At 36.2% G+C, this 113,434-nt stretch overlaps 8 protein-coding genes and 2 long non-coding RNA genes across 13 annotated transcripts; 5 read left to right on the plus strand and 5 right to left on the minus strand.

Annotated features, from left to right (window-relative positions):
- The first annotated feature begins 8,064 nt into the window (after positions 1–8,064).
- Positions 8,065–9,791, plus strand: LOC126965886 (60S acidic ribosomal protein P1). Its single transcript, XM_050809660.1, has 3 exons — positions 8,065–8,272; positions 8,493–8,745; positions 9,685–9,791. The coding sequence occupies exons 1-3, from the start codon at positions 8,201–8,203 to the stop codon at positions 9,696–9,698; spliced, it is 339 nt and encodes a 112-aa protein (XP_050665617.1). The 5' UTR covers positions 8,065–8,200; the 3' UTR covers positions 9,699–9,791.
- Positions 9,792–20,522: 10,731 nt separating this feature from the next.
- LOC126965885 (28S ribosomal protein S14, mitochondrial) lies at positions 20,523–21,341 on the minus strand. Its single transcript, XM_050809659.1, has 3 exons — positions 21,172–21,341; positions 20,853–21,076; positions 20,523–20,669 (listed from the first exon to the last, which is right to left on the minus strand). The coding sequence occupies exons 1-3, from the start codon at positions 21,238–21,240 to the stop codon at positions 20,564–20,566; spliced, it is 399 nt and encodes a 132-aa protein (XP_050665616.1). The 5' UTR covers positions 21,241–21,341; the 3' UTR covers positions 20,523–20,563.
- A 6,034-nt stretch (positions 21,342–27,375) lies between these two features.
- Positions 27,376–32,899, plus strand: LOC126965841 (Fanconi anemia group D2 protein). The gene has a single exon (XM_050809604.1). The coding sequence runs from the start codon at positions 27,520–27,522 to the stop codon at positions 31,570–31,572; it is 4,053 nt and encodes a 1,350-aa protein (XP_050665561.1). The 5' UTR covers positions 27,376–27,519; the 3' UTR covers positions 31,573–32,899.
- Positions 32,900–42,663: 9,764 nt separating this feature from the next.
- Positions 42,664–44,803, minus strand: LOC126965891 (uncharacterized). The gene is made up of 4 exons (XR_007729621.1): positions 44,345–44,803; positions 43,516–43,738; positions 43,248–43,404; positions 42,664–43,153 (listed from the first exon to the last, which is right to left on the minus strand). It is a non-coding gene; the product is annotated as an uncharacterized LOC126965891 (long non-coding RNA).
- Positions 44,804–44,809: 6 nt separating this feature from the next.
- On the plus strand, positions 44,810–47,510 carry LOC126965879 (60S ribosomal protein L10a). 2 transcript variants are annotated; one of them, XM_050809651.1, is made up of 5 exons: positions 44,810–44,865; positions 44,998–45,153; positions 45,493–45,648; positions 46,155–46,320; positions 47,311–47,510. In XM_050809651.1, coding segments are annotated over exons 1-5 (651 nt in total). In that variant the 5' UTR covers positions 44,810–44,863; the 3' UTR covers positions 47,482–47,510. The 2 variants fall into 2 exon arrangements, with proteins under 2 accessions (XP_050665608.1, XP_050665609.1); XM_050809652.1 differs by lacking the exons at positions 44,810–44,865; positions 44,998–45,153 and adding an exon at positions 45,194–45,352.
- A 9,426-nt stretch (positions 47,511–56,936) lies between these two features.
- LOC126965890 (uncharacterized) lies at positions 56,937–58,823 on the minus strand. Its single transcript, XM_050809666.1, has 3 exons — positions 58,686–58,823; positions 57,447–57,611; positions 56,937–57,189 (listed from the first exon to the last, which is right to left on the minus strand). The coding sequence occupies exons 1-3, from the start codon at positions 58,821–58,823 to the stop codon at positions 57,049–57,051; spliced, it is 444 nt and encodes a 147-aa protein (XP_050665623.1). The 3' UTR covers positions 56,937–57,048.
- Positions 58,824–61,472: 2,649 nt separating this feature from the next.
- On the minus strand, positions 61,473–67,234 carry LOC126965892 (uncharacterized). Its single transcript, XR_007729622.1, has 4 exons — positions 67,101–67,234; positions 66,565–66,671; positions 65,629–65,780; positions 61,473–62,369 (listed from the first exon to the last, which is right to left on the minus strand). It is a non-coding gene; the product is annotated as an uncharacterized LOC126965892 (long non-coding RNA).
- A 2,111-nt stretch (positions 67,235–69,345) lies between these two features.
- Positions 69,346–73,033, plus strand: LOC126965880 (polyisoprenoid diphosphate/phosphate phosphohydrolase PLPP6). The gene is made up of 4 exons (XM_050809653.1): positions 69,346–69,782; positions 69,871–70,014; positions 70,281–70,380; positions 72,476–73,033. The coding sequence occupies exons 1-4, from the start codon at positions 69,774–69,776 to the stop codon at positions 72,868–72,870; spliced, it is 648 nt and encodes a 215-aa protein (XP_050665610.1). The 5' UTR covers positions 69,346–69,773; the 3' UTR covers positions 72,871–73,033.
- Positions 73,034–81,315: 8,282 nt separating this feature from the next.
- On the plus strand, positions 81,316–82,240 carry LOC126965889 (single-pass membrane and coiled-coil domain-containing protein 4). Its single transcript, XM_050809665.1, has 2 exons — positions 81,316–81,485; positions 81,572–82,240. Exon 2 carries the CDS (start codon positions 81,579–81,581, stop codon positions 81,762–81,764), a length of 186 nt encoding a protein of 61 aa, XP_050665622.1. The 5' UTR covers positions 81,316–81,485; positions 81,572–81,578; the 3' UTR covers positions 81,765–82,240.
- Positions 82,241–88,247: 6,007 nt separating this feature from the next.
- On the minus strand, positions 88,248–106,106 carry LOC126965859 (thiamine transporter 2-like). Of its 3 annotated transcripts, XM_050809624.1 has the most exons (8): positions 105,822–106,100; positions 105,321–105,576; positions 104,864–104,994; positions 103,802–103,946; positions 99,323–99,459; positions 96,117–96,302; positions 94,162–94,379; positions 88,248–90,007 (listed from the first exon to the last, which is right to left on the minus strand). In XM_050809624.1, exons 2-8 carry the CDS (start codon positions 105,553–105,555, stop codon positions 89,749–89,751), a joined length of 1,311 nt encoding a protein of 436 aa, XP_050665581.1. In that variant the 5' UTR covers positions 105,556–105,576; positions 105,822–106,100; the 3' UTR covers positions 88,248–89,748. The 3 variants fall into 3 exon arrangements, with proteins under 3 accessions (XP_050665581.1, XP_050665580.1, XP_050665582.1); XM_050809623.1 differs by having other exon boundaries at positions 105,321–106,100; XM_050809625.1 differs by lacking the exons at positions 88,248–90,007; positions 99,323–99,459 and having other exon boundaries at positions 94,232–94,379; positions 105,321–106,106.
- Between the last annotated feature and the right edge of the window lie 7,328 nt (positions 106,107–113,434).

The raw sequence follows: 113,434 nt of genomic DNA on the forward strand, positions 1-113,434 counted from the left end.
GGTCGCTTTGTCCGGAATTAAAATATTATATTCGTGACCTGCAAAGTGATTAAAAAGACGCGATCCATTGGAATTTGCTCGATTGCAATCCCAGTGTCTATGGCGGGCGTTAAAATCTCCGGAACAGATGATGGTGTTGCCGAGAGAGAGAGCTTTTGCGATGGCTGTCGTGATTCTACTGTCTTGCTTAGGGCAATAAAAGTTAACTATTGTGATGGGTGTCTGTCCGCGGTGAGACTCTAATCTAATTGCAATTATATCGCATATATCATGTTCCACCGGTGGGAGTGAATGATGCGATATATTTGTCTTGACAAAAATTGCGACGCCACCTCGGGCGCGGTTGTCTGTCTGTCCGTCACGTCTGTAGCAGGTGTAACCGGGAATTGAAAAACGTCGTGCGGGAACGAGGTGTGTTTCTTGTATGAGTGTAATGTCGATGTTGTGTGTACCTAGGAAATGTATGAGTTCTCTTTTCCTACTCACAATACCGTTTATGTTAAGCGACGCTACTCGTAGAGGACGAGCAGTGCCAGTCGGGGGAGGGATCGCCGTCTCTTCATCCATGGATGCTCAGGAACTCGAATACTGTGATGATTTGCTCCTCGTAGCTCATGCTGCGGCGGAGCAGAGGCTTCAGCTGACCTGCGATTTTAATTAATTTTATAATTTCATGGGTTGACATTTCCTCCGAGTCTGGCTCTTCGGTTGTTTTAAAGGCGGCTGAGTCTGTCTCGACTCTTTTAAAGCCACCTGGCATAGGGCCAGTGGGCCTAAGGCCTGGGAAGATTTGTCTTCCGGACTGGGTGCCCGTGAGGGGCGGCGGTCCGGCAGTGGACCGCGTTGTGGGTGGCTGAAGGCCCTGTGGCTGAAGGCCTGACGGTGACGGGGCGTTCCCTGTCATAACTGAGTTCCACCCGCGGCCGTTCGCCATGTTCGATTTGAACAGGCGGGGCTGGGGTGGTGCGCTTTGGCGGGTCTGGAAGCGCTCCTGGCGCTCCTTGACGGCCGCAAGGTAGATGCGGCGTTGGGGGCACTGGCGGTACGAGGCCGCGTGCTCTCCGCCGCAGTTGCAGCACCGGACTCGAGCCTCCTCCTTCCGGTCGCACTCCGCTGTGAGGTGGGCTCCCGTGCACTTGACGCAGTGGGCGGCCCGGTTGCAGTTCCGTTCTGCATGTCCGAATGTCTGGCACCTGGAACACATGGTGCCGTATTTATTATTTGGTTTATATTTGTAGATTCGCACCGATTGGTGGCAAATATATTTAATTTTCCTGAAGGCACCGATATCAGTGCTCTTCGGGAGCGTCACTTGGTACCTTGGTACCAGTGCATCGCCCTTGAAGGCGACAACTTTCGTGGGTTTGAACCCCAGTTCTAGGAGTGCACTACCTAGCTCCTCTGCGGAGCTGTAGTACAGCCCTTGGACGACAGAGATGTGAGCTCTGTCGTCCTTATCAGTGTATGTGTGGAACTGTAGACGTTCCACACCTTTGAGCGCTGCAAGGGCCGATTCTTTATCGGCCTTAGTCTTGCAGGACAGCTGTGCCATATGTGGCTGGATATTAAAATTAAAATTTTTAATGCCCGCGGCGATAAGCGCCGCTCGGCATCTTTCAAAATCGAAGTTCTCCTTAGAGATAACAATTGGAGTCGGCCTCGCCTGTGAGGGCTTGGCCGTTACCTTGGCTCCCGGTGTCTCCTGTACCGGGAGCGGCTTAAATACGTTGGCCGTCGCCAACGGCTTGGGGCGTCCGTTGTCCGCCGCCGCGTCACGGCGATCCAGTCCGGCAGGCCGCCGTGCAGCCGCTGGCCGGACTCCTGCTCCGGCGGCGAGGCCGGGCTGTCCATGTCCATCTCGGCGATCACCTTCGCCGCGGGTTGCTCACCGGGGCTAGGGCAGCCCCTCTTCATGTCCTGCGACACAGAGTTCAACACACTAATTAATAAACTGCTTCGAAACCGTTAAAAAGCGCGCCAAAGGGGCGCGTGTAATTAAAAATACTCGGAATTGTGATAATAAGTTCAGCAAAAACCAGCGCGCAAACACGTCTCGTCCGTTCAAGCGCAGGTAGCGGAATCCATAAAGTATAATTGTGATTTTGAGACGTATTTATCGTCACAGGTATTAAAATATCACCGGTTGTCACTGTGACAAGATATCAAAAATAACAGTGACAAGTATTAGGAGTATTTTGTAACAACTAGTATTTTATAACACCTAGTATTTTAGTAACGACTGTTATTTGAGTAACACCTGTTACTGAACAAGTATTTGATAACAACTAGTATTTTAGTAACAACTGTTACTGAACAAGTATTTAATAACAGCTAGTATTTTAGTAGCAACTGATATTTGAGTAATACCTGTTATTGAACAAATAATTAGGAGTATTTAGTAGGTATTTTTTAACAGTATTTTGATACAGTTATAATTGTGAGATTTGTAGGTCTGTTATATTATTTTTAATTCAATAGGTAAGGTCAGGTAGGGTAAGAGGAACATACTTTATTTTAGCAAGATGTGTCGAGCTCTAGGGAAAACAGACAATGTTTTATAAGAATTTTGAGATACATTTAAGTTGCCTTTGTTTTTCAACTTTCTATGTTTTAAAAACCATAACGCTGTATCGGCAGTATCGACCAAAATCGATTAGGTTGTGCTAACGTTTCTCTTCCCCCACATTTGGGGTAAGAGGAACACTCATCGTATCTCCTGAGAATGTCATGTTTATTTTAATTTACCTACTGCTACTTATTCAGTAACACTTATTCAAACGAATTAGATCTCAAAGTAATTGTAATAAGGCACAGTTTTCAAGAAAAAAAAGATATACCAAATTCGGGGTAAGTGAAACATATAGGCTCAAATCAGGGGCATTCAGGGATAACAAACTAAAAATAAAGTCGTTAGTTTTTCAAATTATTTTTCTTCAAATTATTATTCAAAGTACGCATAATCTATACTAATAAAAATAATAAATAAAACAAACAAATATTATTTCTTTAGTTTTTGTGAAATGTACAAAAATCAGTATTTTAATTATCTATTCCATCTTTCATATTAATGTCTTCAATTTTATAATATAGTACAGAAACACTGATCATTTTAGAGTTTTATTATGTGATGTCGTAAATGAACACATTTTTTTGACACAGGACACAGATGGTAAATTCAAATTCAAATATTTTTATTCAAAATAGGATTTATAATCACTTATTGAACGTCAAAATCTACCACCCATTCAAAAGAGATTGCCTCAGACCTGAGAAGAATGGGCGCAAGAAACTCAGCGGGCTTTTTTTTTATATAAAATATGGATTACAATGTAATATCGTACAATAAACATTAATAATGAAAGAGCCTGAGGGTGTTCGCTTTAATCCCAGTCCGTGGTGTTATTAAGAAAATCGTTTATGCTATAATAACCTTTCCCACACAAACGTTTTTTCACAATTTTTTTCGGTAGGTATACTTATGTCTATCTCTTAGGGATAGCCCACAACAACCATTTTTTAACCTTTACTATTTCCGAGAAATAATGGCTTATTTACGAAGCGAATTTAAGCACTACAGCATTAATCCTTATAAAATGAAATATAAGTACGTTGTACAGGCACATGGCCCTTTACAGAATTTAATTTAAATGAATATTTTCGAAGATATTAATGATTTGAAATACATATTGATACACAAATATTTTCAGTAGGTAGTGAAAATAATTACTTACTCAAAATCCGATTCACAAGCCGAGCCCGAGTAGAGTCAAAATATCGCAACGTTACAAATCCGTGTAACAATAACCAGGATCAAAATTAATCATGAGCGAGTACGGAGTAAGTTGATAAATGAAACGTGATTTGCGCTGGCGCGGCGTGCGCGCAACCCATCATACGCATTACTCACACAAAACACCGGCAATCACGCACACATAGATAGTTGTTTTTCGGGCGCAGCGCGACAGCATGAGTTTCTTCAAATACCAATTTTTCAAATTACGCTACCCTCTTAAATACACGACTTTAAAAAAAAGCTATGCACTGGAATGGAGACTGAGGATTTCACAAAGATGTTAGGCGGCTATCGAAGGGTAATATGGTGGGAAGATTGTATGAGCTCAGGGCAGAGGTTGAAATTTTTCGAGCTGACTGACAAGAAGATGAATGAGTTGCTAAAGCAGTTTTCTGATCGAACATTTCAGATGCATTTGGCTTACCTTGTGGATATTTTACACACTTAAATAAATTAAACTTACAATAATTATAAGGTTCCGCAAACAAACAGAAGACGTTGCAAATATATTTTTTTTTTGAAGATTTATTGATTTCAGTTATGGTTGTGCAAATTTGGGGAGAACAATTATTCAACGTTTGCGACATTAAAAGTGCTTATGAAGGATGAAAAGTATGTCGCAAACATGGCAAAAATATAAGAACACATTAAGAGTCATTGTGAAATCAATCATTACTTCCCAGAATATTCCAATACCGAAGCTTGAGTTGATCGAAAACTGATTCTCAACCTTTTTGTATGGATGCTGGTGAAATAACAGAAGAAATCCAAGAAAAACTCATAGCATTTTAAAATGATAGGAACTGTAAGGATGCATTTTAATGTGTATAACTTAACAAGTTTGGTGTAAAAAAGAAATTTCTTATTTACACCAAAATTCGAGAAATTACCCTCCGCTATCTAATGTTTTTTTTCTACTACCTATTTATGAAACCAAAGTTTTTCTGCTTTGTTAACAATTAAAAACAAAGCAAGGAATCGATTGCAAGTAGCCGATGATTTGCGCGTGGCAGCAACTTTAGTAGTCCTAGGATTACTGAACTTGTTCAGAAGATGCAAGCTCAAAAATCACATTGATTTAAATAATTGATTTGATATTTCACAAGAAATAAATATTTTAAATTCTAGTTTTTGATTAAAGTTTATTCTCGGATTACTTTATAGTAGCTTCACTTGTATGTTTGTATGTATGTTTGTAACTGACTCCTTTAGACGCGATTTTGACCCATTTTAAACGGCCAGATATCATTCAAACTTAGTAGATTTATCGAGGACCGACGACAATACACAAATTTGATAAGATTATTCAATTTGCAAACTTAGATTTTTGTCAATTTATATAATTTTTATCTATAGTCGATAAGGCAGGAATTGATGTTTAAGTATAGCTTAGCTAGTAATAGCTTTAATGATACGCTTTTACAGAAAATTTAATTAAAAAATGAAAAATAAAGAATAGTTTAAAAAACTAAAAAGCACGCTTTATATAAAATTCAACTAAAAAAATAGGAACAAATTTTTAATAAATTTAAATTGAAAATAGTGTAAAAAAATATATTTTATTGTAAAAAAAGCGTGGGGTGCTTTTTAAGATATTAATAAGATAATAATAATTATACACCTTTTATTTTTTAGCCGAATTTTATACAAAGCGTGGTTTTTAGTATTTTTTAAACTATTATTTATTCTACATACATCGTGGTCCCTGCTACTAATAAAGAATTCGAAGTGGCTAATAAAAGGTGGAGAACTACTGATCTAGACTTATATATTAACTAAACTGCAAACAAATTTTAGTACTGTTCTTGTCAATTATATTATTTTTTTTCTAATATATTTTTGCTCATTCTGTTAGATTTTTAACATACTCCTATAAATATCTGACGGATTTATATATAACTTACAGAATTCTGTAAGATATAAGAGGGCATTCTGTGGGAAAATCTAAAATTTACGTGTCTCAATATTTTACAAATCAATGTAAATGAAGACAATAAAAAATAATTCGGCCTGTATCTTCGAAACCCACTTAAAGCTTGGAGACATCACTTCGTGGCCGCTGTATTATTGTTCCTGATCTCCGTGTGAGGCAAAGTCGCAGATGGATGCCTGCTATAAATATAATACGCACACACTGTGGACAAGCGCGTATGTGTCAAAATATATATATCCCAGTTGCATGTGATAATCGTTTGCTACTGACGAAAACGTTGGACGAATGTTGAGATCTCTGTAAAACGCCGAGATGACATAACCAAAGTCACTTTCAGAGATAGTTATGTATGTCTGTAACAGAAGTCCATGCTTTGTTTGATATCTGTATACCGGGAGTGCAATAATGAAAGACTTTTCTACTGAAGGGATGTTCGATAGTAGTTTTTGGGGAGCATGGTACTTGCCAGTGATGAGTGGGGATTTTATTTCCTGATTTGATGACAAGTCTATACGGCCCTCTTTACGTCATGAAGATCCATTCATCTCTATTAGAAAACTATGAGATCTATTTATAACTCAGTGTAAACTTAATTACACATCGGTAGAGCACGCTCCAATCGATGAGCCGCTTTTGGGGCCGGGAAGACGGTGCCCTTGGAACTAATAATATAAGGGATTCAAATCCCTATAGTCTATGACAGCGGAACGAAGACACGCTAAATGCTATTGGGAGATCTACAAGCACTAATGGGTTACAACAAGGGAAATATTATGAAAAGGTCTTGTCTCGACCCTTGCATTGCACAAACCGTAATAGGTATAGCATGTGATAATTGATTTACTTCCTCAGTTCCACTTGCTAAATTCCTTAACCCTCATTGGCACGGTCCGATCGAGTAAGAGGGAGATCCGCTCGATCCATAGGTACGACAATGTTCTGATACGATGGATGTTTGATGACCTTAGTATCGTACAAGTCGAAGCCCTGTGAGATTGTTTACCCGCTTTCATTGTGTGATGAAGAAGGTGACATCCACCCGAAAACCCGTTAGCTTGATATAATAATGTATTCCTCAATCTCATGTTCAAGGAAAAACCAATAGATGGCCAATGATTATGCTGCCATAAGCATACCGAACATGGCATTCGTCAATTCATGTCTTATATTGTCACAACGCTCTTGTGAACAATGAAAAGCCCCTTAATAGAAGGAAATTCCTGAAAAATTAAGGCACACATTTATCGGAACTATGAATGAGGGAAAGACTGGAAGTCCCTACTCTGCCAAAGCATGTGCGAGACAGTACCTATCACAAATATTCCTCCAAAACCAAAGCGCAGAACTCTACAGATGATGAACTGAAGAAGAACCTCCAGCCCAGAAAAGACGATATTGCACCTTTTGCACGACTAAAAAAAATATGTCAAAGATGACTTGCGCACAAATGCAAAAAAAAATGCTGCTTGCGGAGCACAGCTTCAATAATTAATTACTTTAATCGACAATAATATTAAATTTCTTAATATTTTAGTATACTTCAATTAGGTTACTCGGTAGAGTAGAAGTTTTCTGTGGTTTGAATGCTACATTCACACTACTTCATACCATACCCTGTGCCTACACCAGCGCCATTGTGGAAGCATTTTGAACTGTTATTTGCAGCAAAAGCTTTACACTTTTTCAACTTTTCTGCGACTTTGACCTCCTCCTCATCCTTCCGATCTTAATCTATTATTAGTGTGAAGTGCAAAGAGGATGTAAATATATGGTGGAGTGTGCTATTGGGCTAGAATCCGACGATAAACAAAACACTACTTAAGTGACAACTTTACAAGAGCCCTATTCTCTATGTAGTCCAAAGAGTATTTGTATATAGGGAAAAGAGAGCCCTCTCTACGCATTATGAGCTGTCTATTTGAAAGTTTGCGCCATCTGGAGATTTGCCCCGATAATAACTGTATATAAGCTCAAAATTATAAAATTCATTTTTAATGTTCTGACGCAATTAAATAACTAACTCTCCTTTTTAAAGTAGGTATTGCAATTTTTTACCATGTTGAAATTGCGCGTAAAGTTATCTTATTTTGTCACAACATAAAACATAAAGGATAGATTTAGTAGTGTAAATATGCAAAATGGAACACGAGAGCTACATACATGTGCAAACGCTATGCGTAGCCGCCATTTTATGACCAGTGGGCAGTAACACAAAAGTTGAAAGGTTTCAAAGCGAGTGACAGCTGCCAAAGCTTTCATTTTCGGGCCAACTAACAGATGGCACTACAGTCTTCTGAAAACGTCACTTTAAGGCGTCTGTCCCACCCCTGATGTAGTCTCTTGTCATAAGAACAGACTGACAGATAGTCGTATTTACGAAATTTTAATTCTCTCCGAATTTACAAGTCAAACGTGCTTGTCCTCTTCGAGCTAAGGCCTTTCCTTTTAGGCGACTTGCACTAAAATAATTAAAAATGGCATCAAAAGCTGAATTAGCTTGTGTGTACTCTGCTCTGATCTTGGTTGATGATGATGTAGCCGTAACTGTAAGTTAAATATTGTCTCACCAAAATAAAGTTTTCTTTGTATTCCATAGAGGTTATGTTACACATTATCCATTTTAATCTCGATTTTTGTTTTATTATTTTGCACTAAAGTCATGTAAATATCAAGTTCTTTTCTATACATTTCATAATTTCTCAATATTTAATCACTATGTTGATATGTTCCCTCGTGCTATTGCTTATGTCGTATTTCAATTTGTAGGGTGAAAAAATTTCAACTATCTTGAAAGCAGCAGGTGTTGATGTAGAACCCTACTGGCCTGGCTTATTTGCTAAAGCACTAGAAGGGGTAAACGTACGTGATTTGATCACAAACATCGGATCAGGAGTGGGAGCAGCACCGGCTGCCGGTGGAGCCCCTGCTGCCGCCTCTGCTGCAGCTCCTGCTGCTGAAGCTGCCAAGGAAGAGAAGAAAGAAGAAGAACCTGAAGAGTCAGATGATGACATGGGTTTCGGTAAGATTCCTTTTTTTATTAGCTTTAAGGTTAAACTTTCAAAATTTTGTGAGATCATGCCAATCTGTTTATGAGGAAATGTGGTTTAAGTCTATTTTCACTTATACATTTTGCAGTTTCAACATTTTCCATAATATACAATATATTTGGCTTACATAGTGTATTAAATTGAAAATTATTTCAGCTTGTATTTAAACTCCCTTTGATAACTCAGTATTCATTGGATTTGATTGTCAATAGTGTTAATGAAGTTGAGTGATCTTATTGAAGTTTGCAATGAAACTAATTCTTACATGTGGACTATCACAATAAACAATTAGTAGTCTGAATAAAGATGTGTAAGAAAGAAATAGTATTAAGTAACAAATAAAACAATTAATTTTTTATTGTTCTATGGGAAACCCCACATCTTTGGCAATTCTGTATAAAATTTAATTTTTTAAGCTTATCTTTCTAAAGGTTGACAGATTCACAAACTTTTGTATTTTTTAGATTATTTTGTAATGTGCCAATAAGTAATATAATATTGACAATAAGACTTAATAATATATAATATGTATAGTATAATTAATTTGTATAATACTACTAAAATCTTGTAGATAGACGAGATATTTAAAATTATTAAATGCTGTAATTTATTTTCTTCAATATATTAATTAACATATTACTATCAATGTGAAGTATTTGGTCTACTAGTTTTCTTATATTATGTACTTACCGAAAATGCAAATACATTGACTGAAACATTCACATGAGGCAATGATGCAATTATTCTGTATAATATTTAAAATTATATCGTACATTTCAATGATGTTTAGCATGTATTAGCTTCAGATTGAAAATGATTGAAAAATATTCACTGAGAGTCCTATTTTCTGCATGTTAATTTAAAATTTTATGATAACATGTAATAACCATATTTTATTTTCCTTGTTTCAGGTCTGTTTGACTAAAAGGCTTTATTTTAAAAGCTTTTATTCCGTTTTAAGCTTTATGAAGCTTAGGTGTAAGAAACTGACTTTAATATAAATTTTTAAAAACTAAAACTGTTTAATTTTATTAGTCCTTAAGTTAATACAGATAGTAAAGGGTTATTTCAATTAAATAAGCAAACAATTGAACTAATGAGTATAAAAAAAACAATATACTTTAAAATTTGTTGATGGAATTTTTCTGGATTCATAGTTCATACTGGTTCCAAAGATCACAATTATTTCTGTAATGTAACAATTAAATCCCCTTTCAGTTAGATTAATGATAATTGTAGTACTTATAATAATTATAATATATCAAATACTTTGAAGTTAGGTTGTACTAAATATTTGGAACCTTATTTTTAGGTGAGAAACTAATCTGGGAGTGAAGATAATATTGTCTCTACTTTGTTGCTTACTTACTAGGTTAAATTAATGTTTCTTTCTAATTTTTATAACTATAAATGTTATAAAGGATAAATTTATTGCATTACCACATTCATTTATGCTGGCAATTTTGTGTCAAGTTAATAGTCCAACTAAATATAAATTTAGTGCTTTTGTTCTACTTGGAGAGTTTCTACATATATTGTTAACCGACTTCAAAAAAGGGGGAGGTTCTCAATTCGTTGGTGTGTTTGTTACCTCAAAACTTTCGACTGGGTGAACCGATTTTGATATTTTTTTTTTTATTGGAAAGGATATACTTCAGAGGTAGTTTGGTTAGGTTCTGATTACGGAATCCATGACAAATTAACGGAACTCTTCAATTCTTAGAAGCAAATTAACGATACTCTGCCGAATCTTTTATGCTATCTGGATATTTAAGTCATCTACCAACACATAGTTATGGTCTTGTAATTGTCGTAGTCGAATATGATGATCAATGGGACTCCTTAACGACACAGTAAGGGTGCGATCTGTGACAATGTCTAACTGTCTGTAATCAAAATGTAAAGCACTTACGTTCATCGCTGAGTTGAAAAATTTAGTATGTCTACACATATTTAGACAATTTTTTTGTTAGTGTACTTCAAATTCACTAAAAATCATAAAATAAAAAAAAAATTAACATAAAACAACTGACTTCAAAAACACTATTCCAAAACAATAGATATAATGTGCACTAAAAAGTATAAAAATAATTGCGTATTTTTATACAATCTAATTCTAGTTATGATTATTGTAATTTTTGGAGTCGGTGTCATCCAAGATAGGTTTGTTAATACATAATAGTTAAGAGATGTGCTTAAGTCTTGAGGAGGCGAGAGCGGGTCGCGGCGGAAGGACACCGATTCCAAAAATAACAATAATCGTAACTAGAATTAGATTGTATAAAAATACGCAATTATTTTTGTACTTTTTAGTGCACATTATGTCTATTGTTTTGGAATAGTGTTTTTGAAGTCGGTTATTTTTGTTAAATAATTTTTTATTTAGTATGTATGATGTTATTTTAACAGTTGTTTTATTTACTTACTTTAGGAGTTCCATACCTAACGGGCAAGCAATAGGAAACCTATTTCTATGACTACTTTCTGTCATGATGCTATAGCTATTTGTTGTACCTACTTCATGAGATTCTTACCCTTCTTTTTATGGAAGAGGAGGACAAAATACGGTACGGGTCACCTGATGATAAGTGATCGCCTCCGCCCACATTCTCATGCAACACCAGAGGAAGTAGATATCTTAATTTGTGGAATTCGGCGGCACGAATCAGATCAAACAGACCCTATAGAAGACACTAGAGATGAAACGGATAGTGGTTTGGCCGGATATTCAGCCCTTTATCGCGTTACACAACGCGATCAGTTTGATTATATACATACATTGTATTATGTCCTATGGTATATTGTTATGGGGCAGTGCGGTCGATATTAATACCATCTTTGTGCTGCAGAAGAGGGCTATTCGCGCGATTTATAACCTAGGTCCTAAAGAATCATTAAGAGAAAAATTTAAAGAAATAAACATTTTGACTGTTACTTCTCAATACATTTTTGATAATGTTCTGTATGTTCATAAGCACATTGAAGAATTTTCTAGAAACTCTGACATTCATAATGTTAACACGAGGAACAAACAAACGTGTTTCCTTACGGAGACGCAGATATCTCGACCTAGCGATACGTCATATTTAACGTACCCTGGGTACAAAATTGAGCACAATTTTTTGCTCATGCCCGGGGTATGTGTGTACGTTAGGGAGGATATCTGCTGTCGCCGGCTCGGCAATTTTGAGGGTAGGGACCTGTCCACTCTCTGGCTCCGCGTAGATTTAGAGGACCGCGTCCGCATCTATGCGTGTGTCTACAGGTCCCATAGTGGTAACGCAGAAACCGATCATCTCATGGGCTGCGTTCAAGCGGCAATTGACGACGTGCTTGCACAGATCCCCTCCGCTGAAATCGTAGTCTTGGGTGATTTCAACGGGCACAATGCCGAATGGCTTGGATCACGTACCACAGACTACGCAGGGCGATCTGTACATAATTTTGCATTGGCGTACGATCTGTCCCAATTGGTTGAGTCGCCAACGCGGCTCCCGGATGTGGATAGCCACATGCCGTCCTTATTAGATCTTCTGCTGACTACACATCCCGATGGTTACCAGGTCATTGTCGACGCCCCTCTCGGAACGTCCGACCATTGCCTGGTCAGGAGTGTAGTGCCTATACGACGCCCACGTCGCAGACCACCAGCTACCCGCCGCGTTTGGCACTACAAGTCAGCAGATTGGGATAGGATGCGTTCCTTTTTTGCATCCTACCCTTGGAGCAGGGTTTGTTTCCCTTCGGATGATCCTAGTGCCTGCGCCGTTGCAGTAGCCGATGTGATACTACAGGGCATGGATATTTTTATACCAAGCTCTGTAGTACCGATCGGTGGCAGATCACAGCCCTGGTTCGATGCGTCAGTTAAAGCAGCATCTGACTGCAAAAAACAGGCGTATCGAACTTGGGTTGCGGCGCTGGGCACAAAGCATCCGAACTGCATAGTTCTTAAGAGAAAATACAACCGTGCCTCCAGATTATTTAAGCGGCAAATCGCCCGTGCAAAGTCATAACCGGCGAGCAGCTTTCCAGTTACCTGCTGAAAGCTGTTCTTGGTAACTTCAGCCAGCCGTCCATGCCGCCGTTGCACATGAGGAATGACACCCTAGCCCATACGGCAAAAGAGAAAGCCGATCTCCTGCGCGCTCTTTTCGCCTCCAACTCGACTCTTGACGACAGCGGAAAAACACCGCCAACCAACCCGCGGTGTCAGAGCTCTATGCCTGAAGTACAGTTCAGACAGAAAACTGTTAGGCGAGCTCTGTTTTCGTTGGACGTCAGGAAGTCGAGCGGGCCGGATGGCATTTCATGTGTGCCCCTGAGTTGACGCCGGTGCTAACGCGTTTATTCCGGCACTCTTATTTCAAAGGCGTAGTCCCTGACTCATGGAAGTCAGCCCTTGTCCATCCGATCCAAAAAAAAGGAGACAGTTCGGATCCGGCAAACTACAGGCCTATTGCTATTACCACCCTGCTCTCCAAAATCATGGAGAGCATAATTAGCCGTCAGCTCTTAGTATACCTAGAGGGTCACCAGTTGATCAATGACCGACAATACGGGTTTCGCCATGGTCGGTCGGCAGGTGATCTTCTGGTATACCTAACACATAGATGGGCTGCGGCTATTGAAAGCAAGGGGGAAGGCCTGGCAGTTAGCCTGGATATAGCGAAGGCCTTTGATCGTGTATGGCATAAGGCGCTCCTCTCTAAACTTCCATCATTTGGGCTTCCCGAGAGCTTGTGCACGTGGACCTCCAGCTTCCTCACTGGGCGCAGCATACAGGTCGTTGTCGACGGACATTGCTCGAACCCGAAGCCCGTGAATGCTGGAGTGCCCCAAGGCTGTGTGCTGTCTCCCACGCTGTTTCTTCTGCATATCAATGATATGTTGGACACCTCCAACATTCATTGCTATGCGGATGACAGCACTGGTGATGCCGTATACACGTGCCATGCACATCTCTCTCGGGAAATCGTCGACCAGTGCCGGGAGAAACTTGTGTCTTCTATCGAGTCCTCTCTTGAGAAGGTCGCGGAATGGGGTAAATTGAACCTTGTCCAATTTAACCCCCAGAAGACTCAAGTTTGCGCGTTTACCACTAAAAAAACCCCATTTGTCGCATCACCGCTCTTCGACAACACTTCCCTAAAAGCCTCGTCTAGTATCGGAATAGACCCAGGTCTCGAAATCTCGAGCGATTGCCAATTCCGTGGCCATCTGGAGGGCAAAGCCAAATTGGCTTCAAAGAAACTGGGCGTCATTAATAGAGCACGGCAATACTTCAAGCCGGCCCACATTCTAGCGCTGTACAAAGCGCAGGTCCGGCCACACATGGAGTATTGCTGTCATCTCTGGTCTGGCGCACCCCAGTATCAGCTCGATCCATTTGACCGCGTGCAACGCAGAGCAGCGCGAATTGTCGGGGACCCAGTACTCTGTGAACGGCTGGAGCACTTGGCGTTGCGTAGAGACGTCGCTTCATTGTGTGTCTTCTACCGCATTTATCACGGGGAGTGTTCCGAAGAGCTGTTTTACCTAATTCCTGCCGCCGAATTCCACCTTCGCACGACACGCCACAAGTTAGGATATCATCCTCACCATCTGGATGTGTGGCGGTCCTCCACAGTGCGGTTTACAAGGAGCTTTCTTCCACGTACTACAAAGCTGTGGAATGAACTTCCTTGTGCGGTGTTTCCGGGACGATACGACATGGGTACCTTCAAAAAAAGCGCGTACACCTTCCTTACGCTGGCGGCAACGCTCCTGTGATTCCTCTGGTGTTGCAAGAGAGTATGGGCGGCGGTGATCACTTAACAACAGGTGACCCGTTCGCTCGTTTGTCCTCCTATTCCATAAAAAAAAAAAATCTTGTTATGCCTACTACTCGGTTGGGTCGAGTTAGTAAGTCATTTGTTGGGCGATGTATATGCTTCTACAATATGATCCCAGAAAATGTATAAAACAAATGTGTTACGAAATTTAAAAGAATTGTTAAAAAACGTTTGTGTGGGAAAGGTTACTATAGCATAAACGATTTTCTTAATGACACCACGGACTGGGAATAAAGCGAACACCCTCAGGCTCTTTAATTATAAATGTTTATTGTACGATATCACATTGTAATCCATATTTTATATTTAAAAAAAAAGCCCGCTGAGTTTCTTGCGCTCATTCTTCTCAGGTCAGAGGCAGTCTCTTTTGAATGGGTGGTAGTTTTTGACGTTCAATAAGTGATTTTAAATCCTATTTTGAATAAAAATATTTGAATTGCAGTATAGGCGCGGTGAACGAGATCAAGATGAAACTAGATCCAATCTCACACATTTGCTATCAAGAAAAACAAAATCCAATTTTATAAGAGATTGGCTTTCATAAAGATATCACGGATAGGTACATCTAGTGGTCAGTTAATTTGAGCCAGTTTCCGCAGTTTTCTAGAATTTATTTTTCATCACCTGGCAACGTTTACAGCGAAAGGTCTTTTTTCAGAAGCTGGTCTGCTATACGAAGCCACGCGCAGTCGCCTTTTACCAACAAATGCGAAAAATTTGGTAAAACAAACATTTTTGACGTGCAATTATAAAAATGAACGGTGTCCCTAATTATTGTGGTATGATTTGCCTTGCGTAAAATATTAAGAATTTTACTATCCGGAATCCGGCCAGATACTGAATTGGTATCCGGCCGATAAAGAAGTTAGGTACCTGTTGTCCGTTTCATCTCTAGAACAATGAAGCGACGTCTCTACACAACGCCAAGTGGTCTAGCCTTTCACAGAGCACTGGATCCCCGAAAGTAAGTGGTGGAAAATTTTAAAACAGAGTGAAACGTTCCTGTAATTTAAACAATAATATTGTTTCTTTTGACCTACTTAATTTTTTTTCGAGAGGAAAATACATTTATGTATTTAGGCCCTGAAACAGGGCCCTTAGGTCTGGCTCGCTAACGTGGACGCCTCCTACCGACTAAAAGCCTCTTATGTCAGTAGGTTTTCCAGCAAAACAGGCGTTGCCAAGGCGGCCTTAAAGACGGTTTTCCCGACCATACCAACCAACAACCGCGTAGACTCAAATCAAGGACCAGCTGTTTACTGAATCGAATAGGGAATAGTTTATTGAAAATAATTTGTTCACCTACGCTTGTATGTATGTGTGAAACTGTTTAGTGTATGGATCAGTTCGTAGTCGGTACGACAGCGACAGGCGGATCGACAATCGACACATACGTAAGTATGTGTGTATGTAGGTATGTGTGCTTGAATTTGTGTGTATGTAAGTGTATAGCAAAGGTACTCTAATGCAAGACGAGGGTGATTCGTTGGGAAAGGAGTCGGAATTATTTTCGCATTAGCCCTAACTCAATAAAAATTATATAAACTTTTCACGTGAAAAGTGTTCCCATTATCTGTATATTCACGTGAATATACAGACTTTAGTTTAACCTTTATCAACTTTATGACCGTCAGGAAAGACCAGAACATAGCAGTTGAGTGACTCCTTTCGGTATAGCTGCCACACTATAGAATGGCCCTACTGCACATGGCTTTGAATTTTACACAAGAAGATTCACCCACCGCCACTGAAGTAATATCATGAAAGTACCTACCTATAGCTATTATCTTTTGATAACATTCAGATTAGGTATCAGTTTCTATTGATTATGTAGAAAGGACAACCCAGCCTTCACTCTCTTATACAATACACTCAATAGATTATTGCTCATTATTGTTGTACAATAAGCTACGTCAAACAACTTACGCGATATTTGTTATTGTTTAAATACTTCAATACATTTAGGGGTCACCTTGATAAGCGTATGATTCACTAGTCAAGAATTAAGCAAAATTTGTGATCTAGCAAAGTGAAAATCAAATGGGGATTTTCTGTGAAATAAATCTGAATTTATCACCAAATGCGGAATTTCTAGCAGGCACTAATGTAGCTGGCAATGTTAGATATGCTTTTGATGAAGATGCTAAGTTTACGAACATTACACTATCTCTCAAAGGTATCGGGACTGCTTGGTATAATGAGAAATCTAAAGACAACAAGAGAACCCACACTTATAGTGAAACTTATGTTGATAAATGTGAAACATTATTAGAGAAATCGAAACATGGAAAATTAATGGTGATTGGCTCATATGTTGCTCAATTCAATTTTGCTCTACCGTCAAATATTCCCCCAACTGTAGATATTTATCGGACAGAAGTATCGCGAATACTTAGATACAACGTCAAATATTACATAAGAATCAAATTTGAAAGACCAGGACTTATGTTTACGAAAAGATTCAAAAAATTTTTGAATGTGGTGTCTGATATTACACCAGTAATGCCTCGTGAACCAGTTGTCTATGGCGAACAGAAAACATTATTGCATCTCTTATCAAGGAACTCCATCGTGAAAATAAAAGCTATTATATACAATTCAGTTGCAAAAGCTGGGAAAAGGGTAAAATTTGACTGCGAAATTATAAATAATAGTAAAGTAGATGTTAAATATATAGAAACATATTTAATGGAAATTCTCCAATTGAAGAAACGGGGCAATTTCGATAATTTTTATGAATTAGTGCCAGATACAACCTCAAAGACAGCATCAATAAAAAGAGGAGACACACAAAAGATAGAGTTTGAGGTGAAACTTCCTGAAAGTGCTGCTTCGATTGATTGTTGTAGCATCATATCTAGAAGTTATATGATATATATAAATGTTAAGTTACCGGTGCCACATGTTAATTTTGGATTAAAGATTCCATTCCAAATTCAATTAAAAGATATTGCGTACGAGCAACCTCCAGATTATTGGGAAGTAATGAATGAAGATAAATTAGAAAAATTATAAGTCATAAAAGCATTATATTGTAAAGTAAAGTAAAGTAAAGTAAAGTATGCATTTATTCATGACATCACAAAACATATATACATAGTTATATTAACAAATAAAAAAAAAAATACTGGGTCATGAAAAGGACACCCACTCAGTATTTTTGGAAATGATTTCCAGTACTGATTTTCAGTAGGTACCTACCAAGTCGACTCGCTATTATTATCGCTATTATTGATATTGTGATATCTAAACGCTAGTCGCGTTATATGTAATAATAATAATATATCTTTATTAAAAGGTATGCCACCCAGTTTAAATTACAATAATATAACTATGTATAAAGTAAAATAATATAATACAATTAAATTTAAAATTAATAAATTTAAATACAATTCTGTATTCAGGTCTATTTATTTCCTATTAGTCTCCTGGTGCACTGAACGCCAATGCTTGTTAATTGAGCAATCCAGACACCCGGCCAGCGATCTCATTCTTGGATTCTCATGATCGCAAAGAAATCCGGTACTCTGGCGTCGGCAAACATGGCTGACGCGCTACAGTACCGAGGCAGCTTCATCAGGATACGATACGCATCATTGTATTGCACCCTGATGTTGTTGATGGCACGCCTGGTGTACTTCGCCCAAAGCTGACATGTATAGAAGCTTAGATAGTAAGCTCTAAACAGCGTCACCTTCACTGGGTCAGTACACTTAGCAAAGCGACGCGACAACATATTACACCTAACAGACAAAGCACGTCTCTCCCGTTCAATATCTTCGTCGTCTTTGAGGTGCTCAGTCACAATGTGACCGAGATATCTGAACCGCTCAACCCTCTCGAGTTTCTCTCCATCCAAGAAAACATCGGGGATCGACTCCGGACCTCTGCCTGAACGGAACACCATCGCAACTGTCTTCTCAACGTTATACCTATTTTAAGCCGTGTTCTGTGGCATAGCGCTCGCAGATCGCTAACAGTTTACGAAGACCCTTGATTGAGGGACTCGGAAGCACCATGTCATCAGCATAGCTAAAGTTATTCATATACGTGGAGCCTATGTCATAACAGCCGACGATGGTGCCTCAGTTCCGCAATCAGGTCAGGCTAAAAAGGTCGGGAGAGGTCAAACCTCCTTGGCGCACGCCGCATTCTAACCTATATTCGCTAGAGGTCGCGTCGCCCCATCTTACACTATTTGTTTGGTTTCCGTACCAATATCCCAACAGATTCACCGTTTTTGTTGGTACATTCAAGGCGCGTAATTTCTCTTATGCTTCTTATGCCTTCCTTCACACTTGGATCAATCAAACTTTCCAGTATTTTTCCTATCACAGTGCCTAGCGAAATCGGTCTGTAGTTTTTGACACTAGAAAGGTCACCCGTTTTGTTCTTTGGGATTGGAACCACAGTATTCACAAGCTGTTGCGGTAAATAACAAAAATGTATACAATAATTATATAGGTTGGCTAAGACCCCATATATCGACTCACCAGCATACAGAATATGTTCAAGACTAAGTCCGTCGAGGCCCGGAGATTTTCCCCTCTTCATCTTCCGAACTACCGTAGCCACGTCATTAGCAGTAAAACATGCATATGTGTCTCTCAATTTATTTGGTCAGTTGATTGGATCACCTCACTCGCCTTTAACCATCGGCTACGCGACTGCCCTTATTGCAGAGCACCTAGTTGTCGGTGTACCACTAGCGGAGACCCCGGCGAACATAGAGATTGCAGACAATGAAAGTTCTGCGACCCTCAGAGACAAATTAAAGAACTGCTAGTGTATCAGGTCAGAAGTAATAGGAGACATTGCCGAATAGTTACTAACGTACTAAATAAATTAAAACACTAACATCCAATTTACCCAAAGCACACAACTACAAATAAAAACAATGATCGAAATATGGGGTGTCGAAATCTAGAGCGATTGCCAATTCCGCGGTCATCTGGAGGCAAAGTCAAATTTGGCACCGAAGAAGCTGGACGTCATAAATAGACCACGGCAATAGTTAAGCCGGCTTACGCTCTAGCGCTCTACAAAGCGCAGGTCTGGCCACATATGGACTATTGCTGTTATCTCTGGTCTAGTCTTCTATCACATTTATCACAGGGAGTGTTCAGCTCGTTTCACCTGATTCCTGCCGCTGAAATCCACCTTCGCATGACATCCCACAAATTAGGATATCATCCCAACCATCTGGATGTGTAGCGATTTCACAGTGTGGTTTTTAATAAACTTTCTTCCACATACCACAAAGCTATTTAATTAACTTCCATGTGTGTTGTTTCCAGGATGATATGAGATGGGAACCTTCAAAAATTGTACACAAACCTTCCTTAAAGGCAGGCAACACTCCCGTGACTCCTTTGGTGTTGCAGGGGACTGTGGGTGTGGATGATCACAACACTGGGTGACCCGTATGCTTGTTTGGCCTCTTTTCAATAAAATAAAAAACAAATTGAGACCAACATTAAAAACTTGTAAATGAAATCAATTATTAAAGTTAATTTAAATTTTTAATTTAAGAAAATATTAAAAGTCAGTGTCATATCTAAACAAGATAAACCTTTTAAAAAATTATCATTTTACTTTGTCTAATCCACAGAGAGACAACCATTGTCATACTCATTCTAATATTATAACAGTAATGGTGAAATAAGAGGTGGAGAGTAAAATACAAGCAACCCTTATGGACATCTGCAATACCATTGTATGGTAAGTCCCTAAGTCATAATAGTTCAGAAATACAGCAGCTGCCACACTATCCCACAAAGTTAGCCTTGTTGGGAAAAAGTTTCCTGCACAAAAAAATGGTCAATGTGGTTTGGGTGGAATTTCTAGTGGTGAATTTCACTTATGGTAATTATTAACCTTATCTACTCTGAGTTATGGACAAATAAAACAAATCATTAACTAATATTAAAAACTATATTACTTTCTAAATCAAAACTTAATAACCCCACATGGCTCTTTGCACACCAGACAGTTTATTATAATCAGCTAGGTGTCTCCATACAATACGGCTTAGTCTCCATTCTTTCACAATGCCCCGAGGTCTAAAATAAAAGAAAATTATTTAAGGTTTCCATTTCAATGCTTTGGTCATAATGACTTTGGCTAAGAATCTAATTACAAGTAAAACAGTTATTAAATACATGTCTACCCATCAAATGTCTGTTTAAAATGTGGAACATTAATTGGAATTCACAATCTCATTGTTTTCTTCAACATTCTCTTACCTTGAAGTAACTGCACATCTATTGTTGATCCTAAGTGGTATAGCATTCATTTCAAATTTATTTATTTCTTTATCAGCAAGTTCTCGAATCTCATGCGGTAATATATTGTTTTTCCGTAAAGCATTGATTCTAGTCCTTTCCAAAAAATGTTCAGCGCTCATTCTTCGTCTTTTAACATCCCGAATCATCCAGCGATTTGCCCATTTATTTCTTAACTGTTGAAACTAATATAAAATTCCATCATTAGCCTATAAATGTATTATTATTATGATAATAGCAATCATTAATAATTACGTTACATTAAAAATAATTTATTTACCCCAAACCCTGGTACATCCTGGGATTTCCAAATATATTTACTCAAATTACCTATACTGCATAAATTCATTTTGAATAAAACTGGGACAATTATTACAAATTACAAAATTAAAATTATGAATATATAAACTTTTTTTTTAAAGGTAAAGTGATTATGGAAGGCAACTCGAGATCGGTTATCGAAAGATCGATTTTTAAAGTGAAAAAGTTCGATTTTTAAATTGATTAAAGTATTAAGTCGATCCAGTGAATCGATATTTCACCCTAGAAAATCATCATTTGATTTTGTTTGGGCAAAAACCAAAAAATTTTTTACAGATAGTTGAAAGTTCCCGTTATATTACGGTATTACCGGTTGATTACTAAAACGTGTAAGGGTATCTTAAAAACTCATGGGATGGCTTTCTTCACCTCCATTTAATAAAAGATAAGTTAAAAAGTCTCTATCGACTTTCACTCTATAGCCATCATGTGAGTATCGTCAATCTTGGGATCATCTATCCCTTGTGAGCACGTTTTTCAATTTCCGGCAACATTGCAACTGCTTGGATCTGAAAAGACTGCACAAACATTAGATATAAAGCATTGGGAAATTTAACTTTTTCAACTTTTGAAATAAATAAATTTTGAAAAATTATCTTCTTTCATACGTGATCTGACTATGATTTGGTAATAAAAATAATTGTTATTATGTAATTCCCTAAACTAAAAAAACTGATTTTATCGATAAGACGTTCCATGGTATGGTATGTTCCATGTTTTTCACAATGGATTTTTATTATAAATGCATACTTTGAAAAAAAAGATGTAAATAGAAATAATAATTTATCTTTTCGACCTTGATTTTTTGTGAATCGATCCGCTAATGATTCGTATCGATTTAAAATCGATCTTTTTCCGAAAGAATCGTCATCATCCCTAATTAGACTGTTGTTTTCTTCCACTTTTAGCAATGAGTATTTGGGTCACACGTTCCGTGCATCCGAGTTTTCTGAGTTCACTATTTCAGTAGGTACGTAAAGCTGAAAGGTAGAATGTATGTTCAACTAAACTTCTTTAGATTTAATTTAATAATCACACTCTGCTACTACTTCAATGGATTGCAACAACAGGTCTTAAAACTCTTTCAATATTTTGTCCTTTCAAAACCGAATCTGTCAATTTTTAAGGCTCATACAGTTGAACGCTGGTGCCCATACCCTGGATTATATTTCTTTCGTCGCCTTGTGCGATACTACGGCAGGTTCTTAGGTTTGTCCACAAAACTGACAAAAAGACTCACGAGTAGATTCGTCTCGGTTTTTAACCGACTTCAAAAAAGGAGGAGGTTTTTTTATGTTTGTTACCTAAAAAGTTTCGACTGAACCGAATTTGATAATTCTTTTTTTATTTGCAAGCTGGTGCTTCCCGTGTGGTCCAGATCTGACAATGGCATCCATGAGAAAACCATAAGTCTTAAATTTGCTATACATAGGTATAGCAAAGTGGATGATAAATTAACAAATAACTCAATATCGCGCTAACCGATTTCGATGATTCTTTTTTTATTGGAAAGGCTATACTTCAAAGATAGTTTGGTGAGAGTTTAGCTAGGTTCTGATTACGGAATCCATGACAAAGTAACGGAACTCTTCAATTCGTTGGAGCACATTAACGATACTCGGCCGAATCTTTTTATGCTATCCGGATATATAAGTCATCTACCATAAAATAGTTATGGTCAAGTAATTGTCGTAGTCGAATATGATGATCAATGGGATTCCTTAACGACTCACAGTAAGGGTGCGATCTGTGGCAGAATTTCCAACTATCTGTAATCAAATTGCAAAGCACTTACGTTCATTGCTGCATTGAAAAATTTAGTATATCTACACACACAGAATAATAACGCTCAGAACGATAGTTTTATTCATAGTTCCTGTCAATATTATAATTAAGAAGTAACATTATAATTAATGTGTGCGTGAGCGTCACGTACTTACATTCGCCAACACGCACAAAATAATGTTGCAAGTGAATAGACATTTCCCTAAATTAGTCAATTGTAAGAAATACTAGGTTATAATTAAAAAAGAAGAAATAAATTAAGAATCGTTGTTTTTTGAAACTCGATGAAACGAAAAATCGAGACGATAGAGGCGCCGTTCCCAGCTATACCCGAGGTATTCTAGGGTGCAGAGAATGAATTTGGGATAATCTTTGAAATCCCAGATGGCCGCCGTGTAAAATTATAAATTCAACAATATGGATACGTATTCGACCTTCTCAAGGGTGCACAGAACGAATTTAGGATCATTTTTTAAATCCAAGATGGCCGCCGTGCAAAATTATGATTACAACAATATGGATATCGTATCCGAGGTTCTCGAGGATACAGAGAACGTATTTGGGATCATTATTGAAATCCAAGATGGCCGCTGTGCAAAATTATTATTTCAAAAATATGGATATCGTGTCCGAGGTTCTCGAGGGTGCAGAGAACGAATTTGGGGTCATTTTTTTAATCCAAGATGGCCGCCGTGCAAATTTACGATTTCAATGATTTTAGTTCCATGTGGCACAACAATTTCCGAAAGACGCCTATAAGTTGTTTGGCATTAGGGTTATCATTATAACCACCACGCATACGTACAGCCCCAAAAATAATTTTTCTATATTATTTAACGTGGTACATAAAACATAGTTGTGGTTATTTTAAAACTTGTTATTATAGTAAACATTTAATTTTCTTTATAAATTAATTATTCTTTCTTTGCTATCGCTTTCTTTTATCTTAATAATTGTAACTCTGTACTGATTGTGAACAACTACACCTCCTGCTTACGGCTTCACCCTTGTTGATAGACACGGACGCACGTGGTTCTTAATCAGCGGAGATAAATGAATGTGGCCTTTAATTGTGGACATCATTCACAGGCTTCCAGGATAAGATTTTTGGACGCTGAAGGATATAATTCCAGCAAGTTCCGGTGATTAGTTACCCGGACACTGAGCTTTGAATATCCCTGTGACACGTCGAGTCATAGCTTCCAGCTGAGGGGCCTGTACCGGCGTCTTCAACTTCAGGGGAGTACCGGACTACAAAAGCGAACTAGATCAACCAACCATAAAACCTACGACCCTTGCTCATAGTTTGTTTTAATTATTGTTTCGTAATAAACATCATTTAAAGGCCGGTAGGGCTAGTTTCCTTTAAACGCCCCGTAACAGTTGCAAGTGTTTAAATTTTTAAGTGTTTTAATTTAAAGGCAACGCTCCTGTGATTCCTCTGTTGTTGCAAGAGATTGTGGGTGGCGGTGATCACTTAACAACAGGTGACCCGTACGCTCGTTTGTCCTCTTATTCCATAAAAAAAATCTTGCATTTTATTTTTCCTTATTTAGCTAGCCTTTCCTTTATTAAGCTAGTTTTAATATTATGGTGGCAGATTGCATCTCTAAAAAGTATGCATATCTTCTGAGGTTACATGCATTAACTTTAACAAAATGAAATAGGTATTAGAACTTACTCATACCAACTGCTTTACATATCAAAAGGTAAAACTGTGTGGGTATGTACGTCGAAATGAGCTTCACAGCAAAGTTTCATAATAAAGACAGAGGGTGGAGTTTTGCCATATTTTTTTAGAACAAAATACCATTTTTTACGAACATTTGAGTCTATAGGCAAGTTAAATCAGGCGTTTTTATATAAGTGTTTAAGTTCATTTTGGCACTATAAAATATTCAAGTACAAATAGTGAAAAAGCTGAATGGGATACAAATCGGACACTTGCTTATTCACAATCAACGAAACAAAACGCTGCACGCCTTATCGCTGCCAACGGCTAACTTGGGCTAAAGTACTTATTACACATAACTGAATTTAGTCGTCTGAATTCAGTGGTTACTGAATTTAGACAAGTATAATCGCATTCAGCAAGCTAGCATCCTGAATTTAGAAATAAGTATGGTTTCTGACTGACTGAATCATTTAAAAGCCTAATTAGAAACGCATAGAAAGGTATAATCGCATTCAGTTACTGATTTCAGACGCTCGTACCTCTTCGTGCGTGGAGTACGTATCTAATTTTTATAGTAATAGTCCAACAAGTTTTAGGGATAATTTTTGTCAGCAGGGGCTGTGATATTACAGAACTGAATTTTAAATCTTTATATGAATTTCCTGTTGTAATAAATCTTAGTGTTCCAATACCAACCACTCTTTTGAACTATAATTGTCTGGTAGGATAGTATCTTGGATTTTAATAAATTAAAATTAAGATTGACTAATGTTTTAAAAGATCTCGAATTCATTCTTAGATAATTTCTGAACTCCGCTGGTTCTAAAACACCCATAATGTCCATGTTTGCTCGCTTTCTGCGCAGTAATAAATATGCTTTCACCCATGTTCTTCTTTTTGATTGAGCCAACGGCTAGACAATGCCCAATTTTTTGGTGTCTGGAGTGATCCTCGTATACGACACACATGATTTCATCGCGCTTTAAGTGATAACTGATTCAGTAACTTAATTTAGGATAAGGTGATCAAAAGCTTCTAATTTGTAAGTTGCTTCTGAATTTAGACGACTAAATATATAGCTATTTGATAGGGCGACGACAGCGTATTAAAGTTGCGGATATACAATCATCCTGGGTTCATGTTTCTGCCGGTGTTCCACAGGGAGGTGTCCTTTCTCCCTTGCTTTTTTCAATATTTATAAACTCCATCACTAGCAATCTAAATTCTTCTTTCCGCTTATATGCTGATGATGTTCAAATTTATAGGCACTCCACGTTATCTGATTTACAATCTACAGTTCATAGTCTTAATAAGGATCTCGCTACCATATGCGAGTGGTGTAAAAATTATGGTGTAATGATAAATCCAGGAAAAACGCAGGCAATTATCATAGGCAGGCCACGTCTGATCTCTAAAATTGAATGGGATATACTGCCTAGACCTCGTGTCAATGATGTTTTAATCCCTTTTAGTAGTAATGTCAAAAATCTAGGCTTACATATAGATTCAAATTTTTCTTGACAGACGCAACTGAATGAATTAAGTAAAAAAGTTTTCTCCGCACATGGATCCCTGCGCCGGTTACGTAATCTTCTCCCAGTACCCAGTAAAATATGTCTTGCGCAGACTTGCCTGCTCTCCATTCTTGATTATGCAGACATTTGCTATCCCGACCTTACCGAGGCTCAGCTGGATAAATTCGAACGCCTACAAAATTTATGTATTCGCTTCATTTTTAACCTACGTAAATACGATCATGTCCCACATTCTTCACCTTCTTTACTCCATAATTTTTCACCAAAACACTCCTCTTTACCTTAAAGACAGAATTGAGCTACTAGGGTCTCAGCATGAGCTTTCGTTGCGCTCTGCTGCGAAACAAATACTAAATGTTCCTTTCCATAAATCTGATAGCTATCACTCTTCTTTCACCATTAATGCCATCAGTCTTTGGAATCAACTGCCGCTTACTATCCGTCAAGCACAATCATTAGCATCCTTTAAAAATCAACTAAAAAAACATTATCTGTCCTCTATTTGATAGAATCTATCTGTATGTATCCACCAACATAATTCAACAATTCTGAAATGTAAATTATTGTTCCTACTTTTTACATATTTTACTTTCTTATAAATTTATCTATATTTTAGTATAGTATTTATTATGTGTGTCTATATTTTTGACACTTCTTACCCTTTTAATGTACTGCCTTTCTCTTTTATTGTATTACAAATGGTTGCCTGGAAGAGATCACTATATAGTGATAAGGCCGCCATTTGCACGATATCATGTTATTATGTATGTTAGTAATTAAGTTATATTTTGTTAATGTGGTGTCAAAAAAGTGTAATAAATAAATAAATAAAATAAATTCAGTGAAGTGTAAAGTATGCGATTAACTGGCGGCGCAGCTGCCCAGTAACATAGAGCTAGTAATTTGGTCATAACTTAGTCAATTTATGTCGTCGAACAAAAATTTTAGCACTGTATTTCATGGATATCTTTGTTCAATAAATCTGCCAAGCATTAGCTCTATAAACCACGTGTGAATTGCACACATGTTTTTTTTTATCTATCTACCTACTTCTATCAATTGAAATACAATAAACTGTGATTACAAACTCTTCAATTTTTCAAGAACAGGCAAGAAAACATAAATGAACGAAATAAGATGGGGGCCAAAAGCTTCGAATCCGAGATAGGAGTGAAAAAAAGTACTACAATTTTAAAAATTGCAGAAATTCAAATTTTGCGACGGAAGTCGGAACAATTTGAAAGTTGAAACGATAAGTAATCTTTTCATAAAAAAATAATAACAATTCTTTATTCTATATTTTGAATACATAATGAGTGGGAAAAGGTCGATTCAAGATGTTAATGATATTATTACTCTAAGTAAAAGACGTAAAAGTTTTGAAGAGGAGAAAAATTCTTACTTGATAACTATTTTAGAAGAATGCGGATTAAGCTTAAAACCCCCACCTGATAAAAATATTGCTACAACTGATACAGTGCATATTATTCGCAATATTAGAAAGAGTCTTCAAAAACACAGTGACTATCCACGGAATGCTTTAGAAATGATTAGTAATCTTCAGAAGGAATGCAATAACTTGAACCTTTTCAAACATTACCTGTATCCAAATATTGTTAGAATATCGTCTGAGAATAATTGTGAAATTATTTATCTGAATGATAGTGTTATAAAAATTCTATTAAATGTACCCATACTGCAGTCAAAACTAATTGATTTTGTCTTTGAAAAAGCAATTGATTTGGCAGCTGATTCAAAATGTGGACCATGGATCCAAACAATTATGAAGTGCTTTTCTTCATTAGATAATCTAGTTGACCATGAAAAAATGTCCACAAATCTAATCAATTTACTTGATATTGCTTCAGAGAGATTAGTGCGGCTTGAAATAATAACCGCAATACCAGACATTGTTGGGGACCAGGAACATGATAATGTTGCTACAGAAATGAGTAGAATTTTATCTGAAGATCACGATCTTATACCTGCTATACTAGATTGCTTGACATACTTGTGCCTATCAGACCAACAATATGAAGAGTTACAAAAGAAAACATTAAATATTCTTATGAGTTTATCAAAATGCAATTACTTTCCTAATTTTGTTAAATTTCTTCTTATTACTGGCCGTATGAATGATCAAAGATATTTAGAAACAATTATTGGAATAAGAAATGCATTAGGATGGTCAAGTTTGATAGCTTCACCCCAGGATATTGCAACCAGTCAAGTTCTTACTGCTCAAGCTATAAGGACCTCAATGATTTCCTCCAAAGTAATAGCAACTTCATGGCTAAAAGTGGTGACTAATTGCAAAGAAAGCAGTGATCATAAACCTATTGATTTAGTCATAATGATAATTCTATATTCAACATCAGAAGAAAAGCAGAAACAAGTAGAAAATTTCATATGCAAACAAATAAAACTTAACATACTTAAAGAAGAACTGATTGATGAGGCGTTTGAGAAATTCAAACCAACAATAAAAGATAATTTAAGACATATAATAAGTCTCACAAATTCACTTTTGAAAACAAAGTCTGATCCTTTGATACAGTCATTTGCTGCACATATATATACAAAAATGTTGTCTAAACTTGAAGAAAGCTGCCAGACAATAGTTGCTGAATTACTTCAACTAGGTTTAGATTGCAAGCAATGTATCATGAACATTCTAATAATATTGAACAAAGTTGCCAGCAAAGATATTTTATTATTGAAACCTCAGTGTATACAAATGTTAATCTTATTAGATCGCACAGATGATATGAATTTATTAGAAATAAGGGCAACCATGAACTTACTCTGTAATTTAGCATATAGTATTGATAATTCTGTAATCCGTGATGACATTCACATGATTATTAGAAAAGAATTAGGAAGTTCAAATCTCTCTATAAAGATGCAAGGTATTATCGCTGGAATACATGCTGTTAAATTTCTTATGTGTGCTCAGAGTGAGAATGATAGAACTATAGATTTTCCAGATGATATCAGTTATAGTTCTGTAAACCATTTAGCTGAAGGTGATTTAAGAGAAGCAGCACAAATTATTGAGTTGATAAGCTGTAGTACCAGACAATTCCCAGATATGATAGTTTTCTTTTATGATGAGCTATGTGAAGTTGTAAAACCTGTAAATAAAATGAACAAAAACTTTTTGGCATGGCTGACAGATGCTGTAACCAATGATTTGCAGCAAAATTTTATTGTAGATAATCTAGAAACAGACAAAATTGGTGACTTAAAGCTATCAATGCAGTATTGTCAAAATTCTGACAGTGAAATGGATGAGGTAATTGCTATAAACATTGGTGGATTAACTTTGCAACAGAAAGAAGATATTAGCATCTGTTTGCTCCCACCACTCTTTCAACTAGTACAAACACTACATCTAAGACAACATGAAAATAATTTATCTAGCATTGATGCATTGTTGGGTTGCTCCGTTATAATGCCTGTCTTTGACATAGATGATATGGAAGAATTTAACAACTCAAATATTTGTTGCATTTTAGACTGCTTAATTTATTGTGCAAATTGGTTTCGTGAACTAATAAATGCCTTTGCCACCCAAACTGATGATGCACTTAAAACTAAAATTTTTAACAGAATTCTACAAACACAACAAATAGAGGCTTTAATTGGCAAAATCATGATGAAAACAAACATAATATATAGACCACCAATTTATTCTGTCAGAATGAGTCAAGAACAAACAAATGATAAAATTAAATCTCAAAGCACAAAACAAAAAGCTCAGAAGAAGTCTAATCAAGATGTCACTGCACTTCCTGAAACAATAGGGTCACAACAGAGCCAGAATAATGCTAATACAGTTTTAAATAAAATTGATGGGATTAATAACATAAGCAAGTCATTGAGACCATTCAATTTAAATATATTAAATTTGCTAAAAAGTGACATAAGAGAACATGAAGATACTGATTCAGAGCTTAATATTGAGACATTGGTTTATCTTTTAAAAAACATTTGTGAAATTATTGGAATAAGTCTAATTTCAAAGATAAAAAGAAATACATTCCTTACGAAACCTGATAGAAATGATGTTTATGACAAGACTGCAGCTGAAAACAGTGCTAAGCTGATAAGCTTTATACTACCCAATATTGGAACTCATATGACATTTTGCATAAATTTTTTAGAAACAAATGCTTTTGAAAGTGATCATGAGGACGGATTAATATATAGTTCAAAAATTATCAACTGTGTAACTTGCTTGGAATATATATATAATTTTTACACAATTTACTTTAAATGGATTGGGTTTAAAAGTGGTAACATGCCACTACTAAAAACATCACTACGAACAATAGCAGTTAAAGATAAGGATAATGCAGTAACATTAAAAGATCTAGTAATTGCAGCAACAAAATATTTGCAAAGTCATGAAAAATACTGCCTCCAGTTTGCCACAGCAGTGTCTCTAATTGAATTATTAAAGGCTTTAAAAGAGCATTATTCAAACAGTACTATTTTAAAAATTATCAGAGACACTGCAAAAACCTTTTTAATGAGACAATGGAAGACATCAGATGGAGTATTGGAAAAAGGACTTATTTATAATCAAAGTATTGATACTTTGGCTAATGTTTATTTTATTCACAATGAAATAATAGAGCTGAAAAAAATCACATTGCTTTTAGTCAATGATATACAAGCACTGAAAAGCCGAAATGATACCTTAAATTCTTTCAAAAGTATTAACAAAGCAAATTTCACTGTACTTTATAGGAATTTAGGTACTGCTCTTCATGAAGTTGCCAAAAAACATCTGACTAAGGGCTTAACTAATTCAGAACATTTAGAGTTATGGAAAGATGTAGCCTTGATACTTCGGTGTATGTCTGATATTGCAAAGTCTTTAGACAACAGAAATAATTTGTCTGCCTTTTTTAAGAAGTCTCTACCAGTTATTAAACTTTTCCTATCCCAAGGAATGCCAATTATAGAGTTACAATTTAAAACTGAAACACAAGAAGTGCTAGAGATTCTTAAAATACTGCAACAATCAACAAGATTCCTACAATCATTATGCTGTCACTCTAGATTGAAAAAAGATACAGTATTAATAAGTAAAGTTCCTTATATGAGACAATTACTTGAGACAATAATCTATAGGGTAAAAGCTGCTTTAACAGCTAATAATTGTTCAGAAGCATTTTGGATGGGAAATCTCAAAAATAAAAATATTCATGGAGAAGTGATAGCAACTCAGCAGAGTGTTGAGAGTGAAGAATCTGTTGAGGATTGTGATGATCAGTTGCCTGAGGATGATGACTATGAGGATAGTGATGAAGACATGTTGAATCCAGACTCAAAAAGCCTAAGTGATATTGTGTAATTGTAATTGATGTCATAACAAAATGACATTTTGGTTTATAGACCAGTGTTGACAATTTTTTAAAACCAAAAAAACAATAGTAGGATGAAACCCATTGGGAATGGAAAATAATATAACAAAAATGAAAGAAAAAATAATTACGGGCGATCTGAGGTTGGGAAGTGGAAAATAGGGGGTGATTAAGGGTAAAACGGGTTTATCTAATCTATATAATATGAAAAAAACTGGATAGCATAACAGTTAATTATTACCCTTTTTACATTTATAAATAGATTTGATTAATTGTTATCCATATTATTGCTGCTACGAAATAACATGTATGAATTCTCAATGAAACGCATTTTGATGGGCTTAAATTTTCCGAACATTTACCATTGTAATTTATATTTTTTTTTACACTATCGGAATGTAGTGATTTTGACGAACAGAAAACAGACCAATTTTTTGACAAGAGCTGATATATTTTGACGGGTGAATTTTCGAATGAAAATAAGGGTTCTTTTTCGATATTTGAGTCAAAATGAGGTGAAAAAATAAATATTTCAATTCTAATAAATTACAGTGTATTTGGGACATAAAAAGGTAAATTTTCACCAAATTTAGTGAAAAAAAAAATTAGCTTTGAAAATGATAAAAATAAAAAATCCAAAACTTGGTTTTTTGAATTTTTCACCTAAACGGTTAAAACAATGTAGGTTATGTCAAAAAATTTTTAATATAAAAGTTGTCGATCTTTTTATTTTCTACAATTTTGCCATTTTACTTATTTCCATAGGACTTGCAGTTTTGCCGGAAATCGAGATTAACCGTTTTTTACCCTTAATCACCCCCCCTTTTCCATTTCCCGACCTCAGATCGACTGTAATTTATTTTTCCTTTCATTTTTGTTATATTCTATTCCATTCCCAACGGGTTTCATCCTACTATTTTTTTTTTCACTTTTTATCATTTTCAAAGGCTTCAGCACTGGTCTATATAGTTATTGTTATGAAATGAAATCGGCATACATTTATTTGTTTAATTGACTGATCGCCATACAGACATATAGTTGTAGAAGGAATACTTATATAGCTACTAGTGCAGCATTAAAAAAACCTATAGTCACCTGAGAATTCCTTATTATATATATTATTATAGTCCTAAGGAATACTTAACTTTAAGTATCATCAGACCTGTTCTTAAATGGTTATGGAATGGTTTTGACATGAAATAGTGAGATTAATGTTTCTATTTCTGGAAAAATTAATGCTATATTGTATAACAATACATTATAATTTAAAGAATTAATCAGTTATTAGTTACAATAAATACATTTCAGTTTTAAAAATTTTTGATAGTGCACTCATTTTCTATATGATGAGGCTGTATGGTACACCCTCGTCTAAATTGAGAAGGCTTCCATCGATATCTGTTCAAGTACAGACGAAGATCCACCTCCTGTTTTAAACAGGCTGTCACGTTCATTCATTTGCTCGAGTATTATAAAATATAAGCGTAAGTCGTAACATTCCTAAAATCACAACAATTACAGTTGAACAAAGAGAATTAAAACACTACGTTAGTTGAAGACACTAACATGACACTGACAACACCAGAGGAATCACAGAAGCGTTGACGGTCTTTTAGGAAGTTGAACGCACTTTTTTTAAATGTACCTATGTCGTATCGTCCCGGAAACACCGCACAAGGAAGCTCTTTCCACAGCTTTGTAGTACGTGGAAGAAAGCTCCTTGAAAACCGCACTGTGGAGCACCGCCACATATCTATATGGTGGGGATGATATCCTAACTTGTAGCGTGTCGTGCGAAGGTGGAATTGGGCGGCAGGAATCAGGCGAAACAGCTCTTCGGAAAACCCCGTAATAAATGCGGTAGAAAATTAAGCGACGCCTCTACGCAACGCCAAGTGATCCAGCCGTTTGCAGAGCACTAGTCAGATGGATCGAGCTGATACTGGGGACAATCAATAATAACAATACTCCATGTGTGGCCGGCCCTGCGTTTTGTAGAGCGCTAGAATGTGGGCCTACTTGAAGTATTGCCATTCTCTTCATTAATGACGCCCAGCTTCTTCGAAGCCAATTTGGCTTTGCCCTCCAGATGGCCACGGAATTGGCAATAGCTCGAGAATTCGAGACCCAGTATTTCGATACTATTTGAGGTGTTGTCGAAGAGCAGTGGTACGACAAATGGGGTTTCTTTTGTGGTAAACGCGAAAACTTGGGTTTCTGGGGGTTAAATTGGATAGGGTTCAATTTACCCCATTCTGCGACCTTCTCAATAGAGGATTCGATAGAAGACACAAGTTTCTCTCGGCACTGTTCGACGATTTCCCGAGAAAGACTTGCATGGACTTCGCTTCGGATATTGCCACAGTAAAATATAACCAGTCAGTTTATTTTATTCGTCGTGTTCAGACAGTTAGGGGTTTCCTTCAATATATTTGGAAAAAATATTGAAAAATAAGTGCTTATGAATAACTTTATGTGCTAAGAAATTAATTTGTCTTATTATTTATTAAACAATGATATTTAAAAGTATAGAGAGGTTACCTAGACAACTTTCGGTGTTTAAAAATGATACACTAACGCACACATGAATAATTTAACATTGCAATAGCACACTACATTACGATTACACGTCAAACAAGGATAGTAAATGCAATTATCGCAATCGAAAAAGAGATAAATCTAATTTGCTAATTGCTTCGTATTTATACAGAAAGCGCGCTAGTGACATATCTACCTCTTTTAATACTAAAATATCATTGTTATTAAACTGGTATCACAAATAATTTATCGATATACTGTCGATACTAAGAGTTCAGCTATATTATGCTAACAAAATATGTATCCTTTTAAATATGTAGCCAAGGAAACCAAATTTGACGTCTCTGGGATAGAACTCCCCATAATAGATTAATGTATAATTAGCTTAGTATTTCTTAGCACAAACTCATGGAAAACCTATGAGTGCGGCGGTAAGCTTTTTAAACAAGCAACTAGCAAAGTGTTAATTGAATGAGACACAATATAATGATTAATACAACAGATCTCATTGATGATTGAGTACACACTATTTTTTACATAATACCTACCTAGTAATAAAAGTAATATTTTTTCTGTCCATTGGCATCAATTTGAGGGAGTAGGTGGGAGATTCCCTACACGGAATAGGTAAAAAAGGCTTGGCTACGCTAAATCCCTACATATTATAAAACAAAGTACTCCGCCACGTCTATGTGTCTGTTCACGATAAACTTAACTGTCGAAAACTACTGCACCGATTTTGATACTGTTTTCTCCAATGGATAGTTTGGTTCTCGGGGAAGGTTTTAGTATATAATTTGTTAAGTTTTTGTGTATCCACATTAACGATATTGTTGGAGGTGTCGAAAAGAAAAACTACCTGGGAGCCTTCAACGAAAACTCTGTCTAAAACCTTTGTGATATAACAAAATAATGTATGGTGGAATTGTGAATCTTATATGTATAGGTCTACAGATAAAAAAAAATTAACAAAAAAAACAACCGACTTCAAAAACACTATTTCAAAACAATAGATATAATATGCACTATAAAGTATAAAAATAATTGCGTATTTTTATACAATCTAATTAATTAATCTAATTCTAGTTACGATTATTGTCATTTTTGGAATCGGTGTCCTTCCGCCGCGACTCGCTCTCGCCTCTCGCCTCCTCACAACTCCAGTACATCACACCTATATGTTATAACTATGTATGTAGTTAAAAACCTATCATGGATGACAAAAAAAAAAATCAAATTCAGTTAACCCAGTCGAAAGTTTTGAGGTCACAAACATAAAAAAAAATACCGACGAATTGAGAACCTCCTCCTTTTTTGAATTCGGTTAAAAAGTCCGCGATGGCATAATATGTCTATCTCTTAAGGATAACACACTAGATCCATTTTAATACGACATTAATCCTTATCATCAATACTACTGTTTCCAAAATTAATCACCGCCAAGCGCGACCTAGACCGTGGTTCTTACGCTTTCTATTAAATAAATAATAATGAAATTTTGATGTCTGATATACACAGAAACACATAGGGTGTCTTACGTCCCAATGTTTATTTATAAATTTTATTAAAGCAATGTACCTGAGGTTTTGATACTAAAAAGCAATGACGTTCTATGCATAAAGCCACTTCACCTCCTACAAAATCAAAGCCGCAAATGCCACAAATGACACCATAACTTAGTATGGTGTCATTTGTGGCATTTGCGAAAAAGCTTACTTTTGGATGGGAAATCTCAGAAATATAATAATATTCATGGCGTAGTGATAGGAACTCAGCAGAGTGTTGAGAGTGAAAAATCTGTTGAGGATAGTGATGAAGACATGTTGAACCCAGACTCGATAAGCTTAAGTGATATTGTTTAGTAGGGTGTACCTACCTAACAACAAAATGACATTTTGGATTATATACCAGTGTCGATAATTTTTAAAACCAAAAAAAAATAGAAGGATGAAATTCATTGGAAATGGAAGAGAATATAACAAAAATTAAAGGAAAAATTATACGGGCGATCTGAGGTCGGCAAGTGGAAAATGGGGGGTGATTAAGGGTAAGAAACGGTTTATCTAATCTAATAGCATAACACTAAATTATTGTCCTTTTTACATTTATAAATAGATTTGATTAATTGTTATCCATATTATTGCTGCTACGAAATCAAATGTATGACTTCTCTATGATAAAGTAATGTAGCAGCAATGCCGACCTGAGGTATTGACAATAAAAAGCAATGACGTTCTATACATAAAGACACTTCACCTCATACGAAATCAAAGCCGAATTAAGGCACATGCCACAAATAACTCCATAATAAGCTTCGACTGCTATGTCTATACATTTCTGCGTTTCCTTCAGCTTTTAAAAATTTTATTGGTCAATAGGCAGCAATGAAAAAACTATTTCAGTTTCAGCTGAGTATTACGAATTTAGAACCCGATTTGGAAAGTGACATCAGTGGAGTAGCAGTTAGGTATTTTTTAAACCAAACGAAAAAGAGGGTTGCTATAAGTTTTACGTTCGTCAGTCTGTCCCTATTTTCCGATCAAGATCTGTTCAGTCGAAGGTTTTTTACCTTTTTAAAAAAAAATCCCACCCATATTATAAAGGGGAAAGTTTGTGTGTGTATTTATTAGCTTATGTTTATATTTGTAACTTCTTTACGTTCTAAAGGGATTTGGATTAAATGAGATAAGGTAACTTTTGATGAGAGAAATTAATACTCAAATATAATATTTTTATGTACATAAAATAATTAGTTAAACTGGTTATTTAAATGTTAAGTTCCTTGAATTAAATGAAATTTGTCTTTTAGACTTAGATATCTTTTCCAGGGTATATTTTTTTTGTATATGTAGTGTAAGCGGACATCAACATATTATATAATTTGTATAACAGCTTTTGTCAAATTTTAAATGTGGTTAAATCCAAAAAACTTAAATCCTTTAATGGTGAAATATAAATATGCTTATTTGGTTTGTAAATTTTTTCACATCTCTCACTTGGAAGCAACTGGCGTGATTTCTCTTTCATTATCTCGTGTACGGGAATGCTGAAACATATAAGCTTTAAAATAAGTATCAATTATCATAAGGTAACGATACTTCCGTGATAACGTGTAAATAGCACTAGTATGTAATTGTTAACGTATTGAAAGCCATTCACATTACACAAAATACAATATTGCTAATCATTGTTCAATAGGCCTTAAAAATGTTCACAAAAAAACAACCGACTTCAAAATACAATAATCGTTACTATACTTAGATTTATTAATTTGGATTGTATAAAATACGTAATTATTTTTATACTTTTTAGTGCACATTACATCTATTGTTTTGGAATAGTGTTTTTGAAGACGGTTGTTTTTTTTTTGTTATTTTTTTTTATTTTATGATTTTCAGTGAATTTGAAGTACACTAACTAACAATTTGTCTAAATATGTGTAAATATACTAAATTTTTCAATGTAGCAATGAACGTAAGTACTTTACAATTTGATTATAGACAGTGTTCCGTTACTTTGTCATGAATTCCGTAATCAGAACGTAACCAAGCTCTCACCAAACTATCTTTGAAGTATATGCTTTCCAATAAAAAAATAATCATCTAAATCTGTTGGCGCGATATTGAGTTATTCGTAAATTTATCATCCACTAAAGAAGATTCAGGCAAGTATCGTTAATTCGCTCCTAAGAATAGAAGACTTCCGTTACTTTGTTATGGATCCCATAAGCAGAGCCTGACCAAACTGTCATCAAACTACATTAGAAGTATATCCTTTTCAATAAAAAAAGAATTGAAATTGGGTGGCGTGATATTGAGTTATTCGTAAATTTGTTGTGCACATATTTTTTTATATGGAAAAAGAGGACAAGCGAGCATACGGGTCACCTGGTGTTAAGTGGTCACCGCCGCACACATTCTCTTGCAAAACCAGAGGAATCACAGTGAGGAAGCTGGAGGGCCTTTGCCTTTGCTTTCGATAGCCGCCGCCCATCTGTGGGTTAGGTATACCAGAAGATCACCTGCCGATCGACCATGGCGAAAGCCGTACTGTCAGTCGTTGATCAACTGGTGACCCCCTAGTTATACCAAGAGGTGGCGGTTAATTATGCTCTTCATGATTTTGGAGAACAGGGAGGTAATAGCTATAGGCCTGTAGTTTACCGGATCCGAACTGTCACCTTTTTTTGGATTAAATGGACAAGGGCTGACTTCCATGAGTCAGGGACTACGCCTTTTTCATATGAGCGCCGGAATAAACGCCTTAGCACCTGCGTCAACTCAGGTTCTTAGCACGATTGGAGAAATGCCATCCAGCCCGCTCGACTTCCTGACATCCAACGAAAACAGAGCTCGCCTAACAGTTTTCTGTCTGAACTGTACTTCTGACACCGCGGGATGGTCGGCGGTGTTATTCCGTTGTCGTCAAGAGTCGAGTTGGAGGCGAAAAGAGCGCACAGAAGATCGGCTTTTTCTTTTGCCGTATGGGCCAGGGTGTCATTGTTCATGTGCAACGGCGGCAGGGACGGCTGGTTGAAGTTACCAAGAGCAGCTTTCGACAACGACCAGAACGACGTTCCGGTCGGGTAACTGGAAAGCTGCTCGCCGATTTTGACGACGTGCTTCGATTTCGCACGGGCGATTTGCCGCTTAAAAATCTGGAGGCACAGTTATATTTCCTCTTCAGAACTTTGCAGTTCAGATCCTTTGAGCCCAGCGCCGCAACCTAAGTTCGATACGCCTGTTTTTTGCAGTCACATGTTGCTTTAACTGATGCATCGAACCAGGGCTGTGATCTGCCACCGATCGGTACTACAGAGCTTGGTATAAAAATATAGTTTTTGCATATCGATCATAAGATCATAAGATTTATATAAATAAATAATATAACCTTACCGATGACAAGTCACACCATGTTATTTTTGAGTCGTTAATGTATTATTTAAGCACTTTTTATAGCACTAGGCTTGTTGTTGACACACACTTAACACACGACTAAGGAGAAAAGTGTGCATCGTTCTACATTTTTCAAAATTTTACATTTTACATATTATATTGTAATTGAAATGATCTGTAAATCTTGATATAAAAGAGTGGCAATGAGTTTCTTGCTACTTCTTCTAACTAGCGCAACCCTTTACGAAGTAGAGGTAGATTCAATAAGAAAAAAATTGTGTCATTTCCGTGACCTACGTGAATAAACTGATTTTGATTTGATTTGATTTGTGCTTACATTGTCTTTAAGCACACTTTTGCCGTTCCGTTATCAGTCTGCGAATGATATGTCCTTATGTATAGAAAGTCATTGTTAAAAAGTTAATAATTTACTCTAGTAAGCTTAAGTAAAAAGTTTGTGTTGTTTAACTTCATCCATAAATTTCATAAATAAAATAAGTTCTATCAATTTAAAAGAACACGTAAAAATAGTAATTGAACCTACAATAACAATTCAGTAGAATTGGCACAATGAAACGTTAATTAAATAAATATAATATGTAGGTAGGTACTTTAAAATATGTATCTATAACTAAGTGAATAAATAGTCAGTTTCGAAGGTTTTGACTCTTTCAACGTTGTATACACTATTAGTTAGATCGCGAAAGACTAGAATCATGTATAGAGGTGATTGTAGTGTTATTATATTGGATGAAAGAAAAATTGCCAACCGTAAAGCGGTTGAAGCTACTTAGAAAAAATTACCAACCTATTGGTGGTATTTCTGTACTTTTTTCGGTGACTTTCATCAGATTCTGTCTGTAATACCCCGTGGAACAAGGGCAGGTAAAGTCAGAGCAAGTATGAGAAGTTTTTTTTTATGAAAATAAGGGACGAGACGAGCAGGACGTTTAGCTAATGGTAATTGATACGCCCTACCCATTACAATGCTGTGCCGCTCAGGATTCTTGAAAAACTTCAAAAATTCTGAGCACCACTACAACTGCGCTCGTCATCTTGAGGCATAAGATGTTAGGGCTCATTTACCCAGTAATACCACTAGCTACGGCGCCCTTCAGAACGAAACACAGTAATGCTTACACATTACTGTTTCACGGCAGAACTAGGCGCCGTTGCGGTACCCATAATCTAGCCGGCATACTATGCAAGGGAGCCTCCTAGTGGTCACCGACGAATGAACGGAGGCAACGAAAATGCACAGGAGTTTTCTGATATGCTACTTGAGATTGAAACGGTTTGTATTCGCAATAACAAGGAATACTTATTCTGCATGAAAACCTATGCTGCACAGTTATCTCGATGCAAGACCGCAAATAATCATTAGTATATGGAAATGCAACACAAATATTCATTAACGAAAACTCCTGGTTATGCAGAGGAGCTATTGGTACTATTCCAATTACAGCACTAATGCGCACTATGCAGCAATGCTCGACGTTGATTGTTTCAACTTCAGCAACTCTTCGCATAATCGAGCACTCTCAAAAGTCCTGCTTTCGCGTGATGGGTGCAATAGATACCAACTCAGTGGCAGAAAATTAACAAGTGTTTTTTCCCTTTGTTGGCATGGAAATTTTATTAATAATAATATAAAATCTTTATTTAAATTATGAAGTTGCTAACTCTATGAATATTTTATTTTCAACACTGAACTTAGAGCACTCTGCTTTCACGTTCAATTCCTCTCTCTAAATTCTCAATTCACGTTCCAAGCATCAGCACCATTCGGAATTGTGTGGCACTGAGTCGCATTATGATTTTCCCTCTGTAATTGGAAAACTACAATTTTAACTCCACGTAACAATGTGGCAGCAATAAATGCTGACGGCTGACGGGGGATAGTGTAGACTGTTCAGTATGTCTCCATTAAGTTCTCACTCAATGTAACAGTTAAAGGCCGGCAAGGCTCATGTGATTCCTCTGCTATTGCAAGAGTATATGGGCGGCGGTGGTCACTTAACATCCAGGTACGCTTGTTTGCCCTCCTTTGTTATTGTTATTATTTTAAATACTCACTCATAATTTATAGTGTTCTGTGTACTCAATACTCAATTGACAGTTGACACTTGACGTACTCATTACTGCGTGTTGCTGGGGTTGTCAAAAATCAAAATAGATATACTTTTCTTTAGGGATGGCGATTCTTTACGAAAAAGATCGATTTTTAAATCGATTCGAATCGTAGTCTAATGAATCGATTCACGAAAAAATCGAGGCCTACAAAATCGATTCTTAAAAAATCGATCTTTTTTTCAAGTTTGCGTTTACAATGTAAATTTGTATCAATTTTACTAAAAACAAGATTAATATTGCAATTAACGATATCTTATCAATAAAATCAGGGAATTCAAAAATAACAATTATTTTTATTACCGTATCAAACTATAAGATCAACTATAAAAAAAAAATAAGTATTTATATACTGAATGTTTTTATTGATTGCAAAAAAGTAAAAAATAAGGTAAGAGTTAAGTTTAAATATTAAGCATTGGGAATTATAACTGGGAACTATAGTTCCCAATGCTCAATATCTAAACTTTTTAAAAACAACAGTCTGTCAAGCCTTTTGGGATCCAAGCGGTTACGCTCATCACTTGCGATGTTTCCAGCAATTGAAAACAGGCGCTCACAAGGAACGGATGATCCAACGATACTCATATACATCATGGCGATTGGGTGAACGTGATGATAAATGGAGCTCTTTTGTTCTTGCCAGTAAAGTACAGGATCATACTTCAGGTGCACAACTGCCTGCGATAAATAATGTTTGAATTCTTCATTTAAGCCTTGATTTTCCTGTGCAAGTGCATTGCATAAAGAGAGTTGCTTTTTCACAAGCAACTTATGAAAATCCCATATTCCGTTTTTCATATCCTTATCAGCGCTTTCTATTGCGTCGACTTCCTCACTATTATTTTGTGGAAGTGATTGTCGTGTAATATCCAAAATTGAAGTGTTTATTTTATTTATCGCTCGAGAACAGGCTACATGGTCAGTAAAATGAATTTTTTTAAATCTAGGATCTAAAATGGTCGCAGCAGCTAACAAATGAACTTGTTCAACATTTCCAAATCTTTTCTTCAAGCCGTCCACAATTAAAGTCCTTGTTTTAACACCAATATCCGTTGAATTTTTCATTGTATTATATGTTTCAGTCAGACAAGACACGATGGGTATAATTTTACTGGCTGTAACGTAGTCTTCTCCCGATATTTCTTTAGTTATTACTTCTAATGGTCTCAATATATTTATAAGATCTTTTATAAATTCTAACTGCTGTGCAGTTAGCATTGTTGGCGCTTTAGGATACTTGAGTAATATTGGCGCAATTATTTCGGATAACTCAACAAATCGTTCCAATTGATAAAAAACAGAATTCCATCTGGTACACACAGACTGAACAAGCCCCAAAGGCTTTGTTTGATGACCCTGAGCTTTCTTTAAAGAATCAGCAGCATTTGTATTATGTTTAAAATATGTGGTAATATCTTTGACAGCTGTTAGTAAATTCTTGGCTTCTTCCAGTCCATCCTTATTGTCAAATGGTTTTGATGCTACTAGGTTTAATGTATGGGCAAAACATGTTTATTTTTGCCATAAACATTTGTGACAGCTTTAACGATATTAGCGCCATTGTCCGTGATAAACGCTACCACTTTGTTACTTGTGATGCCCCATTTTTCCGTCATATTGATAATAACTTGTGCTAAGTAGTCAGCATTGTGTGGTTCTGTTAGAGCAGTTACACCAAAAACTATGCTCAATAATTTACTTTCATATATACAATGACCAGTTAAGCCTAAGTAGCTTTGACTATTATGCGAGTCAGTCCAAACATCTGCAGTTAAAGATAGTGCTTCTACTTCTTGTATTTTTAGTTTCAGTTGTGTCGAAAGAATGTCATATTTATCGTCAATCATGTGGGTCATTGTTTTTCTGGCTGGAACTTTATAAAGTGGTGCCACTACTTTCATTAAATATCGAAATCCTGTTTTTTCCACAGTATTTAAAGGCAACCCATCTTTTGCGATCATGAAGACTATTGCATTGGTTATTTGACCACGCTTAATACCAGTATCTGAAAATAAATAAAATAAAGTCTTAATTATTGATCCTGTGTGCATCTCACTTTCATAAAAAAATATTCAAAAGGTTTTAGTTTCATGCCTTACCTCCAAATGATTTTATATTTGTTAAGCAAGATGTCAATGTTTGCTGTTTTAAGACTGATACATTGGTAGAAGAAGAAGCCACGCTTTCAGCATCCGAATTATCAACATTTTGCAAATCTGGAACTGGAACGATGTCTAAAGTCATGTCATCAACAACCTAAAACGAAAAAACATAGTTACTTCGATTTATTTAATATCGATTTTTATTTTTTTCGAAGTTAGTACATTGGAAAACAAATAATGTGACATAAGAAATGGTTTCACTAACTTGATCATTTCCATTATCATTTCGTGCATTACCACATTTACCACCACCACTTTCACTCTTCTTTTTGAGACTTACGGTCTGAATTGTTGGATGACGTCTTAATAAATGATTGCGCAAGTTTGTTGTGTTTCCCTTAGTTTTTACGTCCTGGTGACAATATTTGCATGTGCCTCCGAAGTCTTTTTTAATAAAATGATTCCATTAATCACTTCTACCCGACATGCTGAAAAAATATATTTATTCCTCATTTATTATATGTATTAAACTTGATAAACAATGGTATTTTAAGTAATTAGTCACTAGTTTCGAGTAATATTCAAAATCCTATTAGGATTAGTTAGCATAATTTCTTAATGAATTTAAAAGAATATTTTATATGAAAGAATAGTTTAACATTTTATAAAAAAGTAACCTTTATATAAAAATAGCACCAAATGTGAATCGATTAATTAAGATACGAATTGCTTTAAAAATTGATATTTTTCGGAAAGAATCGCCATCCCTAGCCTGGCGATTACTTGATTAAAATAAAATTAGAGTAAAAGCGATAGTTTATTTTTAAAATGATAATGGGAGCTTTACTATTTTTTCTGTAAACAAGATGAATAATTTGATGCTTTGACGTTAAATAGATAATTGGACATAAAGTAATCGTGAATGAAGTATGAACACTTCCATTAATAAGAATTCCACATATTACTTATTAGTTATTTCAATGCTGATTATTCCTGTGTAAAAGTAAATTTAAATGATAATCACAACTAACAGAACAAACTGAAAATAATAGCGTCAAAGTAAAAAATAAGAAGCGCTTTACTTATTTACTTACCTACTCTCAATTAGTTATTATTTCGCAACAAACACTACATGAAAATCTGATGAAAATCAATCATGAAAATACTTATATTACGCTAATAACAGTATTCATTAAACGACAACAACAAATGAATAATGCAATATCAATCGTCACAGATTATAAATACATAAAGTCAAAGACTACAAACGTAACTTTTTTATTAAAGAGAGGCGAGTAAAGGATACTAAACATACAGCCATCTCGCGAGTTTATGAGTAGTTAACTCTTTAACCGGCAGCACTCTTATAATTCAGGCACATTCAACTAAATGCAAATAATTGTATGGTTTATACCAAAACAGAAAAAATCGAATGTCGATTTTCAAGGGTGATATATCGATTCAGTGAATCGACACAGTACTTCATATCGATTTAAAAAATCGATATTTTCTGCTCGAAAAATCGATTCTTCGATTAATCGATCTCAGATCGCCATCCCTACTTTTCTTTTACAGTTGATCGTCAAAGGAAGCAGTGGATCAGTGACACCAAGATGTGAGTTAATTCTTGAATAATCTTCGTAATCTTCTTTTATTCATAAAAGAAATCATTTTCATTCTATTATTTCCTATCGTGACCTAATGGTCAACAAGTTATTTCTACTATTTCATAAAATGTGCTTTTCAGGTCGAAGTTATCTCGCGATACACTTTACGAGTGCGTGAATGCAGTTTTACAATCTTCAAAGGACAAGAAGCGTAACTTTTTGGAGACTGTAGAGCTTCAAATTGGTCTGAAGAACTATGACCCCCAGAAGGACAAGCGTTTCTCCGGAACCGTCAAGTATGTTTACCTGAAAAGGGAATTTTTGTGGTTCAGATGATTGAGATTATAGTTTTGTCTTTCCAAATACTCTCACCACAAAATTGTCCCTGGACAGGGAGTCAGTTAACTGACGGGACTTGACCCAGAGTCTTTAAATAATGGGTAGGTTAGCTTCGGCTCACCGAACTTATCTACACTAAGTTTTGTTTCACATTGGGTAAGAAAAACACAATACGACTAGTATCTGTAGTTATATTATATTTGCATAATAGTTACTTTATTAATTGTCTCGTGAAATTCCAATCTAACATATTTAAAAGTGTGTGCCCTTTTTCAAAGTGTGTTTGTACTTCGCAGGCTGAAGTATATTCCCAGACCAAAAATGCAAGTCTGTGTGCTTGGCGATCAGCAGCATTGTGACGAAGCTAAGTCTTTGGAAGTCCCCTGTATGGATGCCGAGGCATTGAAGAAACTGAACAAGAATAAGAAGCTTGTAAAGAAACTAGCTAAAAAGTAAGTACAGAATTACATGAAAGGGAGAAGTAAATAACTTGTATAATTTATATATCTAGATGGTCTCTTATTGTTCGACAATTGATTAAAACAGGCCTAGAATATTCACTAGTTTAGTGTGAAAAGCTGTGTCTTACACTCCCGATATGTATGACACTGTGATGTGTGTGTGCATTGCACAAAATAGAGGTTAGTTCTAAACTACAATCTTTTTCAACGATTTCATAGCTGAGTCTACCTAGATGTCTAAATGATCTAAGATTATGTCACTCAGGATTCTTGAAAAACCAAACATTCTGAGTGGCACTACAATTGCGCTCATCACCTTGAGACATAAGACGTCAAGTCTTTCACTAGGTATGGCGCCCTTCACACTGAAACAGTAATATTTACACATTACTGCTTCAGGGCAGATATATGCGCTATTGTGGTACCCATAATTTAGCCAGCATCCTGTGCAAAGGAGCAAACAAAATTTGTAATTAATAACAAAATGTTACAAACAGGTATGATGCTTTCCTGGCATCTGAATCACTTATCAAACAGATCCCCCGTCTCTTGGGTCCTGGATTAAATAAGGCGGGCAAGTTCCCTGGTCTTCTCTCCCACCAGGAATCCATGACAATGAAGATTGATGAAGTCAAGGCTACCATCAAATTCCAAATGAAGAAGGTATAACTTTTATTTTTTATGTAACTTTTTTAGAAAATGTATTTTTGTACTTCATTAATTTAAAATTACATATTTTCCTAATACCTCTAACTCCACACTAAAACACTTTATCACAGATCAAGTTATCTTATTATGTGTAAAATAATTAGCTTCACTTAGCTTTTCAACAATAATTTGTCTCAAATTAAATCTAATTAATCCGTAGATAAACCAGATGTAGCTAAAACGCAATTATACATTTGCATAAAAACGTTTTACTCGTCAGTCTATTGTCTCCAGTGTTGATATTGATCTGAGGCTGTCTCTTTTGAATGGGTGGTAGTTTTTGGCGTTCAATAAGTGATTTTAAATTCTATTTTGAATAAAAATATTTGAATTTGATTTATCTGATAAAATATTATTTTTTAGTTTATATATCTAGTAAATTCCTGTTTTTTGGTTATTTATTTCTTGTTTTGGCCCTTCACTCGTTTTGTCTACTTCTCCTTCACATTGAAGAGTTAAGCAACCTAGCGAAACTAAGAAAAAGTGTTTCACTCAATTGTATGAGACATGCAGTCATTGACAGATGATGGCTGTAATCTTGTAAAATAAACTGAGATAGCTGAAATCCACTATGTTTTAAGCAACTGTTCGCTTTCAAATTGGCGTATTTTACTTTGTCACCAATCTCAATTCTGTATTTAATACTATTTCAAACATTCATCAAATCAGGGCATATATCATACAAAACTAAATAGCATTTTACTTAGACAGTCATGCCTAAGCCCCTGGAAGTTGACAGAGTTAGATTTTTTTTTAAGGCCTTACAGAAGTCGTCAAGCACGGTAAAGTAATAAACCTGTTGTCATAACATCAAGAAGTTCTACCTAGAACATACATTGTCTAAGCTTTTATCATTGCAGAACTATTATCATAGGTACATCACAATATTATTTTAATTCTTACAATCTTTATGCCTGAAACTTATTTTTTCTTCTTCATTTTCAGGTACTTTGTCTATCAGTAGCAGTGGGCCATGTTGACATGAGTGCTGATGAATTGGCTCAGAATGTACACTTGTCCATCAACTTCTTAGTGTCACTGCTCAAAAAACATTGGCAGAATGTGAGATCACTGCATATGAAGTCTACAATGGGACCACCCCAGAGATTGTACTAAGCAAATTAAATCGACAATAACTCAAAAAATGTTTTATTTACTATTTAACAAGAGCAAAATTTTAATTGTTATTCACAAGACAAAAAATGAATTAATCATGTCTTGAAATTTCCTCCAATAGTGGGAGGCCATCTCTATAGAAAAACAATTGTAGATAATATTTATAACAGTTTGGTATCAAAATTGATAGTACATGAATTTTTTACGATTCATACTACTTAGTTTTATTTGTGAAAAAGTTTTAGTCCAAGAGTGAAAAAGTGGGCGGTTGCCTCACCACTCTACATGCCGTAAGCCTCTTGCTTGTTTGCCCTGTATTAAATAAACAAGGGTGTGTGTACTTTGGCCTAACGAAGCAAAAATCATTAAAATGATATATGCCTACGTTTTTAGAAAAAACAATTTTGTATAAATCTTGCAAGATGGCTTTGATGATTAACACATTCAGTGCCATTGACACGCCTAGCGTGTCCACACTAATTCTTATCTGCATGCCGCCAGCACGCCGGGCGTGCTCACCGTTTTTCATCTATATCTCAAAGATTAGACAATATTATTGTCCGAAAGACTCTGAGCATAAACTTTCTGCCGTAAGCTAAAGTATTCTGAAGTGGTTCCAGGATCTGATATTTTTTTAAGGTTCATCAAAAATAATCTATTATGTAATGCCGCGAACATACCAGGCGTGTTCATCTCCAGCAGTTCTCAATCTTTTATATTATTAGGTCAATTTACTACATTTATAATGCCAATAATAAAATATAGAATATTTTTTATAAGTTATCATTTATTTTATTCCTTGGCACTTAGGTTGAACAAAAAAGATAAAATAAATTGCATAAAATATTTACCTATAATGTACCCCTTTAGGTACCTAATTATAAACGCTTATCAGCTGTTGTGTAACTCGGATCTGTTTCCTTCTCTCTCTTTCACCAATATCTTTTCATTCATCGGAAGAAGACAAAACCCTGCCCAGGATCTATTCCAATGTTATAAAGCTGAAGAGTTTGTTTGTTTGGTTGAACGCGCTAATCTCAGGAATAACTGGGCCCATTTGAAAAAATCTTTCGGTGTTTGATAGCACATTTATTGAGGAAGGCTATAGGCTACTTTTTATCCCTAAAAAGTAAATGGTTCCCGTAAGACGTGGGTAAAACCGCGGGGCACTGCTAATATTAGATACGTTTGGCGATCGTTTATAAATAAAGTCCCTAGTAGGAATACCATTTACTTCAGTTGCTTGCCAATTATTTTTTTGGTAATAAAACAAACCCGAGTGTCATAAAAAGATTAGGTGAGCCGCACATTGGGACGTTACCATGCCTGCCGTAAGGTCTGTAACAGAGAGCGCAACAGGCGGCGTCCTATTCCCACGTTTTATTGCACCACGGGCAGCAAGTCTTTAACATTAGTATAGCTCCTTACATCAGTGTTCGAAGTGTTCGACATCGGATGTTTCCTACGATCTCTTCCTTTCACTGGATTTACGTTTATACTTACGAAGACCCCGGCTTGTGTTATTGGACCCTGTGATTGCTTTTGCAAAGACCCCGGCTAGTGTTATTGGACCTTGTGATTTCTCTTGCATAGACCCCCGCTTGTGTTATTGGACCTTGTGATTACTCTTGCAAAGACCCCGACTAGTGTTACTTTTGTGATTGTTTTTACGACGAGCTCAGCTTGTCCTTGTGAAGAATTTGGTATCCTTACCGGCTTCGCTAATTACTTCGCTTAAAACGGTGGTAAGTTAAATTATACTCTTATTATAAATGTGAAAGATACCTACATAGTTCGTTTCATTAACGTGAAAAATAATAATCTTAACAAATACAGTGTAAACTCCAAATAACGACACTGAAGGGACTGTGCATTTTATGGCGTTATAGAGAGGTGTCGTTAAATGGAGAGAAGAAAAATCAGAATTCTAAAAATATTTCAGACTAGTTTTAGTAGTTATGTACACAAAAACAATCTTATTTAATCTTATTGGGTATAGTCTGTTATTTTTGTATGACGTCTTTTGCTTTTACTTCGCCATGTTTACAGTTTGAAAGTTTGTGAGCAACTGAGGTCTGACAAAAATGATACCGTATAGATAATGCATGACATGTATACGACATCAACGCATTGGGTAATAACCTGTAATGTTGGTGTAAGTGTTTATAAATAAATAAATGACGCCTATTTATTAGTCATGGTCAAAAACAGTAGATACACGTGCAAGCAATCCCAATTTGAAAACAAAAGAATGAATTTCTTAGAAAGTTCGGTTTGCATGGTGCCGACTGTCGAGATTATAGTGGGCTAGGATAATAAAACGACAAAAAAACGTACACAGCTGCGCAGTTTTTATAAATTTTAGCAACTTACAAGGTATTTTACGTCGTTATTGAGAGTGAGTGTGACGCTATGTAGAGTGTTTCATTGTATGGTAGACAAACTAAACCAACCAAAGTCAATTGATTTCGATGCTTTAGAGAGTTTGTCGTTAAATCGAGTGACGTTACATGGAATTTACACTTGTTGTACGAGTTTACACTGTATAATAAATTCAATAGATACATAATTTGTTTGTTTCATACACTTTAATCGGTCCAAACATTGCGAGTTTTGGCGGGATACTTTAAACGTATTGTATTTGTACACACAATTTGTACACTGCAACTTTAATCATTTTCTGTCATATTAATAATATTTTGATGACTTTTGATATTTGAAAAAATGATTTTACATTTTAGGTAATGGATCCAATCGACAATTCTATGCCATCTTGCTCATGGGAAGACCCAAATTGGGTTTACCATGGGATAGAAGAAACTTTAGGAGCTATGGTAACTCTGGAATCAACTCCTCCAAGAGATGAACCAACTTCGTGTTTGACTGACGCTGAGCTCTATGGCATACTCTGTGGCAATATTATTGACGAAATGGAAACAGATGAATCCGAACCGGAACCGGAACCCGAACTGGAAGTGCAGAACATTGAAGAAGTACCTGCTATTAATGTACCCGATCGTGAATGGTGCCCAGGTAATCCTTGTGATTATCCAGTAATACCATTCACGCAGACTCCAGGCCTCAAAGAAGATATCGTCGATACACCCATTGGCTACTTTGATGCTATATGCAATATGGAGTTACTTCAATTGCTAACAGATTGCACTAACAATTACGGTGAACGCGAGAAGTCGTCAGCTAGTGCGGACAAAAGTAGAAGTAAATCGTGGAAGGCAATAAGTTGTGAAGAGTTGAAACTGTTTTTTGGCCTACTTCTTCATATGGGTTTTATAAAACTAAATAGATTATGTGATTATTGGAAACAAGAATTTTTTTTTAATCAGCCAATATTTTCATTGACGATGGCAAGAAATAGGTTTTTACTTATTTTAAGAATGTTATGCGTTAGTATAGGAGAAACAGCAACAAGTTATAGCAAAATCAAAAATATAATAGATTTTTTTAACAAAAGAATGTCAGAATTATATTACCCAACAAAAAATATTGTTATTGATGAGTCAATGATGCTTTGGAGAGGTAGATTACGCTTTAGGCAATATATGAAAGGAAAAAAAAATAAGTATGGTCTGAAGTTCTATGCACTAGCTGACCAGTCTGGGGTAATATTGAAACTGCACCTGTACGGCGGTGCGTCTGATGTTATTGTGGGAGGATTAAACCACGTTAACAAAGTGGTAATGCATTTGATAAAAGAATATTTAAATGTAGGGCACCATTTATTTATGGATAATTTTTATACAAGCGTTAATTTGATAGAAGATTTATACTATAAGAATACTTATTGTACAGGAACACTACGAAAATTTCGAAAAAATAATCCTCAATTAGTTGTAAAAACAAAATTAAAAAAAGGTGAATTGTGTATACAACATAAAAATAATGTGTGTATAATTAAATGGTTGGATAAGAGGGAAGTCATGGCGATCTCTAGCAAATACAAAGGCAACTTTAACATTATTACTAATCGAAGGGGGCAAAGTAAAGCAAAACCAGAAATGATAACAAAATATAATAAAAATATGAATGCAATAGATAAGCATGACCAAATGCTATCATATTATACGTGCGAGCATAAATCTTTGCGGTGGTATAAAAAAGTTATCATTCACATCATGCAGATCGTCATGATCAACTCTTATTTCCTGTACAATGAGTATTCAACTCGAAAATTAAGCTTATATGATTTCCGATTAAGCGTCATAAAATCCATCGTGGAACCCTACATAGAACGGGAACAACAAATCCCATTACATAGACAGGTACATTGCTTGATGAAATTGGAAAAAAATTATCACGGAAAAACCAAACGAAAAAGATGCGTACATTGCTGGAGAACAAAAAAAGGAAGAGTAATGTCGCTATTTGGTTGCGACACCTGTCCGCAACAGCCAGGCTTGTGCATGGAATGTTTCAGACCGTATCACAAATATTAAGTGGTACTAAACTTATTCATAGATACCTACTGATTAAGTAAGAGTTGTACTCCACTTATCAAAAAAAAAATTTTTCCAATGTGCATTTGATCAAAGAAAAGGACAATTTCTATTGATAATTATTGTATAATATTGTTGGTCTAATTACGTTGATTTTTTAACATTTATCTTTAACATAAGTAGTAACTATAATATTGTACACACAATAAGTGCTTTAATAAAGACGTTGATTTCTCAAATCACTATTATTATTTCAATTGAAATCACAACCCTTAGGAACTCAATTTCTTTCCTCAAGAGAATCATAGAAACCTTTTAAACAATCAAGGCAACTAATTTCTCACTTTTCTTTAAAAATATCAATGATAGCTTTCATTTTATCGTAACGAACGCGACCGTGATAATTTGCTAGCTCGCATGCTACAACACTTCCGAAATATTCATTGCATCGAATTTCAATATTAGTATTGTTGTTACAAGTCAACCCTGGTTCAGTCATGGTACCAATTTCTTTATATTTAGTAATTGTTGGTCTTCCGTCAGTCATGGTGTTTACATCCTTTTTGTCATATTCATCCATTTGTTGCGAATATGTCCATTTTTGGGAGTAAGGTACATCTTGTAGTTCTGTAAATATATCTTGCGATGAGTTCGGTGAGCTTGATGCGTTCGCGATGTATTCTGAAAGCAAATAATGATCAACAATTATTTAAAGTCGTATAAAGTGGCTATAACTTTTAATAAATGTCATTTTTATTAAAAAAAAAACAATTAGGCGAAAAAACCAAAAATATACTAACGTAACGTAACGACATTAACTATTCTATGCGGACGAAGTCGCAGGCAAAAGCTAGTATTTAATAAACAATAAGTTCAAAACATTTACTGTCTCCAAATTAAAATCTAAACTTCTTAGAATTGTAGACAGATTCCTGTAACGTTTTAAACATCTGGAGTTGAAATGTTATCAGCCTATTTGTAAAACAATAGATGCGTCAGCAGTCAGCACGGCTTGTTTATTGTGTTATTAGCGATAATATATAACAGTGCAAATAATGTTTTCAAACACAATCGTCGGTTTTTTAAGAATCTTTTTGTTCCTTAATTCTTTTGTGTAAAATTGATGCGGTTAATTACTTGCGGTGCTGCTTCAAAAACCTTATGAAATACGTTAATATTGACAATATAATGTGCTATCTATAGGTACCTGCATATCATAAAGTAGGTACCAGGTACCGACCGAATGATTTACAATTTAACACTAATCCACTACGTCACAATAAGTGCACTAAAAGTTTTAAGACAAGATAAGAGAAATATGTTATCGGCTCACCTCCTACTTTTGGGCGTTTTTGTGAGGGTGGGCTATCTGCTTGCGTCGCATCATCATCATATTCCACTGTTTCTTGCACATATTTTGTTTTCCCTAAAAAATCATAAATAAGTAACCAAAGGTTGAAATTCACTGATCAAATTACGATAAATACTTACCTTGGAATCTACTAACTGCCATAATTTAACTTTCAAAAGCACAAACACTGCTAAAAACAAAATATCTCTTCAGTAACTCGAGAAAGACTGATCAATAAACACGGTTGAAGCCGAAATAACGCTTTCTTTGATTTTACCTCTTAACAGTGCCGGTGAACACGCCTAGCGTGCTACGTAATTCCATCCTGCAGTGCCGCGAGCACACCTAGCATGTTTGCGTTTTTTATAGGGCGGCATCGCTGGGAAGTATTAGAAAATCGTGGTGGCATTGAATGTGTTAATACGGCTGTATGGGCCCTTTGCCTGTCCTAATAATGGACGAAGAAACAAAAGAAAAAGTAACGAATGATACAAACGTCAGAAAATTTTAGGAACCAACTTCACTGTTACTTTGTGTTACAGTGATGCGCGCGCATCTTTAAATTTCACTCTCGTCATTTTGTCATAATCCGCCTAAATTACACGTCACGTCAGTAGTAATAATAATAATATTGACACACGTTTTACACAAATTATCTTGACCCAAGTTAAGCATACATAGCCTGTGTTATGGGCTACAAGACAATGATAAGAATACATTTAAACATCCATGACTCTGAAACAAACATCCATATTCATCATATAAATGCTTGCACCTACCGAGATTCGAACCCGGGACCTCTAGCTTAGTAGGTAGGATCGCTAACCACTCTGCTATACAGGTCGTCGTCGTCAGTAGTGAAACTTCTTTGGCAAAGAGGCCAGTTTGGCCTTCTCTTCCAAGTGACCATGGAACTGAACGTCGTTCGATATATCGTCACTAAGTATGGCGATACAGGCTTATGACAGTTAGAGGACTCGATTTCAGACACAAAATTATTTCGGTTCTCGTCGACGCTATCCCGACATGTTGCAGCCGGTGTAGGAAGCATACCCTGTGTTGTCATCTGCATAGCAGTGAATACAGCAGGTTTACAGCATATCATTGGTATGCAGAAGAAACAATATAGGGAATAGCACGCAGCCTTGCTGCACACCAGCGTTTATGGGTTTTAAGTCGGAGCATGCACCGTTAATAACAACCTAGCTGCTCCGATCAGCCAAAAAGCTAGTGACGCATTTGCATAACGTCTCGGGAAGCCCATAGGATGGTTGTTTCGCTATAAGCGCTTTATGCCACACCCGATCCAATGCCTTCACTATGTCTAAACTCACCATCGCAAGGGAGCCCTTCGACTCAACCGCTTGCGCCCATTTATGGGTCAGGTATGCAAGAAGATCACCAGCTGAGCGAACCTGACGAAAACCGTACTGTAAGTCGCTGATCAACTGGTGCTCTTCTAGGTATCCCAAATGCTGGCGGTTGATTTTTTACTCCATATCCTGATATAACTCCCCACTGAATAGGCTGTTGCGTCAATACAACACTATAATTTCAAACAAGCGACCTCTAGATATTTTTGGAGATACAGTAGCACAATTTAAGAGAAACCTGACACTGATTAATAAAATATAATGACCTAATTTATAATAAAAAACGCACTGACGAAATATATTGTATTTTAGTGATTATATTGAAGTGAATGTATTGGTTGTAATGATTGTGGAATTAATTTATCTTTTCATATTGTTTTGACATGTTAGCGCTATAGGACTTCAATTTACTTTTATATAATTAAGAACTAAATTGTTTGTATGTTTATGTGCAGGATGTGTTCACCTGTAATTGCAGGAACACTATTTTTGAACTTTATGTTACAATCTTATGAATTGACATGTGGTATTCTGTTGTGTTGGTAGACCTTGAATAAATAAATAACTATGGAGGTAATGGCAATATGCCGGTAGTTGGACGGATCCGAGGGTACACATTTCTTGGGGGTCGGGTGCACTATAGCCGCCTTCCATAATTTCGGGACTACGCCTGATGAGTAGGAGAGCCGGAAAAGACGGGAAGGACCAGCGCCAATTCCAGAAAACATGCGCGCATCACTCGATTTTTGTATGTCCAAGATGAAAAGCGCCTTAGCACGGAGCCATGTCAGAATTGTACCTCCGGCATGTACGACACGCACCGCGAAATATGCGGCGGTGGTTCACCTTGGTCATCAAGAGTCGAGTCGCACGCGAAGAGATACTAAGTAGCAGTCCGGATGTTAGGTCAACAGAAGGTCAAACAGTGAATGTGTATGATATTCCACGTATGGGATTCCCGTTGGCGCAATAACCAATGATCGGTGGTACGTGAGCCTAGCCAGTCAGCGTGGTGGGCGTGAAAATCGCCAAGAAAGACAATCTCTGCAGCGGGGATCTGCTCTAACACGGATGTAGGTACTTTTTTTGCTATATCCTTTCTTTATATGCCATATTTATTCCATCCCAGGATATGCTTGCTCAGCTCTCCACTGCCTTGACATTCTTATTCTTTTTTATTTTAAATTTCAACTTCCATTCTTCTTCTATTTCTGCATATTGTGGTCAAATACAGTTAGACATCAAGTATGTCCCAAAATATTTGCATTTTCAATTTTGGTGTACGCACAATATGAACTTTCTGCTACTGAAAAGTTATGGGATAAATTTTTAAAACACTGTAAAACTTAAAGTTCGGAATTTACTTGATACATCACAAGAAGTTGTAACATGAATTTAGAAACCCTACTGCTGATAGATGATAGATGAAAAAAAAACTTCTTTCCATCATAGGTAAGTGTAATGATGTACTGACACTTTCCATTTGTTTCAATTTCTCATGTGAATCCACCTATTGTCTGGTACGTGATAGTCTTATTTTATCTATGCCTCCTAATCATTTCTTGGTCATCTGCTCACTGTTACAGAACAAGATAGTAATATTTTGTAACACCTCTCCCATAACCAGTTTTCAGAAATTTTCAGAAAATGACCCCCCATGAAGATGGTATTCCTTATTTTTCTTGGAAATAACAAATTATTATCCCCATTATTAAACCAGACAAGGCACCGATTATAACATCTTAATATAGCTCACCTGTAATCGCAAGTTGCTGAGAATTTGGTTAAAATCGTCTTGAATGCTTATTGAAAATTGTGGAATCGTTTGGATCCAGGAAAGGCAGAAGCACCTTGGATATTGTGGCGACTTTTATGACAGACATACGAATGATATTTCCGCGTAATGAATCTACTCTTTCAGTCTTTTTAGACTTGAAATCAGCTTAGGATAAAGTTAATCTCCATATTCTTCAATATAAAAGAATAAACCTGCTAACCCGGAAATTCTTACTTGCTACTAAAACTTCTGTCGGGTAAAACAATAAAACTAGACCAAGCACTGGACCAGATCAAACTTGTGGGGAAAGGACTTCCAAAGGATCTGTACTCGGTCCGACACTTTTAAGCGTTTCTTCTTGACTTGGAAATGAGCAGTATTTACTTCCGAATTCTACAATCCCATTTCTGTCGGCCAAAATGCTAATCTTAATAAAAAAATAAAGTAATAATATTATGTGTCATATCAGTTTTATCTTAAAATTTAGAAATAAATAAAAATTATTATCAATTAAAATATTTATTTATTGTTACTTATAAATAGTAAATTTATTTGTACCAAGAGGACCATCGTAGCTATAGGTATCGACTACAACTTAGTCATCATCATATTTTAGAATAAAGTAGCATATTTATTATTCTTGCGAACTTTGTCCAGGATTAAGGTGTTTGGCGACGAAGGCTGGGGTCGCCTAGGAACTGTAATGTACCATGTCTTATTTTCTAAAACAGGATCATACTGCCACCATCCATACTGTAACAAAAAATAGGACATAAATCATTGTAATTATGTAAAAACTATTATAAAAGTAATATAATTCCTACAAATGTATGAAGATCCCAGCTTGTAAAAACTTTATAATTGTTTGATAGTAATTGATTTTATTATTCATTCGTCCGGCTTGGCTGACAGTTTTGTGCATTCTTAATATTGAATGAATAGTGGAAAAATATAATAGTAGTGCAATATTATACGAATTAATTTATATAAATAGCTTGTTGCAGGTTTACCTCTATCGAAGTGGCAGGTGGAAGTCTATACATCATTCCCGGACCAACAGGCTTGATTACGCCCTTACGTTTCATTTTAATAAATCTTTGACTGGAACCATATGCAAAACCGTTAACTCTTCCAATGTAACAATCTATCACACGAATTTTCTCGAACTCGTCTATCTAAAAAAGTAATTAATAATGGTGAATTTTTGAAAAATCTTAGGAATTGATGATTATATATTAATTTATTATTAATTACATTTAATTGGTGATAATAATTGGGGCTTGTATGAAATTGGTGTAGGTACCTACTGGCTACTTGGACTAAACTATCTCTTATCTCATTGGCGCGAGATTTCAGAGTGAAACTTTCTCACATGACTGAACATTCTGGATTTTAAAAATATACCTACAACACTGGAATTTTTTAACTTCAAATTGTTTTATTCGGCTTTAAAAGTAAAGATGGAAACATTCAAAATTAATTTTTGAATATGAGTTCCAGTGTGGAACTAACACAGATAAAAATGTTTTATTTTTGCGAGCTCTATTCGAAAAGGATACATCTAATGAACTAGGTTTTTGATTTAATCACTTCTAAAAAGGAAACTTCTTCTTGAAGATTTAACCCAAGTCTTCCCGGGTTCGTTCTTCGATTCGAATCATTGCTATTATTTAAATTGAGCCACGCCAGCCAAGGTTAATAATGATGTATTAAATGCGATGGTGGAAGCCGGTTCGACCTAACCAATTCCTATTAAATCAGCAAAGAATATTAGAAGAGATAGGAGGATATACGGACATATTGTCTTATTCAAGAAGACAATATCTCCGTACCCGTGAGACTTGAGAGCCCCCCACCTATTACTGTTTTTTCTGCAATGTAGATATTTTTTACATGGCAAGTAAAAATAATTCTTGTCAAGACCCAAAACAAAATGCCTCCACAGAGTTTTATTCAGTCGAGGCCCTCAGAGATGCAAAAGTATAGGCAAATAACTTTCCCGTGAGATAAATTAATCAAAATTAAATAAAAATATTTTAAATCTTAAAAAAGTTTTTGAATTTTTTCAGTCCATACAGCAATTTAATACTTTAACGTATTTATTTAACATTGAATGTTTCTTGCGGATCATAATATCATTACAATACTAAAATATGAAGTACGGTCTTAATTTTGTCCATTTAGATAGTTCACAAGAACGGTATAGGTACATGTTAAACTACAACTTTATATTAATGATGCAGATGTACCAAGGACTTATTTGTAGCTGCTATATTATGCATTAAAGATTCTGCTTCTTCTTTAGTCACCGGTTCCTGGTAATTCTCTTGAAGCATATCTTTGATATAATTTTGTGGTCCATGCAATGTAATTCCAAAGAATTCCATTTCGATTCGATTGCACTAGTTATTGTGATAAGACAAAGACTTTAGAAATTACATTAATAATTATCAAAACATTTAATAATTTAGAACAGAGTTATGAAAGTGCATTTCAAAATAAATAAATTCATTGAGCTATTCATTTAATTATGAAAAATAAATTGACAAATGATTTAAAAAGAATTTACTCTGATTACTATAATGTTTCAAATTATCCAAATTTATGGTAAAATATTTTTTCTGCATGTTTAAGCCCGTGCATTTTAGACTTGACGTTGAGACTGTCAGTCTATTTGCATACGTATTAAACTGTAGGGTATTAAGGCTAAGATCGACTCTTGGTATTTTTATATTAAGGGGGTAATACCTCATCGCGTTCCAGTCACTCTAAACATTAAATATCCCTTGAATACCGGGTGATTTTGGCGTGCGAAGTATTTCATGTGAAAGTGTATCTATGTGTATTATTTTACGTGTAGCAAAAAATTACTTATAGTAAGGAGTTTTTACTGAATTTAACTGAAAGCTCTTGAATCTATTATAACACGTGCAAATTATTTGATTTGTGTTTTTATATTATTTTGCACAGACCTTTCTTTTAAACAAACAAAGACAATGGTTGAAAAAGAGTTATATTTTAGAATAAACGAGGAATTTAAATGAAAAAGTTTTATTCACAAGTGTTTAATATGGTTATCCAATCAATTTAATTTGTTCTTTCTTTTCGCCAAGCTAAAATTCACATGCTTCATATCAATAATTTGACATATTCATGCACAAGGACACCCACGAAATTGACGATTAACATAGAGACTACTTTCATAAACCTTTTATAAATAGATGTTCAGTATCTAGACTTTATATTCATATACTAACTGAACGTAGGAATTATTAAAACTTGTTTTTATTAAATAATTACTCTTTAGATAATTTATAAAATGTAAAATAATTTATAAATATTACGAAGAAAAATGTTGAGTTAAATACAAAACTCAGGACATATAACCGAAGATTTTTATTCTTATAGGAATTCCTATAAGAATAAAAATCTAGTAATTATTTAATATTATAAATCTTTCGAAATGACAATGAAATAAGCTTCTTAGTAATGTACACGGACTAGTAAATAAAGGACTCCGCGCCGTGATATCCTTTCCGCATCGACCGTGCCCGCGGGCACTGGTAATCAAAAAACAATGAGAGCGGCTGTGCCGCGGGGCACTCTTTTACCTCATCCAGTTTTCACCCTTATTAGGTGTACAAGATGGTTTATTTGCCTACGCAGTTATGAACGAGTGAATTCCCAAACACATTTCGATCCGTTACGATTCAAGGCCACCAATATTCGACGTCATAGCTTTACGGACAAAGCACTTATGAGTCCACTTGTTCCCGGCCGGCGCAGCGAGCGGTCGTTATCAAGACTTAACACGAAGATCGTTCTTTGTGGAGATTTAAGCTTTATTTTATAATTAACATATACTATTCATTACAAAAACATAAAAGGAAATAAATAAAACAAGTAATTAACAATAATAACAATATTTATTTTAAAATATACCTATTTTTACACTTTTTTTCGAATGAAAAGTCTGTGTGAAATAAAAAAGAAAGACAATATGAATAATTTATACATGGTCTTATAGCTTGTTTCAATAGCTTTCAGTGACAGTCACTCAAATCACCCTAGTTATAAGCATTTTATAACTACACGTAAAATAATACACACGGGGAAAATGCCGCGAAAATGCCGGAAGCTTGCCGATCTACAGTGTACAGCGAGATCCGGAGCGCGCCGATCCGGAAAGGATATTAGGGTGTTATGTAAGGTGACACGGAGTCCTTATTTTTTACTCGTCTGTGGTAATATATAGTACCAACATGTATATCATAGATCAAAGTTATAAAAAATATTATTGAAAAGTACTTGCGCCGACAGAAACTCTTGACCTTGATCGACCTTAAAGTGCGAGATCGCTTGTTATAATATAATATAATGTATATTGTTGTAATGTAAACATTTGCCCGTTATTTTATAGGTACATTGATAAATATGACTAAATAAATTCATTTTACACATTGCCGGTGGAACAGCAGGTATTCTATGCAATCCCTAAGAATTGTATTTATTACCTAGGTAAAGTATGTAATGGATGGAATGATATTCATAATATTTCATACATTACCTGGACAACCCAGCTATTATATACATTGCCTAGGTATTGTATGCAATACCTTTAGGGCAATAGCGCACTAGCGGCCAGCGAGATAGATACATTAGTATGAAATCGCCATAGAGTACGCGCATCTGGCCGCACGCGGCCAGCGGCCACACCAAGCGACTGAACACGGGCCGCAAATGCGTCGCTTCGATCTCGCTGGCCGCTGCGGCCACTGAGATTAATTGCAATTGTAGTTAAATCACCAGTGTGCGCGCACTAGCCGCGGGGGCCGCACGTATTGTGGAACTATAGCGTGATTTGTGATCATCGCGAAGTCTTTCGACACGGAAAGATTTATTGAGACAAGGAGGGCGTTGTGGGACATGTCTTGTGAAGACTACGCCAACTTAGACTTAAAAAGGATGATGTGGGAAGAGATCACAGAAATATTTGTTAGTGAAACATTAACAATAACTGAAATAAAACGAACTCGGTAAGTAATGTTTATTTTACTGTGTTCTCAGAGCTACTCGATTTTGCCACGGGAGTTGTCCTTCACCCACGAAGTAGTCAGCAAATAGATCTCTGTTTTGTGTAGATGTTCTATTTCCTGTTGAAGGCTGGCAGGGAGGTATTCCTTCAATAGTCGCAGGAATATACAACGTGTCTTCGAATTTGTACCCATCTCGCTCCCGTACATAGTTGTGAAGGACGCAACATGCTTGCAACAGCAAATTCTACGTGTACATCAAGAGGACGATGAAAAATGCGCCACTTATTGGCTAGTATCCCGAAAGTACATTCTATGTATCGGCGCGCACGGGAAAGGTGGTAGTTAAAAATTCTTTTCTTGTCTGTCAAATTTCTTCCGGCATATGGTCTCATTATATTTTCTGACAAAGAGAATGCTTCATCGCCAACTATGACAAAAGGCAGAGGCACACCTGTTTCAGTTATCGGTCTCTTGTCTGGCATGTCTAAATCATTATTTGTAAGTTTTTCATAAAAATGCTTGAATACCGAGGAATCACTTCATTTTCCATATGCGCCGACGTCTATGCATATAAATTTGTAGTTGGCATCGCATATAGCCATCAGCACAATAGAGAAATAGTTTTTGTAGTTATAATATAGTGACCCTGTATGGGTCGGCTGAATGACTCTTATGTGCTTTCCGTCCACAGCTCCAGTACAGTTAGGAAATTGCGAACTGTTCCTAAATCCTTCACTTATTTTTAGCCAATTGTCTCTATCGAGTTGTGGAAAGGCAATGTCTTTTATATTTTGCCATATGGCGACGCAAACCTCAAGTACAATTTCTCGAACAGTTGTGTGTCCAATGCGAAATGAATGATTTAGTTCTCTGAAGGAGCATCCAGATGCTAGGTATCTGGAACAAACAAACACGTTATGATAACTTTTTTTTCATTTCCAGGTAATTCACTCCAAAAAAAATGGAAAAATATAAGTGCTCATTCCTCAGGGAGCTACGACGTGTCAAATGCGCAAAAAGTGGCGCCGCAGCGAAACGTAAATCTCCCTATGTATATTTTCAACACCTGATGTTCCTCAAAGATACGGTGGAACCGAATACAACAGAATCTTACTTAAATGATGCGGAAAATATAGTTCCTCCCACCCCAGAATCAGTATCTCATGGACAACCAAGATCAAAGAAGAAAAAGGAAGACAATAATTTCGAAAAAGAAAATCTTGTTTCGGTTTTAAAAGAAAGCATAAATTCAAGAATTCAACGTGAATCAGCTCTCGAAGACGACACTGACAGATTATTTATGCTTTCCTTAGTAAAGGATTTCAAAAAAATACCCGAATCTGCGAAGCTGACAACCAAGATGGAAATGATTAATCTAATCCACCGAGCTCAAAGTGGAAGATTTCAATCCACTATGAACCTATGACCAGGCACAGTCAACCTACTTACCCTCGAAGCAGTTATACCAACCATCAGGAATATCAACAGGGATATTTTACTAAGCAATCGAATAATGTCCATTATTGCACACAATGAGATGCCGCCCTTCTCTGTCACGTCCCAGTGAACTGCCGCCGCCATTGGATTCAGGAAGAGAAGAAAATTCTATCCAATCACCCGAATCAAACTACTCTCAGGCCTCGCAAGAGTCAGAAATAATTCAAACGTTTTTTAATAATTATTGAACAACTGCATCTTTGATTATGATAGTACAGTACTTAAATACTTTTATGCACCTACTTGTTTCATTTATCTCCCTGCATCCTTTTTCATTAAATAGACACAGGGACCGTAAAGAAATAATTTGAATAAAAGTAGATAGGCATAGGCTTACCTTAAAGTTACTACAAGTTTTTCCTTGGCAGAAATGCAGGGGCGAAATTTAGTTACAGTGCCGGTGATTGATGAAATTAATTTTCTTAACGGTTCTTCAAACGAAGACTTGCTCATACGCAAATAATTAGAGAACTTGTCATCATGTTGCTGGAGGTCGGTGAAATAAGTATGAAATAATCCCTTTGTTAGCCTTTCACGTAGCAAGGGATGAACACAATATTGTTTCCTTTTCTTGTTCCGCTTCTTACTTATAAGAGACAAAAGCACTGCTATTTCCTCAACGTCCATTTTGAAGCGCGCTGTATGTGCAACTGATGATCGTAGCCGCGGTTCTGTCCGCGTTGCAAATCGCAACCCCTGCGGCCGGTCGAGCAGGTCGCTGGTGCGCGCCTGCTCGAATTATACAGATTGCCGGTCATACATACATGACTTTCGGTTTGATGTTTGAAAGAACGCTCACCATAGATTAAAATATAGATATTTTTGAAAGATATTAGAGAATGAGCGATTGACTCAGTCGTGTCAACTTGGCTACCAAGTTAGCGTCATAATATTATACTTTGTACTAGCACAAAGTAAATTGTGGCAAAAACATGTGTGACCATTACCTGACCCAAACCATTACCAAATACCTACACAAGGCTAGGATACAACTATTTTTTTGTTATTCGAATGTTATTATAATAATTTTAACAAATTATAAATATAATGAGCTTTTTAACCGACTTCAAAAAAGGAGGAGGATCTCAATTCGTCGGTATTTTTTTTATGTTTGTTACCTCAAAACTTTCGACTGGGTGAACCGATTTTGATAATTCTTTTTTTGATTTGAAAGCTGGTGCTTCCCGTGTGGTCCCATTGTAATTTGGTCCAGATCTGACAATGGCATCCATGAGAAAACCATAAAAGTCTTAAATTTGCTATACATACGTATAGCAAAGTGGATGATAAATTTACGAATAACTCAATATCGCGCCAACCGATTTCGATGATTTTTTTTTATTGAAAGGATATACTCCAAAGATATTTTGGTTAGGTTCTGATTACGGAATCCATGGCAAAGTAACGGAACTCTTCAATTAAGCGCTTACGTTCATTGCTGCATTGAAAAATTTTAGTATATCTACACATATTTAGACAAATTCTTAGTATAATAATATAAAATCGGTGTCATCCAAGATAGGTTTGTAACTACACACATAGTTATAGGTGAGATGTGCTTGAGTCGTGAGGAGGCGAGAGCGGGTCGCGGCGGATGTACACCGATTCCAAAAATAAAAATAATCGTAATTAGAATTAGATTTAATAATATAGATTGCATAAAAATACGCAATTATTTTAATACTCTTTAGTGCACATTGTATCTATTGTTTTGGAATAGTGTTTATGAAGTCGGTTGTTTTTTTGTTAAAAATTTTTTTAAACATTACTTAAAAACTTACGAAACTACTGTTTTGTGAGTGACTACAAGGGTTTTTTGATGTGGCCAGGCTCGTTCGGATTAAGCTCCTCACTCGCACAAAAAACCGGCGTGAATAATAATATGGGTATTTGTGTTCGTTGGGGAGGATATCTGCTGTCAACGTTTCGGCAATTTCGAGGGTCGGGTCTACTCTCTGGCTGCGAGTAGATTTTGAGGTCCGCGTCAGGTCATGTCTATAGGTCATCTGGAAGTTGTAAAGGAAGCCAAATTGGCTTCAACGAAGCTGGGGGTTATTAATAGATCACGATAATACTTCAAGCTGACCCAAATTCTAGCGCTCTCCAAAAGCGCACCACACACCGCACACCACATACTGCCTGTATTGCTGTCATCTCTGGTCCGACGCGCCCCAGTATCAGCTAGAACCTTTTGACCGCGTGTAACGCATAGCTGCTCGAATTGTCGGGGATCCAGTACTCTGTGAACGGCTAGATCACTTGCTGGGAGTTTTCCAAGAACAACTGCTTGAGCTGATTCCTGCCGCCGAATTCCACTTTCGCACGACTCGCCAATAGTTAAGATATATTCTCCACCATCAGGATGTTAGGCATTCCCTTTAAGTTCCTTTTTCAAAGAACTTTCTTCCTTGACATGGATATCATTAAAATCAGCCTGTACACCTTTCTAAAAGCCCGGCAACGCTCCTGTGATTCCTTTGATGTTGTAAGGTAATGTGGGCGGCGGTGATCAATAATTAACGTCAGGTTTCCTGTACGCTCATTTGTCCGTTTAATAAAACCTGAGCAGCAACGGGTAAGTTGATAAGGTTTTTAAAAACTAGATTGCTTTGTATTACATAACATGTAAGACATTATCTATTAAAATGGCTTTACTCACGTTTTTGTCGGTGCCGGTACCGACTAGTTTTCGGACCATTCGGAGGGTTCGCGATAACGTCCCACTCTTACTGCGGACTTGAACTCGTAGTGCGCGGCTGGACAGGGCGAGGGGTGTTTATTTCTCCTTTGTTTATAATTATTATCCGTTTACTACTTAAACAAAAAATAATAATTTAAATAAATTCATTTTCATTTTATCAAATACTTAGTGCATAGTGTTTTAAGATTTTTTTACCATATTTCTAGAAACACACATGCGCTAAGTATATAAAGTTAAATAGCTTTCTGAATTGGGTATTATTTCCTTTAAAAGAAGCTATTTATCGATAGATTGCGCCTTACCCTAAACCCATTCGCGTTCTTTTGCTTTCGGACTGTCCGACGCATTTGAGGTCACCGCGAGAAGCGAACAGACAACATCGCTTCTGTTCTATCCGACAAACGACCAGCGTCTTTGAATTTGAAGCACGCGGGGTGGCAACATCGCATTTTGATGTGAAAAGATTCAAGTGCATTGAATCATTGAGTATTGACCCAGTTACTCCGTGACTTGATTGTACAATGTACAGCACGTTAAAATTCGCTCAAAATTAAATATCTACATTTTAACCTAATTAGTGCACCGATTTTGTTCATCTTTTGTATATCGTCAGCAAATGATATAACAAGTATGTGGCTACATTTAATTCATATATGCAAAATACATACTGTATAGACTATAGTGTTAACTCAGATATTATTAATGTAATGGGTGGGCCATTCTCAAGCATAATGCAAATGTCAGTCTGCTGATGTAAAAAGTAGAACTAACTTGTTACAGCTTTTTCTGTTGATAATATAAATTCATATTATACCTACTATAATAATTATGCCACAATTTCGTTCAAGCCCACTATAGATATAAAATAACATGAGAATTATTTGTCAAACTTACTTTCAGTGTTTTGCAGTGGGATTTGATTTGATGATCAGAATCCTCATCATATATTATAATACATTCACATGGGATATGTATTTCCACAACATCGGAACTTGATGAGCCTAAAAAATCAAATAATCACATTAAAAGAATCTTACAGCTTTTTCTGCTGGTTATGGAAATTCATATTGTATTTATCAAAATAATAATGCCACAACTTCGTTTCGTTCACTGTTGGAGGAGCTTCATTCACCAGAAAATAATTCTTTTGACTTCAGTTGATAGTCATAAGCATAAACTTAAAATTGATACATATACTAGCATAGTATATTCAAGTCTACTAAAAATGAATTGACAATAAAATTAGTAGCAAACTTATATTCATAATCAAATCAACTTAATTGTAATAAGTAGAGATAAAGAGACTCGAAGTCAAGAGTTGACGGCTGTTTGGCTTAAAGACATAACTGGCTTTGTGATTTTCAGAAAATAATAAATATGATTAGTATTATTAAATATATGGTATTTTTAACAATAAAGTGAAATTTTACTTATTTAATTGTGTGTTTCACTTGCTGTCTGCGTAGACTCACGGACACAATTACCTACAAAATCAGTAACTACTAATTTTTATAAACTAGACATTTTTATAATCAAATGATTTCATTATTACATCTCATAATCGCCCACTGCTATTTGACACTGATTAAAGAGGATGTTAATACTATATATATATATATATATATAAGAGGCGGGACAAATAAACTCACAAATGAATGGACTAATTAGCTTTATGCACTTAGTAAGGTAAGACAGTAAGTAAGGTACTTCTCATGAAGCCAACACTTGCAACTATAAGGTGCATATTCAGCCTATAGTTCTCAAATCAAATCTGGGAAAGGGGCAGTCAGGAGCATCCTGTATACTAGATCCTTGTATTTGACCATATAAAACAAATCTACAAACAGCTTATCTCTTTGCAGTTGTATAGATATGTGGGGTAGGGTAGGGTGGGGCAAAGATCCGCAATTTTAGGTTTCAACCTTTTTTCTCACCCAATAAGTAAAAGGTCCTGCAGGTTTTGGCTTCACTGGAAATCTTAATTTATGTGCTACAATATACCATTTTATTACTAGCGAAATAAGCACCATTTAGGAAAAAAAGGAAAGGTAGACAACCTTGCCTTTGCGGACCTTTGCCCCACTGTTTGGGGTAAACGTCCGCAGATGCGGGGCAATTGTCCGCAGCTGCGGATCTTTGCCCCATTGAAATGAAATACACGGAAAAATTAACTTTAATCAGTTTATTTATTCACAGTTATGAGTAAAACCATTCCAGTTCACTGACTGAATAAACATTTCGGGTTGTGCTGGTTTTTTTTGGCTCCTTTATACTCGAAACGACTGATCCCCATTCATAATCGAGAATGTCAGGCCGGTCGGGCCATTTCCATAATTTTCCAGCTTTCACCATTGATGATACAGTGGCATGGGTTTCTGAAACGCCAGTAATAACTCCTGGAAACAGTTTTTCATCATATCGAACGGTACAAAATTCGCCTGTGCACCTCTTTGGAGGCACCATCCGCTCAGACGATTCTTCCATCTTCTGATCACTGTCAGATTCTGACTCGTTGTAGACACCTCGTTCCAGGTGAAATAGACTGAGACTGAGATGAGTCATCTGAATCAAACTGAAGTCTACGTGGTGGCTTCTTCTTCTGCTTTGCTGCCATCTTGAGCTTGTCTTTCCGTTTCATTGCATTTTTAATTTTACGATCTTCTCTTTCTTTGACCAACCTTTCAGCTTGTAATTTTTTGTCCCGAAGGGCTTTCTTGTGCGGAGAAGATGTTAGAAGTGTCGACTTTAAACTTCTTCCGCTCCGCTTACGTCGTGTTGCTTTGGGAAGAGGTAGTATGTCTGCTGGAGACACAACTGACACAAGAGATGACGTGGAGACAAGTCCAGAAGAATCAGTAGATAAAACAGGATCAGGCAGTCTTGAAGGTCCAGAAACAGGGAAGTGAATTGCAGTTATCGTTGCCAAAGTCTAGTGTTGGTTCTTGGACGAAATCTTCTTCCGGGCTTTACAAACAATTAATTAAAAATGGGGGGAAACGCCTACTATTTGGTTCTGGCACTCGCCGGCCGCTGCCGCGGCACGCTACGCTCGGTTCGTGCGTTGTTTTAATAATTTTATAAAAAAAATTAATATTAAAATAATAATATTCAAAATTTTAATAAATAAATTTAACTGTTCTAACATAACCTAACCTAACAATTTTTATGAATTGCAAATTTAAAAAAAAAATCGAGAACAAACAAATGTTTATAGAGAACAATCAAGAACAAATGGCGAACTAACGATTTAATAAAAAAGTCGCCTTATAGTGACGTTTTCAGAAAACTGTAGTGCCATCTGTTAGTTGGCCTCAAAATTAAAGCTTTGTCAGCTGTCTCTCGCTTTGAAACCTGCCCACTGGTCATAAAATGTCATAAATCAATAAATCATTCCCTTTATATAATTATACTCTTTGACAAGACCTTTAAGTCAAAACGAGGCACACGTATCGCGTTGGACAAAGAGAAATTAAACATATTAAACACTACGTTCAGCGTTGGATTCGGAAACGTCGTTGACACAACACTTTTACTCTAACGAGGTCGTTGACGTCTGACGACTTGACGAATTCAAGTACTAGGTACTTACTTGAATTGACTTGAAGAGTAACTTCAACGAGATTGTTGATTCATCGCTGACCTGCCAGACTGTTAGAGTAAGTGTTCTGTGTCAGTGACCACACAGTGACACTGACACTTGACATGATATTCATTATTTAATTAAATTTAATATTAAAGATGTATAATTTTAATGAGTAATACATTTAAACTGTTGTAATATATCTCATTATTATATCAAGCCGCTTTCGTCATTGCTGGATATATACATTACGTCATTGGCTCCAATTATTTCGAACCTACTTATTTAAATGATTCATATTTCATTTGCATTAAACTTGTAAAGAGAACTAATTAGAATACAGATACCTATCTAGCCAAGTGCCAACTTGCTGCACTACTCAAGTAAACGAAAATACAATAACATTTATAAAAATATCAGAATATCTGTTACTTGTTAGCTCAACTGTGTGGTTGAGTAAATATTCTTTGTTAGTGTCACCTTGTTATTTGGAAAGTGAAAACGTACTTCTGTGTTAGCTACCATGGATTTGGTGAGAAACAAAATATTTTATCATCTATATGCCATCGTCTCTACTGTAAACTAAATAAATTTCCATTCATTTTATACTTAATTTACAGCTGCAACCAGAAGATAAGAGAAAAGTTCCAGATGTATTACAAAAAATACTTAGAAATGACATAAAACTAACAAAAAAATTTGTAGAAAATTCCCAGAGAATTACAGCACTTAGATCCTTGGCAAATCATGCAAAATTTTTAGAGGTAATATTATCGTCAAATTCATATCTGATAAAATTCAGTTTTTTTCAGTATTAAGGAAAGGACAAGCCAGTGTATTTTATTATATGCAATATTACATGCAATAAATACTCTTCAAGAGTAAGTTGAAGGTGTCTAAGTTGTATTGGTTTGAGAATGGTGGGTGATTCCACAAAGACATTTATGTGAATCAAATTAAATTTAAAGTTTTTTGTGATGCCTGGTGGCAAAATCAGCTGCTGAATTAACCTGAACAATTGGTCTTCCAGGTGTCTTGCCATGGGATAGTGTGGCTTGCAGGATGGTTAACATTCATATGGTTATTTAACAACAGTGAAATGTATCAAATTCAAGTCAATATGTTAATTGGTGAGTGAATGTATCTGCCATATTTAAAAATATGTAATTTATGTATCTTGTGTATAGAAGACAAGTTTGATATTTTAATATATTATCTAGAGTTCATTCTATCCTCCTTATTATTCGTTTGTGAAACAGAAATTCCTTCACTGTCCACAAAAATAATATATTTTTAAATGGCTAAAAATAGAAGGTTATTATTTATATGTTGGTAATTATTTTAATCAAATCTTTATCATTTGTGAACCAATTCATAGTAATAATATTTTATTTGCTGCTGAAAACCACTTAGTACAAAATAGAACAATACTTAAAAGAAACATAAGCATGGTAAAATAAAAGTAATAATAATTTGTTAATGTATTTTTTAATTTGATAGGTTATACTGCCAGATATCAGATCTGATGAGGGAATCCATTAGTTATTGATGGAACTCTTCATATTTTATCAGTATAGACATCATTTAAAAATTCTTTTTTTGCCATGAATATAGTGTACCATAGGTGTATGTGCCAAGTTTCTCAGGTGTGTTTGGGCCTACTAGAATTGTTATGATACAACAAATATTTTAGTATGTGAAAAATAACACTACAACCAAGAATTTTAAAATAATCTCTCCAAAAATGTGAACTTTCCTGAACAAGAGTGACTCAAGTTTGTGCGTTTACCACTAAAAAATGGCCATTTGTTGTGTCACCTCTCTTCCAAAACACTTCCCTTAAAGGCTCATCTAGTGTCGGAAATCTTGAGCGATTGCCAATTTCACAGTCATCTGGAGGGCAAACCCAATTTGGCTTCTAAGAAACTGGGAGCCAAAAATAGAGTACAGTAATGCTTGAAGGCGGCACATTCTAGAGCTCAACAAAGCGCAGGTCCGGCCACATATGCAGTATTGCTGTCATCTCTGGACTGCAGCGCCTCAGTATCAGCTCTATCCATTTGACCGTGTGCAACACAGAGCTGAAAAATATATCTGGGGACCTGTCAGATTAATTTAAAGAGACTGTACAGTCATTAACAAATTGTATGAAGTAACTGCAAAGGTTTTTTTAATTAAAAATTTCTTATACTTTTTGTGAAAAACATACAATGTAATAATAAAGGTTCTATAATATACGAAAAATTAAATGGTCAATCACCAAGAATAAGAAACTTTAACAACTTGTTTAGTAACTTCAACACATACTCTTAGCACTTCTGTTATACACCAAAGGATGTATGAGGAAAGAGTTTGCAAGGAAATAATATTTAAACTATGTGTATATGTAATATTTAAAATAAATCTAACGAAAATATAATAAATGGCACACCTTAAAAATGGTTAAACCTTAGCTATAAAACAACTGTATTTGCTTAACAGATTGATATCAAATGTAGGCTGTGTATGTTTTTTTTTATGGAATAGGAGGACAAACGAGCGTACGGGTCACCTGGTGTTAAGTGATCATCGCCGCCCACAATCTCTTACAATTCTATTTTGAATAAAAATATTTGAATTTGAAAACCGCACTGTGGAGGACCGCCACATATCAGGATGGTGGGGATGATATCCTAACTTGTGGCGTGTCGTGCGAAGGTGGAGTTCGGCGGCAGGAATCAGGCGAAACAGCTCTTCGGAACACCCCGTAATAAATGCGGTAGAAAATACGCAATGAAGCGACATCTCTACGCAACGCCAAGTGATCCAGCCGTTCACAGAGCACTGGGTCCCCGACAATTCAAGCTGCTCTACATTGCACGCGGTCAAATGGATCGAGCTGATACTGGGGTGCGCCAGACCAGATATGACAGTAATACTCCATGTGTGGCTGGACCTACGCTTTGTATGGAATGGCCACCGGTCCTCGACACTAACCTATGCGAAACATAGCGGCACTAGGCCGCTACTTCACGCCGGTATTTTGTGTGAGTGTGGTAATTAACCCGGACGAGTCTTCGATTGTGCTGACGTCAAAAGACGGCAGCGAAGCCCTTAGTCGCCTCTTACGACACCCATGGGCCTGGGACTCCCTTATTCTTTTTACGCCCTGGGGAAATTACAGGGCAAAATGGTTTGTGATATTTTTTTATAATAATAGTTAATTTTTGTTTATCTGTTTTTCAGCCTTGTTTTTAGATATAGTGGTTATAGCTGTTATCAAAGCTTTTGTAAGAAGAAGAAGACCTGTGCCAATGAATAAACTAATCCCTGGGAATCCGGACAAGTACTCATTTCCTTCTGGACATGCAAGCAGAGCTACATTAGTTGCTGTTATATTGATCTATATTGAACCAATATCTATAATATTTTATCCGCCACTTATTGCTTGGGTCACATCTGTATCTATATCAAGAATATTACTAGAAAGACATTACATATTGGATGTTCTGGGTGGAATAGGTATTGGACTGATAGAAGCATTATTCATGAGTATGATTTGGTTGTCACAAAGCGGATCTGCGTACATTCTAAATATACTATCTGATGAAAAAAGAGATGGGGGTGAATTTCATGTTTAAATTTTCATTACAGTGTGTTATATAGTGTTATATTAATATGTGATTTTAAATGAATATCTAGTTAACTAATAAAATAATTTTCAACATATGAACATAATTGTGTAAGTTATATTTCTGATATTGTTTGTTATTAATTAAAAGCCTACCAATAAAAATTATGAAATGTGTTTTTTTTAACAGAACAGAAAAAAATTAATTAATATTATAATTAAAAAACGAACAGTTAGGCCCTACTTTCAGCAATGCACGCACGATATTAAGTTTTTTCATGAAGGTCACGGAAATGACACTTATGAATGTCAAAAGTTTACTTTTGTAATTACATTTACCACCACATTGTAAAAGGCTGAGCTAATTGAGAACAATTCGCGAGAAACTCATTGCCACTCTTTTAATTCAACATTTACAAATCATTTCAATTACAATTTAAGTAGTGTGTCAAAAATCTAAATGGCACTTATACATGTAAAAGAATTCACCATCTCTTAGGAAACGTCGATGTTAAATGAGAAGAAGTGGCATAAAACTCATTGCCAGTCTTATACATACAAATGTGATTTAAGTTTTCTTTAGTGTTAATTACGCCAATATTTGTTTTTAAAACAATTCGACACGTGTTTCGAGTCTCGTGCCAGATTTTGGCGAGACAACACGTCCTGAGGATGCCTCGTGTAGAGGCAAAACACGTGTCGAATTGTTTTAAAAACAAATATTGGCGTAATCAACACTAAAGAAAACTTAAATCATTTGTATAATTATAGATTTTCGCAAAGTAACGCCTAATTCAATTAATAGTCTTAGGCTGATTTTAGTCTTACGCCGACGGCTCGCGTACCATCAGCGCTGATGTCCGACATGGACTTCTAGGAAGCGTTTTTAAATAACGCGTAGCATACATTCATCGTGTAGCGTTTCCCATATAACTTTACACACTTCGTCCACGATCTTACTGATTGTTGCGAATCCCATCCTAAATGAATACTGCAAATCTGTATATGTTCGACCCGTAGCAAGAAATCAAAAAAAAAAAGTTTTTATTATTTCAGGAAAACTGGTTCAACAAAGGTGAAAAACAGCCCGGGACGCGTTTTTTAGAACAAAGAACGCAATTAAAAAAACGCCCTCTGGAAGTGCTGCACCAAAATCCAAAAAGTACATATATTATGACGAATTAAGATTCCTAGCTCCAACAGTTGAGAATGAAGTTGATGAATCACTGAATGACTTCCCTTCCCTCACCCTTAGTAAATATAGATAATACATTGGATAGTATGGGGACTTCAGAAAATACTTAAGATTCTGATATATTAATGCAGCAAGTTTTTTCAAACACTCAACACAGTGAGCAGATTGACCGTGGTGTTGATTCAGCATCATCACAAAAACCTTGGTTGGAAAAGAGAAAAAGAAGGGCCCCGAAAACAAATCCAGAAAGTTCTCCATTTGAAAAAGAATTATTAACTTTTTTAAGTAACCAAACCCCAGATCTTGCCGCTGACGACCTGGCTTTTTTCGCTTCTTTGGGTCCAATTTTAAAAAGTTTTGATGTAGGACAAAAGCTGGAGTTTAGATCGAGAGTGCTACAAGAAGCCATGGATATTCGAAATTACAACATATCAAATAGCTCTTACTCCAACGACGCGCGAGAAGATTTGCATCATCTTACAATTATCAGACTCAAGCTTACCCAGAGTACGAAACCAACAATGCGAATCCTGGTTACTCTGGTTATCAAACAGCGAGACTTACTGATGAATAAATAATTATATGTGTTCAATTACTTATTATAATTTAATTTTTCTTTTTTATCTGTCCTTATGAAACATTAAAATAATAAATATGTTGTTCTCTTACTTTACTATAATTAAACATTTTTTTTTATGGAATAGGAGGACAAACGAGCGTACGGGTCACTTGTTGTTAAGTGATCACTGCCGCCCACAATCTCTTGCAACACTAGAGGAATCACAGGAGCGTTGCCGGCCTTTAAGGAAGGTGTACGCGCTTTTTTTGAAGGTACCCATGTCGTATCGTCCCGGAAACACCGCACAAGGAAGCTCATTCCACAGCTTTGTAGTACGTGGAAGAAAGCTCCTTGAAAACCGCACTGTGGAGGACCGCCACACATCCAGATGGTGAGGATGATATCCTAACTTGTGGCGTGTCGTGCGAAGGTGGAATTCGGCGGCAGGAATCAGGTTAAACAGCTCTTCGGAACACTCCCCGTGATAAATGCGGTAGAAGACACACAATGAAGCGACGTCTCTGCGCAACGCCAAGTGATCCAGCCGTTCACAGAGCACTGGGACCCCGACAATTCGAGCTGCTCTACGTTGCACGCGGTCAAATGGATCGAGCTGATACTGGGGTGCGCCAGACCAGAGATGACAGCAATACTCCATGTGTGGCCGGACCTGCGCTTTGTAAAGCGCTAGTATGTGGGCCGGCTTGAAGTATTGCCGTGCTCTATTAATGACGCCCAGTTTCTTTGAAGCCAATTTGGCTTTGCCTTCCAGATGACCACGAAATTGGCAATCGCTCGAGATTTCGAGACCCAGTATTCCGATACTAGGCGAGGCTTTGAGGGAAGTGTTGTCGAAGAGCGGTGATACGACAAATGGGGTTTTTTTAGTGGTAAACGCGCAAACTTGAGTCTTCTGGGGGTTAAATTGGACAAGGTTCAATTTTCCCCATTCCGCGACCTTCTCAAGAGAGGACTCGATAGAAGACAAAAGTTTCTCCCGGCACTGGTCGACGATTTCCCGAGAGAGACCTGCATGGCCCGTGTATACGGCATCACCAGTGCTGTCATCCGCATAGCAATGAATGTTGGAGGTGTCCAACATATCATTGATATGCAGAAGAAACAGCGTGGGAGACAGCACACAGCCTTGGGGCACTCCAGCATTCACGGGCTTCGGGTTCGAGCAATATCCGTCGACAACGACCTGTATGCTGCGCCCAGTGAGGAAGCTGGAGGTCCACTTGCACAAGCTCTCGGGAAGCCCAAATGGTGGAAGTTTGGAGAGGAGCGCCTGGTGCCATACACGATCAAAGACCTTCGCTATATCCAGGCTAACTGCCAGGCCTTCCCCCTTGCTTTCAATAGCCGCAGCCCATCTATGTGTTAGGTATACCAGAAGATCACCTGCCGACCGACCATGGCGAAAACCGTATTATCGGTCGTTGATCAACTGGTGACCCTCTAGGTATACCAAGAGCTGACGGCTAATTAAGCTCTCCATGATTTTGGAGAGCAGGGAGGTAATAGTAATAGGCCTGTAGTTTGCCGGATCCGAACTGTCTCCTTTTTTTTGGATCGGATGGACAAGGGCTGACTTCCATGAGTCAGGGACTACGCCTTTAGAATAAGAGTGCCGGAATAAACGCGTTAGCACTGGCGTCAACTCAGGGGCACACATTCTAAGCACGATTGGAGAAATGCCATCCGGCCCGCTCGACTTCCTGACGTCCAACGAAAATAGAGCTCGCCTAACAGTTTTCTGTCTGAACTGTACTTCAGGCATAGAGCTCTGACACCGCGGGATGGTCGGCGGTGTTTTTCCGCTGTCGTCAAGAGTGGAGTTAGAGGCGAAAAGAGTGCACAAGAGATCGGCTTTCTCTTTTGCCGTATGGGCCAGGGTGTCATTCCTCATGTGCAACGGCGGCATGGACGGCTGGCTGAAGTTACAAAGAGCAGCTTTCGACAACGACCAGAACTTGCGTGTTCCGGTCGGGTAACTGGAAAGCTGCTCGCCGATTTTGACGACGTGTTTTGATTTGCAAGGGTGATTTGCCGCTTAAAAAATCTGGAGGCACGGTTGTATTTCCTCTTAAGAACTATGCAGTTCGGATCCTTTGTGCCCAGCGCCGCAACCCAAGCTCAATACGCCTGTTTTTTGCAGTCAGATGCTTCTTTAACTGACGCATGGAACCAGGGCTGTGATCTACCACCGATGGGTACTACAGAGTTTGGTATAAAAATATCCATACCCTGTAGTATCACATCGGCTACTGCAACGGCGCAGGCACTAGGATCATCCGAAGGGAAACAAACCCTGCCCCAAGGGTAGGATGCAAAAAAGGAACGCATCCTATCGCAATCTGCTGACTTGTAGTGCCATACGCGGCGGGTCGCTGGTGGTCTGCGACGTTGGCGTCGGATAGGCACTACACTCCTGACCAGGCAATGGTCGGACGTTCCGAGAGGGGCGTCGACAAAGACCTGGTAACCATCGGGATGTGTAGTCAGCAGAAGATCCAATAAGGACGGCATGTGGCTATCCACATCCGGGAGCCGCGTTGGCGACTCAACCAATTGGGACAGACCATACGCCAATGCAAAATTATGCGCAGATCGCCCTACGTAGTCTGTGGTACGTGATCCAAGCTATTCGGCATTGTGCCCGTTGAAATCACCCAAGACTACGATTTCAGCGGAGGGGATCTGTGCAAGCACGTCGTTAATTGCCGCTTGAAAGCAGCCCATGAGATGATCGGTTTCTGCGTTACCACTATGGGACCTGTAGACACACGCATAGATGCGGACGCGGTAATCTACGCGGAGCCAGAGAGTGGACAGGTCCCTACCCTCAAAATTGCCGAGACGGCGACAGCAGATATCCTCCCTAACGTACACACATACCCCGGCATGAGGCAAAAAATTGTGCTCAATTTTGTACCCGGGGTACGTTAAATATGACGTATCGTTAGGTCGAGATATCTGCGTCTCCGTAAGGAAACACAAGGCCGGCTGCGCCGTTTCAAGGTGGTGGTGGACGGCGTTTAAGTTGGAGTGAATTCCCCTGATGTTACAAAAGTCCACATTAAGCGTGGAGCGGGGTGCCGTGGTGCTACTGCCTCGTTTGTCCTCGGTCATGCGCGGTACTGTGCCCTCCCCAGAATACGAGGGGCAGCCCGAGCGAGAATGCTCGGGGAGGGATTCTCCGGCTCTACAGGAGCCGGTACCCTCCTGGGGTAATTTATCTTTTTATACCGCTCTCATATTTTTTTGTTGGGGCGAAGGGGAGGGGGGGGGGGGATTGGCCTCCGGTCCTCGACACGAACCTATGCGAAACATAGCGGCACTAGGCCGCTACTTCACGCCGGTATTCTGTGCGAGTGTGGTAATTAGCCCGGACGAGTCTGGCCCGATTGTGCTGACGTCAAAAGACGGCAGCGTGACTCTCCCACTTCCAAAAAAGGCCTTAGTCGCCTCTTACGACACCCATGGGCCTGGGACTCCCCTATTCTTTTTACGCCCCGGGAAAAGTACAGGGCAACATAATGATAAAACGAGTAAATATGTTTTTTTCTTACATTAAAGTCACCATTAGTCGTTCAATCGGTGCTATAGGTACACGTCGTAAGCTGCAATGGACCAGTTTATCCTGTATCTTTGCCAGTAATTCAAAAGTCAAAAGTTCTAGTTGACATTCGAAAGTAATTAAAGAATTTACTTTCGTCAACCCTCAAACTGCCATATAACAAGACAAAGTCTCCTGCAACGGCTCTCTGCTCAATTAATGGATGAACATAGATAGATAGTCTTCGTCGCCGCCGGTTTTTATTTTTTTGGGATAGATAATACAAAGCAGCAATAATTAATACACTCTGCATTTTGGTCGTCGTCTGTACAGTAAGGCGGTCAGTACGATACTAAACGAGCCACGCTGAGCCTCAGCGCTGACAAACTACGCGCTGAGCTATGAGCGCTGACGGTGAGCGTGAGACTAAAATCAGCCTTATACGTTGCAAACATTTACAGCTTCGGAATTTACAAATTATTTTAAATACAATCTATGTAAATTGAATCAACACAATAACCATAAAATATGTAAGGTATGTGTTCATTGATTTAGATGAAAAAGTAAATAAGAGCTTCCTTGTGCGGTGTTTCTGGGACGATACGACATGGGTACCTTCAAAAAAAGCGCGTACATCTTCCTTAAAGGCCGGCAACGCTCTTGTGATTCCTTTGGTGTTGCAAGAGAATGTGGGCGGCGGTGATCACTTAACACCAGGTGACCCGTACGCTCGTTTGTCTTCCTATTCCATAAAAAAAAAATTAATCACAAAAATATAACACCAATGCGTAAGCGTCATTGAATACAGTTAGTATGTTCCGCAGAGCCGTTTCACCTGATTCCTATCGAATTACATCTGCGCACGACACGCCACAAATTAGGATATTCCCATCATCTGGATGTATGGCGGTCGTCTACAGAGCAGTTTTCCAGGAACTTTCTTCCATGTATCTATAACTAAGCTGTAGAACAAACTTCCCGAAGAAGTGCAAAATTTTTCCGTATCTGGCTAACAAGAAGTTTTTTTACTTTCGTTAATTTCTAGAATAGATTATAAATAAAATATTTATTTCCCACAGGAAATGACAATAACATAATATATATTGCAACAACACTCCGTAAACGTCATGACGTCAAACGGCTAGAACATCAGTTCGTAAAAGGGTGTAGTGTGCTTGGGGAGGAGATCTAATAAGAAATTCCCAACCCAACTTTTAACCGGGCTTGCTTGTACATGGAAGAAAATTCCTTGAAAATCACACTATGGAAGGAGCACCACACAACCAGGACGGTGAGGATGATACCTAAGATTGTGTCGTGTAGTGCGATAGTGGAATACTACCCGTGATAAAAGCGGTAGAGTAAAATACTCATAATGCAGTGAACAACAACATCAAGCAAAGTCAAATAATACTGGATCGCTGACAGTTCTAGCAACTCTGTGTTGCATTCGGTCAAATTATTCTAGCTGATACTGGGATGGATACCAGACTAGAGATGAGAACAACAAGTGTAGCTTGAAGTATTTTCTCGCCCTATGGATGACCAGTGTCTTAAGTCTTTATGTCAATTTGGCCTACCGATGACCACAGATTCAGCAATCTCTCTAGTAGGATACTAAGCTAGCCATTAAGGGAATGTTCTGCAGGAGATTTGATAAATGGAGATTTTTCGTGGCTAAGGCCCAAAATTGAGAGTATTACTGGGTAGCTTATATTTTTTTTTAGCATGGGTTGTTGGAAGACCGAGTTATGTAGGTACTTAAATCATTATTAATTATATCATCACTAACGCTTTCACCAGGGTCTTTAATCTAAGAACATCTCTTACAGAAATCTTCCCTTAAAGGCCGGCATCGCTCCTGTGATTCCTCTGGTGTTGCAAGAGATTGTGGGCGGCGGTGATCACTTAACACCCGGTGAGCCGTACGCTCGTTTATCCTCCTATTCCATAAAAAAAGGTTATGATACTAATATTAACTATACAAAGGCACAATAAAATGATTATATTGTGATCTTTACAATTTGAAATATCTATCTATCTCCAAAAAATATATAAAAATGTATGTACCTATATTAAGCAATGGCAAATATGCCGAATGAGATATTATCCTTGCGCATTGTGTAGAGTGAGATATCGATACAGAAGTTAAATAAAAAGTAGGTATTTTTGAGATAGGACTCCGTCATAGTCCATGTCAAGCAAACGGTGTTGTGTAATGTAATCGATATTTCGGGTCAATACATTTAATGTTGTATCTGGTTGTATGAAATAAATGGTTTTCTATAATTATCTAATATCATTTATTAAATCCCCAAAGAAATACATTGAATGATTCATCAGAGGTAATTTGTTATTTTTGTCATTCGTTCCAGAGAGCAGGCAAGGGAACCAAGCCATACAGCCTTGTCTTTTTTCATCAGAGGTAACTACAACCTACATAGTTATCTACCTACTCGGCACAGACTTACAATATACTAGTGTGTATACGACCTGAGTGTTCGGTCATGCGTGATCAATTTTGATTTCTCAATGTGTGCGTTAGCTTGTGGTTTAATATTGAAAATACAAAGGAGCTACCTAAAACCTAATGCAAGAATAGCTGACTACTTAGAATTTATCAATCAAAATCAGTTTCAGTACAATTACAGTAACAATAGATTAGATGTCTTTTCTATCTTGCTGTATCTCCGTTAAAGAGGTTCTTCTCTTTTGCACGCTTTGTACGTCTTATTATTGATTTAAGTGATGGTTTATATACCTACTATATAGTACCTACCTACCTTCTTTGTAGTAGAAATAACTGGTAGGTATGTATTTAAAGTAGGTATAAATTGCGCTATTCGATCTACACCACGAGTGTAAATGGTGCCATACGTTTTAAAACCTCGAGCGCTTTCACCTGCGATGAAAAATCGGACGAAATGTCAACCCTTTTTGTTGAGGATGATTGAGCATTTGTCTCCACAATACCTATACCTGTACAAACCCCGCGCGTTGTAGAGTTATTTTTCACATTTCCGTTTTCCCAAATGCTTCATTGTTCCCGTTTTAACTTTTATGGCTTAATGCACACTGCTCAGTATTTGGATATAATAAAAAAAAATTGGGTTTGTGACATTATTCTGACACGTCACAAAATACAAATCACAAATTATTATCTTTTTCAAAATTACAACTTTGTAATTTGTTTTGAATTTAAGTTATCTACTATTTTATTATTTGTATTTTACATAAAGCTGCCTAAGACACTTCAATTTGCATTACAGTATAACGTTTCACCAAATATCGTATCGTATCATTATTAAGGTATTTGTTTATTTACAATAGTGTTTTTAATAATATGATAATTACCGCATCCATATGTATTCCCAACTTATTTTTTCTATGTTTAGGTTAAAGATGAGGAAGTTAAAAGGACCCGTGAAAGAAACACCAAAGCAAAAGAGGGAGAGAAAGCAAGAGTTTGCTAAAATGCGTCAACAAATTCATACTGTAGTTCTGCCAACTGTAGCTGTTGTTTTCATATTAATTTGTGTTTACGTGTATCTAAAAACAAGGCCTTCGATGCATCAACAGGCTGTCTAGTGTTGTTTTGTATTTAAAGTGTATATATACTATAAATATTATGGTTGTGAATTGGTTAATATCTTCATAACATTCCAAATTTAATATTATGGAAAAATTGTATATTAATCCTACATATCTAAGATGTGACCTATTATAATGATATAGAAGTTGTCAATGTGTTCAAGTTATCAAACTGATGAAATAGAAATAATTATGTTACACTTTCATTGTTGTATGGCACTTGTTTTGGAATGGAACTGTAACTGCAATTATCTGTGAATTACAGCGTGGTTTTCATAATGTAGTCACATCAAATTTATATTTAAAGATAGAATATATATTTCAGTATGATATTTTCTTTTTATTTTGAGAAATATCAGTAAAAATGTATAATTGTCTCTATATAAAGGAGACATTTATTTATTTTACCATTCTTTATTGAAGCAATATGTATATAAAATAAAGTACTTATTAAATATACCAAGTTACAAATAGTGATTTGTTTTCTTTATAATGGTATGTCTTCAATGAAAATCAAATACCCAAGTCATAAGAAATGCATATTTAAATATTTTTGTTTTAGATTTAGATGTTAGATATTAGTAACACTTATTAAACTCTGGCAGAAATCTGCTTCTACCACTTAGGGATGAAACACATAGTATCAATACTTTCATTTGATACCAGTACTCAGTATTAAATATTGGCAACTCTTGACACTGAGTATGAGTATCAAATAAAAGTATTGTATTGATTGGTGTCATAATGCCGCCATCCAGATGCCATAGCTATTTGTCAAGACAAATGGAGGCACTACATAGTATGAAGAATTTTTATGGGTAAATTAAATAATTAGTGTTGGTACATAAAAAAACATTGATACCACAATACTTTGATTTGATACTAGTATCAATGAAGGAGTGGTATAGTTTCATCCCTACTACCATATTTTATTGATAACCTCTAGTGGGCTGCCCACAGCTTATCAAGGATTTGTGGCTGTTGGTTAGCTACACCTGTCACCTGCACATTTCAGGTCTAACACAATAGACTGTCTGTTATGTTAATAGTGAACAGATGTTTATTCAGAGGAGAGTGACTAGTCAATATGCCCACTACTGTCTGTGACCATAAGTTAGTTCATTAAATAATCAGCAGTCTTTTGTTCAGTGGCAGGTATAGTGTTACTTACTGATTGTCTACACTTGGTTGTTGTTGCTAATTGGGCATTATGTTTGGTTTGGGTGATCAAACATATCCAAGACCTGATGAATAATGAAAATTTTTATATACTTACTATATTACTTGTTTAAGAAATTATAAATTGCCTTAGTTCTTAGTTACAGTTGGCATACTTATAACAAAACCTAACAAGTGTTTAAGTTGCTTCATAAAATATATTGTTTATTATTGTGCCACGCAAATATAAAAATTTTGTTTAATAATATGTCAGCATTTTATTCTGATGAAAAGAGGGGCACTCTTCTCTAGCACAGGTTCTGCGAAATTAAAAGCCCTGTATCTAACTAAAATATGCTAAATAAATCAATTTTGAAGTAGTATTTCCATATTCAGAACCTATGTATATATTATTACCTATAATAAAATTGTAAAAAATACCTACATTGAATACTTTTTTATTTTATTGGAGTATACATTTATTACAACTTATTTACACATGACTTAATAATAATTAATAACGCTATTTATATAAAAAATAATCAAATAAAATTAATTAATTACAAATAGTAAGTACCATTAAGAAGGCTGTCGGCAGGTATGGAGCCCATGAAGCTGGCAACGTTACCTCTTTGTATGGCCAAACTTATCCTTTGACAGAGGTACCTACGTACCAGATCTTGGGTACCTGTTAAATCGGTTAGACGCCTGGATAACTATTTTATGAGTTTTTGTGCCGAAGAACCCCAAGGGCCCATCGTTTCCACCCCAAAGGGAACAAATATGTATCCATCACCGAGTGATGCATATTTCCTCCGCTTTAGGTTTTCGGCAGTTTCCGCCGCTGCACCTCCCGCTCTAGATGAATTTTCAATATGAGAGGGGGCTAGCGTGTCCACACAAGTCGCATCCCACTCCAGTGGCTTTCCACGACTCCAAGAAATCAACGTCATGCCATCAGGCCTCTTACCATCATCACGTGAAATTCCGTTCGGCTCTAGGATAGCCGGCACGTTGACGGTAGTAAAGGCCTGACGCAAGAGGCAAGGCGTGAGAGACGGCCCGCACTGCGGCGGCAAGATAAGCAATGGTGACCAAGGCTGTCTACATTGCCTCCGCAGCGGCACATATGGGGAACTGTTCGATTGAGATGCTGGAATTATCGGAAAGTGTCCCTATGTTAGTCGAAGGAGTGGCCGCCAAGTGGAAGCCAGTTCTGAATCTCGTTCGCTAGCAGCAATAAAACGAGCCTGATCCGAAATATTGTGACTTGATAATAAAATCCTTTTCTTAATTCATTTGCACTGTGGCTCATCCCAAAGCTTTTGTGATCGCATGTTTAAAGGGAAATTTTCACTTGGACAGGTAGCTTTCCAAGCATTCTTATCAGTTTCCGCATACACCAGTGGCAGGGACCCTTATGACGGGAACATTATTTTATCATATAAAGTGCTGACACTGTGAACAGAAGATAAGAATGCTGGTAAGGTAATTATCACATCTCTTCTATGAAAAGGTACCGTAAATCTGAGATAAAAAGTTCACACTTTGAAAAATTTAGCTCTAAACCAATTTCATAAAACTTTTCTATCAAAAAACTGAGATCTTTAAGAACTGTATCTGTTTCACCTCCTAAAGTGCCGTCATCTAAGTATCACATGTTTAATTTAGAGTTTAGTGAATTAATTATTGGGTGTATAGAATGAATGAAAACTTTATTAATAACAAACACAAACCACATAGAATAATAAAAAAAAGACTTACAGAGGAAAAAAAAATTAAGAACTAATTACATAAAAATAATACAAATGACAAAAAAACAAATATATGAATAATATTATTGTGATTATCTTAATTTAAAAGTACTGTGTAGCAGTTATTGTTATTAAAAGGAACTGACTCAGCGTCATGCTACGTTGGTATAATACCAACACAGCGCTGATTTTCAGCAGCCCCTTGGTGACCCATTGAGTGACCAACTACTATTGTTAAATATTTTTTGTTATATTAAAGGTTCCATTAATTGTTTTATTTTTAAAAGATGACAATTTGAAACTTGGTACTATTGTTCAGAAATTAGTTACATATATAAACGTTATATTAAAATAATAGCAGTTATAGAAATATTGGTAACAATACAAACTAAAAGTTCGATCCAAATATGTATTAGTAATAGATATGTCTAGAATATCAAACTTATGCACACAATTTGTGAGCATGTACTTTATATATTAAACAGACATACGGCTTTTAACCTTTTTCCGGAAAGTTCCAACTATCTTCAAGCTGCGAAACGGTGGTGGTATATCATTCCAGCACTTGGTGGCACTGTACCTAAAACTTCCTCTAAAAGAGGCGGAATGATGGAGTGGGACTGACAGGACATTGAAAGCGGACCGTGTTTAAAAATTTAACTGGCTGCGCTGACCTAGCCATTCCAATTTATTATATAAATATGTTGGCGTTTTAATCATAATAATACCAAAAAGAAGTGTAGCTAAATGAAGTCGTCTACGAGCATCCATATTTAAAAAATTTACTTCTTTGAGGTATGGAGAAATTTGTTGTCAGGCCGGTATATCCCAGCAAAAACGAGCACATGCATTTTGTGCTCTTTGTATTGAATTTCTTGTTCTACCAAGCAACCTAGGACCATACACTGTATCGGTATAGTTAAACTTGGATAGAACAAGAGCCTTACAAAGACGTATGCGTAGTTATGTGGTTATAAATTGTCTAATTTGGTACAAAACTTTTAATATGTAAAAACTGTTGGAAATCACTTTATTTATATGCTTCTCAAATCATAGGGATTCATCCATTATCAACCCAAGATTGCGAGCTTCGTGTACGCGTTCGATATGCTTATCATTAATGACTAGCCATACATTGTATTCATTAATTAATTCTAAGCCGTTACAATTGCCGAAGATCATAAACTTTGTTTTATCCGGGTTTAAAATCAATGAGTTTTTTTCAGACCACATGAGTATTGCATGAAGATCTATATTTATAATATCTATTGCCTGTTGGGCTTCGCGTAGCGGACAAGAAAAATAAAGCTGTATATCATCAGCGTAAATCTGATAATTGCAGTGTTATATTTTTTAATTATGTCAGCAATATATAGAACCCTTATCTTTATAAGGGGCCCTAAAATAGAGCCCTGGGGAACTTCCCTCGTTAAATTGGCACGTTCTGAAATTTTTTTATTACCCTGCTCATCTATCACTGAGTCCGTCTGTGTTCTATTAGTGAGATAACTTTCAAACCACTTAATACTATTTTCACTAAAACCATAGTAGGCTAGCTTGGAAGGTAGGAGATTTATATTTAAAGTTTCAAAAGCACGTGAGAAATCAAGAAGTATTAAGATTATTACTTTATTTTCCCTGTTGCGCTGCTAAAATATTATCTACTACGTCAATGAGGGCCTTAGTTGTGCTTCGCTGTTTCCTGAAACCGGATTGGTGATCCGGTAGTATATTTTGAGTTTCTAAGTAACTCATCAATTGCTTATGCTTTAACTCAATAATTTTTGAAGGACACGGAAGTATAGTAATTGGTCTTAGGTCGGAAAAATTGCGTGGTAGGTCATTTTTTGGCAGAGGACGAATCAAGGCATGCCGTCAAAGGTCGGGAAAAGTATTAGTTTTGAAAGAAATGTTAATAATATGTGTTAGTATGGTTAAAGTCTGTGATAGAGTGAGGAGCCGCATGTCAAGAGAAATGTCATCAATATGAATAGCGTTCGACTTGAGCTCTTTTATAGCCATGAGAGTAGCATTATCGTCAACAAACATAAAGTCAAAAGTTGAGTTACCGAAACGGTGAAACTCAAAATACGTAAGAGTGAATAATGTTACTAGATTAGTTCCAGGGATATTCAAGAAGTGAGAAATAATTTTAATTGGATCATTTAAGTGGGGCGGTAATGGGTTGTGTTCTTTTGATTTTATTCGCATATTATGTTTTATGTGTTTCCACATTTTTTGAGGATTAATAATATTAGAGTTAATGTACGTATTGTAATACACTTCCTTTTTCCTATGCAAGGCCTGAGGAACATACCGTTTTAATTCTTTATAGAATTGAATATGTGACTCAAGTTATGTTTGTTTTGCAAATTTTTGTGCATCATCACGATGTTTCATTAGTAATTTAATGTTATAACTAATCCATGGATATTGTTTTTGGCGCGTAAAAATCGAATAAATTTATGATATAATATGTCAGCAAAGATACAATTTCATTAACATTAGTTATTAATAATAAATTGATCATTTATAGCGAGACTGAATATTGCCGGTCCGAGTGCATCAGCCTGTTGACAACCAGTAGAAGACTGGATAACATTATTTCTATAAAATAACTTTGACTCCGGACCATAACATTGCCAAAGATAGCTAAATGTGTCTGGAATCGAATTTCTGTTAAAATGCTTGATCTACAAAATATGTTCTGTGGTGCCGTGGTTGTACAATTGCTTTTAAGTGTGGATGTGAACGATTTATGTTTGGAATAGGCATGTGAACCTGAAAGGGAAAGTATAGCAGCTGCTTCCAAGCACATTCTCAGTTTTCATTGATAGCTTTTTTAATTTTATTTAATAAATTCTGTGCTAAAACTATCCTCGCACCACGACGAATACGCTTAACTATTGGAGTACTTATTTAATTTTGATTTTGAAATATTTTGCCATTTTTAATAAAAAAAAATTATTAATTTCATTTATTATATTTTTTGTGTGTCCTATAAACAATACCGTATTCCAAAAAGTATTTTATAGAATGTTCGTCTGTTTTTATGTACCTACCTACAAACATTAGAATATCAAATAGCCCCATAGGTTTAGGTAGTATAACCAAAAGGTATGGTTAATTTCAAAATATTGTTAACAACATCCATTTTTTTTTAATTAAATTTAAATAGATAGGGCTATATCGGTGGTTGGCAAGATATTTGCTTAAATGATCAGAAACTCACACATAAAAATACCTAACTCTTAAATTGTTAAATCACTTTACTGTTAATTGCCAAATATGTGGATATTGATAACCATGTAATTAATTAATGCAGTAGGTATCCTTTTTAGGCTACTCATAACAACAGAAAGGACGAAAGGTATGAAAGTATGCAAACCATCTAGGGTATGAAAGTAAACAAATACTTACCAAGTGACCAGTTACAATATATACACAAATATATAAACATACGAAGTATGTAGCGAAGGTGACGTTTCCGGTAAAAGAATCTCGACGTTTACTTTAACTAGCTGTTTTGTAGCACAGAGCTTTTTTTTAAATTAGTAAATAAAATATCTTGTATATAATAGATTTTTAATATAACCTATTATATTATTCTATTAGCACCATATCAAATTTTTAACAATGTCTTGCAACAATTGCAATTTAAAACTACCTAACTAAAGTCCATTCCAATTAAGTACAATTGAGCTAAGTCCGACATAATAAACAAACGACTATGAGCCAAATAAAAAAATTAACTAACTACTCAACAGTAACAAACATTTAATAAAAATATACAACATATTAACTAATTTAACATAAGTACTTAAGCAAATTTAAGGTAATATACAGCTTGATTGGTGAGACACTGTCCATACTCACAGACTTGATAGTTGGCGACACACACACTCACACAAACACATTCAATTTTTATTTATTAAAATTATATTTCATTTGTCGAGGAATCACTGACCCCGATACAGCTACCCCCAAAGATACAGTTTAAACTAGTTTTGGGGTCAGAGGTCCAAGGAGTTTTTGAATTTTGTTTCAATTAACAATAAAACCATACAAATAATTAACTGGTGTTATTTAATAGACAAAGTAAATTTAAAGTTATTTGTAGTGAGTGAAAAGAAATGAAAATGAAATATTTATTATTTTAATATGACTACTTAGTATATTGTCACCGCGCGGACACCCGGATTTGCTGCTAATCGCGGGGCGCGTAAGTAGGAAGCGGGAACGCGGGCAAACGGATCTATAGGCGCTTGCGCTCCATTAACGAAATAGTCACGCACTAAGCGGTGATGTATCCACACCTCATTTATATATAGGAAATTTTGATCAAAAACTAAGTACCTACATAACTAGACGAGACTCGAGTACCGAATACTCTCCTTAAAATTTAAATAGTGTCTCACTAATCATATTGTATATATAGTATTAACGTACAATAAACAACTATACTCACAAACACGTTAAAAAAGTCTGAAGCATAACTCTGACTACGTGCATCTATTAGGCAGAGTTTTCGTTCAGTTGTGTTTTGACCGCGCGAATACAACGCTACGCAATGACAGTGTTCAGTGAAAAACGGTCCAAATAACAGCATATCTAAACTTGAAAACGATGGAATATCGTATTTCACGCAAGTGCCCGTTTAAATTAACAGAATCATGTAATTCAATTGACCTTTTAATGATGTTACTAAATAATAACATTTCAATTGCTAAAACAAAATACATCGGCGACCATAATAATACTTGATACCATAATACTTAGTACTTTGAATTTGAACATTACTGCACGAAACTGTTAATTTGAATGAATGTTTTAATGTTATCTGTATAAGTTTTTGTATGCGTATATATAACGCCGCTCAGAAATTTTTGTCACATTTTAATAGGCGCTTGGGAGTCTAGTTTTTTATAGTACGTTAATAATAAATAGGTAAGTACAATTTTTAACAACAAAATTAATAATTAGTATCAAAATCATCTGGAATGCTAGTCTTGTTTTTCTAAGTCTTTAATCTTTATCTACTCAAATAAAAATATTAAATAAGTTTGATCCTAGATAGAATAATTATTATCACTTACAATAATACATTGTTTTTGTCGAAACATTTGTAGCATCCAACCGATCGTCCAAATCAATGCTAACAATAAGAACAGGCCGCTAAGACAGTAATACTGTGTGAATATTGATAGTTGCAGTTTTTGTATGAGAATCAATGTCATTAGAGACTGTAGGCCGGTCCCTATAAGCGTGTTGATACCAAATATCAGGCCAAAGCAACTTTCATCGCTAAGTTGACTTGCTATTTTTGCACTGAAATTAAAAAGCACACTCATTATCAATTAGGCTTAAACTAATATTATAATGCTCGCTCCAGACTCAAGAATAGTGGGAAGATAGTGTAAACATTACTGTGTTTCGATCTGAAAGGCGCGGTAGCTAGTGAAATTACTGGGCAAATGAGACTTAACATCTTATGTCTCAAGGTGACGAGCGCAATTGTAGTACCACTCAGAAATTTTAGGGTTTTTCAAGTATCAATTACCATCAGCTGAACGTCCTGATCGTCTCGGCCCTTATTATCATAAAAAAAGACTCTCACGAGGCGCCTCCTAAAGGCTCTCGAAACTTCTCGAATGGAGGCAGAGTAAAGCTAGCCATGTACACTCTCGATTCATTGGCCCCAACGTCTACTACAAGATGGACACGATTCATATGATTGGAATTAGCTAACTCCAAATATTAATATTATATTTATAAATAACTATAATTGGTTGCTTTTGATATAATTCCATAATAGTGGTGCAAGATCGTAACGTATCCGTCATGATAAAAAATGGCACACACACACACACTCTCAGCAATCAACAATAAAAAGAGGGAGGGCGAGAGTGAGATTTATTGTCTCGCTTCGGGCCATCGCGTCTTTGACTCGCGCCCGAAAAACCGACACAAACCGGAGCGACAGCGAGGCGAGGAGAGGTAAGATGAGGAAACATGAGCGCACCGACCTCACTCCGACACTCCCGTTCCCTCGTGTAGCCTCACGAAGAGTCTGGAGCGGGCATAACATATTATAAATAATTATAAACAGGTTTTGACAAGTCTCTTGTTTAGAGTCACGGACGAGTAAAAAAATAAGGACTCCGTGTCACCTTACATAACAGTGAGGCAACAAAACAAGCCAGTTAACGTCTAAATACATAGCTCCACGCATACACTTACACTAATACAAGCCGATGGGCCGCCATTATGAGATTTGCCATCGTTGTGAAGAAGTGTAAAAACAATAATATAAAAGTATTTGTGGATATATGATTCTTTAAGGGAGAAAAAATTGTGTAATTAGTATCCCCCGTAACCGCACACACACTAGCATAAAGGTGCTTGACTTGCTAATACCACGGCGCGGAGTCCTTCTTTTTTTCTAGTCCGTGGTTTAAAGTATATAATATCAAACAACGATTTGCGGAATCAATCCCCGCAGTAGATTTTGTACTTTTTTGTTTTTTTCGAGCATAGGGTTACCACACTACAGAAGTGAAAACTTCATCAAGGCTAGGTTTATAATACGAAATCAGCAACGCTCATCAAGCGAGAACTTCTTAGTTGATTCGATTCCACTTTACCCAAATGAGTATGACAGCTAAATATCATTCAATACCCACATAATAAACTTCTCAGCGCGCCCAAAGAATATTTTACTTCAACAATATTGGACCTTCTGATTGGTGATTATTAAAGTGTCTGCCTGGAGCTAACGTCATTATGACGTCACAAGATGGCCGCCTGTCCCATTCTAACTGCGCTTGATTATAAGGGCCTTGCAGTGCGGTTTGCATATGAAGGGTTTATGGGTACGTTTATGGGTTTCACTAATATACAGGGTGTCCCGTAATCAGTGGACCAACGGGATACCCGTGATAGGGGTGGTCATCATCTCTCGAAAACACCAAATTTTACTGTTCTAGGGCCAGTAGTTCAAAAGATATGATTTTTTAAGCATTATTTTGAAAATTCTACCCTTATCAACACAAAAGTTGAAAAAAAATATTTTTTATTTTTATTTTGCCCTGTTTCTTAACTTAAGGTGGCTGAGGAAACATGTGTCTTCACAATTAAATCCATTTTTGTGAATAAATATTGCCAAATTAAAAATTAAAAACCAAAACATGCGCAAATATCAAATAACTAAATTTGCAACGTGATGTTTGAAGCAAGCTAGTGCAAAAAAAATGTATGACAGCCTTGCGGACCATTATTTAAAAAACATCTGCAGTTCATACTGATTCCAAAAAGGTATAATTAATCATTATTGTGAAACAATAAAAGACAATAATTATTTTAAATCAACATTAGATAGCAATTTCTTGGCGGAATTTACAATAAAACAAAAGTAAATAGTTAGAATTTTTTTATTTATTTCTTATAATAAATGTTCGAAATGTCTTCCTCTTACTCTAAGGCATAGCCGGCATCTTCTTATAAAATTTCTTTTTAAACTTTTTAACGCCCTTTCATTATTTTTGACTTTTTCACTCACCACATTCAGTTTTTGTCTTAGCTGTCTTTCGTTATCGTTAACGGTTTCATATACGGATTCTTTAAAATATCCCCATAAAAAATAATCCAATGGATTAAGATCAGGTGATCGAGCTGGCCATGGGATTGTACCTCCTCGTCCAATCCACCTACTTGGGTAAGACTCGTTTAAATATTCCCTCACTTGTCTGCAATAATGAGCGGGTGCGCCATCATGCTGTAACCACATCCTCTCACATACCTCCTGTGGTACATTTGCTAATAAATTACTTAAGTCATTTCTTAAAAATTGCAAGTACCGAGCACCATTAAGCCTCGGTGGGAGCTCAAATGGACCAATAAGTTTACCATCTAAGATTCCAGCCCACAAATTGACTCCAAACTGGTGCTGGAATCTATCTTCTCGTACAATACGTGGATTCACAACAGCCCATTCATGTAAATTATGAATGTTAAACACTCCAACTCTTTTAAAACACGATTCATCGCTCCATAATATTGAATTGAAAAATAGTGGATCTTGTCGGCATCGGCGAAGCATCTCTGCACAAAAATCTATCCTCCGTTGATAATCAGCAGGTAATAGTGCCTGCACTCGTTGAATATGATAAGGGTATAAACTGTTTCTTTTTAAAATGCGATGTACTGTTGTTTTTGCTATACCAGTACGTCTTGAAATACGACGAACACTCGTAGAAGGTTCTTCTGTCACTTCGGCCAGTATTTGAAGTTCATCGACTCTTCTAGGTCTTCCCACGTTGTTTGCAGCTCCGGGAATTCTGCCTTCTAAATACGCGTTATTTACACGGAGAAAAATTCGATGATCCGGATAGCGGTCGCGATTAGGATAGCGCTCACGATACGTACGGGCTGCTTGCCGAGCGTTTGCATTACACAGACCGTAAATAAAATACATCTCAGCATATTCACGAGGAGTATAGGTATTAGGCATTTTATAAAATCCGGGCAAACAGTATCCAAATCACAAAGACAAACAAGGTCCAATTCAAGCGTCAGTCACCAAAAAAAAGAGTCGTAATGGTAGCGAAGTAAAAAACACGTGTGCAGCTACGAGCTATGAGCAAGTCTCTGATGAAACTAAGAATAATTTGAAAAATTAGGGTGTGGGGATCATAGGCGTCGGCCAATAGGACCCCGTAAACGAAAAAGGTACCTGAGCGAGAAAGAGATAGCATATTGTGTTATCTCTCTCTCGATAACAAAATAATTCTCAGAATAGATAGCGCTTAAATGTTTCTCGCAATTGGAGTCTAAAATTGGTTATTAAGTTATTTTTTTTGTAAAATGTAATATTGTTATACCTTTTTGGAATCAGTATGAACTGCAGATGTTTTTTAAATAATGGTCCGCAAGGCTGTCATACATTTTTTTTGCACTAGCTTGCTTCAAACATCACGTTCCAAATTTAGTTATTTGATATTTGCGCATGTTTTGGTTTTTAATTTTCAATTTGGCAATATTTATTCACAAAAATGGATTTAATTGTGAAGACACATGTTTCCTCAGCCACCTTAAGTTAAGAAACAGGGCAAAATAAAAATAAAAAATATTTTTTTTCAACTTTTGTGTTGATAAGGGTAGAATTTTCAAAATAATGCTTAAAAAATCATATCTTTTGAACTACTGGCCCTAGAACAGAAAAATTTGGTGTTTTCGATAGATGATGACCACCCCTATCACGGGTATCCCGTTGGTCCACTGATTACGGGACACCCTGTATAAAGCTAAAAGATATGAACCTACATATCTATCTATATTTAATTGAGATAATAGTTACTGGGGCTAAAAAAATTCAGTTTCATTATAATCTAGTTTAAGTAGCTTCTTTCGACGATAATAAGATGTTTTATTTAATTAAAATATTTCTCTGCAGTCTGAAATGCAAAATATGTTTAGTTAGTTACCTGGCTAGAGTGATGGTGAAGTGATACAGTAGACCAACGACGACATATCCCAGGTACGACACGAACACGTTCGCGACGTAGGTTCCCGCGGACATGGCGAGTGCTTGTACCGCCGCGGCGAGGGCTGGCAGCGGTGCGCACGACCAATAAGTCGCCGTGAAGGCGCCCAACGCTCCAAGAAGCGTCTGTACTGCTTCTACAGCTCCGTTGTACGCAACCTGAACACAGACTTTTTATAAAATTTGAAGTGAAAACTTCTTTAGCCGCGTTGAGCACTGTAATGTTCCACATTTGGTCACGAGTGAAACAACTAATCTTTACTTATGTAGCACTACACCCGGGAACGTCCACTCGCAACCTATAGCCGATTGGAACTGCACTCTCGCTGTGCATTCCTTATATAGCACTTAACGTCACACGGTTAATGTCACTGTCCAGTTCAGACTAGATGTCAATACACTACAAGCACTTTTTGGTAGGGGAGCTTATGGGTTCGCGTCACCAACATGCTCATGACTGGCGCACGCCATAAATAAATAATTAAAAAAATAAATATATATAGTTAGACACTTTATGGATGGGTGAAATCTCGTGAGTTCGCGTCACCAAAATGCTTATGCATATCTGACGTATTTTGTAACAGTAGTGCTGTGTGTATCTTACAAGTGAAATTGAATGGATTTAGTGAAAAGTTCAATGTGTATATACTGTGTATTGTTGAAATAGTGTATTTGTTTGAATTAATATATTTGATAATAAGTTTTAAAAATAAATAGAAGTGAATTATTTAATAGTTTTTAAGCATTATTATTTCTAATAATTATAACTAAAAATATTCCAAAAAGAACACAAAATTTAAAACAAATCAAAAGTAAAAGCAATTAAAATTGTATAGTTCATGTAACTAAAATAAATATAGAACCGTACTGTATTTCTATTAACTTTACTGAGTTTTTTGCTAGGAACCTGATTATTTCAAAATAAATACCAATACTCATTAATTACACAAAATGGCGGCTACGTCTGACATCGTCATGATACGAAACAACTATTTATCTTTTTCTGATACTGGATTCTGGACTCGGAAAGGAAGTAAAGTGTTTGTAAATGTTTTCGTAAAACAATCAGTTTTTTGAATCCTTATCTAACGCGGATTAATACAACGTGTTTTTTTTTTCTGGAATGGTTACTTATCTTTGATAGGTTACCATGACACCAGTCTGTAAAATCACAATCATAACACAAAATAGAGTTAGGGTAAATCCCTTATGTGCTTATGAATATTATATTATAATATATTGATTGAGATGCAACAGTCAAAATGTTTATCTCTTTAAATTTTACTCTTGATAATTCTTTAGGATGTGTAACCTTGTAAGTTATGTGTACACTTAGATATATTTTTTATTTTTTTAAATACGGACCTAAATGGCCGGCACTACTGATGGGACCCCTTCAGAGTTGCAGCAGAATGAGAACTATGAAGATTATTTATCATCATATCAGCCGGAAGACGCCCACTGCTGGACAAAGGCCTCCCCCAAAGACCTCGACGATGATCGGTCGTGCGCTGCCCTCGTCCAACGTATTCCGGCGATCTTGACCACATAATTGGTACGTGGTCGCCATTCGAGGACTTTAATGCCACAACGTCCATCTACCGAACTATGTGCTCTGCCACTTCAGTTTCGCAATCATTTGGACTATGTCAGTGACTTCCCGGGTTCGAATCCCGGTAGGTGCAATCATTTATATGATGTATATGGATGTTTGTTTCCGAGTCATGGATGTTTATATGTATGTTTAAGTAAGTATATCGTATTAAATATATCGTTGTCTTGTACCCATAGTACAGGCGAAGCATAATTTTGGTCAAGATAATTTGTGTAAAAGTGTGTCAATATTATTATTAATATCATACTATTAAAACAAATTAATAAGTAAAACCGTGATACCGGCGAATTGCTCTCTTCCTGAATCTGTATCCACAACATCTGCACATAAGTCTGCGTCTGCACAAACAGCGCCAGAGCTACGGCGTACAGCGCCGACCACACCAGGACTTTAGGCCGCGTGTACGCCGTGCGGGCGTGACGCGATATCAGCGAAGCTGCCTCCAACACCTCGGACCTCATCGATTGCTGCAAATAAACGAATATCATATCATTACATTCTATATTCTCTAATGTTAGAGTGGCAATTAGTTTCTAACAACTTCTTCTCATTATCTGAAACCTTTACAAAGTAGCGGTAAATTCAATAAGAAAAAAAAATTTTTTTGACATTCAAAAGTGTCATTTCCGTGACCTAGATAAATAAATTGATTTTGATTTGATCTAAATCATCTTGTCTTCTAACTTGGATGCAATTACTAATGATCCTTACACAAACAATGTATTCAAGCTCTAAAAGTTGATGCATCCAATATACGATATAATTTATATTTACAGAGATTATTCTTTATTACTTTTTATGAAATATTTGATATTATTTAAACACGATTCAAATATTAGATGCAGCACTTTACAAACTAAGTTATTATATTACAGCCATTGTAAAATACTCTATAGATTGAAAAAAAAATGGCCGTTGAGTTTCTTGTATTCTTCATATCACGAGCTCTACTTTTTCCCAACATATGGTAGATTCAGTAATTTAAAAGAAATATTTATAAAGGCGATTCATAGGTGCTTAGTTTAAGCCTCATTGAATTAAGTTTATTTGACTTTAATTTTTCTCGGTTATACTGGGAAATTTACTGAACCGATTGAAATAATACTTATACCATAAGATAAGTGTTTCGGAGGTTTCAGTATATGATATGTTGGTGATTACATATCCGGAACCTATACTTTGTAACTTAGTAATACCTATATATTGGCAAAACAAATAATTCACTCAATTAACTGAGATAAGTACTTAATTTAAATGGCAAAACAACGTTTGTCGGGTCAGCTAGTCTAATCTTAAATATTCAGCCTTGCAGGACCAATGGTTTTACGCACCTTTTAAACAGAATGTGTATAGCATCCGATAAGCTACCAGATTTCAAACTATATTTGGCCTCCTGTTTGTTAATGTTTTATAATGTTCTAAACGTTTTTGGAACTTTTTTCCAATTTCTCTCAGCGCATATGTCCTGTGTTGATATCCATTTTTGTTCGCTGAACATTGTTAGAATTTTGATTGTGTTGTTTTTACTTTAACTACACGTGATGTTTCCGTAATCAGAGAAGGCCTAGGTCCTATTAGTACAGATTATCCATCGCACTCTATTTTTCGGCCGTTATTCTTCAAATTCAAAATGGGATATGTCATTTGATATCACTTATTGAAAGTCAAAAACTACCACTCATTCGAAAAAGAATGTCTCAGAGCTGAGAAGAATGGGCACAAGAAACTCGGCGGGCTTCTTTTATTTTCATAAAAATATGGTTAAGTACAATAAAACTTATTAAATAGCTTGATGGAAGATTCCTCGTGCCAACTAATTCTAAGGCTCTAGAGTTCCTATTTACGGAACAATTCCCTAGTGGATGCTAATCTTGTCTGTTTTGGTTTCTTTGTCTGTATCTGTTCTTTTGCTTTCCGCAGGGTATATCCGATCCATCGCGAGTAACAACTTGAAAACTCTGCCTCTATTGGCTTTTGGTATTGATAAGGCATAAGATGTCATGTCTCATTTGCCCAGTAATCTCAATAGCTAGGTACGGCGCCCTTCAGACCGAAGCACAATAATCTTTACACATTACTACTTCACGGCAGAAGAAGGCGCCGTTGTGGTACCCATAACCTAGCCGGCATCCTGTGCAAAGGAGCCTCCCACTGGTAGTTAGTCCTCGTATTACATGAAATAACTTACACCAAGTAGAGCTGGTTGGGTACCTTTATAATAATGGATTAACTAAGTATGTTGGAGAGAGTAAAGGTTAATAACCTTCTTTTTGTACTTGAAATGTCCATCTTAATATGTCACATAGTTGAAGGTTAAATAAATACCTAAAGGTTCAGAATAAACCCGACATAATAAAGGTTTATAACTCTCCCTTTTTGACAGGCGTGTGTCACTCGGCAACTCAAGTACGAAAATATACCTATCAATACGGTTGTCTATTACCCCTCGCAATGTGCCGCTTTTTGCTCAAACATGCAGAAGCAATAAAAGGCTTGGAAAAACAAAACAATCTTACACATTACACAGACACCTAACTAGGCAAAGTAATGAGGTTATTATTTCCTCTTATATCGTGCGAATTTTATGTTAGCTTTGGCCTAGTTGGTTAGATTCTCGACCTTAAAACCAGAAGTAAATAGCTATTGTAGAACGGTGTGGTAATTTAAACCAACACAATTCTTATAATCACTGTATTTGGACAGAGTTGCCACTTATAATTCACAATAAGTAATGAATATTCGAACTCAGCACTCTACTTTACTTACATAGGGTGCAAACTTACACGAATCAAATTAAAGTTAATTTAAGACAAGATCTGAATATTATATCCTTTTATACCTAGTTATTTATTAAATCATATTTGAACTGAAGATGTAATGTTTTAAAATAACATTACTAAGACAGTAATTTAATTATATGATGGGATATCTTATGGCTCCATGACGTTGGTAGTGCTTGTTAACACATGAACTAATCAATATAATGATATTGCTGACAGCGTAGCATATGTAGCGTGGAAATGGCGCCTCCCGTCTTTTTTGCGCGCCTCTGCCCTGTGCATGATGTACCTATGCCTAATATATGGGTAAACTAATTTTCGATGTATTACGAATGCAACCCGCTGCTAATTGACTACGGTTTAAAATGAATCTTACTAACCGGCATAGCTAACGTATTTATTTCTTTGAAATGTGTTACTAAGTGAACCTTCTGTACTACTCTACTTTATTCTGTGCTATTCTGCACATGATGAATTGAAAGGTCTTTAGAGTACGAATAATATTAATATTTCACCCTCTTTCTTTATTATTGTATTAAGAGAGTTCTTTCTGTGATCTGTACTCAAAGAGTAACAAAAAATAAAATTAGTGAGAAAAGGACTTTTCGCTTCCGTTAATAAGGAAAAAATTTGCTTGACTTTTGGTACTGAAAGAAAAAAAATGTTTATAAAAGTCAAGCAACAAAAGATTTTTTTTTCTATTTCACCTTAGTGGTCTCCTGTGTAATCGCGTGCTTTTCAGTGGGAGAGTCAATATCCGAAGAAGGTGAGATCCTCCGATGAAAATAGATCCCATAAGGAACTGATGGTAACCAGAACGCCCAGAAGGTCGCGAGTATTTGAGCTGTGAACATTTGATTTAACTTTATCACCAACAAAAACAGTTTGTATATGGTTAGCAATTAATTTTATTAAAACTTTCGTGAGTCATTATTAAATTATCTGTTTGAACGGCTTTACTCACGTTTTTGTCGGTGTCGGTACCGACTAGTTACGGACCATTCGGAGGTCCTTCATCAGGGTGAGTCTACGAGCTCAAGTCCGCAGTAAGAGGTGGGACGTTACCGCGAACCTACCACTCACCCTGATGCAGCACCTCCGAATGGTCCGAAACTAGTCGGTACCGACACCGACAAAAACGTGAGTAAAGCCATTTTAACACATAGTTTTTATTTGCTTTGATTATATTTATGTCACAGAATAAAGAGGAGTTACAGAAGGTTAACTCAGTTACATCTTTGAGAGAAATAGCTACTTTAACTGCCTGCTAATAAGATTTATTTTAAATCGTACTCAGTTCGCAGGTGCGGTGCATTAATAATCCATTGAAAATAAGTTTACCCTCACAAATACTTAGCTATTTACTTGTCGATATATGGTCGGAAACCATTCTGCCAAGGCCAAAACTACCTCAAAACTAGCACGATAACAAATATTAAAACTAGCTACTTAGTAAGTCTAATTATAAACCTCAGTATCATTGATTATAAGGTATTTAAGTTTGTTTCGTTTTTCTAAGACTGTTTTTATGCTTGCGTTTGCGTAGACTTTTACTTCGATCAAATAAACACAGCGTGTAAATCAACGATACATTTACAACGATAAATCTCTAACAAAGATACGGCCAGATAAAAAAGGAAAACGAATAAATTGTAACGCATTTTTATTGACAAGTTCTAAATAGTCAGCCCACGCATGGAATTAGCTAATATATTGACAAATAAAAATTGGTCACCCATTTTCAAATCAAATCAAAATCACTTTATTCATGTAGGTCACGGATATGACACTTATGAATGTATGAAAAAAAATATTTCTTCTTATTGAATCTACTGCTACTGGTAAAGGGTTGAGCTAATAAGAAGAAGTAGCAAAAAACTTTTCGGGCCGTCAGTTCATCTATACAACGCCCGTGTTATCTATGTTACATAGGCTCTCAGATCTGTCAAAATTTCAGCTGCCTTTCTATCGCGGTTTATGAGACATTCAGTTTAGAGACTGACATATGGAGAGCAGACTGTTTCGTAAAAGTGCTCCTATTGGTTACGAAACTCTTAAGACAAATTTCCTAATATTTATTTTGAAATTTAAACATTTCTATTCAAAATAGGATTTAAAATACCATCCATACGAAATAGCGTGCCTCAGACTTGAGAACAACGGGCGCAAGAAACTCAGCGGGTTTTTTTTTTAATAAAACTATGGATTACAATGTAATTTCGAACAATAAACATTTATAATTAATTAGCCTAAGGGTGTTCGCTCCATTCATAGTCTGTGGTATCATTAAGAAAATTATTTATGTTATAGTTACCTTTACCACACAAACGTTTTTAAGCAATTCTTTTAAATTTCATAACACGTTGTTTTGTCCATTTTCTGGGATCATGTTGTATAAGCATGTATCTACATCGCCTAATAAAAGGCTTACTAACTCGATTTAACCGAGTAGTAGGCATAACATGTTTATATTTGTTCCTCATGGTAACATTATGATTATCAGTTTCTAGAAAAATCGTCAATGTGCTTATTAACATAAAGAACCTTATCAAGGGTATATTGAGAAGCAACAGTCTTTAAGTACCTTAATCGTAATATTTGTAACAGGTAGGCATTACAAAGCATTATGCCGTACATTCGTTTGCCCTTCTCTTATATAAAAAAAAAAACTATCAATAGGTAACAATAAATTCTCATTGAGATAACAATTACTGAACTCCAACTGACGAACCTACATCATTATGGAACATTTATATCAGCGCAGTTGTATGTAAACAATAACAATTTTAAAGTACTTATTAAATAGTTTTTTTATCAATAAGATAATTTTAATTGACAAGGATATTGAAACAGAACGGTGAGTGCATAAGACAATTTATCATATCGAGAGTAATAATATGAAATAATAATATTTTCATGAACTGATACGGAACGCTTAAGCCGGTTCCACATTCACGCGAGATAACGCGTGGAATCGATTCACAAGCCCGCTGCACATTCATCCGAGAATGTCAAGAAAAACACGAGAAACGTGAATATGGAACTCTCATTGTTCTTCAATTTTTGTCGGTTTTTTGGCGAGAGACAAATTCTAATTTAAATATTTTTATTTAAAATAGGATTCAAAATCACTTATTGAACGTCAAAGACTACCACCTATTCAAAATACACTGAAACTCTTAAGACAAATTTCCTAATATTTATTTTGAAATTTAAACATTTCTATTCAAAATAGGATTTAAAATACCATCCATACGAAATAGCGTGCCTCAGACCTGAGAACAACGGGCGCAAGAAACTCAGCTTGCTCTTTTTAATAAAAGTATGGATAACAATGTTATATCGTACAATAAACATTTATAATTAGAGAGCCTGAGGGTGTTCGCTTTATTTCCAGTCTGTGGTGACGAAAACGCGGGAACTTCTATTGACTCCACACTCGCATGTTTCCCAGAGTCAGTAGCGAGAGATTCGTCTATCATAACAGTGTTGCGTGGGATTTACTGAGCATCAATATGAGCTGGATTTGGACAACCGAACGAGAATTGACATTCTTAGAATATTTTGAAGCAGAACTGATTTTGTGGAATATTATTTTAAAAGATTATAAAAATAATCTAAAATCCACGATGCGTGAAAACGTATTGGCGCCTTGATGGAATTACACATTGATGAATTAAAAAAACAAAAAAAAATAGGCAGCAGTTACTTCTACGTCAATCGTCATCGAGTGTGAGAACTATCTTGAGAACCGTGCGAGTGTGTACCCAAAGAAGTTCTCGCCGATAATCTCGCTGACATACTTGCTGAGATTATAGGCGAGTAACTTGCGTGAATGTGGAGCTGGCTTTACTGTTTCACTATATGGAGGTAGGTATATACTTATATATATTACTAGCTGACACAGCAAACGTTGTATTGCCATATAACGTAATTAAAAAAATTCAATAATTAAAATTTTTGGGGTACAATAATCATTATATTCGATTGCCATCTTGCAACTCTATTCCGTATCTGTGGATGGAAAATCGCGATACAAAGATAGGTGATGGTAGATGGGTGAAAATTTGAAGTTGCATGTATTTTTAATGCTGGATTATTCAAAAAAAATAAAAAAAAACTATTTAGGGGTTAGTGACCCTTATCATTTAGGGGTATCAAAACATACTATACATACAATAATAGATATACACACAAATTTTCGAAATAATTGGTTTAGCCGTTTCATATATAAATCTTTCACTGGTAAGCATCTGAATGGAACATCTGAAGCCTTTATCAGTGCATTTAATTAATGTAATAAATTTGTCTGAATCTGATATGCCATATCAATTTATGATTGTGAGATGTATTAAGATAACTCTGTGATATTACGTTAATGAAAGATATTCTTATATATTAAAGTCATTCAATAACTCCCTAGACACCACAATAATTTTTCATTACTATTTTTCGATTTTTCCTAAAATAAAGTTTATTGGCATCCGTCTCATGGTACTGATGAAACGATGTAAATGTAAAAATTGGTACAAAATGATTACACATGCTTTATATTTTATTTAAATGTAGCACACATTTAAATAAAATAAGCACTAAAATAAACAGATTGAAATGTTAACTAAAAACATAAGTAATATGGCAATGATTTATATTAATAAACGGATTTATAATTGTTTTGTTTTCCCTTATTGTAATTAATAATCAATAAATGAATGAAATACTAGTAGGTGACAGTGATAATCTTTTCACCTTGTACCTTTGAATACCTAAAGTGTGGTTACACTAACTTTGCTCCATAGTCAGCGAGATTGGTGAATCCTACCATCAAGAAATCATTTGGATAAGATTACTAACACTTAGACTGCTCATACCTAGAACTAGTCTAGGCATAAATACTGTTGCAATTTAATAAATCAATATTTTACTTTTCTGAATTCAAATTTGGATCACATTATGATGTCACAAACATTTCCTGCCATTAAAAATTTTTACAAGGTTATATAAATCACAATAATGGTATTCAGAATAAAAGAAAACAGAATTGCAGTGATTTTCTAACAAAATGTTTTATGGAGCTATTGATTGGTGATTTTTTAAGGGACTGCCCGGAAATGGCGTCACTAAGATGGCGGCCGTCCCACTTTAAACATGCGGCGATTATAAAATAATAATAATACAACACAAACCTGTAAAAGTTATGTAATTAAGTTCTCTGTAATCCAGTATATTAAAATGTGTAAGAAGCTGTGATGAGGCACCAGACAAAAATCTACCGGTCAGTGCTGCAATTCGTGTGTATGATGACACTTGAGGATACTTTGCTGGGTCTACCTGAATAAAAAAAAATTTAATAATTATTAACATTCATGTAGACACCCCATGGAGTTGCACAGGGAAATGAATTGAATTTATATGGCATAATAAAGTCACTGTTACTTTCATATAAGTTATTAGTTTCATATTAAAATTCAAATGTTTATATTCAAAATAGGATTTAAAATCACTTATTTAATGTCAAAAACACCCATTCGAATTAGTGCTCCTCAGACCTGAGAAGAACGGAACAGAAGTACATACTTACTTAAAAAAAATGTAAAAAAGAATTCATAATGAATCAATTTAGAGAAAATGAAATATGCCATTTATGCCTTTTAAAGGAATTATTGAACATACTACTTGTAATGTATTTTATAAAATTTCAAATTCTATAAGAAAATATATTTATGACAACATTTTGTACATCTTATGCCTACTACCTTATTCATGGCATGTGTGGAGGTGCACATTGTGTCTCCATTAATTCATTTGTACTGAACACACATTGGTAGCCACAAATTTAGATTAATGTAGAATGATTTACATATACTAAGTGTAGTGTATTGACATCTAGTCTGAATTGAGTATATGTTAACAATCATTGTCACTGTCATGACATAGACAGTGACATTAACTGTGTGATATAGTGCTATGGAATGCACAGTACAGCGGGAGTGCAGTAACAATCGGCTATCTGTTGTGAGCGGATGTCTCCCAGTGGAGTGTTACATAGTAAAGATTTTTTGTTTCACACATGACCAAACGAGAATTCATACACTAAGTTATATATTATATACAAATACCAAAACCAGTGAAAAATTGATCACTTACAATTATTCAATTATAATTTCTGATGTTTTGTTTAAGATATCATAAATACATAATATCTTCAACATGTCTGTGTTAAAATACCCCAAAAAATATTTACTTACTTTGGCATAAATGTATGTGAGGTAGGCTACTTCTGTGGCCATATAAAGACCATACAGCACTTGAGATACCATAAGCCATTCTAAGCTGCTTGTCCACAACAATACTGCATACACCGAGATTCCACTTAGACCTATCAAATAATATTTATTTTCTTAAAGCTTTTAACACTTTAAATACCAACAAAAATGGAGAGAAATTGAAGAGTTCATATAGATTATTAGACTATCAAACAAATGATCTCTTAATAGTGAAAAAATAATTAAGACAGAATTTCTATATATTATAAGAATATAAAAAGTGTATATTCATGTTTCACTCAAACACTATTCACCCAATCACTATGAAAGTCTGCCAGCTGGCAGGGCACTATACCAAATTCACATGTGTAATTCATGTGAATATGAAATCTAAAATGAATATAATCCTAATAATATAACAAATCAACTTGTCACTTACCTGATAGTATTATTACCGGTTTAAATCTTAAAAAGTCAGTGATTAAGAAGACCAGCACAAGAAGTGCTAAGTAAGAGTAAGTGCCTACAGGATAAACATCACGGATTAATTGAGATTCAGTTATATTTCTCCATTCACCCAACAGAAATTCAGTCACAAATGGTTCTGAAGGTCTTATTTCTCTTAGTGTTCCAAATAAACACAATATAAGTGTTATTTTGATCCAACTTATCATGGTGTTAGTCTGTTTCTTGTTCTAAATATAAATCAAATATTGTATTTAAATTGTTTTGTCTAATAAAATAAGACGTTACGTCCGACAATAGCTAGCCGATTGTACGACTGCTCGCTGCAGTACAAAACAGCAACACAGCTAATGATCAAATATCATCCATAGTGCACACAACATTGGTTATTAGTATATTATCATTAATTCATATGATTAACTTCAAAGATTCACTAGTGATTTTGATTAAATTACATAAGTTAGTAAGAACTTACTAAGTTGTTATATATTATTAATTATAAAAAGGTAGGTGTATAAATTTATATTTGATAATAGTTCGATACAATTTGTGGGTTCATTCATTTTTAAATGTTTCTTTAATACAATTTAAAACATTATTTTATTTAATCTCAATTATTATCCATTTAACTTCTCTGGCGGTAACCTTGCTTGCCAATATATTCATTATTCAAGTTTAACTAACAAAGAGGACGTAAATACAACGTAATAAGAGGCGGGACTGCAGTAAATAATAGAATTAACATAAGGGTATGTTCCGAATTCCGATGAGCACTGCGAGTTGCGACCACTTTACAGTATGACGTCAATTTAGTATACTGTGAAGCCGTTCCTTTATATTTTGATATACTATTTACTATTTAAAACGGAACGCAATCTCGTATAATGTCAGCCGCATTTTTTGACGCAGCATTCAAATGAGTGTATTAAAGTTTTCTAGTTCATTAAAAAAAACTGTTGTTGGAGTACTGAAATTAAAAATATATGGGATTAAACTGTAGGTATTGTTTATAAAATGTTAGGCACTCGAGTGGACTTTTGACTGATCACGTGATCAAAGTACTGCGAGTACCTTACCTCGAAAACGCCAGTGCTCACAGTATTTTATTTATTTATTGTTAACAAGAACGGCCTATAACCAATTACACTTATTAACACAGAATATAATAATGTTTACAAAATAAAATTAAATATAACATAAAATTCAATTAACAATAAAATAAAATTTAAACAATGTCCAAAGTAATAAGAAAATTTTAAATATACACAGATGTTGATACAATACAAGAATCAAAGTCGTCTCAACCGTTGTCAATCGTCGTCTTAAAAAAATAACATAATGTATTAGTCTTATAGAACAATACTTAATAATAATAGCAGAAAAATTATAATAACAATAATAATTCCTATTTGTAACATCATACATGTAGTCAAAGTGTCTCACTGAACCTCAGGCAAACATTCAAGACTTCCTTCCATGCATCCGCAAATAAGTCAAAGTCAGGAAAGGCTTCCAGCAGCGCATTGAGGGAAGTAAGGGTGCGCGGAATGGGGGAGCGGGCCCGTGCAACTGTCCGACAGAAAGGGACAGCAAGGACACTGTGCTTCCGGGATAGGTAATAGTTGTCTGGGGTATAAAGCCTGGCCAGCTCATCATGTAGATGTGGAGCATCAATCAGACCTCGGATTATTTTCCATACCATGACTAATTGATCATTCGCTCTCCTGGTCTTAAGCGAGTTGTAACTAAGGCAGCCCAGGAGGAGTGCTGTAGGATACATGAATGGGTAGTATCCAAAGTTATGTTTGTACACAAACCTGAGAAAAGTTTTTTGGACCTTTTCAAGTAGCCTGTCATAGGTGGAAAAATGGGGGTTCCAAACACATGAGCTTGCTTCTAATTTACTGCGAACTACCGCACTATATAGAAGGCGAAAGACACATTCTGTTTTAAAATTGCGTGCATTTCTCAAGACAAATCCCAACCGCTGGAAAGATTCCTTGGCAACGGTTGTTATATGATCTTTAAAGGTGAGCAACAGCTCACCTTTAAAGATGGTAAAAAAGGTGTCACATTTGACCAACAGGTCAAATGTGACACCCAGATCTTTCATTATTAAAGTTCTGGTAAGTGTAGTGTTCCCAATTGTGTAGTCAAATAAAATCGGGTATCTCAGACGTCCAAAACTCATTATGTAACATTTGGATATGTTAAATTGGAATTTTAGCTTAGCAAGCTTTTAAAGCAATGACATGGATGTCATTTGCTTTACTCCATTCATGTATCGCACGAACATCCTCCTGGATCGCCAGGCAGTCTGCTTCTGATCGAATTTCAGTGAAAAGATCGTCTGCGTAAAGGAGACACTGTGCATGCCCAAGAACTGTCGGTAAGTGGTTCACCATAAGAAGAAACAGCAAAGGACCGAGTATCGAACCCTGACTTACTCCCGAGCGCGTGTGGTAAGGTGCGGATTCATAAATACCCAACCTAACGAACTGCTGCCTGTCGGGCATGTAGTCTGATAGGAGTTTTAAAAGCTCAGGTGCAAAACCAATGTTACTAAGCTTCTTCAGTAAAATGTCAATATTGACACAGTCGAAAGCTTTTTTGAAATCAAAATAAAGTACATCCAACTGAAGGCCGCGCTCCAACCGTGCTGAGATATAATTAGTGATAGTCAAACGATTTGTGTTAACCGATCGTTTTGCTCTGAATCCGTGCTGGACATTTGAAAGATACTTTTCTACTTGAGAGTAAATTAACCTATGCAATACATTTTCGAAAACTTTTGCTGGTGACGAAAATATAGCTATTGGTCGGTATTGTTCAACTGCAGACTTGCCAGATGATTTAGGAATTGGAGTAACTCTTGATATTTTCCATTGATAGAAATGCCTGTTCTTAGAGCTAAATTCAATATGTAACATAGTGGCTCAGATAGAAATTTTTTAGTCTGTTTTAAAATCACTGATGGAATGTTATCTGGTCCTATAGAACTAATAGACTTAAGTTTGTTGGTACCATAAAATATATCCGAAGGAGTGAATTTTAAGATGTTGACATAATTACTGTTGCAGCTAAGATCTTCACTTACCACAAGATCCGAGTTTAAATTTGGTACTTTTGGCGAGAAAACGCTACCAAAAAAGCTTGCTAAGGCTTCCGCAGCTGCTACTCCGGAGAAGGATTATAAACAGAGTCGTCGAGAAAAGTTTCGGTAGCAGCCACCAAGTTATACTCCAAGATTGCTAAGTGATTGCGCCACAATGCGAGTTTAGTTTTGATACCACGAACATTCTGATACAATATGCTTAATTCCGCTTTTGTAACCCTACTGGGTGTCGGAGAAGTCACGAAAGGGCCGATTATTATGGTCAGTACTGCGCGAAACGTTCGGTTTTTTAAACGTTACCCAGGCTTTAATCCTCGCATTTATTGGCCAGACATCCACAGAGAAACAAGCTTCAAAGTAGGCAACTGGTACGCCCACCTTGAAAGATTTATAGTTCCCTTTAGCTTTAAGTTCTTCAACAGTACAAGTTGCTCCTGGGCATAATTTGCGTAAGTATTCTTGAACGTCTTCAGCCCTGATTCCATATTCCATAAATGGAGGTGTCTGCGTGGTTCTACTGCTTTTAAGGATGTCACGGTAGGGCCCGCGGCACCGCACATTGAAGTAGCACGTCGGGTTTTTTTCTCCAACACCTTCGTCCACTGAGCATCCTCTTGAAGGGAATTGGAAGGCTGGGTCTCTTTTCGTTCATCAGTCTTGCTAATTATTTTAGTGTTCGGATGCATGGAATTTCTAGGCTCTTCAGGTATGCTCTTTGAAACACTCGAGGGTTTTTTCAGATCTGTAAGAGAACTAGATCCAGCGGGATCTGATAGGTCTTTTCTAATCTTTACATTCTGCTTATCCTTATTTGAATTTGTTTTTATGGATGGGGGATTTTTCCTGTCTTTTTGTTCCATTATTGCCGAATTGGGATTATTATAAGGCCTGAAATCGCTACTGAGTTTTTCCACTTTGGCAACGTATTGCTTGAGCGTATTGTGTGAGTTTATTTTGTAACACTTCCATCTGTGTCACGTAATGATCAATTTTCGCCTCATTATTCGTTATAATTTTCATAGAGATTTGGAGAAACTGTATCAGTAGATACATTTCTTGTATCAAAATGCATATATCATTGGAGAGGTCCTTTCCGCCACATTCCTGCGATGGCCGATGCCTAAATCAACGTTCAGTGTTGGTTTTTTCGAAAAGTTATATTTGTGTCACGGGACTTTTTAGCCACGCCTACCGGTGCTAGGCTGCGCCACGCCTACGACACTCGGGGCATGTCCAGGGTCCCGCGCCCAAATTTTATTCGCCTCAGCATAGCAGATGATATATTTTTTTGCAACCATTTATAGTACAAGGTAAGATATCTTCGCCAATAATTAGAGAACAGCAAGCTGCGCAGTCCATTGTAACCAGCAAAAATAAACAAATGCAAGCGTACCCAAATAAAAATGCAACTTTAAAAATTGTTTACTCAACTCAAAGCAAAGCAATACAGAGTACAGCGCATGAGTCACTTTCGACGGTCAATGACCTCGGCGATGCGAGCGCGCAGCGCCAGCGTCCGTTATATGTGAAATTTTAAATATTTTAAAGTGTTTTTTGATGATTACACTCACAGTTTCAGTCCGATTTTCTTCAAACAACGTTCAAGACGCACCGTATTCCAATACATTTAGGTATATATTTGTCATCACCAGATTAGCACATTTAACCACTTTGTTTTTAAAATATTTACGAGAACAAACAAGCGAGATGTTGCTCTGACAACTCACGGCGGCTTATGACGCAGAATATGGTGGCGATTTATGACGTCATATATTTCCCTAGGGTACTGCGGCAGTATACTGGCGGTCCATAACGGAACGAATTTTTCTACAGTGACAGCACTGTGCAGTGCTCGCAGTGCATATCGGAACATACCCATGTTTAGTTTTTATCGTACAGTCATTTGACATAAGTTTGAAATAGCAGATATTACAAGATCGAGATTGGCCACGAAGTATAACCCGCCTGAGTTTGAAAGCGAACAGTTGCTTAGAACGAAGCGGATTGAGGAAGGAGATAGCCGTCCTTTTTTTACAAGATTATAGCCGTCCTCTGTCAATCTGTCAATGACTACACGTTTCATAAAATCGAGTAAATCTCTTGTTTTTGAGTTTCGCTAGCCTGATAACTAGTATCTCAAGTAGTCTGTGAGTACTGAGTATAACTAAAAGTACTACTTAGTAGTCTCATAGTCTGTGGCTGCTTGTCACCTGCAAAGAGTAAAATAATTGAGTGCCCTTGCGGAAAATTGTGTAGCAGTAGATAAATTAATACCACTTTGTATTACTGAATAATGTGAATATCGTTATACATAAGTCAAACATAACTCAATAAATGAATATAATACACAAATAAAATTTTAAAAACAACAAAATTTTATGAACGAAGCCGGACTCGAACCCACGACCTCCGGCGTTCCGTGCCTGTGTTCTAAACAACTGAGCTTACGTCGTTCGAGCGTCGTATCGTTACAAAATCTTGTATGATTTGTTCAACTCTCAGGTTGTAGCTTCATATTTAAATTTACAAGAGCGACATCTCAAGTCAATTTCCTAATAGGCAAATATTGGAGTTGAGCAGGTTGAGAGTTTTTTCTACGCAAAAAAACTGCTAAAATCATATCATTTTAGGTTTCGAAACGCAACGCATATGGTTCGAGTAAGAGAGACAAACTTATGCAACGACTGTAGAGCGTCATCTCTTTCTCACCACAGACAAATTTAAGCCCGTCACAGACTTAGCTATAATAAATATTAATATACCGCACTATAATATATATTATACCAAGCTACCACACACTGAGAAATATATATTTTGCCTTCATTAATTGATGGTAGTCCTAGTGTTCGCACGTATTTTGTAATTAAGGGTGTTCTTATTTCAAAATACTAACAGTAATTATGAATTCAACAAGTACATTGTTAATGGACTTAATAGACAGTTCTTCAGAAGACGATTCCGCAGCTGCTTTCGATATGTTAGTTGCCCGGTCAGGCACATAAACTAGAACCAAATGGATCGAATCACATATAAGAAATATACAAACTCGCGGCGAATTTAATTTGTATCGCGAGTTATCCTCAAAAAAATTTGCCCAATATTTTAGAAGTTCAAGATCGTCATTTCTTGAGCTACATGAATTGATAAAAAATGATATAAAAAAGAAAAATACGATTTTGCGCAAAAGTATTAGTTCTGAAGAACCTCTGGCTGTGTGTTTAAGGTAAGAATAAAATTAATACAACACAGTAGGTATAACTCTTTTATTTTCTAGTCAAAACTAATTTTACTTTTAAAGTTAAGAAAACAAAATCATTTTAATAATTGAAATCCTGGAGGTAATTACGAATATTAAGAGATTGTTCTGCCGAATCTTTATTTTGACTTTTCATTGCGTCAGGGATATTGTACACTTCAGGTGTTGGTGAGGTGTGAGATGACTGTGCAGAATCTGGTCGCAAAGAAGGTTGTTGAATAGGATAATCAGTTTCTGATGTGAGTGTATTCAGAGATTGTTCTGCCGAATATGTATTATGACTTTGCATTGCGTCAGGGATATTGTACACTTCAGGTGTTGGTGAGGTGTAAGATGATTGTGCGGTAACTGGTCGTAGAGTAGGTAGATTCCTGTTTTGTAGTTTGAAAGGAGTACCACCGGTGAAATTATAAACTGAACAACCTGGAGAATTGTCTGAGTAGTTTGATCTCATTTAATGTTGCTCTTTGGCTTCCATTACAATGTTAAATATTTGGCACTGTATTCTCATTTGTAAATATTTCGGGAATTGGCATGTGGTATCGCACATACTCAAGAAAAGCTTTTCCATAGCACTAGTTTCATTTTTTGACTGGTTAGAAGCATTCTCCATTAACTGTCTTCTTATGTGGTCTCTCTCGGCAGTTCTTTTCTCCCTTCTTTTCTGTTCATCTTCGAGCATAGAATGGATCGTTTTGTTTTTTTTTAATTCTAAATTCCTTCAAAGAATCCATGGATTCATCGCCTGTTAAGCTATCATCGTTCAGGGTATCTGTCGTGTTTCTGGAACTAGTTCCTACGTTTGTATGTTGATGTCTATTTTTCATGTGTGGAATTAAAAACTCCATCAAATGTTCGTATTTCCATTTTGGTTTACAATCCGCTGCTTGTCCCGTAGTTTTTTTTAGCATTTAACGCTTGATGGTGCCCGTCTCTTAGTTTCTTCCATAATTTTTTTATTTCTGCCACTGAAACAAACAAAATAATTGATAATAAAAATTTGAAATTTCAGGTATCTTTCAACTGGGGATTTCAACATTTAGAACCATATGCTTCAGTTATAGAATTGAAGAATCTACTGTGTCCAATATAGTGGAAGAAGTGTGTGATTCTTTGTGAAAGCATCTTCAGCCTAAAGTTCTCGCAGAACCTACAAAAGAAGAATGGAAGGATATTGCTTCAGTTTTTAAAGAAATGTGCCAGTATGACCACTTCTGCGGTGCTATATATGGCAAACACGTTATTATTAGAGTGCCATCTAATTCAGGGTCTGATTTTTATAATTACAAAAACACATTTTCTATTGTGTTGCTAGCGGTAGCTGACGCAACCCGTAAGTTCAGGATAATAGATGTTGGCTCAAAAGGACGATTTAGTGATGGTGGAATATTTGCAGACAGTGTCTTGGGAAGGAAAATGTTAACTAATGAATTACAGTTTCCTGATGAAGAACCCTTAACTTCGGGCGGTATAAATTTGTCATACGTTTTTGTGGGCGATGAAGCCTTTGCGCTGATGACAAATTTAATGAGAGCATATCCAAAGGGTCACTTAACTAAAATTCGTAAAATTTATAATTATAGATTCAGTAGAGCACGCAGAGTCGTGGAAAATGCATTTGGTATATTATCTACTCGTTGGAGAGTCTTTAAGAGACCATTTGAATGCAAAATTGATCTTGTAGACAAAATAGCCAAGGCCACTTGTGTTTTACACA

Source organism: Leptidea sinapis, chromosome 9 (genome assembly GCF_905404315.1).
Source record: "Leptidea sinapis chromosome 9, ilLepSina1.1, whole genome shotgun sequence".
In the NCBI taxonomy this organism is placed as follows: domain Eukaryota; kingdom Metazoa; phylum Arthropoda; class Insecta; order Lepidoptera; family Pieridae; genus Leptidea; species Leptidea sinapis.

Excerpts from the sequence above, each read along its gene's own strand:
- LOC126965886 (XM_050809660.1), top strand. The coding sequence starts at position 8,201 with ATGGCATCAAAAGCTGAATTAGCTTGTGTGTACTCTGCTCTGATCTTG. Across the intron at positions 8,273-8,492 it reads ATGATGATGTAGCCGTAACT|GGTGAAAAAATTTCAACTAT; the intron begins GTAAGTTAAATA and ends TTCAATTTGTAG.
- LOC126965890 (XM_050809666.1), bottom strand. The coding sequence starts at position 58,823 with ATGGAATTCTTTGGAATTACATTGCATGGACCACAAAATTATATCAAA. Across the intron at positions 57,612-58,685 it reads CAGCTACAAATAAGTCCTTG|ATAGACGAGTTCGAGAAAAT; the intron begins GTACATCTGCAT and ends TTACTTTTTTAG. Across the intron at positions 57,190-57,446 it reads CACCTGCCACTTCGATAGAG|TATGGATGGTGGCAGTATGA; the intron begins GTAAACCTGCAA and ends TTTTTGTTACAG.
- LOC126965879 (XM_050809651.1), top strand. Across the intron at positions 45,154-45,492 it reads CGTTTCTCCGGAACCGTCAA|GCTGAAGTATATTCCCAGAC; the intron begins GTATGTTTACCT and ends TGTACTTCGCAG. Across the intron at positions 46,321-47,310 it reads TCAAATTCCAAATGAAGAAG|GTACTTTGTCTATCAGTAGC; the intron begins GTATAACTTTTA and ends CTTCATTTTCAG.
- LOC126965885 (XM_050809659.1), bottom strand. The coding sequence starts at position 21,240 with ATGAATTTATGCAGTATAGGTAATTTGAGTAAATATATTTGGAAATCC. Across the intron at positions 21,077-21,171 it reads AGGATGTACCAGGGTTTGGG|TTTCAACAGTTAAGAAATAA; the intron begins GTAAATAAATTA and ends ATTTTATATTAG. Across the intron at positions 20,670-20,852 it reads AGATGTGCAGTTACTTCAAG|ACCTCGGGGCATTGTGAAAG; the intron begins GTAAGAGAATGT and ends CTTTTATTTTAG.
- LOC126965841 (XM_050809604.1), top strand. The coding sequence starts at position 27,520 with ATGAGTGGGAAAAGGTCGATTCAAGATGTTAATGATATTATTACTCTA.
- LOC126965889 (XM_050809665.1), top strand. The coding sequence starts at position 81,579 with ATGAGGAAGTTAAAAGGACCCGTGAAAGAAACACCAAAGCAAAAGAGG.
- LOC126965859 (XM_050809624.1), bottom strand. The coding sequence starts at position 105,555 with ATGATAAGTTGGATCAAAATAACACTTATATTGTGTTTATTTGGAACA. Across the intron at positions 96,303-99,322 it reads TTACACAGGAGACCACTAAG|CAATCGATGAGGTCCGAGGT; the intron begins GTGAAATAGAAA and ends GTTTATTTGCAG. Across the intron at positions 94,380-96,116 it reads AGGAAGAGAGCAATTCGCCG|GTTGCGTACAACGGAGCTGT; the intron begins GTATCACGGTTT and ends GTCTGTGTTCAG.
- LOC126965880 (XM_050809653.1), top strand. Across the intron at positions 70,015-70,280 it reads ATCATGCAAAATTTTTAGAG|GTGTCTTGCCATGGGATAGT; the intron begins GTAATATTATCG and ends TTGGTCTTCCAG. Across the intron at positions 70,381-72,475 it reads TCAAGTCAATATGTTAATTG|CCTTGTTTTTAGATATAGTG; the intron begins GTGAGTGAATGT and ends TCTGTTTTTCAG.